Source organism: Hyla sarda, chromosome 9, assembly GCF_029499605.1.
Source record: "Hyla sarda isolate aHylSar1 chromosome 9, aHylSar1.hap1, whole genome shotgun sequence".
Taxonomy (NCBI): Eukaryota; Metazoa; Chordata; class Amphibia; order Anura; family Hylidae; genus Hyla; species Hyla sarda.
The window spans coordinates 175,509,219-175,653,397 of record NC_079197.1 but is presented as its reverse complement, the minus strand read 5'-3'; the positions used below and the strand labels follow the sequence as shown (position 1 = coordinate 175,653,397).

Here is a 144,179-nt window from a genome sequence, read left to right as displayed (position 1 = left end):
TGGTGGTGCCGGCACGTGCAGAGCAGGGGCGCTCTGCAAGAAGACGCTCCAGGAGGGGAGAGGCGGAGCTACTGACGGCTGGTCCCAGTGCGGAGGCTCCGTGCACTGGGAGGGCCCGGCGGTCGGAAGTGGACGGGAGGGTGTCGCCAGCGGCCCGGCGGGGCGCGGAGCTGGATGCTGGAGGGGTCTGGAGGGCCTGCGGACGGACCTCGGGACACACTGCGGCGCCTGAAGGGATGAGGCGCCGGCAGGATCCGTCTCCAAGACGGCGTCTGGCTTCTGGTCGGGAGGCACGGGGGGAGCGTGTGGCTAGCTCCGCACCCAGGGCTACATGCACTAGCGAGGAGGTATCCGGAGACGAGAGGGATGGAGGCGGAGCCTCTCCCGTCTCAGCTGCGGAGGATGTCGCCGGGGATGAAAGCGATGACCTGCGACCTGCGGTGGCCAGTGTGGTGGTGCCGCCAGCGGCCGCCCGGGGAGGCGGTGCGACGGGTCAAGAACTGACTGGAGTGAGATCCGGAGGAGGTGCGACGCGTCGAGGTCAAGGAGGAGCGGCGACCGCTGGGCCGTCCGCCCCAGAGAGGTTGGGTGAGTGGAATACTGCTTTGGGGTCTGGGGTTGGGGGGGGTTTGTGGGAGGGTTTGTCTTCTTTACTGCGGGATGTCCGGGATCTGTTGCATGATAGGGCTGCTCCGGGGGTGGGGTCGCCGGCGGCGGTCTGGGCGAGCGGCGGTGCAGGGGTGGCCGAAGGGGGGTCCACGTCGGTCACGGTTGGGAGTGGGGACGGTGGGCAGACGGTCCCTGGTGCGGCGGCTGGGAAGGCGGGGGATAAGGTTGTGGATGAAGTGCGTCTGGCGGATTCGGCAAAAGGGGAGGTCTATGTCTGTTTTGAGGGGCCCCTGGGTGCGCATTTGAAGGCGGAGGTTCGGGAGCGGATCTGGAAAGGGGAGTATGTTGAAATTTTTTCGCTGCTCCCATTGGAGAAGTTCAACCTGGATAGGGTTAAACCTGACGAGTCAAAGAAGGAGGAGGAGGAACGCTGACGGTATCGGCTGATACCTCGGACGTTTAATAATTGGCTACAGGCGTTTGCCATCTTGGCGAGCGTTATTGGCGAGAAAGCGCCGGATAATTGTTCCGGCCTTTTTTGCTATCTCGATTCGGTTGGGGAAGCCTATAGGACATATGGGGGCACCGCTTGGCTGCGATATGACGAGCAGTTTCGGCAGCGCAAGGCGGTGCGCCCCTCGCTGCGGTGGGACCACAAGGATATCAGCTTGTGGATGAAACTCATGGCGGCGCCTCGCGCTCCAGGGGGACAGCAGTCCTTTCGGGAGGGGGCCGGCGGGGCTGGGGCTGGGTCTGGTCGGCCGGCCGGTGCGGCAAAAGGGTGTTGCTGGCAATTTAATGAGGGCCAGTGCAAGTTTGGGGAGACATGCAGATTCCGTCATGAGTGCTCCGGTTGCGGAGGTGCCCATGGTCTGTCGCGGTGTTTTCGAAAAGGGAAGGGTAAGGGCGGAGATGTTGAGGCAAAAGGGGGTCACGCCGGTGAGGGTGGAAAGGATGCTTCCTTTTCTAGAGGCGTACCCAAATAGGCGGGTGGTGGAGTTGTTGAAGAAGGGGTTTTCGGAGGGTTTTCGTATTCCGTGTTCGCCGGTTAGGGACTTGGGGGTGGTGCGCAACTTGACGTCGGCATTGGGTCATCCGGACGTGGTGTCGGCCAAGTTGTTTAAGGAAGTGGAGCTGGGTAGGATGGTGGGGCCGTTTGCGGCCCCGCCGCTGCCGAACTTGAGGATTTCTCCGCTGGGGGTGGTTCCCAAGAAGGAGCCGAACAAGTTTCGGCTCATTCACCACCTCTCCTTTCCGGAAGGGGAGTCGGTAAATGACGGTATCGACCCGGCGCTGTGCGCGGTGTCATACACGTCTTTCGATGCGGCGGTTGAGTGGGTGAGGCGGTACGGCAGGGGCGCGCTGTTGGCAAAAACGGATATTGAGGCTGCATTTCGGCTCCTTCCGGTCCATCCGGACAGTTTTGAGTTGTTGGGGTGTTGTTGGGAGGGACAGTTTTTTGTGGATCGTTGCCTTCCTATGGGCTGTTCTATTTCTTGTTCGTTTTTTGAGTTTTTTAGCACGTTTTTAGAATGGGTGGTGCGATCGGAGGCTCAGGTGCCTTCGGTGCTGCATTACCTCGACGATTTCTTATTCGTGGGGCAGGCTGGTAGGGCGACTTGCGCGATTCTGCTGCAAACGATGGAGAGGGTGGCGGCCTGCTTCGGGGTGCCTTTGGCACCCGACAAGACGGAGGGGCCATCCACAGCGTTAAAATTCCTGGGCATTGTCATTGACACGGTGGCTTTTGAGTGTAGGTTGCCGGATGACAAGCTTCAGGATTTGAGGGGGGCGATTGAAGGGGCGTTGCTGACTCGGAAGATTAAGTTGAGGGACTTGCAGTCGTTGTTAGGCCGCCTCAATTTTGCGTGTCGCATTATGCCCATGGGGCGGGTTTTTTGTAGGCGTTTAGCGGGTGCTACGGCAGGTGTGCGACGGCCGAATCACTTTGTGCGATTGTCCGCGGATTTGCGGGCGGATTTGGGGATTTGGCGGGAATTCTTGGACAGGTATAACGGGCGGTCGATTATCATGGAACGGCAAGTGTCCAACTGGGACATGGAACTGTTCACGGACGCGTCGGGTAGCTGTGGCTTCGGCGCTTATTTCCGGGGTCAGTGGTGCACGGGGGAATGGCCGATGGCATGGCGGGAGGGCGGTTTGGTGCGCAACTTGGCGCTGCTGGAACTTTTTCCGATTGTGGTGGCGGTGGAGATTTGGGGGGAGCAGTTGCGCAATCGAAAAATCTGTTTCCGGTGTGACAACCTGGGAGTGGTACAGGCAGTGAACGCACAAACGGCGAGATCGCCTTCGGTGGTGAGGCTGTTAAGGCGTTTGGTGTTAAGCTGTTTATTGTTGAACGCGCAGTTTGTGGCTATGCATGTCCCGGGGATCTGTAATGAGATTGCTGACTCTCTCTCTCGTTTTCAGTGGGACAGGTTTCGGGAGCTGGCGCCGGAGGCGGAGTCGCAGGGGATCCCCTGTCCGGAGGAGTTATGGCAAGTGGTTTGAGAACGGCCTTTGCCTTGATTCGTCGGTCGGTCTGTGATAGCACCTGGGCGGGGTATAGTAAGTGTTGGCGGGAATGGGAGCTTTTGGTGGCGGAGTTGGGGGTTTTGAGTGATGGGGATTGGGAAGTGGCAGTTTTGTTTTACGTTGGGAGATTGTTTGGGGATGGAGTGTCCCCGTCGGGGTTGAGCCGCCGGATGGCGGCCCTGGGGTTCTGGTTTAGGTGTCAGGGGTTGTCTGATGTCACTAAATCGTTTAGGGTGCGTTTGGCTGCCAGGGGTTTTCGGCGGGGGTGGTGCAGCGTGATGCTCGGCGGCCCGTTTCTTTCCAGCTGCTGGCGGATATAGGGGGGGTCTTGGGGACGGTGTGCTCGTCTGTTTTTGAGGTGTTGCTGTTTCGGCTGGCTTTCTCGCTGGCGTTTTTTTGGGGCGTTCCGGGTTTCGGAGTTGGTCGCGCCTAGTAAGGTTCGGGTGGGAGGTTTGTTGTTTGGGGATGTTTGCTTGGACGGTTCTGTGTTAGTGTGTAAGGTGCGCAGGTCCAAAACGGACCAGCTGGGGAAGGGTTTTGCTGTGCGATTGGCGGAGTTGGGTGGTGGGGGCATGTGTCCGGTGCATTGTTTTCGGGAGTACTTGGGGGTTCGGACGGTGATGGGGGGCCCTCTGCTGGTTCATGCGAACGGGGAATTTTTGTCCCGGTTCCAATTTGTGCGGGTTTTCCGTTTTTGCCTGGAAAAGCTGGGGAAGGATGCGGGTGGGTTCAGCTCGCACTCCTTTCGGATAGGAGCGGCTACGGAGGCGTCGCGGTGGGGTTTGGGGCCTGATGCGATACGGAGGATTGGTAGGTGGGAATCTGATCGGTTCCGGTTATATGTGCGCCCGCAGATGTTGTAGGGGGGTGGGCGTGTCTTTTTGTGGGTGTTTGTTTTGTTTTCTGGACAATATATGTGGGGAGTAAGGCAGGGATAGTGATGGGTTGTTTTTCGTGTTTATGTCTTACAGGGGGTCAGCCGTGCTTGGTCTGGATCGTGGGACATTCGTACGTGAGGCGTGGGGCCTCGCGCGCTGATGTTCGCCCGGCTGGGAGGCAGTTGGGTCTGGACAGGGAACAGGCTCAGGTGCGGTGGATTGGTCAAGGGGGTTTGCAGTGGGCGGGACTGCTCCCCCTCTTGCAAACACACGCGGCGCTGGACAGGCCCCCCAACGTGTTGGTAGTCCACCTAGGCGGCAATGATCTTGGGGGTCGGACGGCCAGAGCCTTGATGAGGGATATTAAATTGGACATGCTGCGGATCTGGTCGTCCTTCCCCGGGATCGTGGTGGTCTGGTCGGACATTGTGGCGCGGTTCAAGTGGAGGGAGGCGCGTTCGGTCATCCGACTGAATAAGGCGAGGGCCAAGGTTAATCGGGTGGTGAGTCGTTTCATGGCGCGGAATGGGGGCCTGGTAGTGCGCCACCGGGAGTTGGAGAGTCCTTCCTGGGATTTTATGGACGCTGACGGGGTCCATCTGAACCCCTTGGGGATGGATTTGTGGGTTCTGGAAATTAGGGAGGTGGTAGTGAGAGCAGTCGGGTTGTGGGTGGCCGGCCGTGAGTGAGGAGTCACACAAGGCCGTCGTGGCAGGTAGTGGGGGAGGGGACCTGGAGGCACTTGATGGAGAATTGGAGTGAGGTGTGAACAGAATGGTGTGGTAGGGCTGGGGGCGGTGCCCCAGTCACTGGTGACACCTCAGCGGTTGAGGTGGAAAAACGGGGGCTCTGAAGGGGGTGTCCTTGGGTCGTTGATTTACGGCCAAGGGCAAAGTAGGAGCCCGGGGAATAAGTCAGGTTGCCTTCAGGTCCCCTTACCTTTGGGGTAGGAAATGAAAAAACTGTTTACACTGTTATGCACTATGATTTGTAAATGTTATAATGTTAATGGGTAATGTTTACCCGACTGTTACTGTGTTATTGTAAAGTTAAAGTATATATATTTATTTTATTTTATTATGGTTATTTAATAAATGTGGCCGCTGTGGCCTTTCCACCAAAATAAGTGTTGTAATGTGGTTATTGATGGGGTGGCAGGGTGGTACAGGGGTCACAGAGCAAGTAGCAGATCCCCTAGTCATGCACACTACATACATTGTATATACTACACACCTGATATACTGCACACTACATACATTGTATATACTACACACCTGATATACTGCACACACTACATACATTGTATATACTACACACCTGATATACTGTACACACTACATACATTGTATATACTACACACTGCACACACTACATACATTGTATATACTACACACCTGATATACTGTACACACTACATACATTGTATATACTACACACCTGATATACTGCACACACTACATACATTGTATATACTACACACCTGATATACTGTACACATTACATACATTGTATATACTACACACCTGGTATACTGTACACATTACATACATTGTATATACTACACACTGCACACATTACATACATTGTATATACTACACACTGCACACATTACATACATTGTATATACTACACACCTGATATACTGCACACACTACATACATTGTATATACTACAAACCTGATATACTGCACACACTACATACATTGTATATACTACACACTGCACACTACATACATTGTATATACTACACACCTGATATACTGCACACACTACATACATTGTATATACTACACACCTGATATACTGCACACACTACATACATTGTATATACTACACACCTGATATACTGTACACACTACATACATTGTATATACTACACACCTGATATACTGTACACACTACATACATTGTATATACTACACACCTGATATACTGTACACACTACATACATTGTATATACTACACACCTGATATACTGCACACACTACATACATTGTATATACTACACACCTGATATACTGCACACACTACATACATTGTACATACTACACACTGTACACACTACATACATTGTATTTACTACACACCTGATATACTGCACACACTACATACATTGTATATACTACACACCTGATATACTGTACACATTACATACATTGTATATACTACACACCTGGTATACTGTACACATTACATACATTGTATATACTACACACCTGGTATACTGTACACATTACATACATTGTATATACTACACACTGCACACACTACATACATTGTATATACTACACACCTGATATACTGCACACACTACATACATTGTATATACTACACACCTGATATACTGCACACTACATACATTGTATATACTACACACCTGATATACTGCACACTACATACATTGTATATACTACACACCTGATATACTGCACACACTACATACATTGTATATACTACACACCTGATATACTGCACACACTACATACATTGTATATACTACACACCTGATATACTGTACACACTACATACATTGTATATACTACACACCTGATATACTGCACACACTACAAACATTGTATATACTACACACTGCACACACTACATACATTGTATATACTACACACCTGATATACTGCACACACTACATACATTGTATATACTACACACCTGATATACTGCACACACTACAAACATTGTATATACTACACACTGCACACACTACATACATTGTATATACTACACACCTGATATACTGCACACACTACATACATTGTATATACTACACACCTGATATACTGCACACACTACAAACATTGTATATACTACACACTGCACACACTACATACATTGTATATACTACACACCTGATATACTGCACACACTACATACATTGTATATACTACACACCTGATATACTGCACACACTACAAACATTGTATATACTACACACTGCACACACTACATACATTGTATATACTACACACCTGATATACTGCACACACTACATACATTGTACATACTACACACTGTACACACTACATACATTGTATTTACTACACACCTGATATACTGCACACACTACATACATTGTATATACTACACACCTGATATACTGTACACATTACATACATTGTATATACTACACACCTGGTATACTGTACACATTACATACATTGTATATACTACACACCTGGTATACTGTACACATTACATACATTGTATATACTACACACTGCACACACTACATACATTGTATATACTACACACCTGATATACTGCACACACTACATACATTGTATATACTACACACCTGATATACTGCACACTACATACATTGTATATACTACACACCTGATATACTGCACACTACATACATTGTATATACTACACACCTGATATACTGCACACTACATACATTGTATATACTACACACCTGATATACTGCACACACTACATACATTGTATATACTACACACCTGATATACTGCACACACTACATACATTGTATATACTACACACCTGATATACTGTACACACTACATACATTGTATATACTACACACCTGATATACTGCACACACTACAAACATTGTATATACTACACACTGCACACACTACATACATTGTATATACTACACACCTGATATACTGCACACACTACATACATTGTATATACTACACACCTGATATACTGCACACACTACAAACATTGTATATACTACACACTGCACACACTACATACATTGTATATACTACACACCTGATATACTGCACACACTACATACATTGTATATACTACACACCTGATATACTGCACACATTACATACATTGTATATACTACACACCTGATATACTGCACACATTACATACATTGTATATACTACACACTGCACACACTACATACATTGTATATACTACACACCTGATATACTGCACACACTACATACATTGTATATACTACACACTGCACACATTACATACATTGTATATACTACACACCTGATATACTGCACACACTACAAACATTGTATATACTACACACTGCACACACTACATACATTGTATATACTACACACCTGATATACTGCACACACTACATACATTGTATATACTACACACCTGATATACTGCACACACTACATACATTGTATATACTACACACCTGATATACTGCACACACTACATACATTGTACATACTACACACTGTACACACTACATACATTGTATATACTACACACCTGATATACTGCACACACTACATACATTGTATATACTACACACTGCACACACTACATACATTGTATATACTACACACTGCACACACTACATACATTGTATATACTACACACCTGATATACTGTACACATTACATACATTGTATATACTACACACCTGGTATACTGTACACATTACATACATTGTATATACTACACACTGCACACATTACATACATTGTATATACTACACACTGCACACATTACATACATTGTATATACTACACACTGCACACATTACATACATTGTATATACTACACACCTGATATACTGCACACACTACATACATTGTATATACTACAAACCTGATATACTGCACACATTACATACATTGTATATACTACACACTGCACACACTACATACATTGTATATACTACACACTGCACACACTACATACATTGTATATACTACACACTGCACACACTTCAAACATTGTATATACTACACACCTGATATACTGCACACTACATACATTGTATATACTACACACCTGATATACTGCACACATTACATACATTGTATATACTACACACCTGATATACTGCACACACTACATACATTGTATATACTACACACTGCACACACTACATACATTGTATATACTACACACCTGATATACTGCACACACTACATACATTGTATATACTACACACCTGATATACTGCACACACTACATACATTGTATATACTACACACTGCACACTACATACATTGTATATACTACACACACTACATACATTGTATATACTACACACCTGATATACTGCACACACTACATACATTGTATATACTACACACCTGATATACTGCACACATTACATACATTGTATATACTACACACTGCACACATTACATACATTGTATATACTACACACTGCACACATTACATACATTGTATATACTACACACCTGATATACTGCACACATTACATACATTGTATATACTACACACTGCACACATTACATACATTGTATATACTACACACCTGATATACTGCACACATTACATACATTGTATATACTACACACTGCACACACTACATACATTGTATATACTACACACCTGATATACTGCACACATTACATACATTGTATATACTACACACTGCACACATTACATACATTGTATATACTACACACCTGATATACTGTACACATTACATACATTGTATATACTACACACTGCACACACTAAATACATTGTATATACTACACACTGCACACTACATACATTGTATATACTACACACTGCACACATTACATACATTGTATATACTACACACTGCACACACTAAATACATTGTATATACTACACACTGCACACTACATACATTGTATATACTACACACTGCACACACTAAATACATTGTATATACTACACACTGCACACTACATACATTGTATATACTACACACTGCACACACTACATACATTGTATATACTACACACTGCACACACTACAAACATTGTATATACTACACACCTGATATACTGCACACATTACATACATTGTATATACTACACACCTGATATACTGCACACATTACATACATTGTATATACTACACACTGCACACACTAAATACATTGTATATACTACACACTGCACACTACATACATTGTATATACTACACACTGCACACTACATACATTGTATATACCACACACCTGATATACTGCACACATTACATACATTGTATATACTACACACCTGATATACTGCACACATTACATACATTGTATATACTACACACTGCACACACTAAATACATTGTATATACTACACACTGCACACACTACATACATTGTATATACTACACACCTGATATACTGCACACACTACATACATTGTATATACTACACACTGCACACACTACATACATTGTATATACTACACACTGCACACACTACATACATTGTATATACTACACACTGCACACATTACATACATTGTATATACTACACACCTGATATACTGCACACACTACATACATTGTATATACTACACACCTGATATACTGTACACACTACATACATTGTATATACTACACACTGCACACACTACATACATTGTATATACTACACACTGCACACACTACATACATTGTATATACTACACACCTGATATACTGCACACACTACATACATTGTATATACTACACACTGCACACACTACATACATTGTATATACTACACACTGCACACACTACATACATTGTATATACTACACACTGCACACACTACATACATTGTATATACTACACACCTGATATACTGCACACACTACATAAATTGTATATACTACACACCTGATATACTGCACACACTACATACATTGTATATACTACACACTGCACACATTACATACATTGTATATACTACACACCTGATATACTGCACACACTACATACATTGTATATACTACACACCTGATATACTGTACACACTACATACATTGTATATACTACACACTGCACACACTACATACATTGTATATACTACACACTGCACACACTACATACATTGTATATACTACACACCTGATATACTGCACACACTACATACATTGTATATACTACACACTGCACACACTACATACATTGTATATACTACACACTGCACACACTACATACATTGTATATACTACACACTGCACACACTACATACATTGTATATACTACACACCTGATATACTGTACACATTACATACATTGTATATACTACACACCTGATATACTGCACACACTACATACATTGTATATACTACACACTGCACACACTACATACATTGTATATACTACACACTGCACACACTACATACATTGTATATACTACACACTGCACACACTACATACATTGTATATACTACACACCTGATATACTGCACACACTACATACATTGTATATACTACACACTGCACACACTACATACATTGTATATACTACACACTGCACACACTACATACATTGTATATACTACACACTGCACACACTACATACATTGTATATACTACACACCTGATATACTGCACACATTACATACATTGTATATACTACACACCTGATATACTGCACACACTACATACATTGTATATACTACACACCTGATATACTGCACACACTACATACATTGTATATACTACACACTGCACACACTACATACATTGTATATACTACACACTGCACACACTACATACATTGTATATAGTACACACTGCACACACTACATACATTGTATATACTACACACTGCACACACTACATACATTGTATATACCACACACCTGATATACTGCACACATTACATACATTGTATATACTACACACCTGATATACTGCACACATTACATACATTGTATATACTACACACCTGATATACTGCACACACTACATACATTGTATATACTACACACTGCACACATTACATACATTGTATATACTACACACCTGATATACTGCACACACTAAATACATTGTATATACTACACACTGCACACACTACATACATTGTATATACTACACACTGCACACACTACATACATTGTATATACTACACACTGCACACACTACATACATTGTATATACTACACACCTGATATACTGCACACATTACATACATTGTATATACTACACACCTGATATACTGCACACACTACATACATTGTATATACTACACACTGCACACATTACATACATTGTATATACTACACACCTGATATACTGCACACACTACATACATTGTATATACTACACACTGCACACATTACATACATTGTATATACTACACACCTGATATACTGTACACACTACATACATTGTATATACTACACACTGCACACACTACATACATTGTATATACTACACACCTGATATACTGCACACATTACATACATTGTATATACTACACACCTGATATACTGCACACATTACATACATTGTATATACTACACACCTGATATACTGCACACATTACATACATTGTATATACTACACACTGCACACACTACATACATTGTATATACTACACACCTGATATACTGCACACACTACATACATTGTATATACTACACACTGCACACATTACATACATTGTATATACTACACACCTGATATACTGCACACACTACATACATTGTATATACTACACACTGCACACACTACATACATTGTATATACTACACACCTGATATACTGTACACACTACATACATTGTATATACTACACACTGCACACATTACATACATTGTATATACTACACACCTGATATACTGTACACACTACATACATTGTATATACTACACACTGCACACATTACATACATTGTATATACTACACACCTGATATACTGCACACATTACATACATTGTATATACTACACACCTGATATACTGCACACACTACATACATTGTATATACCACACACTGCACACTACATACATTGTATATACTACACACTGCACACAATACATACATTGTATATACTACACACCTGATATACTGCACACACTACATACATTGTATATACTACACACTGCACACATTACATACATTGTATATACCACACACCTGATATACTGCACACATTACATACATTGTATATACTACACACCTGATATACTACACACATCATACATTGTATATACTACACACTGCACACACTACAAACATTGTATATACTACACACCTGATATACTGCACACATTACATACATTGTATATACTACACACCTGATATACTGCACACACTACATACATTGTATATACTACACACTGCACACTACATACATTGTATATACTACACACACTACATACATTGTATATACTACACACCTGATATACTGCACACACTACATACATTGTATATACTACACACTGCACACACTACATACATTGTATATACCACACACTGCACACTACATACATTGTATATACTACACACTGCACACAATACATACATTGTATATACTACACACTGCACACAATACATACATTGTATATACTACACACCTGATATACTGCACACACTACATACATTGTATATACTACACACTGCACACATTACATACATTGTATATACTACACACTGCACACATTACATACATTGTATATACCACACACCTGATATACTGCACACATTACATACATTGTATATACTACACACCTGATATACTGCACACACTACATACATTGTATATACTACACACTGCACACACTACAAACATTGTATATACTACACACTGCACACACTACAAACATTGTATATACTACACACCTGATATACTGCACACATTACATACATTGTATATACTACACACTGCACACTACATACATTGTATATACTACACACACTACATACATTGTATATACTACACACCTGATATACTACACACACTACATACATTGTATATACTACACAATGCATACACTACATACATTGTATATACTACACACCTGATATACTGCACACACTACATACATTGTATATACTACACACTGCACACTACATACATTGTATATACTACACACTGCATACACTACATACATTGTATATACTACACACCTGATATACTGCACACACTACATACATTGTATATACCACACACCTGATATACTGCACACACTACATAAATTGTATATACTACACACCTGATATACTGTACACATTACATACATTGTATATACTACACACTGCACACACTACATACATTGTATATACTACACACCTGATATACTGTACACATTACATACATTGTATATACTACACACTGCACACACTACATACATTGTATATACTACACACCTGATATACTGTACACACTACATACATTGTATATACTACACACTGCACACACTACATACATTGTATATACTACACACTGCACACACTACATACATTGTATATACTACACACTGCACACATTACATACATTGTATATACTACACACCTGATATACTGCACACACTACATACATTGTATATACTACACACTGCACACACTACATACATTGTATATACTACACACTGCACACACTACATACATTGTATATACTACACACTGCACACACTACATACATTGTATATACTACACACTGCACACATTACATACATTGTATATACTACACACCTGATATACTGCACACACTACATACATTGTATATACTACACACTGCACACACTACATACATTGTATATACTACACACATGATATACTGCACACATTACATACATTGTATATACTACACACCTGATATACTGCACACACTACATACATTGTATATACTACACACTGCACACATTACATACATTGTATATACTACACACCTGATATACTGCACACACTACATACATTGTATATACTACACACCTGATATACTGCACACACTACATACATTGTATATACTACACACTGCACACTACATACATTGTATATACTACACACTGCACACAATACATACATTGTATATACTACACACCTGATATACTGCACACATTACATACATTGTATATACCACACACCTGATATACTGCACACATTACATACATTGTATATACTACACACCTGATATACTGCACACACTTTACATTGTATATACTACACACTGCACACACTACATACATTGTATATACTACACACCTGATATACTGCACACACTACATACATTGTATATACTACACACTGCACACTACATACATTGTATATACTACACACACTACATACATTGTATATACTACACACACTACATACATTGTATATACTACACACCTGATATACTGCACACACTACATACATTGTATATACTACACACACTACATACATTGTATATACTACACACCTGATATACTGCACACACTACATACATTGTATATACTACACACTGCACACATTACATACATTGTATATACTACACACACTACATACATTGTATATACTACACACCTGATATACTACACACACTACATACATTGTATATACTACACACTGCATACACTACATACATTGTATATACTACACACCTGATATACTGCACACACTACATACATTGTATATACTACACACCTGATATACTGCACACACTACATACATTGTATATACTACACACTGCACACTACATACATTGTATATACTACACACTGCATACACTACATACATTGTATATACTACACACCTGATATACTGCACACACTACATACATTGTATATACTACACACCTGATATACTGCACACACTACATACATTGTATATACTACACACTGCACACTACATACATTGTATATACTACACACTGCATACACTACATACATTGTATATACTACACACCTGATATACTGCACACACTACATACATTGTATATACTACACACTGCACACACTACATACATTGTATATACTACACACCTGATATACTGCACACACTACATACATTGTATATACTACACACTGCACACTACATACATTGTATATACTACACACTGCATACACTACATACATTGTATATACTACACACCTGATATACTGCACACACTACATACATTGTATATACCACACACCTGATATACTGCACACACTACATACATTGTATATACTACACACCTGATATACTGTACACATTACATACATTGTATATACTACACACTGCACACACTACATACATTGTATATACTACACACCTGATATACTGTACACATTACATACATTGTATATACTACACACTGCACACACTACATACATTGTATATACTACACACCTGATATACTGTACACACTACATACATTGTATATACTACACACTGCACACACTACATACATTGTATATACTACACACTGCACACACTACATACATTGTATATACTACACACTGCACACATTACATACATTGTATATACTACACACCTGATATACTGCACACACTACATACATTGTATATACTACACACTGCACACACTACATACATTGTATATACTACACACTGCACACACTACATACATTGTATATACTACACACCTGATATACTGCACACACTACATACATTGTATATACTACACACTGCACACACTACATACATTGTATATACTACACACCTGATATACTGCACACACTACATACATTGTATATACTACACACCTGATATACTGCACACACTACATACATTGTATATACTACACACTGCACACTACATACATTGTATATACTACACACTGCACACAATACATACATTGTATATACTACACACCTGATATACTGCACACACTACATACATTGTATATACTACACACCTGATATACTGCACACACTACATACATTGTATATACTACACACTGCACACATTACATACATTGTATATACTACACACCTGATATACTGCACACATTACATACATTGTATATACTACACACCTGATATACTGCACACACTACATACATTGTATATACCACACACCTGATATACTGCACACTACATACATTGTATATACTACACACCTGATATACTGCACACATTACATACATTGTATATACTACACACCTGATATACTACACACACTACATACATTGTATATACCACACACCTGATATACTGCACACATTACATACATTGTATATACTACACACCTGATATACTGCACACACTTTACATTGTATATACTACACACTGCACACATTACATACATTGTATATACTACACACACTACATACATTGTATATACTACACACCTGATATACTGCACACACTACATACATTGTATATACTACACACTGCACACTACATACATTGTATATACTACACACACTACATACATTGTATATACTACACACACTACATACATTGTATATACTACACACCTGATATACTGCACACACTACATACGTTGTATATACTACACACACTACATACATTATATATACTACACACCTGATATACTGCACACACTACATACATTGTATATACTACACACTGCACACATTACATACATTGTATATACTACACACACTACATACATTGTATATACTACACACCTGATATACTACACACACTACATACATTGTATATACTACACACTGCATACACTACATACATTGTATATACTACACACCTGATATACTGCACACACTACATACATTGTATATACTACACACTGCACACTACATACATTGTTATATACTACACACTGCATACACTACATACATTGTATATACTACACACCTGATATACTGCACACACTACATACATTGTATATACTACACACTGCACACACTACATACATTGTATATACTACACACCTGATATACTGCACACTACATACATTGTATATACTACACACCTGACATACTGCACACACTACATACATTGTATATACTACACACTGCACACACTACATACATTGTATATACTACACACCTGATATACTGCACACTACCACTAAGCAATACATTGTATATACTACACACTGCACACATTACATACATTGTATATACTACACACTGCACACATTACATAAATTGTATATACTACACACCTGATATACTGCCACACATTACATACATTGTATATACTACACACTGCACACACTACATACATTGTATATACTACACACCTGATATACTGCACACATTAAATACATTGTATATACTACACACTGCACACATTACATAAATTGTATATACTACACACCTGATATACTGCACACACTACATACATTGTATATACTACACACTGCAACACATTACATACATTGTATATACTACACACTGCACACACTACATACATTGTATATACCTACACACCTGATATACTGCACACACTACATACATTGTATATACTACACACTGCACACTACATACATTGTATATACTACACACACTACATACATTGTATATACTACACACACTACATACATTGTATATACCACACACCTGATATACTGCACACACTACATACATTGTATATACTACACACCTGATATACTGCACACACTACATACATTGTATATACTACACACCTGATATACTGCACACACTACATACATTGTATATACTACACACTGCACACAATTACATACATTGTATATACTACACACCTGATATACTGCACACATTACATACATTGTATATACTACACACATGATATACTGTACACATTACATACATTGTATATACTACACACTGCACACACTACATACATTGTATATACTACACACTGCACACACTACATACATTGTATATACTACACACTGCACACATTACATACAATGTATATACTACACACTGCACACACTACATACATTGTATATACTACACACTGCACACACTACATACATTGTATATACTACACACACCTGATATACTGTACACACTACATACATTGTATATACTACACACTGCACACACTACATACATTGTATATACTACACACTGCAACACTACACACTACATACATTGTATATACTACACACTGCACACACTACATACATTGTATATACCAACACACCTGATATACTGCACACATTACATACATTGTATATACTACACACCTGATATACTGCACACACTACATACATTGTATATACTACACACTGCACACATCTACATACATTGTATATACTACACACCTGATATACTGCACACATTACATACATTGTATATACTACACACCTGATATACTGCACACACTACATACATTGTATATACTACACACTGCACACATTACATACATTGTATATACTACACACCTGATATACTGCACACACTACATACATTGTATATACTACACACTGCACACATTACATACATTGTATATACTACACACCTGATATACTGCACACATTAAATACATTGTATATACTACACACTGCACACTACATACATTGTATATACTACACACTGCACACACTACATACATTGTATATACTACACACCTGATATACTGCACACACTACATACATTGTATATACTACACACCTGATATACTGCACACATTACATACATTGTATATACTACACACCTGATATACTGTACACACTACATACATTGTATATACTACACAACTGCACACTACATACATTGTATATACTACACACTGCATACACTACATACATTGTATATACTACACACCTGATATACTGCACACACTACATACATTGTATATACTACACACTGCACACACTACATACATTGTATATACTACACACCTGATATACTGCACACACTACATACATTGTATATACTACACACTGCACACACTACATACATTGTATATACTACACACCTGATATACTGCACACACTACATACATTGTATATACTACACACTGCACACACTACATACATTGTATATACCACACACCTGATATACTGCACACACTACATACATTGTATATACTACACACTGCACACTACATACATTGTATATACTACACACACTACATACATTGTATATATACTACACACACTACATACATTGTATATACCACACACACCTGATATAACTGCACACACTACATACATTGTATATACTACACACCTGATATACTGCACACACTACATACATTGTATATACTACACACTGCACACATTACATACATTGTTTATACTACACACCTGATATACTGCACACATTACATACATTGTATATACTAGCACACATGATATACTGTACACATTACATACATTGTATATACTACACACTGCACACACTACATACATTGTATATACTACACACTGCACACACTACATACATTGTATATACTACACACTGCACACATTACATACATTGTATATACTACACACTGCACACACTACATACATTGTATATACTACACACTGCACACACTACATACATTGTATATACTACACACCTGATATACTGCACACATTACATACATTGTATATACTACACACCTGATATACTGTACACACTACATACATTGTATATATACTACACACTGCACACACTACATACATTGTATATACTACACACTGCACACACTACATACATTGTATATACTACACACTGCACACACTACATACATTGTATATACCACACACCTGATATACTGCACACATTACATACATTGTATATACTACACACCTGATATACTGCACACACTACATACATTGTATATACTACACACTGCACACATTACATACATTGTATATATACTACACACCTGATATACTGCACACATTACATACATTGTATATACTACACACCTGATATACTGCACACTACATACATTGTATATACTACACACTGCACACACTACATACATTGTATATACTACACACCTGATATACTGCACACACTACATACATTGTATATACTACACACTGCACACACTACATACATTGTATATACTACACACTGCAACACATTACATACATTGTATATACTACACACCTGATATACTGCACACACTACATACATTGTATATACTACACACTGCACACATTACATACATTGTATATACTACACACCTGATATACTGCACACATTAAATACATTGTATATACTACACACTGCACACTACATACATTGTATATACTACACACTGCACACACTACATACATTGTATATACTACACACCTGATATACTGCACACACTACATACATTGTATATACTACACACCTGATATACTGCACACATTACATACATTGTATATACTACACACCTGATATACTGTACACACTACATACATTGTATATACTACACACTGCACACACTACATACATTGTATATACTACAACACTGCACACACTACATACATTGTATATACTACACACTGCACACTACATACATTGTATATACTACACACTCTGCATACACTACATACATTGTATATACTACACACCTGATATACTGCACACACTACATACATTGTATATACTACACACCTGATATACTGCACACATTACATACATTGTATATACTACACACCTGATATACTGTACACACTACATACATTGTATATACTACACACTGCACACACTACATACATTATATATACTACACACTGCACACACTACATACATTGTATATACTACACACTGCACACATTACATACATTGTATATACTACACACTGCACACACTACATACATTGTATATACTACACACTGCACACACTACATACATTGTATATACTACACACCTGATATACTGCACACATTACATACATTGTATATACTACACACCTGATATACTGTACACACTACATACATTGTATCATACTACACACCTGATATACTGCACACACTACAAACATTGTATATACTACACACTGCACACACTACATACATTGTATATACTACACACCTGATATACTGCACACACTACAAACATTGTATATACTACACACTGCACACATTACATACATTGTATATACTTCACACCTGATATACTGCACACATTACATACATTGTATATACTACACACTGCACACATTACATACATTGTATATACTACACACCTGATATACTGCACACACTACATACATTGTATATACTACACACCTGATATACTGCACACACTACATACATTGTATATACTACACACTGCACACATTACATACATTGTATATACTACACACCTGATATACTGCACACACTACATACATTGTATATACTACACACCTGATATACTGCACACACTACATACATTGTATATACTACACACCTGATATACTGCACACATTAAATACATTGTATATACTACACACTGCACACTACATACATTGTATATACTACACACCTGATATACTGCACACACTACATACATTGTATATACTACACACCTGATATACTGCACACATTAAATACATTGTATATACTACACACTGCACACACTACATACATTGTATATACTACACACCTGATATACTGCACACACTACATACATTGTATATACTACACACTGCACACTACATACATTGTATATACTACACACTGCATACACTACATACATTGTATATACTACACAACCTGATATACTGCACACACTACATACATTGTATATACTACACACCTGATATACTGCACACATTACATACATTGTATATACTACACACCTGATATACTGCACACACTACATACATTGTATATTACTACACACCTGATATACTGCACAATACATACATTGTATATACTACACACTGCACACAATTACATACATTGTATATACTACACACCTGATATACTGCACACACTACATACATTGTATATACTACACACCTGATATACTGCACACACTACATACATTGTATATACTACACACTGCACACATTACATACATTGTATATACTACACACCTGATATACTGCACACACTACATACATTGTATATACTACACACCTGATATACTGCACACACTACATACATTGTATATACCAACACACCTGATATACTGCACACACTACATACATTGTATATACTACACACCTGATATACTGCACACATTACATACATTGTATATACTACACACTGCACACATTACATACATTGTATATACTACACACTGCACACACTACATACATTGCATATACTACACACTGCACACACTACATACATTGTATATACTACACACCTGATATACTGTACACATTACAAACATTGTATATACTACACACTGCACACTACATACATTGTATATACTACACACTGCACACACTACATACATTGTATATACTACACACTGCATACACTACATACATTGTATATACTACACACCTGATATACTGCACACACTACATACATTGTATATACTACACACTGCACACTACATACATTGTATATACTACACACACTACATACATTGTATATACCACACACCTGATATACTGCACACACTACATACATTGTATATACTACACACCTGATATACTGCACACACTACATACATTGTATATACTACACACTGCACACATTACATACATTGTATATACTACACACTGCACACACTACATACATTGCATATACTACACACTGCACACACTACATACATTGTATATACTACACACCTGATATACTGTACACATTACATACATTGTATATACCACACACCTGATATACTGCACACATTACATACATTGTATATACTACACACCTGATATACTGCACACTACATACATTGTATATACTACACACCTGATATACTGCACACATTACATACATTGTATATACTACACACTGCACACACTACATACATTGTATATACTACACACTGCACACATTACATACATTGTATATACTGCACACACTACATACATTGTATATACTACACACCTGATATACTGCACACATTACATACATTGTATATACTACACACTGCACACATTACATACATTGTATATACTACACACCTGATATACTGCACACACTAAATACATTGTATATACTACACACCTGATATACTGCACACACTACATACATTGTATATACTACACACTGCACACACTACATACATTGTATATACTACACACTGCACACATTACATACATTGTATATACTACACACTGCACACACTACATACATTGTATATACTACACACCTGATATACTGCACACATTACATACATTGTATATACTACACACTGCACACACTAAATACATTGTATATACTACACACCTGATATACTGCACACACTAAATACATTGTATATACTACACACCTGATATACTGCACACACTACATACATTGTATATACTACACACTGCACACACTACATACATTGTATATACTACACACTGCACACACTAAATACATTGTATATACTACACACCTGATATACTGCACACACTACATACATTGTATATACTACACACCTGATGTACTGCACACACTAAATACATTGTATATACTACACACTGCACACACTACATACATTGTATATACTACACACCTGATATACTGTACACACTACATACATTGTATATACTACACACTGCACACACTACATACATTGTATATACCACACACCTGATATACTGCACACACTACATACATTGTATATACTACACACTGCACACTACATACATTGTATATACTACACACACTACATACATTGTATATACTACACACACTACATACATTGTATATACCACACACCTGATATACTGTACACACTACATACATTGTATATACTACACACCTGATATACTGCACACACTACATACATTGTATATACTACACACTGCACACATTACATACATTGTATATACTACACACCTGATATACTGCACACATTACATACATTGTATATACTACACACATGATATACTGTACACATTACATACATTGTATATACTACACACTGCACACACTACATACATTGTATATACTACACACCTGATATACTGTACACATTACATACATTGTATATACTACACACTGCACACACTACATACATTGTATATACTACACACTGCACACACTACATACATTGTATATACTACACACTGCACACATTACATACATTGTATATACTACACACCTGATATACTGCACACACTACATACATTGTATATACTACACACTGCACACATTACATACATTGTATATACTACACACTGCACACATTACATACATTGTATATACTACACACCTGATATACTGCACACACTACATACATTGTATATACTACACACTGCACACATTACATACATTGTATATACTACACACTGCACACACTACATACATTGTATATACTACACACTGCACACACTACATACATTGTATATACTACACACCTGATATACTGCACACATTACATACATTGTATATACTACACACCTGATATACTGTACACACTACATACATTGTATATACTACACACTGCACACACTACATACATTGTATATACTACACACTGCACACACTACATACATTGTATATACTACACACTGCACACACTACATACATTGTATATACCACACACCTGATATACTGCACACATTACATACATTGTATATACTACACACCTGATATACTGCACACACTACATACATTGTATATACTACACACTGCACACATTACATACATTGTATATACTACACACCTGATAAACTGCACACATTACATACATTGTATATACTACACACCTGATATACTGCACACACTACATACATTGTATATACTACACACTGCACACATTACATACATTGTATATACTACACACCTGATATACTGCACACACTACATACATTGTATATACTACACACTGCACACATTACATACATTGTATATACTACACACCTGATATACTGCACACATTAAATACATTGTATATACTACACACTGCACACTACATACATTGTATATACTACACACTGCACACACTACATACATTGTATATACTACACACCTGATATACTGCACACACTACATACATTGTATATACTACACACCTGATATACTGCACACATTACATACATTGTATATACTACACACTGCACACACTACATACATTGTATATACTACACACTGCATACACTACATACATTGTATATACTACACACCTGATATACTGCACACACTACATACATTGTATATACTACACACTGCACACACTACAGACATTGTATATACTACACACCTGATATACTGCACACATTAAATACATTGTATATACTACACACTGCACACTACATACATTGTATATACTACACACTGCACACACTACATACATTGTATATACTACACACCTGATATACTGCACACATTACATACATTGTATATACTACACACTGCACACACTACATACATTGTATATACTACACACTGCATACACTACATACATTGTATATACTACACACCTGATATACTGCACACACTACATACATTGTATATACTACACACTGCACACACTACATACATTGTATATACCACACACCTGATATACTGCACACACTACATACATTGTATATACTACACACTGCACACTACATACATTGTATATACTACACACACTACATACATTGTATATACTACACACACTACATACATTGTATATACCACACACCTGATATACTGCACACACTACATACATTGTATATACTACACACCTGATATACTGCACACACTACATACATTGTATATACTACACACTGCACACATTACATACATTGTATATACTACACACCTGATATACTGCACACATTACATACATTGTATATACTACACACTGCACACACTACATACATTGTATATACTACACACCTGATATACTGCACACACTACATACATTGTATATACTACACACTGCACACATTACATACATTGTATATACTGCACACTACATACATTGTACATACTACACACATGATATACTGTACACATTACATACATTGTATATACTACACACTGCACACACTACATACATTGTATATACTACACACTGCACACACTACATACATTGTATATACTACACACATGATATACTGTACACATTACATACATTGTATATACTACACACTGCACACACTACATACATTGTATATACTACACACTGCACACACTACATACATTGTATATACTACACACTGCACACATTACATACATTGTATATACTACACACTGCACACACTACATACATTGTATATACTACACACTACACACACTACATACATTGTATATACTACACACCTGATATACTGCACACATTACATACATTGTATATACTACACACCTGATATACTGTACACACTACATACATTGTATATACTACACACTGCACACACTACATACATTGTATATACTACACACTGCACACACTACATACATTGTATATACTACACACTGCACACACTACATACATTGTATATACCACACACCTGATATACTGCACACATTACATACATTGTATATACTACACACCTGATATACTGCACACACTACATACATTGTATATACTACACACTGCACACATTACATACATTGTATATACTACACACCTGATATACTGCACACATTACATACATTGTATATACTACACACCTGATATACTGCACACATTACATACATTGTATATACTACACACTGCACACATTACATACATTGTATATACTACACACCTGATATACTGCACACACTACATACATTGTATATACTACACACTGCACACTACATACATTGTATATACTACACACTGCACACACTACATACATTGTATATACTACACACCTGATATACTGCACACACTACATACATTGTATATACTACACACCTGATATACTGCACACATTACATACATTGTATATACTACACACCTGATATACTGTACACACTACATACATTGTATATACTACACACTGCACACTACATACATTGTATATACTACACACTGCATACACTACATACATTGTATATACTACACACCTGATATACTGCACACACTACATACATTGTATATACTACACACCTGATATACTGCACACATTACATACATTGTATATACTACACACTGCACACACTACATACATTGTATATACTACACACCTGATATACTGCACACACTACATACATTGTATATACTACACACCTGATATACTGTACACACTACATACATTGTATATACTACACACTGCACACACTACATACATTGTATATACTACACACTGCACACACTACATACATTGTATATACTACACACTGCACACATTACATACATTGTATATACTACACACTGCACACACTACATACATTGTATATACTACACACTGCACACACTACATACATTTTATATACTACACACCTGATATACTGCACACATTACATACATTGTATATACTACACACCTGATATACTGTACACACTACATACATTGTATATACTACACACTGCACACACTACATACATTGTATATACTACACACTGCACACACTACATACATTGTATATACTACACACTGCACACACTACATACATTGTATATACCACACACCTGATATATTGCACACATTACATACATTGTATATACTTCACACCTGATATACTGCACACATTACATACATTGTATATACTACACACTGCACACATTACATACATTGTATATACTACACACCTGATATACTGCACACATTACATACATTGTATATACTACACACTGCACACTACATACATTGTATATACTACACACACTACATACATTGTATATACCACACACCTGATATACTGCACACACTACATACATTGTATATACTACACACTGCACACATTACATACATTGTATATACTACACACCTGATATACTGCACACACTACATACATTGTATATACTACACACCTGATATACTGCACACACTACATACATTGTATATACTACACACTGCACACATTACATACATTGTATATACTACACACCTGATATACTGCACACACTACATACATTGTATATACTACACACCTGATATACTGCACACACTACATACATTGTATATACTACACACTGCACACTACATACATTGTATATACTACACACTGCATACACTACATACATTGTATATACTACACACCTGATGTACTGCACACACTACATACATTGTATATACTACACACCTGATATACTGTACACACTACATACATTGTATATACTACACACTGCACACTACATACATTGTATATACTACACACCTGATATACTGCACACACTACATACATTGTATATACTACACACTGCACACTACATACATTGTATATACTACACACTGCATACACTACATACATTGTATATACTACACACCTGATATACTGCACACACTACATACATTGTATATACTACACACCTGATATACTGCACACATTACATACATTGTATATACTACACACCTGATATACTGCACACACTACATACATTGTATATACTACACACCTGATATACTGCACAATACATACATTGTATATACTACACACACTACATACATTGTATATACCACACACCTGATATACTGCACACACTACATACATTGTATATACTACACACCTGATATACTGCACACACTACATACATTGTATATACTACACACTGCACACATTACATACATTGTATATACTACACACTGCACACACTACATACATTGCATATACTACACACTGCACACACTACATACATTGTATATACTACACACCTGATATACTGTACACATTACAAACATTGTATATACTACACACTGCACACTACATACATTGTATATACTACACACTGCACACACTACATACATTGTATATACTACACACCTGATATACTGCACACATTACATACATTGTATATACTACACACCTGATATACTGCATACACTACATACATTGTATATACTACACACCTGATATACTGCACACACTACATACATTGTATATACTACACACTGCACACATTACATACATTGTATATACTACATACTGCACACATTACATACATTGTATATACTACACACTGCACACATTACATACATTGTATATACTACACACCTGATATACTGCACACACTACATACATTGTATATACTACACACCTGATATACTGCACACACTACATACATTGTATATACTACACACTGCACACATTACATACATTGTATATACTACACACTGCACACACTACATACATTGCATATACTACACACTGCACACACTACATACATTGTATATACTACACACCTGATATACTTTACACATTACATACATTGTATATACCACACACCTGATATACTGCACACATTACATACATTGTATATACTACACACCTGATATACTGCACACTACATACATTGTATATACTACACACCTGATATACTGCACACACTACATACATTGTATATACTACACACCTGATATACTGCACACACTACATACATTGTATATACCACACACTGCACACACTACATACATTGTATATACTACACACTGCACACATTACATACATTGTATATACTACACACTGCACACACTACATACATTGTATATACTACACACCTGATATACTGCACACATTACATACATTGTATATACTACACACTGCACACACTACATACATTGTATATACTACACACCTGATATACTGCACACATTACATACATTGTATATACTACACACTGCACACATTACATACATTGTATATACTACACACCTGATATACTGCACACACTAAATACATTGTATATACTACACACCTGATATACTGCACACACTACATACATTGTATATACTACACACTGCACACACTACATACATTGTATATACTACACACCTGATATACTGCACACATTACATACATTGTATATACTACACACTGCACACACTAAATACATTGTATATACTACACACCTGATATACTGCACACACTACATACATTGTATATACTACACACCTGATATACTGCACACATTACATACATTGTATATACTACACACTGCACACACTAAATACATTGTATATACTACACACCTGATATACTGCACACACTACATACATTGTATATACTACACACCTGATGTACTGCACACACTAAATACATTGTATATACTACACACTGCACACACTACATACATTGTATATACTACACACCTGATATACTGTACACACTACATACATTGTATATACTACACACTGCACACACTACATACATTGTATATACTACACACCTGATATACTGCACACATTACATACATTGTATATACTACACACTGCACACACTAAATACATTGTATATACTACACACCTGATATACTGCACACACTACATACATTGTATATACTACACACTGCACACACTAAATACATTGTATATACTACACACCTGATATACTGCACACACTACATACATTGTATATACTACACACCTGATATACTGCACACACTACATACATTGTATATACTACACACCTGATATACTGCACACATTACATACATTGTATATACTACACACTGCACACACTACATACATTGTATATACTACACACTGCACACACTACATACATTGTATATACTACACACCTGATATACTGCACACACTACATACATTGTATATACTACACACCTGATATACTGCACACACTACATACATTGTATATACTACACACCTGATATACTGCACACACTACATACATTGTATATACTACACACTGCACACATTACATACATTGTATATACTACACACCTGATATACTGTACACATTACATACATTGTATATACTACACACTGCACACACTACATACATTGTATATACTACACACCTGATATACTGCACACTACATACATTGTATATACTACACACCTGATATACTGTACACATTACATACATTGTATATACTACACACTGCACACACTACATACATTGTATATACTACACACCTGATATACTGCACACTACATACATTGTATATACTACACACCTGATATACTGTACACATTACATACATTGTATATACTACACCCTGCACACACTACATACATTGTATATACTACACACCTGATATACTGCACACTACATACATTGTATATACTACACACCTGATATACTGCACACACTACATACATTGTATATACTACACACCTGATATACTGCACACTACATACATTGTATATACTACACACCTGATATACTGCACACACTACATACATTGTATGTACTACACACCTGATATATTGCACACACTACATACATTGTATATACTACACACCTGGTATACTGTACACATTACATACATTGTATATACTACACACTGCACACATTACATAAATTGTATATACTACACACCTGATATACTGCACACACTACATACATTGTATATACTACACACTGCACACATTACATACATTGTATATACTACACACCTGATATACTGCACACACTACATACATTGTATATACTACACACTGCACACATTACATACATTGTATATACTACACACTGCACACATTACATACATTGTATATACTACACACTGCACACATTACATACATTGTATATACTACACACCTGATATACTGTACACACTACATACATTGTATATACTACACACCTGATATACTGCACACATTACATACATTGTATATACTACACACTGCACACATTACATACATTGTATATACTACACACTGCACACATTACATAAATTGTATATACTACACACCTGATATACTGCACACATTACATACATTGTATATACTACACACTGCACACATTACATACATTGTATATACTACACACTGCACACATTACATACATTGTATATACTACACACCTGATATACTGCACACACTACATACATTGTATATACTACACACCTGATATACTGCACACTACATACATTGTATATACTACACACCTGATATACTGCACACACTACATACATTGTATATACTACACACCTGATATACTGCACACTACATACATTGTATATACTACACACTGCACACACTACATACATTGTATATACTACACACCTGATATACTGCACACTACATACATTGTATATACTACACACCTGATATACTGTACACATTACATACATTGTATATACTACACACTGCACACACTACATACATTGTATATACTACACACCTGATATACTGCACACTACATACATTGTATATACTACACACCTGATATACTGTACACATTACATACATTGTATATACTACACCCTGCACACACTACATACATTGTATATACTACACACCTGATATACTGCACACTACATACATTGTATATACTACACACCTGATATACTGCACACACTACATACATTGTATATACTACACACCTGATATACTGCACACATTACATACATTGTATATACTACACACCTGATATACTGCACACACTACATACATTGTATATACTACACACTGCACACATTACATACATTGTATATACTACACACCTGATATACTGCACACACTACATACATTGTATATACTACACACTGCACACATTACATACATTGTATATACTACACACTGCACACATTACATACATTGTATATACTACACACTGCACACATTACATACATTGTATATACTACACACCTGATATACTGTACACACTACATACATTGTATATACTACACACCTGATATACTGCACACATTACATACATTGTATATACTACACACTGCACACATTACATACATTGTATATACTACACACTGCACACATTACATAAATTGTATATACTACACACCTGATATACTGCACACATTACATACATTGTATATACTACACACTGCACACATTACATACATTGTATATACTACACACTGCACACATTACATACATTGTATATACTACACACCTGATATACTGCACACACTACATACATTGTATATACTACACACCTGATATACTGCACACTACATACATTGTATATACTACACACCTGATATACTGCACACACTACATACATTGTATATACTACACACCTGATATACTGCACACTACATACATTGTATATACTACACACTGCACACACTACATACATTGTATATACTACACACCTGATATACTGCACACACTACATACATTGTATATACTACACACCTGATATACTGCACACTACATACATTGTATATACTACACACTGCACACACTACATACATTGTATATACTACACACCTGATATACTGCACACTACATACATTGTATATACTACACACCTGATATACTGCACACACTACATACATTGTATATACTACACACCTGATATACTGCACACATTACATACATTGTATATACTACACACTGCACACATTACATAAATTGTATATACTACACACCTGATATACTGCACACATTACATACATTGTATATACTACACACTGCACACATTACATACATTGTATATACTACACACTGCACACATTACATACATTGTATATACTACACACCTGATATACTGCACACACTACATACATTGTATATACTACACACTGCACACACTACATACATTGTATATACTACACACCTGATATACTGTACACACTACATACATTGTATATACTACACACCTGATATACTGCACACATTACATACATTGTATATACTACACACCTGATATACTGCACACACTACATACATTGTATATACTACACACTGCACACACTACATACATTGTATATACTACACACCTGATATACTGCACACTACATACATTGTATATACTACACACCTGATATACTGCACACATTACATAAATTGTATATACTACACACTGCACACATTACATACATTGTATATACTACACACCTGATATACTGCACACACTACATACATTGTATATACTACACACTGCACACATTACATACATTGTATATACTACACACCTGATATACTGCACACATTACATACATTGTATATACTACACACCTGATATACTACACACATTACATACATTGTATATACTACACACTGCACACTACATACATTGTATATACTACACACCTGATATACTGCACACACTGTGTACATGACTGTAATCACTTCATATACCTCACATACTAAACACACTGCACATTTTGCACATATTACACACACTGCATACACTGAACATAGTGCACATAATAAGGGCACTTACCTGCTGTGGGGTCATATGATGGATGGGGCACCGGTCCGGGAGCTATGGGCATGGGAAACAGATATCCCTGGATGCAGTGTTTGGGATGCGCTTGACTGGCTAAAGAGAAAAGTTTATAGAGTTTATGTTATGTGAGATCAGTACTGCTATAGGCGGGGAGGGGGCCCTATACATGTTCAAGGTCAACTTATAGCTCTTACCACTCAGGCCCAGTGGTGCCCCCTATATCAGCCTTACACAGGTGGTCCTGGGTGAAGAAGGAGTTCATAACATCCCTGGTGGGCTAGGGTAGTGAAGAAGTTAATAACATCCCTGGTGGGCTAGGGTAGTGAAGAAGTTAATAACATTGATGGTCTTTAGTGATGAAGGAGTTTTTAAAATTCCTGATGGTCTAGGGGAGCGAGGAGTAAATAACATTCTTAGTGGTCTGGAGTAATTAAAGAGTTAATAACATATTTGTGGTCTAGAGCAGTGAGAAGTATATAACATCATTGTGGTCTAGGGTAGTGAAGAAGTTATCAACATTCCTGGTGGTCTAGGGTAGAGAAGGAGTTAATAACATTCCTGGTGGTCTGGGGTAGAGAAGGAGTTAATAACATTCCTGGTGGTCTGGGGTAGAGAAGGAGTTAAGAACATTCCTGGTGGTCTGAGGAAGTGAAAAGTAAGTAAAATCCTGGAGGTCTAGGGTAGTGAAGAAGGTAATAATATTCATAGTGGTCTAGAGTAGTGAGGTGTATGTAACATCTTGATGGTGTGGAGTAGTAAAGGAGTTAATAACATTTCTGGTGGTCTGGGGTAGTGAAGGAGTTAATAACATTTCTGGTGGTCTGGGGTAGTGAAGAAGTTAATAACATTCCTGATGGTCTTGGGTAGGGAAGGAGTTAATACCATTCCTGGTGGTCTGAGGAAGTGAAGGAGTTAATAACATTCCTGGTGGTCTGGGGGTAGTGAAGGAGTTAATAACATTCCTGGTGGTCTGGGGCTAGTGAAGGTGTTAATAACATTCCTGGTGGTCTGGGGTAGAGAAGGAGTTAATAACATTCCTGATGGTCTTGGGTAGGGAAGGAGTTAATACCATTCCTGGTGGTCTGAGGAAGTGAAGGAGTTAATAACATTCCTGGTGGTCTGGGGGTAGTGAAGGAGTTAATAACATCCCTGGTGGTCTGGGGTAGTGAAGGAGTTAATAACATCCCTGGTGGTCTGGGGTAGTGAAGGAGTTAATAACATCCCTGGTGGTCTGGGGTAGTGAAGGAGTTAATAACATCCCTGGTGGTCTGGGGTAGTGAAGGAGTTAATAACATCCCTGGTGGTCTGGGGTAGTAGAGAAGTAATCTATGTGAAGTGATTGGACGGGATCTTCACTTACTAAACCAGAAGTTCCAGATGGTCTCCTGGAAATCTTCACCATTGAACCAACATCTCCAGAAAAACCCCTCGTGGTGAAAATACAGGGGGAGCGCGGGTGTGGGGGGCACCTCTGTGCTGTTCTGTAATAACAAATGGGGGCACAGTCATGTGACCGGTCACTGAAACACAACATGAATGGAAATCGTCATCATATCTTATAAATAAACGTCAGATTCTTATATGATTGATTGTTGTGTTGTGTATTGTTTGCTGCTTGTTGTGTATAGTATTGTGTATCTTGTCTGTTTTGTATATTATATAATTGATTGTTGTGTTGTGTATTGTTTGCTGCTTGTTGTGTATAGTATTGTATATCTTGTCTGTTTTGTATATTATATAATTGATTGTTGTCTTGTGTATTGTTTGCTGCTTGTTGTGTATAGTATTGTGTATATTGCCTGTTTTGTATATTATATAATTGATTGTTGTGTTGTGTATTGTTTGCTGCTTGTGTATAGTATTGTGTATCTTGTCTGTTTGTATATGATTGATTGTTGTGTTGTGTATTGTTTGCTGCTTGTTGTGTATATTATATGATTGATTGTTGTGTTGTGTATTGTTTGCTGCTTGTTGTGTATAGTATTGTATATCTTGTCTGTTTGTATATTATATAATTGATTGTTGTGTATAGTATTGTATATCTTGTCTGTTTTGTATATTATATGATTGATTGTTGTGTTGTGTATTGTTTGCTGATTGTTGTGTATAGTATTGTGTATCTTGTCTGTTTGTATATTATATAATTGATTATTGTGTTGTGTATTGTTTGCTGCTTGTTGTGTATATTATTGTATATCTTGTCTGTTTTGTATATTATATGATTGAATGTTGTGTTGTGTATTGTCAGCTGCTTGTTGTGTATAGTATTGTGTATCTTGTCTGTTTTGTATATTATATAATTGATTGTTGTGTTGTGTATTGTTTGCTGCTTGTTGTGTATAGTATTGTATATCTTGTCTGTTTTGTATATTATATGATTGATTGTTGTGTTGTGTATTGTTTGCTGCTTGTTGTGTATAGTATTGTGTATCTTGTCTGTTTGTATATAATTGATTGTTGTGTTGTGTATTGTTTGCTGCTTGTTGTGTATAGTATTGTATATCTTGTCTGTTTTGTATATTATATGATTGAATGTTGTGTTGTGTATTGTCAGCTGCTTGTTGTGTATAGTATTGTGTATCTTGTCTGTTTTGTATATTATATAATTGATTGTTGTGTTGTGTATTGTTTGCTGCTTGTTGTGTATAGTATTGTATATCTTGTCTGTTTTGTATATTATATGATTGATTGTTGTGTTGTGTATTGTTTGCTGCTTGGTGTGTATAGTATTGTATATATTGCCTGTTTTGTATATTATATAATTGATTGTTGTGTTGTGTATTGTGAGCTGCTTGTTGTGTATAGTATTGTATATCTTGTCTGTTTTGTATATTATATAATTGATTGTTATGTTGTGTATTGTTTGCTGCTTGTTGTGTATAGTATTGTATATCTTGTCTGTTTGTATATGATTGAATGTTGTGTTGTGTATTGTTTGCTGCTTGTTGTGTATAGTATTGTATATCTTGTCTGTTTTGTATATTATATAATTGATTGTTGTGTTTTGTATTGTCTACTGTTTATTGTGTATAGTATTGTATATCTTGTCTGTTTTGTATATTATATAATTGATTGTTGTGTTGTGTATTGTTTGCTGCTTGGTGTGTCTTGCCTGTTTGTATATTATATGATTAGTGTGTTGTATATGATGTTGTGTATTGTCTGATGCTTGTTATGACCAGTGTCTATATGAACTTTTTCTTCTGTTTGTACACTAATTCTTGTATGAGGTTTTTTCTGCTTCTTGTTTGTATACTGTATGTGTTGTGTATTATTCATTGTCTGCTGTGTATTGTGATGTATGTGATGTGCTGCAGAAGTGATTGCTCTGAGTTCATCCTCCACTTCAGTGTTTCCCAACCAGGGTTCCTCCAGTTGTTGCAATACTACAACTCCCAGCATGCCCAGACATAGGAAACACTGGCCAAAGGGAATGAACAGAAGAGAATTCTAAATTCCATCAATATTTGGGGTGATCGCCCTTTGCCTTTAAAACCGTATTGATTCTTCTAGGTATATGTGTAAAAAGTAGGACTATAATCAGGTTTATGATCAACCAATGACACCAAACAGGTGATAATGATCCTTGCTTGTATATGTAGGTTTAAACAAAGCCATTAACTGAAACAGAAACAGCCATGTAGGAGGCTTAAAAATGGGTAAGGAACAGCCAAACTCTGCTACAAAGATGATGTTGTGAAGGACAGTGTCATGTTACAGTTCATACACCGTGGAAAGACTGAGCACAACAATAAGACACAAGGTACACCAGGGTAAGATTGTGCATAGCAACAAGACACAAGGTACACCAGGGTAAGACTGAGCACAGCAATAAGACACAAGGTACACCGGGGTAAGATTGTGCATAGCAACAAGACACAAGGTACACCAGGGTAAGATCGGGCATGGATATAATACACAAGGTACACCAGGGTAAGTCTGGGCATAGCAACAAGAAGCAAGGTACACCAGGGTAAGACTGGGCATGGATATAATACACAAGGTACACCAGGGTAAGTCTGGGCATAGCAACAAACACAAGGTACACCAGGGTAAGACTGGGCACAGCAATAAGACACAAGGTACACCAGGGTAAGACTGAGTACAGCAACAAGACACAAGGTACACCAGGATAAGACTGGGCACAGCAATAAGACACAAGGTACACCAGGGTAAGAAAGGGCATAGCAACAAGACACAAGGTACACCAGGGTAAGACTGGGCACAGCAATAAGACACAAGGTACACCAGGGTAAGAAAGGGCATAGCAACAAGACACAAGGTACACCAGGGTAAGACTGGGCACAGCAATAAGACACAAGGTACACCAGGGTAAGAAAGGGCATAGCAACAAGACACAAGGTACACCAGGGTAAGACTGAGTACAGCAACAAGACACAAGGTACACCAGGGTAAGACTGAGTACAGCAACAAGACACAAGGTACACCAGGGTAAGACTGGGCACAGCAACAAGACACAAGGTACACCAGGGTAAGACTGGGCACAGCAATAAGACACAAGGTACACCAGGGTAAGAAAGGGCATAGCAACAAGACACAAGGTACACCAGGGTAAAACTAGGCACAGCAATAACACACAAGGTACACCAGGGTAAGAAAGGGCATAGCAACAAGACACAAGGTACACCAGGGTAAGACTGGGTATAGCAACAAGACACAAGGTGCACCAGGGTAAGACTGGGCACAGCAATAAGACACAAGGTACACCAGGGTAAAACTGGGCACCGCAATAACATACAAGGTACACCACGGTAAGACTGGACATAGCAACAAAACACCAGGTACACCAAGCTAAGACTGGGCATAGGAACAAGACACAAGGTACACCAGGGTAAGACTGGGCACAGCAATAAGACACAAGGTGCACCAGGGTAAGACTGGGCACAGCAATAAGACACAAGGAACACCAGGGTAAGACTGGACATAGCAATAACACACAAGGTACACCAGGGTAAGACTGAGCACAGCAATAATACACAAGGTACACCAGGGTAAGACTGAGCACAGCAATAAGACACAAGGTGCACCAGGGTAAGACTGGGCACAGCAATAAGACACAAGGTACACCAGGGTAAGACTGGGCACAGCAATAAGACACAAGGTACACCAGGGTAAGACTGAGCACAGCAATAATACACAAGGTACACCAGGGTAAGACTGAGCACAGCAATAAGACACAAGGTGCACCAGGGTAAGACTGAGCACAGCAATAAGACACAAGGTGCACCAGGGTAAGACTGAGCACAGCAATAAGACACAAGGTGCACCAGGGTAAGACTGAGCACAGCAATAATACACAAGGTGCACCAGGGTAAGACTGAGCACAGCAATAAGACACAAGGTGCACCAGGGTAAGACTGAGCACAGCAATAAGACACAAGGTGCACCAGGGTAAGACTGGGCATAGCAACAAGACACAAGGTACACCAGGGTAAGACTGGGCATAGCAACAAGACACAAGGTGCACCAGGGTAAGACTGGGCACAGCAATAAGACACAACATAGTTATACTGCATCAGCTGTATAGGGAAGGGAAGTACATGTCTGGCAGTGCCATCAGCTCAGATCTTGCAGAAACCCGTGGGACCCAGACACATCCATCTAATATTAGGAGAAGTTTGTTGAGAAGATCTTCTTAATAATAAACCTATGACTAAGTGACTCAACTCTGTACGAAAACTGAGGAGCCGTGGTGCAGAACAATGGCAACAGCTGCTCTGGATCAGTCACAATGTGAAATGTTTGGCAGTAACAGAGGGCAGATAGTTCACCGGAGGGCTGGAGAGTCTGCAGGAAACAAAAGATGGTGGAGGCTCGGCGCATGTTTGGGGCTACGGTATAGCAGATGGAGTTGGCGATTTAGGCAGGACTATTGGTGTCCTCATTGCTGAGAAATAAAGGCAGATAATATCCATCTTGTGATACCATCAGAAATGCCTCTGGCTGGCTCCAAATTTTTTACAGCGGGATAATGACCCCAAAAAGCCATCCAGTGTCATGTCCTGGACGCGATGATATGTCCATGAGGCAGGTGGAAGTTCTTGCCTCAGGCGGCGCTCTGCAAGGACTGCAGGGGGCGGCAATTTAGCCTCCAGCCCCATATTCCTGCATTAATGCCACAAATGCTGCAAAAATCACCACATATCCATCGTGTACAGCATGACATGTCCGGGCATGCTGGGAGTTGGAGTCTTGCAACAGCTGGAGGCACGCTGGTTGGGAAACCCTGCTGCACTTGACCATCTAAACGACACTTAGGGTCTATTCACACAGAAGAATTTCCGCTTGCGGAATTCAGCCTCGAATTAAAGGATGAGCCTCGTCCTGAGACAGCAACCGTTGTATGGCACTGGCCCCCGACTCGAGCCCGCGTCATACCGGCCAGCCCCCAGCTGATTCCTGTAGCTAAGGGCCAGTGTTAATAGCTGACATGCGGCCGCGGCTGGCTATTAACACTTTAGATCGCCAAAGTTGACAGCGGCCTCTAAAGGGACATTTAAACCAATTTTAAACATATACATTTTCCTGCATGTAGTTATGAATCAAACCTATATAAGTAGGGGATCACTTTAATTGTATGGACCTACAAATTAAAGATAATGGGGGAGATTTCTCATTGCTTTTAGAGCATTTTTTTTGTCTATGTTTTGGCGCAGTTCAGGCGCAAGCAGCATATTTAGCGACTTTTCTGCGTCTTTTGATATAGACAGTTTAACTCTTTTTTCCTACCCGTAGAACTTTTTCTTTTTGACCATGCAGTGGTCACGTATTTATCATTTGCGACTTTATAGGTGCAAAGCTCCACCACCTACCAGTAGGCGTGAGAATAATTTCTACCTTCCGCAGTTCAACCTTTAACCCCTTAGGAACGGAGGGTTTTCCCGTTTTTGCACTTTCGTTTTTTCCTCCGTACCTTTTAAAAATCATAACCCTTTCAATTTTGCACCTAAAAATCCATATTATGGCTTATTTTTTGCACCACCAATTCTACATTGCAGTGACATTAGTCATTTTACCCAAAAATTGTAGTAAAAATGCCATTTTGCTAATTTTGGGGGCTTCCGTTTCTACGCAGTGCATTTTTCGGCAAAAATTACACCTTATCTTTATTCTGTAGGTCCATACGATTAAAATGATCCCCTACTTATATAGGTTTGATTTTGTCGCACTTCTGGAAAAAATCATAACTACATGCAGGAAAATGTATACGTTTAAAATTGTCATCTTCTGACCCCTATAACTTTTTTATTTTTCTGCGAATGGGGCGGTATGAGGGCTCATTTTTTGCCCCGAGATCTAAAGTTTTTAGCGGTACCATTTATGTATTGATCTGTCTTTTTGATCACTTTTTATTAATTTTTCAAGCTATTTTGGACTTTGGAATTTTTTTGCGCATACGCCATTGACCGTGCGGTTAAATTAACAATATATTTTTATAATTCAGACATTTCCACACGCGGCGATACCATATATGTTTATGTTTATTTACACAGTTTGTTTGTTTTCATGGGAAAAGGGGGGTGATTCCAAGTTTTATTAGGGAAAGGGTTAAATGACCTTTATTAACTTTTTTTCCCTTTTTTTTTTGCAATGTTATATATAGGAGACTATAAACACTGCACACACTGATCTCTTATACTGATCATTGTTATCCCATAGGGGGCTATAACACTGCACACACTGATCTCTTATACTGATCATTGTTATCCCATAGGGGGCTATAACACTGCACACACTGATCTCTTACACTGATCATTGTTATCCCATAGGGAGCTATAACACTGCACACACTGATCTTTTACATTGATCAACGGTTTCTCATAGGAAACCATTGATCAATGATTCTGCTGCTTGACTGCTCATGTCTGGATCTTCGGCGATCAGACAGCATGGAGGAAGGTAGGGACCCTGCTCCTGTCCTGTAAGCGATTCGGTATGCTGCGATTTCATCACGGCGATCCCGAACAGCCCCCTGATCTAACCGGCATTGTTTTACTTTCACTTTAGATGCGGCGTTCAACTTTAATAGGGTTAATAGCGCGCAGCACCGCCATCAGTGCTGCGCGCTATTAGCCAGGGGTCCTGGCCGGGCCCAACCCGCTATGATTCGGGGCCACAGCGTTGCCCCACGTTATAGAAAGGGAGTGGGTGAAGGGCGTATAGGTACACCCTCAGTCCCCAAAAGGTTAAAGGGGTTCTCCACCACAAGGTGATTTTAGTATGTACCTTAGGAATGGGCATGCTTAGGAAGGATCTGCGCTTGTCTTGGGGGTAAATGGCTATGTTGTGAGATTACCATAACACTGTGGCTAGCTTTTTGTGAACTGCGATTTCCTGTTTGACTTTTTTTTTTTTGACTACAAATCTAACAATTCCATCTTCCTCCCTCCCACACATCAGCCACCCCACCCATTGAAACATAAATGAGCTGCATCCATTCAAATCAGTGTGGTTTTCAATCAGGGTGCCTACAGCTGTTGCAGATTGATTTCTCTCCCACCAAGCAATTGCTCCACCCATTGAAGCAGACAGGCTCCCTGTCATCAGCTGACTAGTGATGTCAGGTCTCAGCCGCATTGCAACCTGGGAAAAATCTAAGACAACAGTCATTTTGTATGCTGTTAAAAATAAATATTGGGGTGAAAATCACAGAAGAATTGTGAGAAAACCGTCACACACAGGTACAGACACTATATTATGGGCTACACTAACTTTACAGCCCCTGTAGCATAGTCCAATAAAAAAATTCCTGGAATACCCCTTTAACCCCTTGTGGATGACAGCTTCCCACTCCCCTTCTATGACACGTGATCAGGAGCTGTCCCGGCAGCTCTGTGAAAGTAGGTAAAAACACCTAACCTGCCAAATTCCGGACACGGGAAAGTGTTTACTTCCCTCCCTCACAACCGTCTAGAAAAATTGTACGTCATAGAGCTTTTCCCACCACAGTAGAACTGCGCAAAATTCATCATCCTGCTGCACCTTCTTGATAAATAAGATGCACGCTAGTCAAACCCACCACCCAAATAAATATGGGAAAATAGCTCCACCGTAGACATTCTTCGATAAATCTGGGCCAATATGTCATTTTTACCGAAAAATATACTGCTTGGAAACGGAAGCCCCCAAAAGTTACAAAATGGTGTTTTTTCTTCAATTTTGTCGAACAATGATTTTTTTTTCCATTTCGCCGTCGATTTTTGGGTAAAATGACTGATGTCATTACCAAGTAGAATTGGTGGCGCAAAATATAAGCATCATATGGATTTTTAGGTGCAAAATTGAAAGGGTTATGATTTTTAAAATGTAAGGAGGAAAAAACAAAAGTGCAAAAAACGCTCGGTCCTTAAAGGGTTAAAGCCCATAGCCTTCTATGGGACTCTGCACTCCCATTCACACTTCTTTTCGCAATGTTTTTAGGCCCAGTGGCAGTTTTTTTGTTTCGTTTTTTTTAAATCCTAGCCTGCTCTGGGTATGGAGGTTTTTTTGGGGGGTTTCTACATCCATAGACTTCTGTGGGTGGAAATAAACACAATGGAGGAGATTTATCAAAACCTGTGTAGAGGGAGGGTGGAGCAGTCGCCCATAGCAACCAATCAGATCGCTTCTTTTATTTTTCAGAGGCCTTTTAAAAAAAATAGAAGAAATCTGGTTGCTATGGACAACTGGTCAATAATTTCTCCAAACAGGTTTTAATAAATTTCCTCCAATGTCTATTTAATATTGCAATTTTTTCCCCCAATTTTTCAGTAGAAATCCTTGAGTCACATGATAAAAGAATCACATGACTTGTAATGAGAAAAACACAGGGGATAAAACCCCAAATAACAAAAAAAAAAAAAAACAATACATATGCACACTTGGGGGAGATTTATCAAAACTTGTGCAGAGGATAACTTGCCCAGTTGCCCATAGCAACCAATCAGATCGCTGCTTTCATTTTTAAAAGGGCCTCTGCAAAATGAAAGAAGCGATCTGATTGGTTGCTATGGGCAACTGGGCAAGTTATCCTCTGCACAAGTTTTGATGAATCTCCCCCCCCCCCCTTACTCTTTTTTCCTACCCATAGAACTTTTTCTTTTTGACCATGCAGTGGTCACGTATTTATCATTTGCGACTTTATAGGTGCAAAGCTCCACCACCTACCAGTAGGCGTGAGAATAATTTCTACCTTCCGCAGTTCAAACTTTAACCCCTTAGGAACGGAGGGTTTTCCCGTTTTTGCACTTTCGTTTTTTCCTCCGTACCTTTTAAAAATCATAACCCTTTCAATTTTGCACCTAAAAATCCATATTATGGCTTATTTTTTGCACCACCAATTCTACATTGCAGGGACATTAGTCATTTTACCCACAAATCTATGGCGAATCGTAAAAAAATCATTGTGCGACAAAATTGTAGTAAAAATGCCATTTTGCTAATTTTGGGGGCTTCCGTTTCTACGCAGTGCATTTTTCGGTAAAAATGACACCTTATCATTATTCTGTAGGTCCATACGATTAAAATGATCCCCTACTTATATAGGTTTGATTCGCACTTCTGGAAAAAATCATAACTACATGCAGGAAAATTGATACGTTTAAAATTGTCATCTTCTGACCCCTATAACTTTTTTATTTTTCTGCGAATGGGGCGGTATGAGGGCTCATTTTTTGCCCTGAGATCTAAAGTTTTTAGCGGTACCATTTATGTATTGATCTGTCTTTTTGATCACTTTTTATTAATTTTTGAAGCTATTTTGGACTTTGGAATTTTTTTACGCATACGCCATTGACCGTGCGGTTAAATTAACAATATATTTTTATAATTCAGACATTTCCACATGTGGCGATACCATATATGTTTATGTTTATTTACACAGTTTGTTTGTTTTTATGGGAAAAGGGGGGTGATTCTTAAAAGGGCCTCTGCAAAATGAAAGAAGCGATCTGATTGGTTGCTATGGGCAACTGGGCAAGTTATCCTCTGCACAAGTTTTGATGAATCTCCCCCCCCCCTCCCCCCCATTGTTTTTGGGAAAAAGACTAGAGATGAGCGAACTTACAGTGAAATTCGATTCGTCACCAACTTCTCGGCTCGGCAGTTGATGACTTTTCCTGCATAAATTAGTTCAGCTTTCAGGTGCTCCGGTGGGCTGGAAAAGGTGGATACAGTCCTAGGAAAGAGTCTCCTAACACCTGGCCTCAGCGCCATTGCCCCCGAAAAAAGTCATGTGACCAGTATTGTGTATTTCGGTGAATTTTATTTATTTATTTTTTTTACAAAAAACGCTGTGTCTGTTCCCAAACATTGCGTTTTTTTGTGTTTTTTTTTGTGTTTTTATTGTAATTTGAAGATCAGGGAGAGGGGTTGCATAGCAGAAATCACATGTTATTTCACTACAAATCGCCACGATTTTGCGACGTGGTTATGGAGAGCGCGGCTTTTGCTGGTAAACGTTTCAGGAATTCGCTTCACCTGTTAAAACTGCATTGCATAACCACAGCGATACGCCATAAAAACGGTGCAATTAAAATGTGAAGAAAAAAAACGCACTGTGTGAATCCGGCCTACATGTTACGAGATTGTAAATTGCAGTAAAATTTGCGACATTTTTCAACGCTGCTACGTTGTTACCTGCGCTAGAGAGGAGGCCCCACCGCTCACCCCGCAGTTCTCGGTCGCCAGAAGCCAGTAGTCCGTAGCGAATGCGATGAGGAACAGGAGGACCCCGACCCCTCCGATCAATCCGGCGATGAGAGAAGCAGCTCCGACCCTCATCCTGACCGACTCTGCTACAACTGTGAGCACGGAGCAGCTGGGACGGCGATGGGACGTAGGGTGGAGGGTGACAGGGCGGTGGCGGGACCCGGGGAGGCTATTTTAGGATGGAACGTTACATCCCTTAATGACTGGTGTGGGTTTCACTGAGAAGCGGCACAAAATCCTATTTAAAGCCGATGACCTTACCCCAAAGAACAGTTGTGGCTGGGGACAGGCTCATAGCTGCACGAAAGAGGAGAACAGCCCTAAACTACTCCCCAACCAGGGTGCCTCCAGCTGTTGCAAAACTACAACTCCCAGCATGCCCGGACAGCCGTTGGCTGTCCAGGCATGCTGGGAGTTGTGGTTTTGCCACAGCTGCAGGCACACTGGTTAGGAAGCACTGATGTGATGAGGAATTCTATTCATCATAGTGAGTCAGACAGCCTGGGGGCTCACCTACAATACCATACATGTCCATAAACAGGGGTGGAGCTGTTTACAAACAAGCCTGTGTGTAAAATGTAGCTACTATAAAATACTATACTAATACTATAGTACTGTCCCCTATGTACAAAAATACAACTACTATAATACTGCTCCCTATATACAAGAATATAACTACTATAATACTGCTCCTATATACAAGAATATAACTACTATAATACTGCCTCCTATATACAAGAATATAATTACTATAATACTGCTCCTATATACAAGAATATAACTACTATAATACTGCTCCTATATACAAGAATATGACTACTATAATACTGCCTCATATATACAAGAATATAACTACTATAATACTGCTCCTATATACAAGAATATAACTACTATAATACTGTTCCTATATACAAGAATATATCTACTATAATGCTGCTCCTATATACAAGAATATAACTACTATAATACTTCCCCCTATATACAAGAATATAACTACTATAATACTGCTCCTATATACAAGAATATAACTACTATAATACTGCCCCCTATATACAAGAATATAACTACTATAATACTGCTCCTATATACAAGAATATAACTACTATAATACTGCTCCTATATACAAGAATATAACTACTATAATACTGCTCCTATATACAAGAATATAACTACTATAATACTGCTCCTATATACAAGAATATAACTACTATAATACTGCTCCTATACACAAGAATATAACTACTATAATACTCCTTCCTATATTCAAGAATATAACTACTATAATACTGCTCCTATATACAAGAATATAACTACTATAATACTGCTCCTATATACAAGAATATAACTACTATAATACTGCTCCTATATACAAGAATATAACTACTATAATACTGCTCCTATATTCAAGAATATAACTACTATAATACTGCTCCTATATACAAGAATATAACTACTATAATACTGCTCCTATATATAAGAATATAACTACTATAATACTGCTCCTATATACAAGAATATAACTGCTATAATACTGCTCCTATATACAAGAATATAACTACTATAATACTGCTCCTATATACAGGAATATAACTACTATAATACTGCTCCTATATACAAGAATATAACTACTATAATAATGCCCCCTATATACAAGAATATAACTACTATTGTGGTGTCCATGGGGTGAATAACATGAAATTAACACTTCGCGATGCCAGGGCACCGTTAGCTTATACACGGTCTGAGGTTGACAGCTTCTCCTGGGCCAAGCACGGGGCAATAAATACGCAGAGATGGTTACGGATAACTGTCTTTACTGAGGCAGGATAGATGGTAATTCCTTTACAGCATAGATTGGTGCAAAGGGAGGTGCAGAAAGCCTATCACCTTGCTGGCACTTGTAGTTGTCGGTGACTGACTTGTGATGAATGACAACCCACGCTGATTTTAGTGCTGAAGACTGACTGACTGAAGACTATTGCTTTTCTTCCCCAGAGTTTAGTGCTTTCCGCTAGGCTTTGACGTTCACCTGAGTGTAGGGGATTTTCCTTAGGATACTCGTGTTTGAAGGATTAGGCTTCTGATTAGCTTGAGGCCTCCTCAGATCACCTCACACTTCTCTCTTACTTCTCCACACTGTACCTCAGCACGGAGCTCTGAGCTGAACTCTGGTCTTAGACTAGACAGAACTGGGGCAACTCCTCCCCCCTTACACTATATACAGGGCAATTTGGAGGATTCCCATTAGGGCAGACAGGTCCCCTGATCCACTCTGCACCATCTCTGCTAACAGATTTAAAGGGGTACAAAACATTTAAAGGGTGGAAAACATTTTTTTTTAAATCAACTGGTGTCAGAAAGTTAAACAGATTTGTAAATTACTTCTATTAAAATATCTTTACCCTTCCAGTACTTTTTAGCAGCTGTATGCTAGAGGAAATTATTTTCTTTTTGAATGACCACAGTGCTCTCTTTCTGTCTGACCACAGTGCTCTCTGCTGACACCTGATGCCCGTATCAGGAACTGTCCAGAGTAAGAGAAAATCCCCATTGCACACCTACGCTGCTCCGGACATTTCCTGACACGAGCAGAGGTGTCAGCAGAGAGCACTGTGGACAGGACAAAAAAGAAATTCTAAAAGAAAAGAATTTTCTCTGTAGCATACAACTTCTAAGAAGTACTGGAAGGGTAAAGATTTTTTTAATACAAGTAATTTAGAAATCTGTTTAACTTTCTGGCATCAGTTCTTTAAAAAAAAAAAAAAAAAAAGAGTACCCCTTTAAAGAAACAGTAACAAGGAAAATTCTAGAATAACAACAATGGCATAACAATATAATATATAGAGTCCTGAGTAGTGTGGGCCTCAGACGGACTCTGAAGGCAACATCAGCCTGACAGGATGGGCAGGATACGGTATTCCATACTGGGTCACCACACTATAATACTACTCTTTTTTTTATTTTTATTTTCATTTGCTGCTAATATTATAAGTAAGTTTAGTTTTACATTTTTTTAGTTTTTCTGTCCCGTAGGTCTGCGCTGGAGTCGACAGTAAACTATAGGAATATAACTAACGATGCAGCAATTCTTGGGGGGGACGGAGCATTAAACAAAGCAGCGGCCTCCTCCATTAATTGGGCCCCTGGTGGTTTAGTCTCGGTGAGTTATATCCTCGTAATATCTGCACTCGGCTGGAGGGTGCAGTCATCGTCGGCCCCGGCTCAGAATTATTTCTCACCGATCCGGGTGAATCTCCGCGAATTTACGGCCGAAGATTCTGCAAACCCAGATGTGAAATAAACTCATCGGGCTGTAAATCTGTTGTTTTCAAATTTTAAGTTCGTTTTGCTTTTCGTTTGTTTTTTTTTGTTTTTTTTTTTAATTCATTGTTATAGGAACAAAACAAAAAAAATGCAAAAATAAATAAATAAATAATAATAAAATAGAAATTGATTTAATTCCAGGATTCTTTAAAAAACAAATAAATAAATAAATAAATTATTATTATGAATAATTATGAATAATAAATGAATAAACTTCTAAATTTATAAATTAATAAATAAATAAATGAATGAATACATACATTTATAAATAAATAAATAAATTAATTAATTAAATTTTAACGCCCCTGACCGCCATTCTTACGTTTTTACCTTTCGCCCATAAGTGTTGTCTTTTGAAACGTAAGAATGGCGGTCCGGGGCGTTAAAATGTTATTAATTAATTTATTTATACATTTAGTTGTTCATTCATTTATTTATTTATTTAATTAATTTATTTATTTATTCATTTATAAATTTAGTAGTTGTTTATTAATTGATGGCAGTAACCTGGCCATATTTGACGCTTCCCCAACCTGTGACTCTCTTGCTTTCGTAAAACTACAATTCCCAGCATGCCCAGACAGCCTTTGGTTCCAGAAGCAACCAAACAGAGCAGTGTTTCCAAACCAGTGTGCCTCCAGCTGTTTCAAAACTACAACTCCCAGCATGCTGGGAGTTGTAGTTTTTCAACTGCCTATTCAACAACCACTACCTCTGCATCCCCTACAGCAGTGTTTTCCAACCAGGGTACCTCCAGCTATGGCAAAACTACAAAAGACAGCCTTCGGACAGTGTTTTTCAATCAGTGTGCCTCCAGCTGTTGCAAAATTGCCACCCCCAGCATGCCCGGACAGCCAACGGCTGTCCGGGCATGCTGGGAGTGGTAATTTTGCAACAGCTGGAGGCACACTGGCTTGGAAACACTGTCCTAGAGAAGCTGAGCCACTGTGCTAAGCAAGCTGAGCATGCATGTATATTAGGAACATATCACTGAGCTGGACACTGTGATACATTCACTAAGGAAGCTATGTTAAAGGGGTATTCCAGGAAAAAACTTTTTTTTATATATCAACTGGCTCCAGAAAGTTAAGCAGATTTGTAAATTACTTCTATTAAAAAATTCTTAATCCTTTCAGTACTTATGAGCTTCTGAAGTTAAGGTTGTTCTTTTCTGTCTAAGTGTTCTCTGTTGACACCTGTCTCGGGAAACGCCCAGTTTAGAAGAGGTTTGCTATGGGGATTTGCTTCTAAACTGGGCGGTTCCCGAGACACGTGTCATCAGAGAGCACTTAGACAGAAAAGAACAACCTTTACTTCAGAAGCTAGTAAGTACTGAAAGGATTAAGATTTTTTAATAGAAGTAATTTACAAATCTGTTTAACTTTCTGGAGCCAGTTGATATATATATATATATAAAAAAAAATGTTTTTTCCTGGATAACCCCTTTAATAGACAGACTGAAGAAGATGGACGAAGAAGATGGTTGCAAAACTACAAATCCCAGCATGCCCAGAGAGCCGTTGGCTGTCCGAGCATGCTGGGAGTTGTAATTTTGCAACAGCTGGAGGCACCCTGGCTTGGAAACACTGTCCTAGAGATATTTCACCACCAGGGGAGTCTGGATTTGGCTCTTTCTTCTCTCCCCATTAAAAACATGCATGCTCGGGCAAACTGAGCATGCGTGCATATTAAGAATAGGAATATTAGGAATATATTCACTAAGGAAGCTCCGGAGAGATATGTTAATAGACAGACTGGAGAAGATGGATGAATAAAAATGTAAATAATAAAATTTATTAGGGCAGTGTTTCCAAGCCAGTCTGCCTCCAGCTGTTGCTAAACTACAACTCCACGCATGCCCGGACAGCCGTTGGCTGTCCGGGCATGCTGGGAGTTGTAGTTTTTGAACAGCTGGAACCAAATTGTTTGGGAAAAACACTGAAATAAAGGATGACAGCCCCATTTCCAGAATATTCTTTATTTTTAGCAGTGAATTCGGCACAAACCACAAAGTAAAACCGCAGCAGACGCTGTAATTATGTTCACATGATGTTTGGGCGGGGTGGAGACGGGCGTGACGCCGGGTGTCAGTGATGATGACCCTGGTGTTTAGAGATGCGCAAATTTTTTCAAAACGCGATTTGGTCAATTCTCTGAATTTTCAGAAAAAAATGTTGTTCGATCCAAATATATTGGCAGCGAATCACAATTAAAAACGTCTATTTCCGGGCTACAGAGAGTCTTAATAGGGGTGTAGAAGACTTTGCCTTACTGTAACACGCATAGGGTGTGTACTGGGGTAGTGAAATAATACTGTTATTCAGAATGACATGAAGATTACAGGCATCACTATAAGAATCACTGCCGCAGAGCGGCACAATGACAATGGGTCTGGAGGTGGCAGCAGGGTCGGGAGACCATATGGCGTCACAAGTGAAGAGATTAAAGAGATTTTTGAAATGTTAATTGAAGAGTTTAAAGAGATTAACGAGTTTATCCCCTTAAAGACTGAGCATTTTTCTGTTTTTGCACTTCCGTTTTTTCCTCCTCACCTTTTAAAAATCATATCCCTCTTAATTTTGCACCTAAAAATCCATATGAGGGCTTATTTTTTGCGCCACCAATTATACTTTGTAATAACCCAAAAATCTACAGCGAAACGGGAAAAATAATCATTGTGCGACAAGATTGAAGAAAAAACACCATTTTGTAAATTTTGGGGGCTTCCGTTTCTATGCAGTACATTTTTGCGTAAACATTACACCTTATCTTTATTCTGTAGGTCCATACGATTAAAATGATCCCCTACTTATATAGGTTTGATTTTGTCGTACTTCTGTAAAAAATCATAACTACATGCACGAAAATGAATACATAGAAAATTGTCTTCTGACCAGTATAACTTTTTTATTTTGTTTTGATTGGACTTTTTGATAGCTTTTTATTCCTTTTCTTATGGTATAAAAAGTGACCAAAAAGACGCTATTTTGGACTTTGGAATTTTTTTGCGCGTACGCCATTGACCGTGCAGTTTAATTAACAATATATTTTTATAGTTCGGACATTTATGCACTCGGCGATACCACATAAGTTTATTTTTATTATATTTATATGTTTTTTTATATGGAATTTGGGAAAAGGGGGGTGATTTAAACTTTTAAAAAGGAAGGGGTTAATGTGTGTGTTTTTAATCTTTTTTTAAACTTTTTTTTTTACACTTTTAGTCCCCTTAGGGGACTTTTAGGAGGAATCATTTGATTCCTCATACAGATCAATAGGGTTCCATAGAATCCTATTGATCAGTGTGCTCTGCGCTCGATTGATAAAGCCTGGCCCCGCCAGGCTTTATCATTCTGAGTACCGTAGCCAACACAGGAGGAGAGGTAAGCCCTCAGGCTGCCTCAGCAGTGAATTGCCAGCCAGTGGATTGCCAGCACAATGACACAGTCTGGAGGTGGCGGCAGCCTATGTAGGCCGCAGAGCGGCACAATGACACAGTTTGGAGGTGGCAGCAGCCTATGTAGGCCGCAGAGCGGCACAATGACAGAGTAATGTGTCAGTTTGTCCCCCCTCTCAGTGGTGCAGGCCTGACCTGGAAGGGCTGCTGGGTAGATTCCGCCAGAATCATATGCGCAGAGGGCCCCCCGAGTCTTGGGGGTACAATTAGGGCCCCAAAGGTCCTGCAAAAGATGTCCCCATGTGCAGCTCATCCAGCACCATTTAGATCTATTCCTTATGGGAGAATTCAGTAATAACCTATTAGATGTTATTGATGATCTGTCCTTTATGTATAATAGTAATGAAGATTATGATGTGACTAATAGGGGGCGCCACATGTTCTGTATAGATGAAGCTTCATATTAAAGACTATAATACATTCCTGTAAATGCAGAAATTTGGGCGGAACAGTATAAATGATCAGGGCTGGACAGACCCACCTCAGTATTAGAGGATCCTCGTAGATGCATAGGCCAGGCATAGGGAACCTTCGGCACTGCAGATGTTTTGGACTACATCTCCCATGATGCTCTTACAGCCAAAATACTGCAAAAGCATCATGGGAAATGTAGTCCAAAACATCAGCAGTGCTGAAGGTTTCCTATGCCTGGCCTAGGGGGCCCAGCTCTGGCACAGTTAGGGGCCTAAAAGGTCCTGCAAAAGTTACCCTTATATACAGCTGATCGATCATCATTGGAATCTATTTCTTGATTCATTAAAAAATTATTAGATGTTATCAGCTATCTGTACTGTGTACAATTATACAAGATCATGATGTGACTAATAGGGGGCATCACGTGTTCTATATAGATGTGTGGTGTCCCGGTACTGGACATGGTCCTGTACCTTGTGTCGTAAGTCCCCATAGTCAGAGTTCCTCCGTGCTGTTAGGATTCTCTTAGTGGGATAACCCTCAGTCGCCTCATAAATCTGTAATTTGTTGTATATATTTAATATATTTAATAATATAAAGGTTACTTACAGGACCTTAGGTCATGTGATCTATAGTAAATGTGTTATGCTAGAGTTTAGGACCTTTCAGGCCATGTGATTGAGTCATGTGATGTACTACAATCCTTTGTGTTAGGACTGACAGGTTTGGGGAACCAATAAGCTTTGAGCCTGCCCCTTCAGATATAAGGGCGCTGTTACCCAATGATCACTCTCTTTCCCCCGGGATATGACAGCGAGAGGAGCTCTGTACAAATCTACAAGACTAATTAGGCCTGAAGCCTATTCCTTTAACTTCTTGATAACCGTGAGTCTACCTAACTCCAATTCAGCTAATCCTACGTGACTACTGAACCTAAATCAAACCCCTAAATTCAGTGGAACAGCGTAAATCAAGCCTCAAAGCTTATTCCCTACAAAGTCCCAACCAACCTGTGAGGAGCCTAAAGTCCGGTCCTCTTGTAAAGACTGTTGATTGCATCCTGCAGAAAAACTGCAGTAAAGTTATTTTCAGTTTACTACAATTCCGGTTCTGGACAATCCTTTATTCCTCCCTATCGTTCCTGGGACGGGCGGCGGTAGAATATATATATGCAGAGGAACCCTCACCCTGGCGTCACGACAGTTAAGGGTTAAAGGGGTACTCGGCCCCTAGACATCTTATCCCCTATCCAAAGGATAGGGGATAAGATGTCAGATCGCGGGGGTCCTGCCGCTGGGCCTCATTCACATTACAATTTTTGCATCAGTTTTTTTGCATCCGTTGAGCTTATGGTTGCTAAATCATGTGCTAAAAATCTATCTAAAAATCAGATCCACCGGACATATGGTGGATTTTTATCAAATCCAACAAAGAGATTGAACAAAAATGTAAACGGACCAAATTTAAAAAAAATTATATATCTAGATCATTGTTTCCTAACCAGGGTGCCTCCAGCTGTTGCAAAACTACAATTCCCAGCATGCTCAGACAGCCGTCGGCTTTCTAGGCATGCTGGGAGTTGTAGTCTTGCAAGAGCTGGAGGCACCCTGGTAGGCAAACACTGATCTAGATATATCATTTTTCAAAACTAATATTGTATGAAAAAAACCTGATGTGAATGCGGCCTTAGACGTTATGGAGGATCCGTCCTGTGAGCCCAATGATAACAACCATCATGGTAGATTTATTAAACCTTGTGCAGCAGATTAGTGGAGCAGTTGCCCATAGCAACCAATCAGAATCCAGCTTTTATGTATGTTGTCCATAACAACCAAATTTAAGCTTTCATTTATCAGTTGCCCATAGCGACCAATCAGATTCCAGCTTTCATTTATCAGTTGTCCATAGCAACCAATTAATTTTTGCTTTCATATATCACTTACACATACCGTGTTTCCCCGAAAATAAACTCTACCCCGAAAGTAAGCCCTAGCAGGATTATGGGGTAGGGCTGCAATATAAGCCCTACCCCGAAAATAAGTTCAGGGGTAATCTGCTGGCGGACCGCGGCCGCCAGTAATGCCCGCAGACCCCACATGGCCACCACAGTAATGCCCGCAGACTCCACACACCTCCCAACCCCCCCCCCCCCCCCTCCGGCCACCACAGTGCGGTAATGCCCGCAGATCCGACACCGCGCCCGGCCACCCCAGTAATGCCCGCCGACCCCACAGCCCCCCTCGGCCAGCCCCCTGCCTCCTTTGGCTGGTCCCGTGGCACCCGCAGCAAGTTAGCTTACCGTAATTCAGCCGGGGCAGGGACGCTGACGTTCTAAAACGTCGGCGCGTATGCACGGCCGACGTTACGGACGTGTCCCTGCCCCCGGCTGCTAAGCAACAGGAGAAGATCTCGCAGGAGGGTACCGAGGGGTGGGGGGCACTGTAGGGCAGTGTTTCCCAACCAGTGTGCCTCCAGCTGTTGCAAAACTACAACTCCCAGCATGCCCGGACAGCCTTTGGCTGTCCGGGCATGCTGGGAGTTGTAGTTTTGCAACAGCTGGAGGACATTGGTTGGGAAACACTGCTGTAGGGTACGGTAGGAGTGTGGAGGACGACAGGGGAAGGGGAGGATGGGGGGCTGAAGGAGTATGGGGGGCTGCAGGAGTGTGGAGGATGCCCCCTATCCTCCACACTCCTGCAGCCCCCCATCCTTCACACTCCTGCAGCCCCCCATCCATCACACTCCTGCAGCCCCCCATCCTCTACACTCCTGCAGCCCCCCATCCTCCACACTCCTGCAGCCCCCCATACCGTAAATAAATAAGCCCTACCCTGAAAATAAGCCCTAGTGTGTTTTTTTTGTGACTAAAATTAATATAAGGCCCGGTCTTATTTTCGGAGAAACACGGTAGCAACCAGATTCAACCAGATATCTTTTATATTCATCAGTTGATCCCATAGCAACCATTCACATTCCTGCTCTCACTTATAAGTTGCCCATAGCAACTATTCAGATTCCAGCTTCACTTAGTTGCCCATAGCAACCATTCAGATTCCAACTTTCACTTATCAGTTGCCCATAGCAACCATTCAGATTCCAGCGCCACTTAACAGTTGCCCATAGCAACCATTCAGATTCCAGCTTTCACTTAACAGTTGCCCATAGCAACCATTCAGATTCCAGCTTTCACTTATCAGTTGCCCATAGCAACCATTCAGATTCCCGCTTTCACTTAACAGTTGCCCATAGCAACCATTCAGATTCCAGCTTTCACTTATCAGTTGCCCATAGCAACCATTCAGATTTTAGCTTTCGTTTTTAAAAAGGGGCTTCTGATTGGTTGCTATAGGCAACTGCGCCACAGCGCACAAGGTTTGATACATCTCCCAGTATGATGTAACCATTAGATGGCGTCATATATTCTGTATAGATAGAGAGGGGGGGGGGCTCAGAATCATCTCCGGTTTTTAGCGTTTTATTGAATTTCACGTAGATTTCGTAGCGTTCCTTCGTCGCGGTGGTGAAGCTCCGTCCGCCCAGCGCGTTGTGATGCAGCAGAGAGTAGTTTGTTCCCTCTTCTCATGTGGAGTGTCGCTCTGATCTAAGCGTTCGGCGCTTTTTCCTGCCGTACACATGGATTTCATCATCGTCGGAATAAAAAAAAACAGCAAAAGCGAGCAGGAATGTGTCAGCGTCCGCGCTCCGGCCCCTGATGCGTCTGATCAGCGTCTCAGGAAACATGTGCGCCGCACTCGCCGTGATTGCCGGATCTCGCATACTTCACATTTTTGTCATTCAGGATCCTTTCAGCGCCATAATACCCACTTCCCCCCTTGGCGCTATTTTTAGGGGACGTAGAAAATAATAATGTGATTAGACGAATAGCGTTCGTATATGGAAAATTCCAGAAGAGATGAAAGAGGCGACGAGCGCGTTTCTTTTTTTTTTTTCTCTCTCTTCTCATGTCTGGTCCGGGGATCGGCGGAGTTGTCAGCGCTGTCATATCGTGCGGAAATTGCGCCCAAAATTATTCATGATTATACCCATCCACCAACCCCCCCCCCCCCCCCCACCAAGGATCGTCCTTGAAAGGAAAAACTGTAGGTGATGAAAAGACGTTTCCCGGGATAGGATGGGGGAAGCGTTCTTGTTGGCGCCGATCCATATACAGTAACGTTTATCACCGCCGGATCATCGGATATTCTGGATTATCAGAAGGAATTTCATTATTACAGCAAATCCCGTTCAGACAATGTAAGACGACGCCACCTAGTGGCTAAATAATAGTGAAAGATGAGCAGCGAGCAATAACAATATGGCGCAGTGTTTCCCAACCAGGGCGCCTCCAGCTGTTGCAGAACAACAACTCCCAGCATGTCCGGACAGCCAACGGCTGTCCGGGCATGCTGGGAGTTGTAGTTTTGCAACTCAACCGATGAGCTTGCACTCTAACCTTCCTCCATACTTGGCACAACCTCGACACAATCAGAAGACATGTGACCCGAAGCAGTGAAAATAAATAAAGGGGGAGGAGCATTTATGATTGTTTCCCCAATTTTTTGGCAATGATTTTTTTTATGGCAGTTTGCGCTCGCATTTTCATTTTTACGTATTTTTTGCAGATAGGTTCTTTGCATTTATCATCCGCCTGAAGAAAAAAATATGTTGTGCAAATATTTTTTACGCAGATGCTAAATGCAAAGAATCTGTCATTTCCGTAAAAAAAAAAATCTATTTTTGCGCAAATTTTTTCACGGAGATGATAATTGCAAATAAATCTGTCATTTACGTAAAAAAAAAACTATTTTGTGTAAATTTTTATTTTTTTACATTTTTTTATGGCAGTTTGCGCTCGCATTTTCATTTTCGTATTTTTGCGCGCTTTGCATTTATCATCTGCCTGAAGAAAAAAAAATGTTGTGCAAATATTTTTTACGCAGATGCTAAATGCAGAAAATCTGTCATTTCCGTTAAACAAAAAATAAATCTATTTTTGCGCAAATTTTTTTCACGCTGATGATAATTGCAAATAAATCTGTCATTTACGTTAAAAAAAACTATTTTGTATAATTTTTTATTTTTTTTAAATTTTTTATGGCAGTTTGCGCTCGCATTTTTATTTTCGGATTTTTGCGCTCAGCGTGCAGAGATAGATTTGTTGCATTTATCATCTGCCTGAGAAAAAAAAAAATTTGTGCAAATATTTTTTACGCAGATGCTAAATGCAAAGAATCTGTCATTTCCGTTAGAAAAAAAATCTATTTTTGCGCAAATTTTTTCACGCAGATAATTGCAAATAAATCTGTAATTTACGTAAAAAATTACTTTTGTATAAATGTTTATTTTTTTACATTTTTTTATGACAGTTTGCGCTTGCATTTTCATTTTCTTATTTTTGCGCTCAGCGTGCAGAGATATATTTGTTGCATTTATCATCTGCCTGAAAAAAAAAAATGTTGTGCAAATATTTTTTACGCAAATGCTAAATGCAAAGAATCTGTCATCTCCGTTAAAAAAAATGATATATTTGTTGCGAAAAAAATTTCACACAGATGATAATTGCAAAAAATCAGTCATTTACGTTAAAAAAATATTTTGTACAAATTCTTTTTTTTATTTTATTTTTTTTTTTTTTTACGCAGATGATAAATGCAACAAATCTGTAATTCCATAAAAATAAAAAATGGCAACTGCTACACTCTACCTCAATGTTTGGTATAGCACTAGCCATGATGTGACCAATAGGGGGCGTCATATATATTCTTAATAGGGGGGGGAGGGGGCTAAGAATAATCTCCTGTTTTTAGCATCTCATTGAATTTCAGGTAGATTTATTATTGTTTTTGCGCAATTATTTTGGCAATTTTTTTATGCTAATGATAAAAGCAACAAATTTATCATCCGTGGAAAAAAAAAAAAAAAAATCTCGAAAAATATTTTTTTTACGCAGTTGATAAAATCCGCTAATCTATTGTCTGCCTAAGGCTTGGTTCAGACTACGGAATCTCCGGGCAGAAAATTTCCGTCTGGAGATTCCGAGTGCGGCCGGCGCTGACTGAATCAGTCAGCACTAGGACCGCGCGGACACCGCAGTCTCTAATAGACCGCAATGTGTTCCGCGCGGATTTCCGCCTGAAGATAGAGCAACGCCATTCTTCAGACGGAAATTTCCAAGTGGATTTTCCGTTCACAAATTCTGCTTCACAAATTCCGAAGTGTGAATTTGTGAACGGAAAATCCTTCACTACACTATACATTTTAGCAAGCGCAATTTCCGCCTGCAATTTCAAAGCGAAATTCCGTAGTCTGAACCTAGCCTTAAAGGGTTTATCCAGGAAAAAAACTTTTTTTTTAATATATCAACTGGCTCCAGAAAGTTAAACAGATTTGTAAATTACTTCTATTAAAAAATCTTAATCCTTTCAGTACTTATGAGCTTCTGAAGTTAAGGTTGTTCTTTTCTGTCTAAGTGCTCTCTGGTGACACGTGTCTCGGGAACCGCCCCGTTTAGAAGAGGTTTGCTATGGGAATTTGCTTCTAAACTGGGCGTTTCCCGAGACACGTGTCATCAGAGAGCACTTAGACAGAAAAGAACAACCTTAACTTCAGAAGCTCATAAGTACTGAAAGGATTAAGATTTTTTAATAGAAGTAATTTACAAATCTGTTTAACTTTCTGGAGCCAGCTGATATATAAAAAAAAGTTTTTTCCTGGAATACCCCTTTAAAGAAAAACTTTTGGCACAATTTTTTTTATTTTTTTTTTTATTTTTTACGAAATGATAAATGCAAGGAATATCATTTCCGTAAAAAAAAAATTTCTTCGTGCAATTTTTTTTTTTTTATGCAGACGGTAAAAGCAACTAATCTATTGTTGGTGCAATTTTTTTTACGCAGATGATAAATGCAACAAATTTTTCATTTCCGGAAGAAAAAAAAAAAAATTATTTTTATTTTTTTATTATTTTTTTATTTTTTTGTGCAGATGGTTAATGGAAAAAAAAATTGCACAAGTAAACTTCACTCCTGAGGTGGTGAAGGATTTTGGAAGGTCATCATTGCGCGTCTTTTCCGCCATTGCGCATTGAAAAAAATAAAATAATTCACACAATTTATAAAATGTGTGAATAATTTATGAATTATGGATGAAAAGAAAAAATTGCGCAAATTTTAATGCAAGTGATAAATCTCACTCATTATCAGTTTCTCTATACAGGAAAAAAAAAAGAAAGAAACTTTAAAGGAAATGCACATGACTCGTTACAATGTATCAGCGCAGGTATATTGTATTACGGATCTTTATGGCCGTTTCTGCGGATGAGTCGCGGTGATGGTGTCGCCGTCTGATCGGAGCGATTTTTCGAGGAAATCTGTTCTGTATCGGGAGATGGATGACACTAATAGGACTAATAGTGATCGTGTTTCTTAACCAGGGGGCCTCCAGCTGTTGCAAAACTACAACTCCCAGCATGCCCGGACAGCCAAAGGCTGTCCGGGCATGCTGGGAGTTGTAGTTTTGCAACAGCTGGAGGCACTCTGGTGCGGAAACACTGGGCTGAAGCCTCAGGATATTGCGGAGATTCCTTCTGCGGGTCTTATCAGTCGTCTTCTTCTATCGTCTCCGCTGTATCATCCTCACAACTGGGCGTCCTCCTCCCGTATACTCCTGGGGTGTCACCGCTGCCCCCTACTGTCAGGAGAAGAGGAACACATCAAAAACTCTATGTTATCTGTGGTGTTACATAGGACTGCATGTGACATCTACTACATTATCTGTGCTCAGAGAGTTATCACTGTGTTATCTGTGGTGTTACATAGGACTGCAGGTCACATCTATACATTATATGTACTCAGAGTTATCACTGTGTTATCTGTGGTGTTACATAGGACTGCAGGTCACATCTATACATTATCTGTACTCAGAGAGTTATCACTGTTATCTGTGGTGTTACATAGGACTGCAGGTCACATCTACTACATTATCTGTACTCAGAGAGTTATCACTGTGTTATCTGTGGTGTTACATAGGACTGCAGGTCACATCTACTACATTATCTGTATTCAGAGAGTTATCACTGTGTTATCTGTGGTGTTACATAGGACTGCAGGTCACATCTATACATTATCTGTACTCAGAGAGTTATCACTGTGTTATCTGTGGTGTTACATAGGACTGCAGGTCACATCTATACATTATCTGTACTCAGAGAGTTATCACCGTGTTATCTGTGGTGTTACATAGGACTGCAGGTCACATCTATACATTATCTGTACTCAGAGAGTTATCACTGTTATCTGTGGTGTTACATAGGACTGCAGGTCACATCTATACATTATCTGTACTCAGAGAGTTATCACTGTTATCTGTGGTGTTACATAGGACTGCAGGTCACATCTATACATTATCTGTACTCAGAGAGTTATCACTGTTATCTGTGGTGTTACATAGGACTGCAGGTCACATCTATACATTATCTGTACTCAGAGAGTTATCACTGTGTTATCTGTGGTGTTACATAGGACTGCAGGGAACATCTATACATTATCTGTACTCAGAGAGTTATCACTTTGTTATTTGTGGTGTTACATAGGACTGCAGGTCACATCTACTACATTATCTGTTCTCAGAGAGTTATCACTGTGTTATCTGTGGTGTTACATAGGACTGCAGGTCACATCTATACATTATCTGTACTCAGAGAGTTATCACTGTTATCTGTGGTGTTACATAGGACTGCAGGTCACATCTACTACATTATCTATACTCAGAGAGTTATCACTGTGTTATCTGTGGTGTTACATAGGACTGCAGGTCACATCTACTACATTATCTATACTCAGAGAGTTATCACTGTGTTATCTGTGGTGTTACATAGGACTGCAGGTCACATCTACTACATTATCTGTACTCAGAGAGTTATCACTGTTATCTGTGGTGTTACATAGGACTGCAGGTTACATCTACTACATTATCTGTACTCAGAGAGTTATCACTGTTATCTGTGGTGTTACATAGGACTGCAGGTCACATCTATACATTATCTGTACTCAGAGAGTTATCACTGTGTTATCTGTGGTGTTACATAGGACTGCAGGTCACATCTACTACATTATCTGTACTCAGAGAGTTATCACTGTTATCTGTGGTGTTACATAGGACTGCAGGTCACATCTACTACATTATCTGTTCTCAGAGTTATCACTGTTATCTGTGGTGTTACATAGGACTGCAGGTCACATCTACTACATTATCTGTACTCAGAGAGTTATCACTGTGTTATCTGTGGTGTTACATAGGACTGCAGGTCACATCTACTATATTATCTGTACTCAGAGAGTTATCACTGTGTTATCTGTGGTGTTACATAGGACTGCAGGTCACATCTATACATTATCTGTACTCAGAGAATTATCACTGTGTTATCTGTGGTGTTACATAGGACTGCAGGTCACATCTACTACATTATCTGTACTGAGAGTTATCACTGTTATCTGTGGTGTTACATAGGACTGCAGGTCACATCTACTACATTATCTGTACTCAGAGAGTTATCACTGTTATATGTGGTGTTACATAGGACTGCAGGTCACATCTATACATTATCTGTACTCAGAGAGTTATCACTGTTATATGTGGTGTTACATAGGACTGCAGGACACATCTATACATTATCTGTACTCAGAGAGTTATCACTGTTATATGTGGTGTTACATAGGACTGCAGGTCACATCTATACATTATCTGTACTCAGAGAGTTATGACTATATGTTATCTGTGGTGTTACATAGGACTGCAGGTCACATCTATACATTATCTGTACTCAGAGTTATCACTGTGTTATCTGTGGTGTTACATAGGACTGCAGGTCACATCTACTACATTATCTGTACTCAGAGTTATCACTGTGTTATCTGTGGTGTTACATAGGACTGCAGGTCACATCTACTACATTATCTGTACTCAGAGAGTTATCACTGTTATCTGTGGTGTTACATAGGACTGCAGGTCACATCTACTACATTATCTGTACTCAGAGAGTTATCACTGTTATCTGTGGTGTTACATAGGACTGCAGGTCACATCTATACATTATCTGTACTCACAGAGTTATCACTGTGTTATCTGTGGTGTTACATAGGACTGCAGGTCACATCTATACATTATCTGTACTCAGAGAGTTATCACTGTGTTATCTGTGGTGTTACATAGGACTGCAGGTCACATCTATACATTATCTGTACTCAGAGAGTTATCACTGTTATCTGTGGTGTTACATAGGACTGCAGGTCACATCTATACATTATATGTACTCACAGAGTTATCACTGTGTTACCTGTGGTGTTACATAGGACTGCAGGTCACATCTACTACATTATCTGTACTCAGAGAGTTATCACTGTGTTATCTGTGATGTTACATAGGACTGCAGGTCACATCTACTACATTATCTGTTCTCAGAGTTATCACTGTTATCTGTGGTGTTACATAGGACTGCAGGTCACATCTACTACATTATCTGTTCTCAGAGTTATCACTGTTATTTGTGGTGTTACATAGGACTGCAGGTCACATCTATACATTATCTGTACTCAGAGAGTTATCACTGTGTTATCTGTGGTGTTACATAGGACTGCAGGTCACATCTACTACATTATCTGTGCTCAGAGAGTTATCACTGTGTTATCTGTGGTGTTACATAGGACTGCAGGTCACATCTACTACATTATCTGTTCTCAGAGTTATCACTGTTATCTGTGGTGTTACATAGGACTGCAGGTCACATCTACTACATTATCTGTTCTCAGAGTTATCACTGTTATCTGTGGTGTTACATAGGACTGCAGGTCACATCTATACATTATCTGTACTCAGAGAGTTATCACTGTGTTACCTGTGGTGTTACATAGGACTGCAGGTCACATCTACTACATTATCTGTACTCAGAGAGTTATCACTGTTATCTGTGGTGTTACATAGGACTGCAGGTCACATCTATACATTATCTGTACTCAGAGAGTTATCACTGTGTTATCTCTGGTGTTACATAGGACTGCAGGTCACATCTACTACATTATCTGTTCTCAGAGTTATCACTGTTATCTGTGGTGTTACATAGGACTGCAGGTCACATCTACTACATTATCTGTACTCAGAGAGTTATCACTGTGTTATCTGTGGTGTTACATAGGACTGCAGGTCACATCTACTATATTATCTGTACTCAGAGAGTTATCACTGTGTTATCTGTGGTGTTACATAGGACTGCAGGTCACATCTACTACATTATCTGTACTCAGAGAGTTATCACTGTGTTATCTGTGGTGTTACATAGGACTGCAGGTCACATCTATACATTATCTGTACTCAGAGAATTATCACTGTGTTATCTGTGGTGTTACATAGGACTGCAGGTCACATCTACTACATTATCTGTACTGAGAGTTATCACTGTTATCTGTGGTGTTACATAGGACTGCAGGTCACATCTATACATTATCTGTACTCAGAGAGTTATGACTGTGTTATCTGTGGTGTTACATAGGACTGCAGGTCACATCTATACATTATCTGTACTCAGAGAGTTATCACTGTGTTATCTGTGGTGTTACATAGGACTGCAGGTCACATCTACTACATTATCTGTACTCAGAGAGTTATCACTGTTATCTGTGGTGTTACATAGGACTGCAGGTCACATCTATACATTATCTGTACTCAGAGAGTTATCACTGTGTTATCTGTGGTGTTACATAGGACTGCAGGTCACATCTATACATTATCTGTACTCAGAGAGTTATCACTGTGTTATCTGTGGTGTTACATAGGACTGCAGGTCACATCTACTACATTATCTGTACTCAGAGAGTTATCACTGTTATCTGTGGTGTTACATAGGACTGCAGGTCACATAGTTACATAGTTACATAGTTATCACTGTGTTATCTGTGGTGTTACATAGGACTGCAGGTCACATCTACTACATTATCTGTAATCAGAGAGTTATCACTGTTATCTGTGGTGTTACATAGGACTGCAGGTCACATCTATACATTATCTGTACTCAGAGAGTTATCACTGTTATCTGTGGTGTTACATAGGACTGCAGGTCACATCTATACATTATATGTACTCACAGAGTTATCACTGTGTTGCCTGTGGTGTTACATAGGACTGCAGGTCACAGCTACTACATTATCTGTGCTCAGAGAGTTATCACTGTGTTATCTGTGGTGTTACATAGGACTGCAGGTCACATCTACTACATTATCTGTACTCAGAGAGTTATCACTGTGTTATCTGTGGTGTTACATAGGACTGCAGGTCACATCTACTACATTATCTGTACTCAGAGTTATCACTGTGTTATCTGTGGTGTTACATAGGACTGCAGGTCACATCTATACATTATCTGTACTCAAAGAGTTATCACTGTGTTATCTGTGGTGTTACATAGGACTGCAGGTCACATCTATATTATCTGTACTCAGAGAGTTATCACTGTGTTATCTGTGGTGTTACATAGGACTGCAGGTCACATCTACTACATTATCTGTACTCAGAGTTATCACTGTGTTATCTGTGGTGTTACATAGGACTGCAGGTCACATCTATACATTATCTGTACTCAAAGAGTTATCACTGTGTTATCTGTGGTGTTACATAGGACTGCAGGTCACATCTACTACATTATCTGTAATCAGAGAGTTATCACTGTGTTATCTGTGATGTTACATAGGACTGCAGGACACATCTACTACATTATCTGTACTCAGAGAGTTATCACTGTTATCTGTGGTGTTACATAGGACTGCAGGTCACATCTATACATTATCTGTACTCAGAGAGTTATCACTGTGTTATCTGTGGTGTTACATAGGACTGCAGGTCACATCTACTACATTATCTGTACTCAGAGAGTTATCACTGTGTTATCTGTGGTGTTACATAGGACTGCAGGTCACATCTATACATTATCTGTACTCAGAGAGTTATCACTGTTATCTGTGGTGTTACATAGGACTGCAGGTCACATCTATACATTATCTGTACTCAGAGAGTTATCACTGTGTTATCTGTGGTGTTACATAGGACTGCAGGTCACATCTACTACATTATCTGTACTCAGAGAGTTATCACTGTGTTATCTGTGGTGTTACATAGGACTGCAGGTCACATCTACTACATTATCTGTACTGAGAGTTATCACTGTTATCTGTGGTGTTACATAGGACTGCAGGTCACATCTATACATTATCTGTACTCAGAGAGTTATGACTATATGTTATCTGTGGTGTTACATAGGACTGCAGGTCACATCTATACATTATCTGTACTCAGAGAGTTATCACTGTGTTATCTGTGGTGTTACATAGGACTGCAGGTCACATCTATTACATTATCTGTACTCAGAGAGTTATCACTGTGTTATCTGTGGTGTTACATAGGACTGCAGGTCACATCTACTACATTATCTGTACTCAGAGTTATCACTGTGTTATCTGTGGTGTTACATAGGACTGCAGGTCACATCTATACATTATCTGTACTCAGAGAGTTATCACTGTTATCTGTGGTGTTACATAGGACTGCAGGTCACATCTATACATTATCTGTACTCAGAGAGTTATCACTGTTATCTGTGGTGTTACATAGGACTGCAGGTCACATCTATACATTATCTGTACTCAGAGAGTTATCACTGTGTTATCTGTGGTGTTACATAGGACTGCAGGTCACATCTATACATTATCTGTACTCAGAGTTATCACTGTGTTATCTGTGGTGTTACATAGGACTGCAGGTCACATCTACTACATTATCTGTACTCAGAGAGTTATCACTGTGTTATCTGTGGTGTTACATAGGACTGCAGGTCACATCTACTACATTATCTGTACTCAGAGAGTTATCACTGTTATCTGTGGTGTTACATAGGACTGCAGGTCACATCTATACATTATATGTACTCACAGAGTTATCACTGTGTTACCTGTGGTGTTACATAGGACTGCAGGTCACATCTACTACATTATCTGTACTCAGAGAGTTATCACTGTGTTATCTGTGATGTTACATAGGACTGCAGGTCACATCTACTACATTATCTGTTCTCAGAGTTATCACTGTTATCTGTGGTGTTACATAGGACTGCAGGTCACATCTACTACATTATCTGTTCTCAGAGTTATCACTGTTATCTGTGGTGTTACATAGGACTGCAGGTCACATCTATACATTATCTGTACTCAGAGAGTTATCACTGTGTTATCTGTGGTGTTACATAGGACTGCAGGTCACATCTACTACATTATCTGTGCTCAGAGAGTTATCACTGTGTTATCTGTGGTGTTACATAGGACTGCAGGTCACATCTACTACATTATCTGTTCTCAGAGTTATCACTGTTATCTGTGGTGTTACATAGGACTGCAGGTCACATCTACTACATTATCTGTTCTCAGAGTTATCACTGTTATCTGTGGTGTTACATAGGACTGCAGGTCACATCCATACATTATCTGTACTCAGAGAGTTATCACTGTGTTATCTGTGGTGTTACATAGGACTGCAGGTCACATCTACTACATTATCTATACTCAGAGAGTTATCACTGTTATCTGTGGTGTTACATAGGACTGCAGGTCACATCTATACATTATCTGTACTCAGAGAGTTATCACTGTTATCTGTGGTGTTACATAGGACTGCAGGTCACATCTATACATTATATGTACTCACAGAGTTATCACTGTGTTACCTGTGGTGTTACATAGGACTGCAGGTCACATCTACTACATTATCTGTACTCAGAGAGTTATCACTGTTATCTGTGGTGTTACATAGGACTGCAGGTCACATCTATACATTATCTGTACTCAGAGAGTTATCACTGTTATTTGTGGTGTTACATAGGACTGCAGGTCACATCTACTACATTATCTGTACTCAGAGAGTTATCACTGTGTTATCTGTGGTGTTACATAGGACTGCAGGTCACATCTACTATATTATCTGTACTCAGAGAGTTATCACTGTGTTATCTGTGGTGTTACATAGGACTGCAGGTCACATCTATATTATCTGTACTCAGAGAGTTATCACTGTGTTATCTGTGGTGTTACATAGGACTGCAGGTCACATCTATACATTATCTGTACTCAGAGAGTTATCACTGTGTTATCTGTGGTGTTACATAGGACTGCAGGTCACATCTATACATTATCTGTACTCAGAGAGTTATCACTGTGTTATCTGTGGTGTTACATAGGACTGCAGGTCACATCTACTACATTATCTGTACTGAGAGTTATCACTGTTATCTGTGGTGTTACATAGGACTGCAGGTCACATCTATACATTATCTGTACTCAGAGAGTTATGACTATATGTTATCTGTGGTGTTACATAGGACTGCAGGTCACATCTACTACATTATCTGTACTCAGAGAGTTATCACTGTTATCTGTGGTGTTACATAGGACTGCAGGTCACATCTATACATTATCTGTACTCAGAGAGTTATCACTGTTATCTGTGGTGTTACATAGGACTGCAGGTCACATCTATACATTATCTGTACTCAGAGAGTTATCACTGTTATCTGTGGTGTTACATAGGACTGCAGGTCACATCTATACATTATATGTACTCACAGAGTTATCACTGTGTTACCTGTGGTGTTACATAGGACTGCAGGTCACATCTACTACATTATCTGTGCTCAGAGAGTTATCACTGTGTTATCTGTGGTGTTACATAGGACTGCAGGTCCCATCTACTACATTATCTGTACTCAGAGAGTTATCACTGTGTTATCTGTGGTGTTACATAGGACTGCAGGTCACATCTACTACATTATCTGTACTCAGAGTTATCACTGTGTTATCTGTGGTGTTACATAGGACTGCAGGTCACATCTACTACATTATCTGTACTCAGAGAGTTATCACTGTGTTATCTGTGGTGTTACATAGGACTGCAGGTCACATCTATACATTATCTGTACTCAGAGAGTTATCACTGTGTTATCTGTGGTGTTACATAGGACTGCAGGTCACATCTATACATTATCTGTACTCAGAGAGTTATCACTGTGTTATCTGTGGTGTTACATAGGACTGCAGGTCACATCTATACATTATCTGTACTCAGAGAGTTATCACTGTGTTATCTGTAGTGTTACATAGGACTGCAGGTCACATCTATACATTATCTGTACTCAGAGAGTTATCACTGTGTTATCTGTGGTGTTACATAGGACTGCAGGTCACATCTATACATAATCTGTACTCAGAGAGTTATCACTGTGTTATCTGTGGTGTTACATAGGACTGCAGGTCACATCTACTACATTATCTGTACTCAGAGAGTTATCACTGTTATCTGTGGTGTTACATAGGACTGCAGGTCACATCTATACATTATCTGTACTCAGAGAGTTATCACTGTGTTATCTGTGGTGTTACATAGGACTGCAGGTCACATCTATACATTATCTGTACTCAGAGAGTTATCACTGTTATCTGTGGTGTTACATAGGACTGCAGGTCACATCTATACATTATCTGTACTCAGAGAGTTATCACTGTGTTATCTGTGGTGTTACATAGGACTGCAGGTCACATCTATACATTATCTGTACTCAGAGAGTTATCACTGTGTTATCTGTGGTGTTACATAGGACTGCAGGTCACATCTACTACATTATCTGTACTCAGAGAGTTATCACTGTGTTATCTGTGGTGTTACATAGGACTGCAGGTCACATCTACTCCATTATCTGTATTCAGAGAGTTATCACTGTTATCTGTGGTGTTACATAGGACTGCAGGTCACATCTACTACATTATCTGTACTCAGAGAGTTGTCACTGTGTTATCTGTGGTGTTACATAGGACTGCAGGTCACATCTACTACATTATCTGTACTCAGAGAGTTATCACTGTTATCTGTGGTGTTACATAGGACTGCAGGACACATCTATACATTATCTGTACTCAGAGAGTTATCACTGTTATCTGTGGTGTTACATAGGACTGCAGGTCACATCTACTACATTATCTGTACTCAGAGAGTTATCACTGTTATCTGTGGTGTTACATAGGACTGCAAGTATCATCTCCCACATTATCTGTACTCAGAGAGTTATCACTGTGTTATCTGTGGTGTTACATAGGACTGCAGGACACATCTATACATTATCTGTACTCAGAGAGTTATCACTGTTATCTGTGGTGTTACATAGGACTGCAGGTAACATCTACTACATTATCTGTACTCAGAGAGTTATCACTGTTATCTGTGGTGTTACATAGGACTGCAGGTCACATCTACTACATTATCTGTACTCAGAGAGTTATCACTGTTATCTGTGGTGTTACATAGGACTGCAGGTCACATCTATACATTATCTGTACTCAGAGAGTTATCACTGTTATCTGTGGTGTTACATAGGACTGCAGGTAACATCTACTACATTGTCTGTACTCAGAGAGTTATAACTGTTATCTGTGGTGTTACATAGGACTGCAGGTCACATCTATACATTATCTGTACTCAGAGTTATCACTGTTATCTGTGGTGTTACATAGGACTGCAGGTCACATCTATACATTATCTGTACTCAGAGAGTTATCACTGTGTTATCTGTGGTGTTACATAGGACTGCAGGTCACATCTATACATTATCTGTACTCAGAGAGTTATCACTGTGTTATCTGTGGTGTTACATAGGACTGCAGGTCACATCTATACATTATCTGTACTCAGAGAGTTATCACTGTTATCTGTGGTGTTACATAGGACTGCAGGTCACATCTATACATTATCTGTACTCAGAGAGTTATCACTGTGTTATCTGTGGTGTTACATAGGACTGCAGGTCACATCTATACATTATCTGTACTCAGAGAGTTATCACTGTTATCTGTGGTGTTACATAGGACTGCAGGTCACATCTACTACATTATCTGTACTCAGAGAGTTATCACTGTGTTATCTGTGGTGTTACATAGGACTGCAGGTCACATCTATACATTATCTGTACTCAGAGAGTTATCACTGTTATCTGTGGTGTTACATAGGACTGCAGGTCACATCTATACATTATCTGTACTCAGAGAGTTATCACTGTTATCTGTGGTGTTACATAGGACTGCAGGTCACATCTATACATTATCTGTACTCAGAGAGTTATCACTGTGTTATCTGTGGTGTTACATAGGACTGCAGGTCACATCTATACATTATCTGTACTCAGAGAGTTATCACTGTGTTATCTGTGGTGTTACATAGGACTGCAGGTCACATCTACTACATTATCTGTACTCAGAGAGTTATCACTGTGTTATCTGTGGTGTTACATAGGACTGCAGGTTACATCTATACATTATCTGTACTCAGAGAGTTATCACTGTGTTATCTGTGGTGTTACATAGGACTGCAGGTCACATCTATACATTATCTGTACTCAGAGAGTTATCACTGTGTTATCTGTGGTGTTACATAGGACTGCAGGTCACATCTATACATTATCTGTACTCAGAGAGTTATCACTGTTATCTGTGGTGTTACATAGGACTGCAGGTCACATCTATACATTATCTGTACTCAGAGAGTTATCACTGTGTTATCTGTGGTGTTACATAGGACTGCAGGTCACATCTATACATTATCTGTACTCAGAGAGTTATCACTGTGTTATCTGTAGTGTTACATAGGACTGCAGGTCACATCTATACATTATCTGTACTCAGAGAGTTATCACTGTGTTATCTGTGGTGTTACATAGGACTGCAGGTCACATCTATACATTATCTGTACTCAGAGAGTTATGACTATATGTTATCTGTGGTGTTACATAGGACTGCAGGTCACATCTATACATTATCTGTACTCAGAGAGTTATCACTGTGTTATCTGTGGTGTTACATAGGACTGCAGGTCACATCTATTACATTATCTGTACTCAGAGAGTTATCACTGTGTTATCTGTGGTGTTACATAGGACTGCAGGTCACATCTACTACATTATCTGTACTCAGAGTTATCACTGTGTTATCTGTGGTGTTACATAGGACTGCAGGTCACATCTATACATTATCTGTACTCAGAGAGTTATCACTGTTATCTGTGGTGTTACATAGGACTGCAGGTCACATCTATACATTATCTGTACTCAGAGAGTTATCACTGTTATCTGTGGTGTTACATAGGACTGCAGGTCACATCTATACATTATCTGTACTCAGAGAGTTATCACTGTGTTATCTGTGGTGTTACATAGGACTGCAGGTCACATCTATACATTATCTGTACTCAGAGTTATCACTGTGTTATCTGTGGTGTTACATAGGACTGCAGGTCACATCTACTACATTATCTGTACTCAGAGAGTTATCACTGTGTTATCTGTGGTGTTACATAGGACTGCAGGTCACATCTACTACATTATCTGTACTCAGAGAGTTATCACTGTTATCTGTGGTGTTACATAGGACTGCAGGTCACATCTATACATTATATGTACTCACAGAGTTATCACTGTGTTACCTGTGGTGTTACATAGGACTGCAGGTCACATCTACTACATTATCTGTACTCAGAGAGTTATCACTGTGTTATCTGTGATGTTACATAGGACTGCAGGTCACATCTACTACATTATCTGTTCTCAGAGTTATCACTGTTATCTGTGGTGTTACATAGGACTGCAGGTCACATCTACTACATTATCTGTTCTCAGAGTTATCACTGTTATCTGTGGTGTTACATAGGACTGCAGGTCACATCTATACATTATCTGTACTCAGAGAGTTATCACTGTGTTATCTGTGGTGTTACATAGGACTGCAGGTCACATCTACTACATTATCTGTGCTCAGAGAGTTATCACTGTGTTATCTGTGGTGTTACATAGGACTGCAGGTCACATCTACTACATTATCTGTTCTCAGAGTTATCACTGTTATCTGTGGTGTTACATAGGACTGCAGGTCACATCTACTACATTATCTGTTCTCAGAGTTATCACTGTTATCTGTGGTGTTACATAGGACTGCAGGTCACATCCATACATTATCTGTACTCAGAGAGTTATCACTGTGTTATCTGTGGTGTTACATAGGACTGCAGGTCACATCTACTACATTATCTATACTCAGAGAGTTATCACTGTTATCTGTGGTGTTACATAGGACTGCAGGTCACATCTATACATTATCTGTACTCAGAGAGTTATCACTGTTATCTGTGGTGTTACATAGGACTGCAGGTCACATCTATACATTATATGTACTCACAGAGTTATCACTGTGTTACCTGTGGTGTTACATAGGACTGCAGGTCACATCTACTACATTATCTGTACTCAGAGAGTTATCACTGTTATCTGTGGTGTTACATAGGACTGCAGGTCACATCTATACATTATCTGTACTCAGAGAGTTATCACTGTGTTATCTCTGGTGTTACATAGGACTGCAGGTCACATCTACTACATTATCTGTTCTCAGAGTTATCACTGTTATCTGTGGTGTTACATAGGACTGCAGGTCACATCTATACATTATCTGTACTCAGAGAGTTATCACTGTTATTTGTGGTGTTACATAGGACTGCAGGTCACATCTACTACATTATCTGTACTCAGAGAGTTATCACTGTGTTATCTGTGGTGTTACATAGGACTGCAGGTCACATCTACTATATTATCTGTACTCAGAGAGTTATCACTGTGTTATCTGTGGTGTTACATAGGACTGCAGGTCACATCTATATTATCTGTACTCAGAGAGTTATCACTGTGTTATCTGTGGTGTTACATAGGACTGCAGGTCACATCTATACATTATCTGTACTCAGAGAGTTATCACTGTGTTATCTGTGGTGTTACATAGGACTGCAGGTCACATCTATACATTATCTGTACTCAGAGAGTTATCACTGTGTTATCTGTGGTGTTACATAGGACTGCAGGTCACATCTACTACATTATCTGTACTGAGAGTTATCACTGTTATCTGTGGTGTTACATAGGACTGCAGGTCACATCTATACATTATCTGTACTCAGAGAGTTATGACTATATGTTATCTGTGGTGTTACATAGGACTGCAGGTCACATCTACTACATTATCTGTACTCAGAGAGTTATCACTGTTATCTGTGGTGTTACATAGGACTGCAGGTCACATCTATACATTATCTGTACTCAGAGAGTTATCACTGTTATCTGTGGTGTTACATAGGACTGCAGGTCACATCTATACATTATCTGTACTCAGAGAGTTATCACTGTTATCTGTGGTGTTACATAGGACTGCAGGTCACATCTATACATTATATGTACTCACAGAGTTATCACTGTGTTACCTGTGGTGTTACATAGGACTGCAGGTCACATCTACTACATTATCTGTGCTCAGAGAGTTATCACTGTGTTATCTGTGGTGTTACATAGGACTGCAGGTCCCATCTACTACATTATCTGTACTCAGAGAGTTATCACTGTGTTATCTGTGGTGTTACATAGGACTGCAGGTCACATCTACTACATTATCTGTACTCAGAGTTATCACTGTGTTATCTGTGGTGTTACATAGGACTGCAGGTCACATCTACTACATTATCTGTACTCAGAGAGTTATCACTGTGTTATCTGTGGTGTTACATAGGACTGCAGGTCACATCTATACATTATCTGTACTCAGAGAGTTATCACTGTGTTATCTGTGGTGTTACATAGGACTGCAGGTCACATCTATACATTATCTGTACTCAGAGAGTTATCACTGTGTTATCTGTGGTGTTACATAGGACTGCAGGTCACATCTATACATTATCTGTACTCAGAGAGTTATCACTGTGTTATCTGTAGTGTTACATAGGACTGCAGGTCACATCTATACATTATCTGTACTCAGAGAGTTATCACTGTGTTATCTGTGGTGTTACATAGGACTGCAGGTCACATCTATACATTATCTGTACTCAGAGAGTTATCACTGTGTTATCTGTGGTGTTACATAGGACTGCAGGTCACATCTACTACATTATCTGTACTCAGAGAGTTATCACTGTTATCTGTGGTGTTACATAGGACTGCAGGTCACATCTATACATTATCTGTACTCAGAGAGTTATCACTGTGTTATCTGTGGTGTTACATAGGACTGCAGGTCACATCTATACATTATCTGTACTCAGAGAGTTATCACTGTTATCTGTGGTGTTACATAGGACTGCAGGTCACATCTATACATTATCTGTACTCAGAGAGTTATCACTGTGTTATCTGTGGTGTTACATAGGACTGCAGGTCACATCTATACATTATCTGTACTCAGAGAGTTATCACTGTGTTATCTGTGGTGTTACATAGGACTGCAGGTCACATCTACTACATTATCTGTACTCAGAGAGTTATCACTGTGTTATCTGTGGTGTTACATAGGACTGCAGGTCACATCTACTCCATTATCTGTATTCAGAGAGTTATCACTGTTATCTGTGGTGTTACATAGGACTGCAGGTCACATCTACTACATTATCTGTACTCAGAGAGTTGTCACTGTGTTATCTGTGGTGTTACATAGGACTGCAGGTCACATCTACTACATTATCTGTACTCAGAGAGTTATCACTGTTATCTGTGGTGTTACATAGGACTGCAGGACACATCTATACATTATCTGTACTCAGAGAGTTATCACTGTTATCTGTGGTGTTACATAGGACTGCAGGTCACATCTACTACATTATCTGTACTCAGAGAGTTATCACTGTTATCTGTGGTGTTACATAGGACTGCAAGTATCATCTCCCACATTATCTGTACTCAGAGAGTTATCACTGTGTTATCTGTGGTGTTACATAGGACTGCAGGACACATCTATACATTATCTGTACTCAGAGAGTTATCACTGTTATCTGTGGTGTTACATAGGACTGCAGGTAACATCTACTACATTATCTGTACTCAGAGAGTTATCACTGTTATCTGTGGTGTTACATAGGACTGCAGGTCACATCTACTACATTATCTGTACTCAGAGAGTTATCACTGTTATCTGTGGTGTTACATAGGACTGCAGGTCACATCTATACATTATCTGTACTCAGAGAGTTATCACTGTTATCTGTGGTGTTACATAGGACTGCAGGTAACATCTACTACATTGTCTGTACTCAGAGAGTTATAACTGTTATCTGTGGTGTTACATAGGACTGCAGGTCACATCTATACATTATCTGTACTCAGAGAGTTATCACTGTGTTATCTGTGGTGTTACATAGGACTGCAGGTCACATCTATACATTATCTGTACTCAGAGAGTTATCACTGTGTTATCTGTGGTGTTACATAGGACTGCAGGTCACATCTATACATTATCTGTACTCAGAGAGTTATCACTGTTATCTGTGGTGTTACATAGGACTGCAGGTCACATCTATACATTATCTGTACTCAGAGAGTTATCACTGTGTTATCTGTGGTGTTACATAGGACTGCAGGTCACATCTATACATTATCTGTACTCAGAGAGTTATCACTGTTATCTGTGGTGTTACATAGGACTGCAGGTCACATCTACTACATTATCTGTACTCAGAGAGTTATCACTGTGTTATCTGTGGTGTTACATAGGACTGCAGGTCACATCTATACATTATCTGTACTCAGAGAGTTATCACTGTTATCTGTGGTGTTACATAGGACTGCAGGTCACATCTATACATTATCTGTACTCAGAGAGTTATCACTGTTATCTGTGGTGTTACATAGGACTGCAGGTCACATCTATACATTATCTGTACTCAGAGAGTTATCACTGTGTTATCTGTGGTGTTACATAGGACTGCAGGTCACATCTATACATTATCTGTACTCAGAGAGTTATCACTGTGTTATCTGTGGTGTTACATAGGACTGCAGGTCACATCTACTACATTATCTGTACTCAGAGAGTTATCACTGTGTTATCTGTGGTGTTACATAGGACTGCAGGTTACATCTATACATTATCTGTACTCAGAGAGTTATCACTGTGTTATCTGTGGTGTTACATAGGACTGCAGGTCACATCTATACATTATCTGTACTCAGAGAGTTATCACTGTGTTATCTGTGGTGTTACATAGGACTGCAGGTCACATCTATACATTATCTGTACTCAGAGAGTTATCACTGTTATCTGTGGTGTTACATAGGACTGCAGGTCACATCTATACATTATCTGTACTCAGAGAGTTATCACTGTGTTATCTGTGGTGTTACATAGGACTGCAGGTCACATCTATACATTATCTGTACTCAGAGAGTTATCACTGTGTTATCTGTAGTGTTACATAGGACTGCAGGTCACATCTATACATTATCTGTACTCAGAGAGTTATCACTGTGTTATCTGTGGTGTTACATAGGACTGCAGGTCACATCTATACATTATCTGTACTCAGAGAGTTATCACTGTTATCTGTGGTGTTACATAGGACTGCAGGTCACATCTATACATTATCTGTACTCAGAGAGTTATCACTGTGTTATCTGTGGTGTTACATAGGACTGCAGGTCACATCTATTACATTATCTGTACTCAGAGAGTTGTCACTGTGTTATCTGTGGTGTTACATAGGACTGCAGGTCACATCTACTACATTATCTGTACTCAGAGAGTTATCACTGTGTTATCTGTGGTGTTACATAGGACTGCAGGTCACATCTATACATTATCTGTACTCAGAGAGTTATCACTGTGTTATCTGTGGTGTTACATAGGACTGCAGGTCACATCTATACATTATCTGTACTCAGAGAGTTATCACTGTGTTATCTGTGGTGTTACATAGGACTGCAGGTCACATCTACTACATTATCTGTAGTCAGAGAGTTATCACTGTTATCTGTGGTGTTACATAGGACTGCAGGTCACATCTATACATTATCTGTACTCAGAGAGTTATCACTGTTATCTGTGGTGTTACATAGGACTGCAGGTCACATCTATACATTATCTGTACTCAGAGAGTTATCACTGTTATCTGTGGTGTTACATAGGACTGCAGGTCACATCTACTACATTATCTGTACTCAGAGAGTTATCACTGTTATCTGTGGTGTTACATAGGACTGCAGGTCACATCTATACATTATCTGTACTCAGAGAGTTATCACTGTTATCTGTGGTGTTACATAGGACTGCAAGTATCATCTCCCACATTATCTGTACTCAGAGAGTTATCACTGTGTTATCTGTGGTGTTACATAGGACTGCAGGACACATCTATACATTATCTGTACTCAGAGAGTTATCACTGTTATCTGTGGTGTTACATAGGACTGCAGGTCACATCTACTACATTATCTGTACTCAGAGAGTTATCACTGTTATCTGTGGTGTTACATAGGACTGCAGGTCACATCTACTACATTATCTGTACTCAGAGAGTTATCACTGTTATCTGTGGTGTTACATAGGACTGCAGGTCACATCTACTACATTATCTGTACTCAGAGAGTTATCACTGTGTTATCTGTGGTGTTACATAGGACTGCAGGACACATCTATACATTATCTGTACTCAGAGAGTTATCACTGTTATCTGTGGTGTTACATAGGACTGCAAGTATCATCTCCCACATTATCTGTACTCAGAGAGTTATCACTGTGTTATCTGTGGTGTTACATAGGACTGCAGGACACATCTATACATTATCTGTACTCAGAGAGTTATCACTGTTATCTGTGGTGTTACATAGGACTGCAGGTAACATCTACTACATTATCTGTACTCAGAGAGTTATCACTGTTATCTGTGGTGTTACATAGGACTGCAGGTCACATCTACTACATTATCTGTACTCAGAGAGTTATCACTGTGTTATCTGTGATGTTACATAGGACTGCAGGTCACATCTACTACATTATCTGTACTCAGAGAGATATCACTGTGTTATCTGTGGTGTTACATAGGACTGCAGGTCACATCTACTACATTATCTGTACTGAGAGTTATCACTGTTATCTGTGGTGTTACATAGGACTGCAGGTCACATCTACTACATTATCTGTACTCAGAGAGTTATCACTGTTATCTGTGGTGTTACATAGGACTGCAGGTCACATCTATACATTATCTGTACTCAGAGAGTTATCACTGTTATCTGTGGTGTTACATAGGACTGCAGGTCACATATACTACATTATCTGTACTCAGAGAGTTATCACTGTTATCTGTGGTGTTACATAGGACTGCAGGTCACATCTATACATTATCTGTACTCAGAGAGTTATCACTGTTATCTGTGGTGTTACATAGGACTGCAGGTCACATCTATACATTATCTGTACTCAGAGAGTTATCACTGTTATCTGTGGTGTTACATAGGACTGCAGGTAACATCTACTACATTGTCTGTACTCAGAGAGTTATAACTGTTATCTGTGGTGTTACATAGGACTGCAGGTCACATCTATACATTATCTGTACTCAGAGTTATTACTGTTATCTGTGGTGTTACATAGGACTGCAGGTCACATCTATACATTATCTGTACTCAGAGAGTTATCACTGTGTTATCTGTGGTGTTACATAGGACTGCAGGTCACATCTATACATTATCTGTACTCAGAGAGTTATCACTGTTATCTGTGGTGTTACATAGGACTGCAGGTCACATCTATACATTATCTGTACTCAGAGAGTTATCACTGTTATCTGTGGTGTTACATAGGACTGCAGGTCACATCTACTACATTATCTGTACTCAGAGAGTTATCACTGTTATCTGTGGTGTTACATAGGACTGCAGGTCACATCTATACATTATCTGTACTCAGAGAGTTATCACTGTTATCTGTGGTGTTACATAGGACTGCAGGTCACATCTATACATTATCTGTACTCAGAGAGTTATCACTGTTATCTGTGGTGTTACATAGGACTGCAGGTCACATCTACTACATTATCTGTACTCAGAGAGGTATCACTGTGTTATCTGTGGTGTTACATAGGACTGCAGGTCACATCTATACATTATCTGTATTCAGAGAGTTATCACTGTGTTATCTGTGGTGTTACATAGGACTGCAGGTTACATCTATACATTATCTGTACTCAGAGAGTTATCACTGTTATCTGTGGTGTTACATAGGACTGCAGGTCACATCTACTACATTATCTGTACTCAGAGAGTTATCACTGTGTTATCTGTGGTGTTACATAGGACTGCAAGTATCATCTCCTACATTATCTGTACTCAGAGAGTTATCACTGTTATATGTGGTGTTACATAGGACTGCAGGTAACATCTACTACATTATCTGTACTCAGAGAGTAATAACTGTTATCTGTGGTGTTACATAGGACTGCAGGTCACATCTATACATTATCTGTACTCAGTTATCACTGTTATCTGTGGTGTTACATAGGACTGCAGGTCACATCTATACATCATCTGTACTCAGAGAGTTATCACTGTGTTATCTGTGGTGTTACATAGGACTGCAGGTCACATCTATACATTATCTGTACTCAGAGAGTTATCACTGTGTTATCTGTGGTGTTACATAGGACTGCAGGTCACATCTACTACATTATCTGTACTCAGAGAGATATCACTGTGTTATCTGTGGTGTTACATAGGACTGCAGGTCACATCTACTACATTATCTGTACTCAGAGAATTATCACTGTGTTATCTGTGGTGTTACATAGGACTGCAGGTCACATCTACTACATTATCTGTACTCAGAGAGTTATCACTGTGTTATCTGTGGTGTTACATAGGACTGCAGGTCACATCTATACATTATCTGTACTCAGAGAGTTATCACTGTGTTATCTGTAGTGTTACATAGGACTGCAGGTCACATCTATACATTATCTGTACTCAGAGAGTTATCACTGTGTTATCTGTGGTGTTACATAGGACTGCAGGTCACATCTATACATTATCTGTACTCAGAGAGTTATCATTGTGTTATCTGTGGTGTTACATAGGACTGCAGGTCACATCTATAAATTATCTGTACTCAGAGAGTTATCACTGTTATCTGTGGTGTTACATAGGACTGCAGGTCACATCTATACATTATCTGTACTCAGAGAGTTATCACTGTGTTATCTGTGGTGTTACATAGGACTGCAGGTCACATCTATTACATTATCTGTACTCAGAGAGTTGTCACTGTGTTATCTGTGGTGTTACATAGGACTGCAGGTCACATCTACTACATTATCTGTACTCAGAGAGTTATCACTGTGTTATCTGTGGTGTTACATAGGACTGCAGGTCACATCTATACATTATCTGTACTCAGAGAGTTATCACTGTGTTATCTGTGGTGTTACATAGGACTGCAGGTCACATCTATACATTATCTGTACTCAGAGAGTTATCACTGTGTTATCTGTGGTGTTACATAGGACTGCAGGTCACATCTACTACATTATCTGTAGTCAGAGAGTTATCACTGTTATCTGTGGTGTTACATAGGACTGCAGGTCACATCTATACATTATCTGTACTCAGAGAGTTATCACTGTTATCTGTGGTGTTACATAGGACTGCAGGTCACATCTATACATTATCTGTACTCAGAGAGTTATCACTGTTATCTGTGGTGTTACATAGGACTGCAAGTATCATCTCCCACATTATCTGTACTCAGAGAGTTATCACTGTGTTATCTGTGGTGTTACATAGGACTGCAGGACACATCTATACATTATCTGTACTCAGAGAGTTATCACTGTTATCTGTGGTGTTACATAGGACTGCAGGTCACATCTACTACATTATCTGTACTCAGAGAGTTATCACTGTTATCTGTGGTGTTACATAGGACTGCAGGTCACATCTACTACATTATCTGTACTCAGAGAGTTATCACTGTTATCTGTGGTGTTACATAGGACTGCAGGTCACATCTACTACATTATCTGTACTCAGAGAGTTATCACTGTGTTATCTGTGGTGTTACATAGGACTGCAGGACACATCTATACATTATCTGTACTCAGAGAGTTATCACTGTTATCTGTGGTGTTACATAGGACTGCAAGTATCATCTCCCACATTATCTGTACTCAGAGAGTTATCACTGTGTTATCTGTGGTGTTACATAGGACTGCAGGACACATCTATACATTATCTGTACTCAGAGAGTTATCACTGTTATCTGTGGTGTTACATAGGACTGCAGGTAACATCTACTACATTATCTGTACTCAGAGAGTTATCACTGTTATCTGTGGTGTTACATAGGACTGCAGGTCACATCTACTACATTATCTGTACTCAGAGAGTTATCACTGTGTTATCTGTGATGTTACATAGGACTGCAGGTCACATCTACTACATTATCTGTACTCAGAGAGATATCACTGTGTTATCTGTGGTGTTACATAGGACTGCAGGTCACATCTACTACATTATCTGTACTGAGAGTTATCACTGTTATCTGTGGTGTTACATAGGACTGCAGGTCACATCTACTACATTATCTGTACTCAGAGAGTTATCACTGTTATCTGTGGTGTTACATAGGACTGCAGGTCACATCTATACATTATCTGTACTCAGAGAGTTATCACTGTTATCTGTGGTGTTACATAGGACTGCAGGTCACATATACTACATTATCTGTACTCAGAGAGTTATCACTGTTATCTGTGGTGTTACATAGGACTGCAGGTCACATCTATACATTATCTGTACTCAGAGAGTTATCACTGTTATCTGTGGTGTTACATAGGACTGCAGGTCACATCTATACATTATCTGTACTCAGAGAGTTATCACTGTTATCTGTGGTGTTACATAGGACTGCAGGTAACATCTACTACATTGTCTGTACTCAGAGAGTTATAACTGTTATCTGTGGTGTTACATAGGACTGCAGGTCACATCTATACATTATCTGTACTCAGAGTTATTACTGTTATCTGTGGTGTTACATAGGACTGCAGGTCACATCTATACATTATCTGTACTCAGAGAGTTATCACTGTGTTATCTGTGGTGTTACATAGGACTGCAGGTCACATCTATACATTATCTGTACTCAGAGAGTTATCACTGTTATCTGTGGTGTTACATAGGACTGCAGGTCACATCTATACATTATCTGTACTCAGAGAGTTATCACTGTTATCTGTGGTGTTACATAGGACTGCAGGTCACATCTACTACATTATCTGTACTCAGAGAGTTATCACTGTTATCTGTGGTGTTACATAGGACTGCAGGTCACATCTATACATTATCTGTACTCAGAGAGTTATCACTGTTATCTGTGGTGTTACATAGGACTGCAGGTCACATCTATACATTATCTGTACTCAGAGAGTTATCACTGTTATCTGTGGTGTTACATAGGACTGCAGGTCACATCTACTACATTATCTGTACTCAGAGAGGTATCACTGTGTTATCTGTGGTGTTACATAGGACTGCAGGTCACATCTATACATTATCTGTATTCAGAGAGTTATCACTGTGTTATCTGTGGTGTTACATAGGACTGCAGGTTACATCTATACATTATCTGTACTCAGAGAGTTATCACTGTTATCTGTGGTGTTACATAGGACTGCAGGTCACATCTACTACATTATCTGTACTCAGAGAGTTATCACTGTGTTATCTGTGGTGTTACATAGGACTGCAAGTATCATCTCCTACATTATCTGTACTCAGAGAGTTATCACTGTTATATGTGGTGTTACATAGGACTGCAGGTAACATCTACTACATTATCTGTACTCAGAGAGTAATAACTGTTATCTGTGGTGTTACATAGGACTGCAGGTCACATCTATACATTATCTGTACTCAGTTATCACTGTTATCTGTGGTGTTACATAGGACTGCAGGTCACATCTATACATCATCTGTACTCAGAGAGTTATCACTGTGTTATCTGTGGTGTTACATAGGACTGCAGGTCACATCTATACATTATCTGTACTCAGAGAGTTATCACTGTGTTATCTGTGGTGTTACATAGGACTGCAGGTCACATCTACTACATTATCTGTACTCAGAGAGATATCACTGTGTTATCTGTGGTGTTACATAGGACTGCAGGTCACATCTACTACATTATCTGTACTCAGAGAATTATCACTGTGTTATCTGTGGTGTTACATAGGACTGCAGGTCACATCTACTACATTATCTGTACTCAGAGAGTTATCACTGTGTTATCTGTGGTGTTACATAGGACTGCAGGTCACATCTATACATTATCTGTACTCAGAGAGTTATCACTGTGTTATCTGTAGTGTTACATAGGACTGCAGGTCACATCTATACATTATCTGTACTCAGAGAGTTATCACTGTGTTATCTGTGGTGTTACATAGGACTGCAGGTCACATCTATACATTATCTGTACTCAGAGAGTTATCATTGTGTTATCTGTGGTGTTACATAGGACTGCAGGTCACATCTATACATTATCTGTACTCAGAGAGTTATCACTGTGTTACCTGTGGTGTTACATAGGACTGCAGGTCACATCTATACATTATCTGTACTCAGAGAGTTATCACTGTGTTATCTGTGGTGTTACATAGGACTGCAGGTCACATCTATACATTATCTGTACTCAGAGAGTTATCACTGTGTTATCTGTGGTGTTACATAGGACTGCAGGTCACATCTACTACATTATCTGTACTCAGAGAGTTATCACTGTGTTATCTGTGGTGTTACATAGGACTGCAGGTGACATCTACTACATTATCTGTACTCAGAGAGTTATCACTGTGTTATCTGTGGTGTTACATAGGACTGCAGGTCACATCTATACATTATCTGTACTCAGAGAGTTATCACTGTGTTATCTGTGGTGTTACATAGGACTGCAGGTCACATCTATATTATCTGTACTCAGAGAGTTATCACTGTTATCTGTGGTGTTACATAGGACTGCAGGTCACATCTACTACATTATCTGTACTCAGAGAGTTATCACTGTGTTATCTGTGGTGTTACATAGGACTGCAGGTCACATCTATACATTATCTGTACTCAGAGAGTTATCATTGTGTTATCTGTGGTGTTACATAGGACTGCAGGTCACATCTACTACATTATCTGTACTCAGAGAGTTATCACTGTGTTATCTGTGGTGTTACATAGGACTGCAGGTCACATCTACTACATTATCTGTATTCAGAGAGTTATCACTGTGTTATCTGTGGTGTTACATAGGACTGCAGGTCACATCTATACATTATCTGTACTCAGAGAGTTATCACTGTGTTATCTGTGGTGTTACATAGGACTGCAGGACACATCTATACATTATCTGTACTCAGAGAGTTATCACTGTTATCTGTGGTGTTACATAGGACTGCAGGTCACATCTACTACATTATCTGTACTCAGAGAGTTATCACTGTTATCTGTGGTGTTACATAGGACTGCAGGTCACATCTACTACATTATCTGTACTCAGAGAGTTATCACTGTTATCTGTGGTGTTACATAGGACTGCAGGTCACATCTACTACATTATCTGTACTCAGAGAGTTATCACTGTGTTATCTGTGGTGTTACATAGGACTGCAGGACACATCTATACATTATCTGTACTCAGAGAGTTATCACTGTTATCTGTGGTGTTACATAGGACTGCAAGTATCATCTCCCACATTATCTGTACTCAGAGAGTTATCACTGTGTTATCTGTGGTGTTACATAGGACTGCAGGACACATCTATACATTATCTGTACTCAGAGAGTTATCACTGTTATCTGTGGTGTTACATAGGACTGCAGGTAACATCTACTACATTATCTGTACTCAGAGAGTTATCACTGTTATCTGTGGTGTTACATAGGACTGCAGGTCACATCTACTACATTATCTTTACTCAGAGAGTTATCACTGTGTTATCTGTGATGTTACATAGGACTGCAGGTCACATCTACTACATTATCTGTACTCAGAGAGATATCACTGTGTTATCTGTGGTGTTACATAGGACTGCAGGTCACATCTACTACATTATCTGTACTGAGAGTTATCACTGTTATCTGTGGTGTTACATAGGACTGCAGGTCACATCTACTACATTATCTGTACTCAGAGAGTTATCACTGTTATCTGTGGTGTTACATAGGACTGCAGGTCACATCTATACATTATCTGTACTCAGAGAGTTATCACTGTTATCTGTGGTGTTACATAGGACTGCAGGTCACATATACTACATTATCTGTACTCAGAGAGTTATCACTGTTATCTGTGGTGTTACATAGGACTGCAGGTCACATCTATACATTATCTGTACTCAGAGAGTTATCACTGTTATCTGTGGTGTTACATAGGACTGCAGGTCACATCTATACATTATCTGTACTCAGAGAGTTATCACTGTTATCTGTGGTGTTACATAGGACTGCAGGTAACATCTACTACATTGTCTGTACTCAGAGAGTTATAACTGTTATCTGTGGTGTTACATAGGACTGCAGGTCACATCTATACATTATCTGTACTCAGAGTTATCACTGTTATCTGTGGTGTTACATAGGACTGCAGGTCACATCTATACATTATCTGTACTCAGAGAGTTATCACTGTGTTATCTGTGGTGTTACATAGGACTGCAGGTCACATCTATACATTATCTGTACTCAGAGAGTTATCACTGTTATCTGTGGTGTTACATAGGACTGCAGGTCACATCTATACATTATCTGTACTCAGAGAGTTATCACTGTGTTATCTGTGGTGTTACATAGGACTGCAGGTCACATCTATACATTATCTGTACTCAGAGAGTTATCACTGTTATCTGTGGTGTTACATAGGACTGCAGGTCACATCTACTACATTATCTGTACTCAGAGAGTTATCACTGTGTTATCTGTGGTGTTACATAGGACTGCAGGTCACATCTATACATTATCTGTACTCAGAGAGTTATCACTGTGTTAGCTGTGGTGTTACATAGGACTGCAGGTCACATCTATACATTATCTGTAGTCAGAGAGTTATCACTGTGTTATCTGTGGTGTTACATAGGACTGCAGGTTACATCTATACATTATCTGTACTCAGAGAGTTATCACTGTTATCTGTGGTGTTACATAGGACTGCAGGTCACATCTACTACATTATCTGTACTCAGAGAGTTATCACTGTGTTATCTGTGGTGTTACATAGGACTGCAAGTATCATCTCCTACATTATCTGTACTCAGAGAGTTATCACTGTTATATGTGGTGTTACATAGGACTGCAGGTAACATCTACTACATTATCTGTACTCAGAGAGTAATAACTGTTATCTGTGGTGTTACATAGGACTGCAGGTCACATCTATACATTATCTGTACTCAGTTATCACTGTTATCTGTGGTGTCACATAGGACTGCAGGTCACATCTGCTACATTATCTGTACTCAGAGAGTTATCACTGTTATCTGTGGTGTTACATAGGACTGCAGGTCACATCTGCTACATTATCTGTACTCAGAGAGTTATCACTGTGTTATCTGTGGTGTTACATAGGACTGCAGGTCACATCTACTACATTATCTGTACTCAGAGAGTTATCACTGTGTTATCTGTGGTGTTACATAGGACTGCAGGTCACATCTATACATCATCTGTACTCAGAGAGTTATCACTGTGTTATCTGTGGTGTTACATAGGACTGCAGGTCACATCTATACATTATCTGTACTCAGAGAGTTATCATTGTGTTATCTGTGGTGTTACATAGGACTGCAGGTCACATCTATACATTATCTGTACTCAGAGAGTTATCACTGTGTTATCTGTGGTGTTACATAGGACTGCAGGTCACATCTATACATTATCTGTACTCAGAGAGTTATCACTGTGTTATCTGTGGTGTTACATAGGACTGCAGGTCACATCTACTACATTATCTGTACTCAGAGAGTTATCACTGTTTTATCTGTGGTGTTACATAGGACTGCAGGTGACATCTACTACATTATCTGTACTCAGAGAGTTATCACTGTGTTATCTGTGGTGTTACATAGGACTGCAGGTCACATCTATATTATCTGTACTCAGAGAGTTATCACTGTTATCTGTGGTGTTACATAGGACTGCAGGTCACATCTACTACATTATCTGTACTCAGAGAGTTATCACTGTGTTATCTGTGGTGTTACATAGGACTGCAGGTCACATCTATACATTATCTGTACTCAGAGAGTTATCACTGTGTTATCTGTGGTTTTACATAGGACTGCAGGTCACATCTATACATTATCTGTACTCAGAGAGTTATCATTGTGTTATCTGTGGTGTTACATAGGACTGCAGGTCACATCTACTACATTATCTGTACTCAGAGAGTTATCACTGTGTTATCTGTGGTGTTACATAGGACTGCAGGTCACATCTACTACATTATCTGTATTCAGAGAGTTATCACTGTGTTATCTGTGGTGTTACATAGGACTGCAGGTCACATCTATACATTATCTGTACTCAGAGAGTTATCACTGTTATCTGTGGTGTTACATAGGACTGCAGGTCACATCTACTACATTATCTGTACTCAGAGAGTTATCACTGTGTTATCTGTGGTGTTACATAGGACTGCAGGTCACATCTATACATTATCTGTACTCAGAGAGTTATCACTGTGTTATCTGTGGTGTTACATAGGACTGCAGGTCACATCTATACATTATCTGTACTCAGAGAGTTATCACTGTGTTATCTGTGGTGTTACATAGGACTGCAGGTCACATCTACTACATTATCTGTACTCAGAGAGTTATCACTGTGTTATCTGTGGTGTTACATAGGACTGCAGGTCACATCTATACATTATCTGTACTCAGAGAGTTATCACTGTGTTATCTGTGGTGTTACATAGGACTGCAGGTCACATCTACTACATTATCTGTGCTCAGAGAGTTATCACTGTGTTATCTGTGGTGTTACATAGGACTGCAGGTCACATCTATACATTATCTGTACTCAGAGAGTTATCACTGTGTTATCTGTGGTGTTACATAGGACTGCAGGTCACATCTACTACATTATCTGTACTCAGAGAGTTATCACTGTGTTATCTGTGGTGTTACATAGGACTGCAGGTCACATCTATACATTATCTGTACTCAGAGAGTTATCACTGTGTTATCTGTGGTGTTACATAGGACTGCAGGTCACATCTATATTATCTGTACTCAGAGAGTTATCACTGTGTTATCTGTGGTGTTACATAGGACTGCAGGTCACATCTACTACATTATCTGTACTCAGAGAGTTATCACTGTGTTATCTGTGGTGTTACATAGGACTGCAGGTCACATCTATACATTATCTGTACTCAGAGAGTTATCACTGTGTTATCTGTGGTTTTACATAGGACTGCAGGTCACATCTATACATTATCTGTACTCAGAGAGTTATCATTGTGTTATCTGTGGTGTTACATAGGACTGCAGGTCACATCTACTACATTATCTGTACTCAGAGAGTTATCACTGTGTTATCTGTGGTGTTACATAGGACTGCAGGTCACATCTACTACATTATCTGTATTCAGAGAGTTATCACTGTGTTATCTGTGGTGTTACATAGGACTGCAGGTCACATCTATACATTATCTGTACTCAGAGAGTTATCACTGTTATCTGTGGTGTTACATAGGACTGCAGGTCACATCTATACATTATCTGTACTCAGAGAGTTATCACTGTGTTATCTGTGGTGTTACATAGGACTGCAGGTCACATCTATAAATTATCTGTACTCAGAGAGTTATCACTGTTATCTGTGGTGTTACATAGGACTGCAGGTCACATCTACTACATTATCTGTACTCAGAGAGTTATCACTGTGTTATCTGTGGTGTTACATAGGACTGCAGGTCACATCTACTACATTATCTGTACTCAGAGAGTTATCACTGTTATCTGTGGTGTTACATAGGACTGCAGGTCACATCTACTATATTATCTGTACTCAGAGAGTTATCACTGTGTTATCTGTGGTGTTACATAGGACTGCAGGTCACATCTATACATTATCTGTACTCAGAGAGTTATCACTGTGTTATCTGTGGTGTTACATAGGACTGCAGGTCACATCTATACATTATCTGTACTCAGAGAGTTATCACTGTGTTATCTGTGGTGTTACATAGGACTGCAGGTCACATCTACTACATTATCTGTACTCAGAGAGTTATCACTGTGTTATCTGTGGTGTTACATAGGACTGCAGGTCACATCTATACATTATCTGTACTCAGAGAGTTATCATTGTGTTATCTGTGGTGTTACATAGGACTGCAGGTCACATCTATACATTATCTGTACTCAGAGAGTTATCACTGTGTTATCTGTGGTGTTACATAGGACTGCAGGTCACATCTATACATTATCTGTACTCAGAGAGTTATCACTGTGTTATCTGTGGTGTTACATAGGACTGCAGGTCACATCTACTACATTATCTGTACTCAGAGAGTTATCACTGTTTTATCTGTGGTGTTACATAGGACTGCAGGTGACATCTACTACATTATCTGTACTCAGAGAGTTATCACTGTGTTATCTGTGGTGTTACATAGGACTGCAGGTCACATCTATATTATCTGTACTCAGAGAGTTATCACTGTTATCTGTGGTGTTACATAGGACTGCAGGTCACATCTACTACATTATCTGTACTCAGAGAGTTATCACTGTGTTATCTGTGGTGTTACATAGGACTGCAGGTCACATCTATACATTATCTGTACTCAGAGAGTTATCACTGTGTTATCTGTGGTTTTACATAGGACTGCAGGTCACATCTATACATTATCTGTACTCAGAGAGTTATCATTGTGTTATCTGTGGTGTTACATAGGACTGCAGGTCACATCTACTACATTATCTGTACTCAGAGAGTTATCACTGTGTTATCTGTGGTGTTACATAGGACTGCAAGTATCATCTCCTACATTATCTGTACTCAGAGAGTTATCACTGTTATCTGTGGTGTTACATAGGACTGCAGGTCACATCTACTACATTATCTGTACTCAGAGAGTTATCACTGTGTTATCTGTGGTGTTACATAGGACTGCAGGTCACATCTATACATTATCTGTACTCAGAGAGTTATCACTGTGTTATCTGTGGTGTTACATAGGACTGCAGGTCACACCTACTACATTATCTGTACTCAGAGAGTTATCACTGTGTTATCTGTGGTGTTACATAGGACTGCAGGTCACATCTATACATTATCTGTACTCAGAGAGTTATCACTGTGTTATCTGTGGTGTTACATAGGACTGCAGGTCACATCTACTACATTATCTGTGCTCAGAGAGTTATCACTGTGTTATCTGTGGTGTTACATAGGACTGCAGGTCACATCTACTACATTATCTGTACTCAGAGAGTTATCACTGTGTTATCTGTGGTGTTACATAGGACTGCAGGTCACATCTATACATTATCTGTACTCAGAGAGTTATCACTGTGTTATCTGTGGTTTTACATAGGACTGCAGGTCACATCTATACATTATCTGTACTCAGAGAGTTATCATTGTGTTATCTGTGGTGTTACATAGGACTGCAGGTCACATCTACTACATTATCTGTACTCAGAGAGTTATCACTGTGTTATCTGTGGTGTTACATAGGACTGCAGGTCACATCTACTACATTATCTGTATTCAGAGAGTTATCACTGTGTTATCTGTGGTGTTACATAGGACTGCAGGTCACATCTATACATTATCTGTACTCAGAGAGTTATCACTGTTATCTGTGGTGTTACATAGGACTGCAGGTCACATCTATACATTATCTGTACTCAGAGAGTTATCACTGTGTTATCTGTGGTGTTACATAGGACTGCAGGTCACATCTATAAATTATCTGTACTCAGAGAGTTATCACTGTGTTATCTGTGGTGTTACATAGGACTGCAGGTCACATCTACTACATTATCTGTATTCAGAGAGTTATCACTGTGTTATCTGTGGTGTTACATAGGACTGCAGGTCACATCTATATTATCTGTACTCAGAGAGTTATCACTGTTATCTGTGGTGTTACATAGGACTGCAGGTCACATCTATACATTATCTGTACTCAGAGAGTTATCACTGTGTTATCTGTGGTGTTACATAGGACTGCAGGTCACATCTATACATTATCTGTACTCAGAGAGTTATCACTGTTATCTGTGGTGTTACATAGGACTGCAGGTCACATCTACTACATTATCTGTACTCAGAGAGTTATCACTGTTATCTGTGGTGTTACATAGGACTGCAGGTCACATCTACTACATTATCTGTACTCAGAGAGTTATCACTGTTATCTGTGGTGTTACATAGGACTGCAGGTCACATCTACTACATTATCTGTATTCAGAGAGTTATCACTGTTATCTGTGGTGTTACATAGGACTGCAGGTCACATCTACTACATTATCTGTACTCAGAGAGTTATCACTGTTATCTGTGGTGTTACATAGGACTGCAGGTCACATCTACTACATTATCTGTACTCAGAGAGTTATCACTGTGTTATCTGTGGTGTTACATAGGACTGCAGGTCACATCTACTACATTATCTGTACTCAGAGAGTTATCACTGTTATCTGTGGTGTTACATAGGACTGCAGGTCACATCTACTACATTATCTGTACTCAGAGTTATCACTGTTATCTGTGGTGTTACATAGGACTGCAGGTCACATCTATACATTATCTGTACTCAGAGTTATCACTGTTATCTGTGGTGTTACATAGGACTGCAGGTCACATCTACTATATTATCTGTACTCAGAGAGTTATCACTGTGTTATCTGTGGTGTTACATAGGACTGCAGGTCACATCTATACATTATCTGTACTCAGAGAGTTATCACTGTGTTATCTGTGGTGTTACATAGGACTGCAGGTCACATCTATACATTATCTGTACTCAGAGAGTTATCACTGTGTTATCTGTGGTGTTACATAGGACTGCAGGTCACATCTACTACATTATCTGTACTCAGAGAGTTATCACTGTGTTATCTGTGGTGTTACATAGGACTGCAGGTCACATCTACTACATTATCTGTACTCAGAGAGTTATCACTGTGTTATCTGTGGTGTTACATAGGACTGCAGGTCACATCTATACATTATCTGTACTCAGAGAGTTATCACTCTGTTATATGTGGTGTTACATAGGACTGCAGGTCACATCTATACATTATCTGTACTCAGAGAGTTATCACTGTGTTATCTGTGGTGTTACATAGGACTGCGGGTCACATCTATACATTATCTGTACTCAGACAGTTATCACTGTGTTATCTGTGGTGTTACATAGGACTGCAGGTCACATCTATACATTATCTGTACTCAGAGTTATCACTGTGTTATCTGTGGTGTTACATAGGACTGCAGGTCACATCTATACATTATCTGTACTCAGACGGTTATCACTGTGTTATCTGTGGTGTTACATAGGACTGCAGGTCACATCTACTACATTATCTGTACTCAGAGAGTTATCACTGTTATCTGTGGTGTTACATAGGACTGCAGGTCACATCTATACATTATCTGTACTCAGAGAGTTATCACTGTTATCTGTGGTGTTACATAGGACTGCAGGTCACATCTACTACATTATCTGTGCTCAGAGAGTTATCACTGTGTTATCTGTGGTGTTACATAGGACTGCAGGTCACATCTATACATTATCTGTACTCAGAGAGTTATCACTGTGTTATCTGTGGTGTTACATAGGACTGCAGGTCACATCTATACATTATCTGTACTCAGAGAGTTATCACTGTGTTATCTGTGGTTTTACATAGGACTGCAGGTCACATCTACTACATTATCTGTACTCAGAGAGTTATCACTGTGTTATCTGTGGTGTTACATAGGACTGCAGGTCACATCTATACATTATCTGTACTCAGAGAGTTATCACTGTTATCTGTGGTGTTACATAGGACTGCAGGTCACATCTACTACATTATCTGTGCTCAGAGAGTTATCACTGTGTTATCTGTGGTGTTACATAGGACTGCAGGTCACATCTATACATTATCTGTACTCAGAGAGTTATCACTGTGTTATCTGTGGTGTTACATAGGACTGCAGGTCACATCTATACATTATCTGTACTCAGAGAGTTATCACTGTGTTATCTGTGGTGTTACATAGGACTGCAGGTCACATCTACTACATTATCTGTACTCAGAGAGTTATCACTGTGTTATCTGTGGTGTTACATAGGACTGCAGGTCACATCTACTACATTATCTGTACTCAGAGAGTTATCACTGTGTTATCTGTGGTGTTACATAGGACTGCAGGTCACATCTATACATTATCTGTACTCAGAGAGTTATCACTCTGTTATATGTGGTGTTACATAGGACTGCAGGTCACATCTATACATTATCTGTACTCAGAGAGTTATCACTGTGTTATCTGTGGTGTTACATAGGACTGCGGGTCACATCTATACATTATCTGTACTCAGACAGTTATCACTGTGTTATCTGTGGTGTTACATAGGACTGCAGGTCACATCTATACATTATCTGTACTCAGAGTTATCACTGTGTTATCTGTGGTGTTACATAGGACTGCAGGTCACATCTATACATTATCTGTACTCAGACGGTTATCACTGTGTTATCTGTGGTGTTACATAGGACTGCAGGTCACATCTACTACATTATCTGTACTCAGAGAGTTATCACTGTTATCTGTGGTGTTACATAGGACTGCAGGTCACATCTATACATTATCTGTACTCAGAGAGTTATCACTGTTATCTGTGGTGTTACATAGGACTGCAGGTCACATCTACTACATTATCTGTGCTCAGAGAGTTATCACTGTGTTATCTGTGGTGTTACATAGGACTGCAGGTCACATCTATACATTATCTGTACTCAGAGAGTTATCACTGTGTTATCTGTGGTGTTACATAGGACTGCAGGTCACATCTATACATTATCTGTACTCAGAGAGTTATCACTGTGTTATCTGTGGTGTTACATAGGACTGCAGGTCACATCTATACATTATCTGTACTCAGAGAGTTATCACTGTTATCTGTGGTGTTACATAGGACTGCAGGTCACATCTACACATTATCTGTACTCAGAGAGTTATCACTGTGTTACCTGTGGTGTTACATAGGACTGCAGGTCACATCTACTACATTATATGTACTCAGAGAGTTATCACTGTGTTATCTGTGGTGTTACATAGGACTGCAGGTCACATCTATACATTATCTGTACTCAGAGAGTTATCACTGTTATCTGTGGTGTTACATAGGACTGCAGGTCACATCTACTACATTATCTGTAATCAGAGAGTTATCACTGTTATCTGTGGTGTTACATAGGACTGCAGGTCACATCTATACATTATCTGTGCTCAGAGAGTTATCACTGTGTTATCTCTGGTGTTACATAGGACTGCAGGTCACATCTATACATTATCTGTACTCAGAGAGTTATCACTGTTATCTGTGGTGTTACATAGGACTGCAGGTCACATCTACTACATTATCTGTAATCAGAGAGTTATCACTGTTATCTGTGGTGTTACATAGGACTGCAGGTCACATCTATACATTATCTGTACTCAGAGAGTTATCACTGTGTTATCTCTGGTGTTACATAGGACTGCAGGTCACATCTATACATTATCTGTACTCAGAGAGTTATCACTGTGTTATCTGTGGTGTTACATAGGACTGCAGGTCACATCTTTTACATTATCTGTACTCAGAGAGTTATCACTGTTATCTGTGATGTTACATAGGACTGCAGGTCACATCTTTTACATTATCTGTACTCAGAGAGTTATCACTGTGTTATCTGTGGTGTTACATAGGACTGCAGGTCACATCTATACATTATCTGTACTCAGAGAGTTATCACTGTTATCTGTGGTGTTACATAGGACTGCAGGTCACATCTATACATTATCTGTACTCAGAGAGTTATCACTGTTATCTGTGGTGTTACATAGGACTGCAGGTCACATCTACTACATTATCTGTACTCAGAGAGTTATCACTGTTATCTGTGGTGTTACATAGGACTGCAGGTCACATCTATACATTATCTGTACTCAGAGAGTTATCACTGTTATCTGTGGTGTTACATAGGACTGCAGGTCACATCTACTACATTATCTGTAATCAGAGAGTTATCACTGTGTTATCTGTGGTGTTACATAGGACTGCAGGTCACATCTATACATTATCTGTACTCAGAGAGTTATCACTGTGTTATCTGTGGTGTTACATAGGACTGCAGGTCACATCTATACATTATCTGTACTCAGAGAGTTATCACTGTTATCTGTGGTGTTACATAGGACTGCAGGTCACATCTATACATTATCTGTGCTCAGAGAGTTATCACTGTTATCTGTGGTGTTACATAGGACTGCAGGTCACATCTACTACATTATCTGTACTCAGAGAGTTATCACTGTGTTATCTGTGGTGTTACATAGGACTGCAGGTCACATCTATACATTATCTGTACTCAGAGAGTTATCACTGTTATCTGTGGTGTTACATAGGACTGCAGGTCACATCTATTACATTATCTGTACTCAGAGAGTTATCACTGTGTTATCTGTGGTGTTACATAGGACTGCAGGTCACATCTACTACATTATCTGTACTCAGAGATATCACTGTTATCTGTGGTGTTACATAGGACTGCAGGTCACATCTATACATTATCTGTACTCAGAGAGTTATCACTGTTATCTGTGGTGTTACATAGGACTGCAGGTCACATCTATACATTATCTGTACTCAGAGAGTTATCATTGTGTTATCTGTGGTGTTACATAGGACTGCAGGTCACATCTATACATTATCTGTACTCAGAGAGTTATCACTGTGTTATCTGTAGTGTTACATAGGACTGCAGGTCACATCTATACATTATCTGCACTCAGAGAGTTATCACTGTGTTATCTGTGGTGTTACATAGGACTGCAGGTCACATCTACTACATTATCTGTACTCAGAGAGTTATCACTGTTATCTGTGGTGTTACATAGGACTGCAGGTCACATCTACTACATTATCTGTGCTCAGAGAGTTATCACTGTGTTATCTGTGGTGTTACATAGGACTGCAGGTCACATCTATACATTATCTGTACTCAGAGAGTTATCACTGTGTTATCTGTGGTGTTACATAGGACTGCAGGTCACATCTATACATTATCTGTACTCAGAGAGTTATCACTGTTATCTGTGGTGTTACATAGGACTGCAGGTCACATCTACACATTATCTGTACTCAGAGAGTTATCACTGTGTTACCTGTGGTGTTACATAGGACTGCAGGTCACATCTACTACATTATATGTACTCAGAGAGTTATCACTGTGTTATCTGTGGTGTTACATAGGACTGCAGGTCACATCTATACATTATCTGTACTCAGAGAGTTATCACTGTTATCTGTGGTGTTACATAGGACTGCAGGTCACATCTATACATTATCTGTACTCAGAGAGTTATCACTGTTATCTGTGGTGTTACATAGGACTGCAGGTCACATCTATACATTATCTGTACTCAGAGAGTTATCACTGTGTTACCTGTGGTGTTACATAGGACTGCAGGTCACATCTACTACATTATCTGTGCTCAGAGAGTTATCACTGTGTTATCTGTGGTGTTACATAGGACTGCAGGTCACATCTATACATTATCTGTACTCAGAGAGTTATCACTGTGTTACCTGTGGTGTTACATAGGACTGCAGGTCACATCTACTACATTATCTGTGCTCAGAGAGTTATCACTGTGTTATCTGTGGTGTTACATAGGACTGCAGGTCACATCTATACATTATCTGTACTCAGAGAGTTATCACTGTGTTATCTGTGGTGTTACATAGGACTGCAGGTCACATCTTTTACATTATCTGTACTCAGAGAGTTATCACTGTTATCTGTGATGTTACATAGGACTGCAGGTCACATCTTTTACATTATCTGTACTCAGAGAGTTATCACTGTGTTATCTGTGGTGTTACATAGGACTGCAGGTCACATCTATACATTATCTGTACTCAGAGAGTTATCACTGTTATCTGTGGTGTTACATAGGACTGCAGGTCACATCTACTACATTATCTGTACTCAGAGAGTTATCACTGTTATCTGTGGTGTTACATAGGACTGCAGGTCACATCTATACATTATCTGTACTCAGAGAGTTATCACTGTTATCTGTGGTGTTACATAGGACTGCAGGTCACATCTATACATTATCTGTACTCAGAGAGTTATCACTGTTATCTGTGGTGTTACATAGGACTGCAGGTCACATCTACTACATTATCTGTAATCAGAGAGTTATCACTGTTATCTGTGGTGTTACATAGGACTGCAGGTCACATCTATACATTATCTGTGCTCAGAGAGTTATCACTGTTATCTGTGGTGTTACATAGGACTGCAGGTCACATCTACTACATTATCTGTACTCAGAGAGTTATCACTGTTATCTGTGGTGTTACATAGGACTGCAGGTCACATCTACTACATTATCTGTACTCAGAGAGTTATCACTGTGTTATCTGTGGTGTTACATAGGACTGCAGGTCACATCTACTACATTATCTGTACTCAGAGAGTTATCACTGGGTTATCTGTGGTGTTACATAGGACTGCAGGTCACATCTATACATTATCTGTACTCAGAGAGTTATCACTGTTATCTGTGGTGTTACATAGGACTGCAGGTCACATCTACTACATTATCTGTACTCAGAGAGTTATCACTGTGTTATCTGCGGTGTTACATAGGACTGCAGGTCACATCTACTACATTATCTGTACTCAGAGAGTTATCACTGTGTTATCTGTGGTGTTACATAGGACTGCAGGTCACATCTATACATTATCTGTACTCAGAGAGTTATCACTGTGTTATCTGTGGTGTTACATAGGACTGCAGGTCACATCTATACATTATCTGTACTCAGAGAGTTATCACTGTTATCTGTGGTGTTACATAGGACTGCAGGTCACATCTATACATTATCTGTTCTCAGAGAGTTATCACTGTGTTATCTGTGGTGTTACATAGGACTGCAGGTCACATCTATACATTATCTGTACTCAGAGAGTTATCACTGTGTTATCTGTGGTGTTACATAGGACTGCAGGTCACATCTACTACATTATCTGTACTCAGAGAGTTATCACTGTTATCTGTGGTGTTACATAGGACTGCAGGTCACATCTATACATTATCTGTTCTCAGAGAGTTATCACTGTGTTATCTGTGGTGTTACATAGGACTGCAGGTCACATCTATACATTATCTGTACTCAGAGAGTTATCACTGTTATCTGTGGTGTTACATAGGACTGCAGGTCACATCTATACATTATCTGTACTCAGAGAGTTATCACTGTGTTATCTGTGGTGTTACATAGGACTGCAGGTCACATCTACTAAATTTAACCCTATCTTTTCCATATATAACTAGTTCTCTCCCTTTACTCACCGGTTAATGATCGGAATAGTCTTGACTTCCCCTCAGCTCCTCTTTGTAACATTGTTGCGCTCTGTGATGTAGAAGAGAAAAAGAACAGAAATCTTGGTGTTGTGTGATTGATTGCGACACTACAAGTCCCAGCATGCCCTGGAAGCCACAGGTTGAGGATCGTTACGATAGGGGGTCTGCACAAATTTAGGAGCAGTGTTTCCCAACCAGGGAGCTTTCTGCTGTTGAAAAACTACAACTCCCAGCATGCCCAGACAGCCGTTGGCTGTCTTGGCATGCTGGGAGTTGTAGTTTTGCAACAGCTGGAGGCACCTTGGCTGGGGAACCCTGCACTGGAGAGTAAGCCTCTTCTTACAGTCTATAGGAGACTCTACAGATTTGTGCTGCTCTGCTGACATCTAGTGGTCAACGTCCAGAACTGCCTCTCTGTCCGCAGCATTATAAAGGGGTCATTCTGCTTCATCATTCGTGTGGAGCCATAACAGCTTTTTGAACTCTGGCTGAGAATGCACCTATTCACTGACAACAAGCATGATTGTGCTGCGGATTATGTATGTGTAAACGAACCTTTACGTTATAAATCAATGTCTATCCCATATTAAAGGGGGGATTCTATTTCCCCAACTTATACAGAAGGCTTTCTATTTTATTTCACACCATTTCTAAGATCTCTGCTTGCTGTGAGTGAATGGGTGCATTCTGGTTTATATGCAGAGCTTAAAAAGCCATCAAAGCTTCACACTTCTCACATCTAAGAGCGTTTGTAAAAGCTGTATCCAGTCTAGACAATGCTCTGTGAGCTAAACATCCTGGACTCCAGACTGATACATTGTACATAGCTAGTCCTGCTCTCAGCTGAGAAGTGATACAATTGTATCCAGTCTAGACAATGCTCTGTGAGCTAAACACCCTGGACTCCAGACTGATACATTGTACATAGCTCATCCTGCTCTCAGCTGAGAAGTATATACAATTGTATCCAGTCTAGACAATGCTCTGTGAGCTAAACACCCTGGACTCCAGACTGATACATTGTACATAGCTCGTCCTGCTCTCAGCGGAGAAGTATATACAATTGTATCCAGTCTAGACAATGCTCTGTGAGCTAAACACCCTGGACTCCAGACTGATACATTGTACATAGCTCGTCCTGCTCTCAGCTGAGAAGTGATACAATTGTATCCAGTCTAGACAATGCTCTGTGAGCTAAACACCCTGGACTCCAGACTGATACATTGTACATAGCTCGTCCTGCTCTCAGCTGAGAAGTATATACAATTGTATCCAGTCTAGACAATGCTCTGTGAGCTAAACACCCTGGACTCCAGACTGATACATTGTACATAGCTAGTCCTGCTCTCAGCTGAGAAGTATATACAATTGTATCCAGTCTAGACAATGCTCTGTGAGCTAAACATCCTGGACTCCAGACTGATACATTGTACATAGCTAGTCCTGCTCTCAGCTGAGAACTATATACAATTGTATCCAGCCTAGACAATGCTCTATGAGCTAAACATCCTGGACCCCAGACTGATACATTGTACATAGCTCGTCCTGCTCTCAGCTGAGAAGTGATACAATTGTATCCAGTCTAGACAATGCTCTGTGAGCTAAACATCCTGGATTCCAGACTGATACATTGTACATAGCTAGTCCTGCTCTCAGCTGAGAAGTATATACAATTGTATCCAGTCTAGACAATGCTCTGTGAGCTAAACATCCTGGACTCCAGACTGATACATTGTACATAGCTCGTCCTGCTCTCAGCTGAGAAGTGATACAATTGTATCCAGTCTAGACAATGCTCTGTGAGCTAAACACCCTGGACTCCAGACTGATACATTGTACATAGCTCGTCCTGCTCTCAGCTGAGAAGTATATACAATTGTATCCAGTCTAGACAATGCTCTGTGAGCTAAACACCCTGGACTCCAGACTGATACATTGTACATAGCTAGTCCTGCTCTCAGCTGAGAAGTGATACAATTGTATCCAGTCTAGACAATGCTCTGTGAGCTAAACACCCCAGACTCCAGACTGATACATTGTACATAACTAGTCCTGCTCTCAGCTGAGAAGTATATACAATTGTATCCAGTCTAGACAATGCTCTGTGAGCTAAACATCCTGGACCCCAGACTGATACATTGTAACAGACCTGTGCAGCTGTCCTGTGCTTCCTGCGCAGCTCCTCGTATTTGTTGACATTAATACGCAGACTCTGGTTTCGGCGGATCAGGATTTCCTTGGCTTGTTTGGCCCCGAGATCTGCAGCCAGCGTGTGCCTACTGTACGTCGCGGTCTGTAAGAAACGCTTTACTGTCACTCCAGTCACATCCAGAGCTGCGTTTACAATTCTACAGGTTCCTGACACTCTGGACCCATTTAGCACCTGTAAGAGTCTATGTGAATCTGCGATAGGTGTTATATTTTAGGTATATTGCATTGCTTTAAAGGGGCACTCCGGTGGAATTATTATTTTTTTTTTATTTATTTTTTAAGTCAACTGGTGCCAGAAAGTGAAACAGATTTGTAAATTACTTCTATTAAAAAATCTTTACCCTTCCAGTACTTTTTAGCAGCTGTATGCTACAGGGGAAATTATTTTCTTTTTTAATTTCTTTTTTTGTCTTTTCCACAGTGCTCTCTGCTGACACCTCTGTCCGTATCAGGAACTGTCCAGAGCAGGAGAAAATCCTCATAGCAAACCTCTCCTGCTCTGGACAGTTCCTGATACGGACAGAGGTGTCAGCAGAGAGCACTGTGGACAAGACAAAAAAAGAAATTCAAAAAGAAAAGAATTTCCCCTGTAGCATACAGCTGCTAAAAAGTACTGGAAGGGTAAAGATTTTTTAATAGAAGTCATTTACAAATCTTTCTGGCACCAGTTCATAAAAAATAAAAAAATTAAAAAAAAGGTTTTCCACTGGATTACCCCTTTAAAGGGGTATTCCGCCCCTGGCATCTTATCCCCTATCCAAAGGATAGGGGATAAGATGTCAGATCGCCGTGGTCCCGCTGCTGGGGACCCCGGGGATCGCTGCTGCGGCACCGCGCTATCATTACTGCACAGAGCGAGTTCGCTCTGTGCGTAATGACGGGCGATACAGGGGACAGAGCAGCATGACATCATGGCTCCGCCCCTCATGACATCACGGACCATCCTCTTAAAGAAAGTCTATGGCAGGGGGCGTGACGACCGCCACACCCCCTTCCCATAGACTTGTATTGACGGGGGGCGGACCGTGACATCACGAGGGGCGGAGCCGTGACGTAAAGATGCTCTGGCCCCTGTATTGCCCGTCATTACGTGCAGAGCGATCGGGGTGCTGCAGCAGCGATCCCCGGGGTCCCCAGCAGCGGGACCACGGCGATCTGACATCTTATCCCCTATCCTTTGCATAGGGGATAAGATGTCTAGGGGCGGAATACCCCTTTAAGCCAGTGTTTCCCAACCAGGGTGCCTCCGCCACGCCCCCTTCCCATAGACTTGTATTGACGGGGGCGGGCCGTGACATCACGAGGGGCGGAGCCGTGACGTAAAGATGCTCCGGCCCCTGTATCGCCCGTCATTACGTGCAGAGCGATCGGGGTGCTGCAGCAGCGATCCCCGGGGTCCCCAGCAGCGGGACCACGGCGATCTGACATCTTATCCCCTATCCTTTGCATAGGGGATAAGATGTCTAGGGGCGGAATACCCCTTTAAGCCAGTGTTTCCCAACCAGGGTGCCTCCAGCTGCTGCAAAACTACAACTCCCAGCATGCCCGGACAGCCGTTGGCTGTCTGGGCATGCTGGGAGTTGTAGTTTTGCAGCAGCTGGAGGCACCCTGGTTGGGAAACACTGCTATAATGAATAGTCACATCTATCCTTTAAGTTTTGCGTCAGTTCCCACCATGCACTGTTATGGTCACATGACTGCGCTCACCGTTTTCCTTATCTGATACAGACTCACGGACAGTATTCTCTGTATGTCGTCCTTCTCCTTGGCAGAAAATTTCACTCTGGTCGGTGACTGGTTGTAACATCGACTAAAAGGGGTTAAAAGAATAAATATATATAAATAAATATAAATATATATATATATATATATATATATATATATATATATATAGCTTAAAGGGCCAGTACAAGTACATGAAGCTTAACCCCTTAAGGACTCAGGGTTTTTCCGTTTTTGCACTTTCGTTTTTTCCTCCTTACCTTTTAAAAATCATAACCCTTTCAATTTTCCACCTAAAAATCCATATTATGGCTTATTTTTTGCGTCGCCAATTCTACTTTGCAGTGACATCAGTCATTTTACCCAAAAATGCACGGCGAAACAGAAAAAAAAATCATTGTGCGACAAAATCGAAAAAAAAAACGCCATTTTGTAACTTTTGGGGGCTTTCGTTTCTACGCAGTGCATATTTCGGTAAAAATGACACCTTATCTTTATTCTGTAGGTCCATACGGTTAAAATGATCCCCTACTTATATAGGTTTGATTTTGTCGCACTTCTGGAAAAAATCATAACTACATGCAGGAAAATTTATACGTTTAAAAATGTCATCTTCCGACCCCTATGACTTTTTTATTTTTCCACGTACGGGGCGGTATGAGGACTCATTTTTTGCGCCGTGATCTGAAGTTTTTATCGGTATGATTTTTGTTTTGATCGGACTTTTTGATCACTTTTTATTCATTTTTTAATGATATAAAAAGTGACAAAAATACGCTTTTTTGGACTTTGGAATTTTTTTGCGCGTACGCCATTGACCGTACGGCTTAATTAATGATATATTTTTATAGTTCGGACATTTACGCACGCGGCGATACCACATATGTTTATTTTTTATTTTTTTTACACTGTTTTATTTTTTTTATGGGAAAAGGGGGGTGATTCAAACTTTTATTAGGGAAGGGGTTAAATGACCTTTATTAACACTTTTTTTTTACATTTTTTTTGCAGTGTTATAGGTCCCATAGGGACTGATCTCTTATACTGATCATTGTTATCCCATAGGGACCTATAACACTGCACACACGGATCTCTAATGCTGATCACTGGCGTGCATTAACACGCCTGTGATCAGCATTATCGGCGCTTGACTGCTCCTGCCTGGATCTCAGGCACGGAGCAGTCATTCGTCGATCGGACACCGGGGAGGCAGGTAAGAGCCCTCCCGGTGTCCGATCAGCTGTTCGGGACGCCGCGATTTCACCGCGGCGGTCCCGAACAGCCCGACTGAGCAGCCGGGTCACTTTCACTTTCACTTTAGAAGCGGCGGTCAGCTTTGACCGCCGCTTCTAAAGGGTTAATACCGCACATCGCCGCGATCGGCGATGTGTGGTATTAGCCGCGGGTCCCGGCCGTTGATTAGCGCCGGGACCGACGCGATATGATGCGGGATCGCGGCGCGATCCCGCTTCATATCGCGGGAGCCGGCGCAGGACGTAAATATACGTCCTGCGTCGTTAAGGGGTTAAAGGGGTACTCCGGTGGAAAACATTTTTTTTTATTTTTTATTAATCAACTGGTGCCAGAAAGTTAAACAGATTTGTAAATTACTTCTATTAAAAAATCTTAATCCTTCCAGTACTTATTAGCAGCTGAATACTACAGAGGAACACAGAGCTCTCTGCTGACATCACGAGCACAGTGCTCTCTGCTGACATCTCTGTCCATTTTAAGAACTGTCCAGAGTTGGAGAAAGTCCCCATAGCAAACATATGCTGCTCTGGACAGTTCCTAAAATGGACAGAGGTGTCAGCAGAGAGCACTGTGGTCGTGATGTCAGCAGAGAGCTCTGTGTTCCAAAAAGAAAAGAATTTCCTCTGTAGTATTCAGCAGCTAATAAGTGCTGGAAGGATTACGATTTTTTTTAATAGAAGTAATTTACAAATCTGTTTAACTTTCTGGCACCAGTTGATTAAAAATAAAAAGTTTCCACCAGAGTATCCCTGATAAACATAGAAATGCTGAAGGAGCATACAGCATCACTCACCTGTCTGCCCCCATTTGTTTTGGGGTCTCTGTCCTTAATACTTCCTTGCTGAGCAGTTGTTCAGTACTACAATTCCCAGAATGCATTGCTTTCCCTCAGCGCTTCATCATAGTCCTCCCACCTTAATACTCCCTGCCAGTTTCCTGCCAAGATCTGCTGCAGAACATCTTATTTGACGGCAGACTATCGCACAGTGAGGTTGCTGCACCTGCTGTATTCATTCCTTGTCTGTTCCTCTGCCTGTGGCATTTTTCAGCACAAGGCAGCATGCGTAAACCGCACCTATTTTTTCCCTAATGTCCCAAAAATATGTATATGTGTATATGACAGGGAGATGTGCATGTAGGCTCTAAGGGGTGGTCAGAGGTGATGACATCACTCAGGAGGCGGAGCTAGAGCGATAAGATCCAGCCATGCTTCATGAGACAGCAGAAGATGATCCGTCATCTCAGGAGAGAGGGAGGAGTCAGGGAGCTGCTGAGACAACACCACACTGACAATGAGAGGACTACACAACTTTCTGTCAGGAGAGAGGAAGAAGCTGGGCAGCTGCAGAGACAACACTACCCTGAAAATGAGAGGACTATCCAACTTATTGTGAGGAGAGAGGAGTCGGGGAGCTGCTGAGACAACACCACACTGACAATGAAAGGACTACACAACTTCCTGTCAGGAGAGAGTAAGAAGCTGGGCAGCTGCAGGGACAACACTACCCTGAAAATGAGAGGACTATCAAACTTATTGTGAGGAGAGAGGAGTCGGGGAGCTGCTGAGACAACACCACACTGGAATTAAAAGGACTACACAACTTCCTGTCAGGGAGCTTCTGAAAAAACACCACACAGACAATGAAAGGAATACACAACTTCCTGATAGAGAAGTCGGGGTAGCTGCTGTGGCAACACCACACTAGCAATGAGAGGACTACATAACTTTCTGTCAGGAGAGGGTAAGGAACCGGAGAGCTGCTGAGACAATACCACACTGACAATGAGAGGACTACACAACTTTCTGATGGAAGAGAGTGAGGAGCCAGGTAACTGCTGAGTGAAAACCACTCTGACAATGAGAGGACTACATAACTTCCTAATAGGAGAGGGAGAAGAATCGGGGAGCTGCTGAGACAACATCCCACTGACAAAGAAAAGGACTACATATCTTTGTCAGGAGAGACGGAGGAGTCGGGAGCTGCTGAGACAACACTACGCTGACAATGAGAGGACTACATAACTTCCTAATAGGAGAGGGAGAGGAATCGGGGAGCTGCTGAGACAACATCCCACTGACAATGAGAGGACTAATAAACAGTAGCAGTCTGTCAGGGCATGCTGGGACTTGTAGTATTAAATGAATTCTCTAGGGGTCTGTACAAACATTGGAGAATAACCTGCACAATGTCACAGTCTGTAGGAGATTCTGCAGATTTGTGCTGCTCTGCTGACATCTAGTGGTCAAAGTCCAGAACTGACTCTTTGATTATTTATTCCGTCGTGTCCTACCAGCAGCCCAATAATGGGGTCATTCTGCCCCTGTGCCCAGGTAGGACTGGTGGAATTTTTACCAAATAGTTAAATTAAGTAATTGTCTGCCTATATCCTCCCCCCCCCCCCCCCCCATCCCTCGTTACTAGGGGTCTTTGGGAAAGATCCAGTTTTCTGAGAAGAATAAGCACAAGGAGGCTGTTAGCTTGTCCTTTAGTTCTCAGGACTTAGAGACACCTTTTTCTGTCAGTGCCCACTCAGCTTACTCTGTGCCCACCTCCTGTGACCCTAAACTACTCAGAGGTGAGCGGTTGTTACAATTGTATCCAGGTAAGACAATTCTCAAGGATTCATCATTTCTTGGTTTGTGGTGTCTGGATCCCGAAAACTCTTGTAATGGAAAGTAACGGGAATATGAATCATTACTTATAATGTGCTGTTCCTCTTTAAGCCAGGTGTATACTCAATGGCAGGTGTATACTCAATGCCAGGTGTATACTCAATGCCAGGTGTATACTCAATGGCAGGTGTATACTCAATACCAGGTGTATACTCAATGCCAGGTGTATAATCAATACCAGGTGTATACTCAATACCAGGTGTATACTCAATGCCAGGTGTATACTCAATACCAGGTGTATACTCAATGCCAGGTGTATACTCAATACCAGGTGTATACACAATGCCAGGTGTATACTCAATGCCAGGTGTATACTCAATACCAGGTGTATACTCAATGCCAGGTGTATACTCAATACCAGGTGTATACTCAATACCAGGTGTATAATCAATGCCAGGTGTATACTCAATACCAGGTGTATACTCAATGCCAGGTGTATACGCAATACCAGGTGTATACTCAATGCCAGGTGTATACTCAATACCAGGTGTATACTCAATACTAGGTGTATACTCAATACCAGGTGTATAATCAATGCCAGGTGTATACTCAATGCCAGGTGTATACTCAATACCAGGTGTATAATCATTGCCAGGTGTATACTGAATGCCAGGTGTATAATCAATGCCAGGTGTATACTCAATACCAGGTGTATACTCAATGCCAGGTGTATACGCAATACCAGGTGTATACTCAATACCAGGTGTATACTCAATACCAGGTGTATACTCAATACCAGGTGTATAATCAATGCCAGGTGTATACTCAATGCCAGGTGTATACTCAATACCAGGTGTATAATCATTGCCAGGTGTATACTGAATGCCAGGTGTATAATCAATGCCAGGTGTATACTCAATACCAGGTGTATACTAAATGCCAGGTGTATACTCAATACCAGGTGTATAATCAATGCCAGGTGTATACTCAATGCCAGGTGTATACTGAATGCCAGGTGTATAATCAATGCCAGGTGTATACTCAATACCAGGTGTATACTCAATGCCAGGTGTATACTCAATACCAGGTGTACACTCAATGCCAGGTGTATACTCAATACCAGGTGTATACTCAATGCCAGGTGTATAATCATTGCCAGGTGTATACTGAATGCCAGGTGTATAATCAATGCCAGGTGTATACTCAATACCAGGTGTATACGCAATACCAGGCGTATAATCAATACCAGGTGTATACTCAGTGCCAGGTGTATACGCAATACCAGGTGTATACTCAATGCCAGGTCTATACTCAATGCCAGGTCTATACTCAATGCCAGGTCTATACTCAATGCCAGGTCTATACTCAATACCAGGTGTATAATCAATGCCAGGTGTATACTCAATGCCAGGTGTATAATCAATGCCAGTGTATACTCAATGCCAGGTGTATACACAATGCCAGGTGTATACTCAATACGAGGTGTGTACTCAATGCCAGGTGTGTACTCAATGCCAGGTGTATACTCAATGCTAGGTGTATACTCAATGCCAGGTGTATAATCAATGCCAGGTGTATACTATACCAGGTGTATAATCAATGCCAGGTGTATACTCAATGCCAGGTGTATACTCAATGCCAGGTGTATACTCAATGTCAGGTGTATACTCAATACCAGGTGTATACTAAATATCAGGTGTATAATCAACGCCAGGTGTATACTCAATGCCAGGTGTATAATCAATGGCAGGTGTATACTCAATGCCAGGTGTATACTCAATGCCAGGTGTATACTCAATACCAGGTGTATACTCAATGCCAGGTGTATAATCAATACCAGGTGTATACTAAATACCAGGTGTATACTCAATACCAGGTGTATACTAAATATCAGGTGTATAATCAATGCCAGGTGTATACTCAATACCAGGTGTATACTAAATACCAGGTGTATACTCAATACCAGGTGTATACTCAATACCAGGTGTATAATCAATGCTAGGTGTATACTCAATACCAGGTGTATACTAAATGCCAGGTGTATAATCAATACCAGGTGTATACTAAATACCAGGTGTATACTCAATGCCAGGTGTATACTCAATATCAGGTGTATACTCAATACCAGGTGTATACTCAATGCCAGGTGTATACTCAATGTCAGGTGTATACTCAATGTCAGGTGTATACTCAATGTCAGGTGTATACTCAATACCAGGTGTATACTCAATGCCAAGTGTATACTCAATGCCAGGTGTATACTCAATGTCAGGTGTATACTCAATGCCAGGTGTAAACTTAATACTAGGTGTATACTCAATACCAGGTGTATACTCAATGTCAGGTGTATACTCAATGCCAGGTGTATACTCAATGCCAGGTGTATAATCATTGCCAGGTGTATAATCATTGCCAGGTGTATACTTAATACCAGGTGTATACTCAATGCCAGGTGTATACTCAATGCCAGGTGTATACTCAATGCCAGGTGTATACTCAAAATCAGGTGTATAATCAATACAAGGTGTATACGCAATACCAGGTGTATACGCAATACCAGGTGTATACTCAATGCCAGGTGTATAATCAATGCCAGGTGTATACTCAATACCTGGTGTATACTAAATGCCAGGTGTATAATCAATACCAGGTGTATACTCAATACCAGGTGTATAATCAATACCAGGTGTATGCTAAATGCCAGGTGTATACTCAATGTCAGGTGTATACTCAATACCAGGTGTATGCTCAATACCAGGTGTATACTCAATGTCAGGTGTATACTTAATATCAGGTGTATACTCAATGCCAGGTGTATACTCAATGCCAGGTGTATACTAAATATCAGGTGTATAATCAATGCCAGGTCTATACTCAATACCAGGTGTATAATCAATACCAGGTGTATACTAAATACCAGGTGTATACTCAATGCCAGGTGTATACTCAATATCAGGTGTATACTCAATACCAGGTGTATACTCAATGCCAGGTGTATACTCAATGTCAGGTGTATACTCAATGTCAGGTGTATACTCAATACCAGGTGTATACTCAATGCCAAGTGTATACTCAATGCCAGGTGTATACTCAATGTCAGGTGTATACTCAATGCCAGGTGTAAACTTAATACCAGGTGTATACTCAATACCAGGTGTATACTTAATACCAGGTGTATACTTAATACCAGGTGTATAATCATTGCCAGGTGTATACTTAATACCAGGTGTATACTCAATGCCAGGTGTATACTCAATGCCAGGTGTATACTCAATGCCAGGTGTATACTCAAAATCAGGTGTATAATCAATACCAGGTGTATACGCAATACCAGGTGTATACGCAATACCAGGTGTATACGCAATACCAGGTGTATAATCAATGCCAGGTGTATAATCAATGCCAGGTGTATACTCAATACCTGGTGTATACTAAATGCCAGGTGTATAATCAATACAAGGTGTATACTCAATACCAGGTGTATAATCAATACCAGGTGTATACTAAATGCCAGGTGTATACTCAATGTCAGGTGTATACTCAATACCAGGTGTATGCTCAATGCCAGGTGTATACTCAATACCAGGTGTATACTCAATGTCAGGTGTATACTTAATACCAGGTGTATACTCAATGCCAGGTGTATACTCAATGCCAGGTGTATACTCAATGCCAGGTGTATACTCAATGTCAGGTGTATACTCAATGCCAGGTGTATACTCAATACCAGGTGTATACTCAATGCCAGGTGTATACGCAATACCAGGTGTATACTCAATACCAGGTGTATACTCAATGCCAGGTGTATAATCAATGCCAGGTGTATACTCAATACCAGGTGTATACGCAATACCAGGTGTATAATCAATACCAGGTGTATACGCAATACCAGGTGTATACGCAATACCAGGTGTATACGCAATACCAGGTGTATACTCAATGCCAGGTGTATAATCAATGCCAGGTGTATACTCAATACCTGGTGTATACTAAATGCCAGGTGTATAATCAATACCAGGTGTATACTCAATACCAGGTGTATAATCAATACCAGGTGTATACTAAATGCCAGGTGTATACTCAATACCAGGTGTATGCTCAATGCCAGGTGTATACTCAATACCAGGTGTATACTCAATGTCAGGTGTATACTCAATGCCAGGTGTATACTCAATGCCAGGTGTATACTAAATACCAGGTGTATACTCAATGCCAGGTGTATAATCATTGCCAGGTGTATACTCAATGCCAGGTGTATACTCAATGCCAGGTGTATACTCAATGTCAGGTGTATACTCAATGCCAGGTGTATACTCAATACCAGGTGTATACTCAATGCCAGGTGTATACGCAATACCAGGTGTATACTCAATACCAGGTGTATACTCAATGCCAGGTGTATAATCAATGCCAGGTGTATACTCAATACCAGGTGTATACGCAATACCAGGTGTAAACTCAATGCCAGGTGTATACTCAATGCCAGGTGTATACTCAATACCAGGTGTATACTCAATGCCAGGTGTGTACTCTATACCAGGTGTATAATCAATGCCAGGTGTATACTCAATGCCAGGTGTGTACTCTATACCAGGTGTATAATCAATGCCAGGTGTATACTCAATACCAGGTGTATACGCAATACCAGGTGTAAACTCAATGCCAGGTGTATACTCAATGCCAGGTGTGTACTCTATACCAGGTGTATAATCAATGCCAGGTGTATACTCAATACCAGGTGTATACTCAATACCAGGTGTATACTCAATGCCAGGTGTATACTCAATGCCAGGTGTGTACTCTATACCAGGTGTATAATCAATGCCAGGTGTATACTCAATACCAGGTGTATACGCAATGCCAGGTGTATACTCAATGCCAGGTGTATACTCAATGCCAGGTGTATACTCAATACCAGGTGTATACTCAATGCCAGGTGTATACTCAATACCAGGTGTATACTCAATACCAGGTGTATAATCAATGCCAAGTGTATACTCAATACCAGGTGTATACTCAATGCCAGGTGTATACGCAATACCAGGTGTATACTCAATGCCAGGTGTATACTCAATACCAGGTGTATACTCAATACCAGGTGTATAATCAATGCCAGGTGTATACTCAATGCCAGGTGTATACTCAATACCAGGTGTATAATCATTGCCAGGTGTATACTGAATGCCAGGTGTATAATCAATGCCAGGTGTATACTCAATACCAGGTGTATACTCAATGCCAGGTGTATACGCAATACCAGGTGTATACTCAATACCAGGTGTATACTCAATACCAGGTGTATACTCAATACCAGGTGTATACTCAATGCCAGGTGTATACTCAATGCCAGGTGTATACTCAATGCCAGGTGTATACTCAATACCAGGTGTATAATCATTGCCAGGTGTATACTGAATGCCAGGTGTATAATCAATGCCAGGTGTATACTCAATACCAGGTGTATACTAAATGCCAGGTGTATACTCAATACCAGGTGTATAATCAATGCCAGGTGTATACTCAATGCCAGGTGTATACTGAATGCCAGGTGTATAATCAATGCCAGGTGTATACTCAATACCAGGTGTATACTCAATGCCAGGTGTATAATCATTGCCAGGTGTATACTGAATGCCAGGTGTATAATCAATGCCAGGTGTATACTCAATACCAGGTGTATACGCAATACCAGGCGTATAATCAATACCAGGTGTATACTCAGTGCCAGGTGTATACTCAATACCAGGTGTATACTCAATGCCAGGTCTATACTCAATGCCAGGTCTATACTCAATGCCAGGTCTATACTCAATACCAGGTGTATAATCAATGCCAGGTGTATAATCAATGCCAGGTGTATACTCAATGCCAGGTGTATACTCAATGCCAGGTGTATACTCAATACCAGGTGTGTACTCAATGCCAGGTGTGTACTCAATGCCAGGTGTATACTCAATGCCAGGTGTATAATCAATGCCAGGTGTATACTCAATGCCAGGTGTATAATCAATGCCAGGTGTATACTATACCAGGTGTATAATCAATGCCAGGTGTATACTCAATGCCAGGTGTATACTCAATGCTAGGTGTATACTCAATGTCAGGTGTATACTCAATACCAGGTGTATACTAAATATCAGGTGTATAATCAACGCCAGGTGTATACTCAATGCCAGGTGTATAATCAATGGCAGGTGTATACTCAATGCCAGGTGTATACTCAATGCCAGGTGTATACTCAATACCAGGTGTATACTCAATGCCAGGTGTATAATCAATACCAGGTGTATACTAAATACCAGGTGTATACTCAATACCAGGTGTATACTAAATATCAGGTGTATAATCAATGCCAGGTGTATACTCAATACCAGGTGTATACTAAATACCAGGTGTATACTCAATACCAGGTGTATACTCAATACCAGGTGTATAATCAATGCTAGGTGTATAATCAATACCAGGTGTATACTAAATACCAGGTGTATACTCAATTCCAGGTGTATACTCAATATCAGGTGTATACTCAATACCAGGTGTATACTCAATGCCAGGTGTATACTCAATGTCAGGTGTATACTCAATGTCAGGTGTAAACTCAATACCAGGTGTATACTCAATGCCAAGTGTATACTCAATGCCAGGTGTATACTCAATGTCAGGTGTATACTCAATGCCAGGTGTAAACTTAATACCAGGTGTATACTCAATACCAGGTGTATACTCAATGTCAGGTGTATACTCAATGCCAGGTGTATACTCAATGCCAGGTGTATACTCAATACCAGGTGTATACTCAATGCCAGGTGTATAATCATTGCCAGGTGTATACTGAATGCCAGGTGTATAATCAATGCCAGGTGTATACTCAATACCAGGTGTATACGCAATACCAGGCGTATAATCAATACCAGGTGTATACTCAGTGCCAGGTGTATACTCAATACCAGGTGTATACTCAATGCCAGGTCTATACTCAATGCCAGGTCTATACTCAATGCCAGGTCTATACTCAATACCAGGTGTATAATCAATGCCAGGTGTATACTCAATGCCAGGTGTATAATCAATGCCAGGTGTATACTCAATGCCAGGTGTATACTCAATGCCAGGTGTATACTCAATACCAGGTGTGTACTCAATGCCAGGTGTGTACTCAATGCCAGGTGTATACTCAATGCCAGGTGTATAATCAATGCCAGGTGTATACTCAATGCCAGGTGTATAATCAATGCCAGGTGTATACTATACCAGGTGTATAATCAATGCCAGGTGTATACTCAATGCCAGGTGTATACTCAATGCCAGGTGTATACTCAATGCCAGGTGTATACTCAATGTCAGGTGTATACTCAATACCAGGTGTATACTAAATATCAGGTGTATAATCAACGCCAGGTGTATACTCAATGCCAGGTGTATAATCAATGGCAGGTGTATACTCAATGCCAGGTGTATACTCAATGCCAGGTGTATACTCAATACCAGGTGTATACTCAATGCCAGGTGTATACTCAATACCAGGTGTATACTCAATGCCAGGTGTATAATCAATACCAGGTGTATACTAAATACCAGGTGTATACTCAATACCAGGTGTATACTAAATATCAGGTGTATAATCAATGCCAGGTGTATACTCAATACCAGGTGTATACTAAATACCAGGTGTATACTCAATACCAGGTGTATACTCAATACCAGGTGTATAATCAATGCTAGGTGTATACTCAATACCAGGTGTATACTAAATGCCAGGTGTATAATCAATACCAGGTGTATACTAAATACCAGGTGTATACTCAATGCCAGGTGTATACTCAATATCAGGTGTATACTCAATACCAGGTGTATACTCAATGTCAGGTGTATACTCAATGTCAGGTGTATACTCAATGTCAGGTGTATACTCAATGCCAAGTGTATACTCAATGCCAGGTGTATACTCAATGTCAGGTGTATACTCAATGCCAGGTGTAAACGTAATACCAGGTGTATACTCAATACCAGGTGTATACTCAATGTCAGGTGTATACTCAATGCCAGGTGTATAATCATTGCCAGGTGTATAATCATTGCCAGGTGTATACTTAATACCAGGTGTATACTCAATGCCAGGTGTATACTCAATGCCAGGTGTATACTCAATGCCAGGTGTATACTCAAAATCAGGTGTATAATCAATACCAGGTGTATACGCAATACCAGGTGTATACGCAATACCAGGTGTATACTCAATGCCAGGTGTATAATCAATGCCAGGTGTATACTAAATACCTGGTGTATACTAAATGCCTGGTGTATAATCAATACCAGGTGTATACTCAATACCAGGTGTATAATCAATACCAGGTGTATACTAAATGCCAGGTGTATACTCAATGTCAGGTGTATACTCAATACCAGGTGTATGCTCAATACCAGGTGTATACTCAATGTCAGGTGTATACTTAATATCAGGTGTATACTCAATGCCAGGTGTATACTCAATGCCAGGTGTATACTTAATACCAGGTGTATACTCAATGCCAGGTGTATACTAAATATCAGGTGTATAATCAATGCCAGGTCTATACTCAATACCAGGTGTATAATCAATGCCAGGTGTATAATCAATACCAGGTGTATACTAAATACCAGGTGTATACTCAATGCCAGGTGTATACTCAATATCAGGTGTATACTCAATACCAGGTGTATACTCAATGTCAGGTGTATACTCAATGTCAGGTGTATACTCAATGTCAGGTGTATACTCAATACCAGGTGTATACTCAATGCCAAGTGTATACTCAATGCCAGGTGTATACTCAATGTCAGGTGTATACTCAATGCCAGGTGTAAACTTAATACCAGGTGTATACTCAATACCAGGTGTATACTTAATACCAGGTGTATACTTAATACCAGGTGTATACTCAATGCCAGGTGTATAATCATTGCCAGGTGTATACTTAATACCAGGTGTATACTCAATGCCAGGTGTATACTCAATGCCAGGTGTATACTCAATGCCAGGTGTATACTCAAAATCAGGTGTATAATCAATACCAGGTGTATACGCAATACCAGGTGTATACGCAATACCAGGTGTATACTCAATGCCAGGTGTATAATCAATGCCAGGTGTATACTCAATACCTGGTGTATACTAAATGCCAGGTGTATAATCAATACCAGGTGTATACTCAATACCAGGTGTATAATCAATACCAGGTGTATACTAAATGCCAGGTGTATACTCAATGTCAGGTGTATACTCAATACCAGGTGTATGCTCAATGCCAGGTGTATACTCAATACCAGGTGTATACTCAATGTCAGGTGTATACTTAATACCAGGTGTATACTCAATGCCAGGTGTATAATCATTGCCAGGTGTATACTTAATATCAGGTGTATACTCAATGCCAGGTGTATACTCAATGCCAGGTGTATACTAAATACCAGGTGTATACTCAATGCCAGGTGTATAATCATTGCCAGGTGTATACTCAATGCCAGGTGTATACTCAATGTCAGGTGTATACTCAATGCCAGGTGTATACTCAATACCAGGTGTATACTCAATGCCAGGTGTATACGCAATACCAGGTGTATACTCAATACCAGGTGTATACTCAATGCCAGGTGTATAATCAATGCCAGGTGTATACTCAATACCAGGTGTATACGCAATACCAGGTGTAAACTCAATGCAAGGTGTATACTCAATGCCAGGTGTATACTCAATACCAGGTGTATACTCAATGCCAGGTGTGTACTCTATAGCAGGTGTATAATCAATGCCAGGTGTATACTCAATGCCAGGTGTGTACTCTATACCAGGTGTATAATCAATGCCAGGTGTATACTCAATACCAGGTGTAAACTCAATGCCACGTGTATACTCAATGCCAGGTGTGTACTCTATACCAGGTGTATAATCAATGCCAGGTGTATACTCAATACCAGGTGTATACTCAATACCAGGTGTATACTCAATGCCAGGTGTATACTCAATGCCAGGTGTGTACTCTATACCAGGTGTATAATCAATGCCAGGTGTATACTCAATACCAGGTGTATACGCAATACCAGGTGTAAACTCAATGCCAGGTGTATACTCAATGCCAGGTGTGTACTCTATACCAGGTGTATAATCAATGCCAGGTGTATACTCAATACCAGGTGTATACTCAATACCAGGTGTATACTCAATGCCAGGTGTATACTCAATGCCAGGTGTGTACTCTATACCAGGTGTATAATCAATGCCAGGTGTATACTCAATACCAGGTGTATACTCAATGCCAGGTGTATACTCAATGCCAGGTGTATACTCAATACCAGGTGTATACTCAATACCAGGTGTATACTCAATGCCAGGTGTATACTCAATACCAGGTGTATACTCAATACCAGGTGTATACTCAATGCCAGGTGTATACTCAATACCAGGTGGGTGATTCACAGGTAAGTATCATCGGGAATCCTTACGGCACCACTCACCAGGCGGACGCAGCCGGCGACATATAAGACAACTGCCCGGTTTCGGCGAGCTCGATTGCCTGCTTCTTCTCCAGCTTCTCATACAAGAGGACGATGCTGGATTTGGGCTGATGATCCCGCAGCAAAATCCTCCTCAGAAACCGACTGTCAAAGTATTCAAACCTGGGAAGAGAGATCAATAGATGATCAATATAGGATCAGTATAGGATAAATATAGGATCAGTATAGGATAAATATAGGATCAGTATAGGATCAATATAGGATCAGTATAGGATAAATATAGGATCAGTATAGGATCAGTATAGGATAAATACAGGATCAATATAGGATCAGTATAGGATAAATATAGGATCAGTATAGGATAAATATAGGATCAGTATAGGATAAATACAGGATCAATATAGGATCAGTATAGGATAAATACAGGATCAGTATAGGATAAATATAGGATCAGTATAGGATAAATACAGGATCAATATTGGATCAGTATAGGATAAATATAGGATCAGTATAGGATAAATATAGGATCAGTATAGGATCAGTATAAGATAAATATAGGATCAGTATAGGATCAGTATAGAATAAATACAGGATCAATATTGGATCAGTATAGGATAAATATAGGATCAGTATAGGATCAATATAGGATAAATATAGGATCAGTATAGGATAAATACAGGATCAATATAGGATCAGTATAGAATAAATACAGGATCAATATAGGATCAGTATAGGATAAATATAGGATCAGTATAGGATCAATATAGGATCAGTAAAGGATAAATACAGGATCAATATTGGATCAGTATAGGATAAATATAGGATCAGTATAGGATCAGTATAGGATAAATACAGGATCAATATAGGATCAGTATAGGATAAATATAAGATCAGTATAGGATAAATACATGATCAATATAGGATAAATATAGGATCAGTATAGGATAAATATAGGATCAGTATAGGATAAATACAGGATCAATATAGGATAAATATAGGATCAGTATAGGATAAATATAGGATCAGTATAGGATAAATATAGGATCAGTATAGGATAAATACAGGATCAGTATAGGATAAATACAGGATCAATATAGGATAAATATAGGATCAGTATAGGATAAATATAGGATCAGTATAGGATAAATATAGGATCAGTATAGGATAAATATAGGATCAGTATAGGATAAATACAGGATCAGTATAGGATAAATACAGGATCAGTATAGGATAAATATAGGATCAGTATAGGATAAATACAGGATCAATATAGGATCAATATAGGATCAGTATAGGATAAATACAGGATCAGTATAGGATAAATATAGGATCAGTATAGGATAAATACAGGATCAATATAGGATCAATACAGGATCAGTATAGGATAAATATAGGATCAGTATAGGATAAATACAGGATCAATATAGGATAAATATAGGATCAGTATAGGATAAATATAGGATCAGTATAGGATAAATATAGGATCAGTATAGGATAAATACAGGATCAGTATAGGATAAATACAGGATCAATATAGGATAAATATAGGATCAGTATAGGATAAATATAGGATCAGTATAGGATAAATACAGGATCAATATAGGATAAATACAGGATCAGTATAGGATAAATATAGGATCAGTATAGGATAAATATAGGATCAGTATAGGATAAATATAGGATCAGTATAGGATAAATACAGGATCAGTATAGGATAAATACAGGATCAGTATAGGATAAATACAGGATCAATATAGGATAAATATAGGATCAGTATAGGATAAATATAGGATCAGTATAGGATAAATACAGGATCAATATAGGATAAATATAGGATCAGTATAGGATAAATATAGGATCAGTATAGGATAAATATAGGATCAGTATAGGATAAATACAGGATCAGTATAGGATCAGTATAGGATCAATACAGGATCAGTACATGATGTTATGATTTTGTTATTTTGTACTGTTATAGAATATTGAGGGACATTTATCAATCTTTGCTTATTATTCCTTATTTTAGTAATTTTTTCCTTACTTTTTTTTGCTTATGACTTATTTATCATCTGCTTTCAGCCTGTTGATAATTTTTCCTATTTTACTTTGGTTTTAGCTTTTTCTGCTCCATGTTTGAGCCGGAGTAAATTTAGTCAATTTTTAACCCTGTTGCGACTTTTTTTGCGCAGTTGCGACTGTCGCAGTTAATAAATACCTGACTACCCGGAGTCCATTTTAAAATTATTACTACATAGTTAAGTTTTGGAAACATTGCTTTTCTCGCTTTCCAGTCAAAATGTCGCACAAAAGATCACGTAGTCGCAGGTGCGACATTTGTGCGACATTTTTAGTAAAAAAAAATGTAACTAAATCGCTTGATAAATGTCTGTCATAGTGTTATGTATTTTGTTTTATTATATCGTGTATGTATAGACTTTTGTGTTATTATTATACGATATTGTATTGTGTCAATGTCTCATACTATGTTGTGTCACTGTGTATGTTGTTAGTATATTGTACTGGATTATACTACATTGTATAACTGATGATGTATTATGTTGTATAATATTATGCTGGGTTATGCTGTAGTGTGTTATGGTGCATTTTGAAATGATGTGTCACAGAGTGTATTGTATTGTGTTATGATGTGTTATGTTGTATTTTATTTTGTTACTTTAGGTTATACTATATTGTATTTTGTTATGATGTATTAAAATATGGTGCATCCCAGTATATTGTGTTTTATTGTGTTGGATTATACTGTATATTGTATTGTATGTATGTATATATGTGTTTAGTGTTATCATGTATTATATTCCTCTGTGTCACAGAGTATGTTGTATTGTGTTATTTTGTATTGGATTATATTACATTGTGTTTTTTTATCTATTATGTTGTATTATGTTATATGCTGTGTTATACTGTAGTGTATTGTGTTATGTTATATTATATGTTGTGTTTATGTTGTATTATATGTTGTGTTATAGTGTAGTGTATTGTGTTATGTTGTATTATATTATGTGGTGTTATAGTGTAATGTAATGTGTTATGTTGTATTATATTATGCTGTGTTATAGTGTATTGTGTTATGTTGTATTATATTATGTAGTGTTATGTTGTATTATATTATGCTGTGTTATAGTGTAATGTGTTATGTTGTATTATATTATGTAGTGTTATGTTGTATTATATTATGCTGTGTTATAGTGTATTGTGTTATGTTATGTTATATTATATTATGCTGTGTTATAGTGTATTGTGTTATGTTGTATTATATTATGTTGTGTTATAGTGTAATGTGTTATGTTGTATTATATTATGTTGTGTTATAGTGTAGTGTATTGTGTTATGTTATATTATATTATGTTGTGTTATAGTGTAATGTGTTATGTTATGTTATATTATATTATGCTGTGTTATAGTGTATTGTGTTATGTTGTATTATATTATGTTGTGTTATAGTGTAGTGTGTTATGTTGTATTATATTATGTTGTGTTATAGTGTAATGTAGTGTGTTATGTTGTATTATATTATGTTGTGTTACAGTGTAATGTATTGTGTTATGTTGTATTATAATATGCTGTGTTATAGTGTAATGTGTCATGTTGTATTATATTATGTTGTGTTGTATTGTAGTGTATTGTGTTATGTTGTATTATATTATGTTGTGTTATAGTGTAGTGTATTGTGTTATGTTGTATTATATTATGCTGTGTTATAGTGTATTGTGTTATGTTGTGTTATGTTGTATTATATTATGCTGTGTTATAGTGTAATGTGTTATGTTGTATTATATTATGCTGTGTTATAGTGTATTGTGTTATGTTGTATTATATTATGTTGTGTTATAGTGTATTGTGTTATGTTGTATTATATTATGTTGTGTTATAGTGTATTGTGTTATGTTTTATTATATTATGTTGTGTTATAGTGTAATGTATTGTGTTATGTTTTATTATATTATGTTGTGTTATAGTGTATTGTGTTATGTTGTATTATATTATGCTGTGTTATAGTGTATTGTGTTATGTTGTATTATATTATGCTGTGTTATAGTGTAATGTGTTATGTTGTATTATATTATGTAGTGTTATAGTGTATTGTGTTATGTTGTATTATATTATGCTGTGTTATAGTGTATTGTGTTATGTTGTATTATATTATGCTGTGTTATAGTGTATTGTGTTATGTTGTATTATATTATGTAGTGTTATGTTGTATTATATTATGTTGTGTTATAGTGTAATGTGTTATGTTGTATTATATTATATTATGCTCTGTTACAGTGTAATGTGTTATGTTGTATTATATTATATTATGCTGTGTTATAGTGTATTGTGTTATGTTGTATTATATTATGCTGTGTTATAGTGTATTGTGTTATGTTTTATTATATTATGTTGTGTTATAGTGTAATGTAATGTGTTATGTTGTATTATATTATGCTGTGTTATAGTGTAATGTGTTATGTTGTATTATATTATATTATGCTGTGTTATAGTGTAATGTGTTATGTTGTATTATATTATGTTGTGTTATAGTGTAATGTGTTATGTTGTATTATATTATGCTGTGTTATAGTGTATTGTGTTATGTTGTATTATATTATGTAGTGTTATGTTGTATTATATTATGTTGTGTTATAGTGTATTGTGTTATGTTGTATTATATTATATTATGCTGTGTTATAGTGTAATGTGTTATGTTGTATTATATTATGCTGTGTTATAGTGTATTGTGTTATGTTGTATTATATTATGTAGTGTTATGTTGTATTATATTATGTTGTGTTATAGTGTAATGTGTTATGTTGTATTATATTATGCTGTGTTATAGTGTATTGTGTTATGTTGTATTATATTATGCTGTGTTATAGTGTATTGTGTTATGTTGTATTATATTATGTAGTGTTATGTTGTATTATATTATGTTGTGTTATAGTGTAATGTGTTATGTTGTATTATATTATATTATGCTGTGTTATAGTGTATTGTGTTATGTTGTATTATATTATGTAGTGTTATGTTGTATTATATTATGTTGTGTTATAGTGTAATGTGTTATGTTGTATTATATTATATTATGCTGTGTTATAGTGTATTGTGTTATGTTGTATTATATTATATTATGCTGTGTTATAGTGTATTGTGTTATGTTGTATTATATTATGTAGTGTTATGTTGTATTATATTATGTTGTGTTATAGTGTAATGTGTTATGTTGTATTATATTATGCTGTGTTATAGTGTATTGTGTTATGTTGTATTATATTATATTATGCTGTGTTATAGTGTATTGTGTTATGTTGTATTATATTATGTAGTGTTATGTTGTATTATATTATGTTGTGTTATAGTGTAATGTGTTATGTTGTATTATATTATATTATGCTGTGTTATAGTGTATTGTGTTATGTTGTATTATATTATGTAGTGTTATGTTGTATTATATTATGTTGTGTTATAGTGTAATGTGTTATGTTGTATTATATTATATTATGCTGTGTTATAGTGTATTGTGTTATGTTGTACTATATTATGCTGTGTTATAGTGTAATGTATTGTGTTATGTTGTATTATATTATGTAGTGTTATGTTGTATTATATTATTCTGTGTATTATGCTCTTACTTGTCTTTCCAGTACATCTGGCCCCCGTGGCCGCACACGTCCTCCATGCCTGCGGTCAGGTGATCCATCAGCTGCGGACATGACGCAGTATAAGGATAGAGCTACACGGCATTGTCTGCTGTTTACTGTTGTGCTACTTTACTACAGTTTAATTTTGGCTTTTAAAACAAAAAGTAGCCAAATCACAGAAAGGTCTCTTCCAGTGTGCCTCCAGCTGTTGCAAATCTACAAGTGTCCACATGTCCGGGCATGCTGGAAGTTGTAGTTTTGCAACAGCTGGAAGCACCCTGGTTGGGAAACACTGTTCTATTCAGCCACCAGCAGAGAGGGGGCAGCAGAGAGACATAACGCCCAACAGCCTAAGAGTTAGCGGGAAAACAGAAGAACTGTGAACGCAGCTCTGGATGTGACTATAATAGAGACTATAACATTATGGGGCTTCAGAGAGACTTGATACTGTGCGGAGATTGTTAATGTATGAACAGCGTCACTTACCCGGATGTGGATCTGCTCACTCACTGTGGAGGCCGATTTGTTCCGTTTCTTCACTTCCAGAAGCTCCACCAGGGGCCGGATGGTCATTCCCTGTGAGAAATGAGATCAGTGGAAAAGTTGCTGCGTTGCCCATAGCAACCAATCCAATCCCTTCTTTTATTTTTGAAAAGACCTCTGCAAAATGAAAGCAGCGATCTGATTGGTTGCTATGGGCAGCTCAGCAGCTTTTCCTCTGGACGGGTTTTGATTAATCTCCCACATAGTGTCTTCTGCAGTAGGAGTGTTGTACAGACGCTTACATCCAATAATACTGCAGACTCAGAAAAAGAACAACATGTCAGCTCCTCAGGGGAGGGGCCATATAACATCATTTTGAATTAGGCATAGCTCCCCCTGGAGGATCATTGTCATATGCCTTATATCTAATAAATGGACTGACCTGAACAAAGACCGTGAAGAGGATGACCGCGCTGGTGGCCGCAATAAACAGACGCTTTGGTTTTATGTCGGGAAGAAGAAACACCAAGGAGAAGCAGATGGCCCCGCGGAGACCTCCATAGGAGATAGTGAACTGATCCTTCCTGGAGACGACGTTCAGGCAAAATGTGTTCAAAATGTTTGTCAGGACTACAACCCCTATAATAAACACAATCATCAGGACTACAACCTCTATAATAAATACAGTCATCAGGACTACAACCCCTATAATAAACACAATCATCAGGACTACAACCTCTATAATAAATATAATCATCAGGACTACAACCCCTATAATAAATACAGTCATCAGGGCTACAACCCCTATAATAAATACAGTCATCAGGAATACAACCCCTATAATAAATATAATCATCAGGACTACAACCCCTATAATAAATACAGTCATCAGGACTACAACCTCTATAATAAATACAGTCATCAGAACTACAACCCCTATAATAAACACAGTCATCAGGACTACAACCCCTATAATAAACACAATCATCAGGACTACAACCTCTATAATAAATATAATCATCAGGACTACAACCCCTATAATAAATACAGTCATCAGGGCTACAACCCCTATAATAAATACAGTCATCAGGAATACAACCCCTATAATAAATATAATCATCAGGACTACAACCCCTATAATAAATATAATCATCAGGACTACAACCCCTATAATAAATATAATCATCAGGACTACAACCCCTATAATAAATACAGTCATCAGGACTACAACCTCTATAATAAATACAGTCATCAGAACTACAACCCCTATAATAAACACAATCATCAGGACTACAACCTCTATAATAAATACAGTCATCAGAACTACAACCCCTATAATAAATACAATCATCAGGACTACAACCCCTATAATCAATACAATCATCAGGAGTCCTGATGACTGTATTTATTATAAGGGTTGTAGTCCTGATGATTGTATTGATTATAGGGGTTGTAGTGCTGATGACTGTATTTATTATAGGGGTTGTAGTCCTGATGATTGTATTTATTATAGGGGTTGTAGTCCTGATGACTGTATTTATTATAGGGGTTGTAGTCCTGATGATTGTATTGATTATAGGGGTTGTAGTGCTGATGACTGTATTTATTATAGGGGTTGTAGTCCTGATGATTGTATTTATTATAGGGGTTGTAGTCCTGATGACTGTATTTATTATAGGGATTGTAGTCCTGATTCAGGACTACAACCCCTATAATAAATACAGTCACACCACTGGCTCCTATTATGGGACTGACAGCCCTGACCATGTATATATGACTTACCTGACACTCTCCAGAACAGGCAGAAGACGATGGTGAGGAGGGTGAAGGGCCAGTTCCACTCGTGGTTACTCTCCACCGTGTAGAATCCGAGGAAGAAGAAGATGAGAGTCTCGCTGACGCTGCTCCACATCTTCATGAAGTACTTCACCGTGGTGTACGACTTCTGCGAGATGTTGGCCTCCACGTAACGCCTCATACTGACCGAGCACGTGATGATCCTGCCGGTACCCGGGGAGGAGGGGGTTACTTGTTACGCCACACTAAATATTGAGCTGCTGGGCAGATCTGAGCACGCTGTAGAGTTCAGTGCATAAAGCTGAGGGATGTGTGCTGGGGGTTGCTTGTTACTCCACATTACTCAATACTTCAGTCTAAGTATTAAATAAACCTCTAATATAACTTTATGTGTTAAAGGGGTATTCCAGAAAAAAACCTGTTTAAATATATATATATATCAACTGGCTCCAGAAAGTTAAACAGATTTGTAAATTACTTCTATTATAAAATCTTAATCCTTCCAATAATTATAAGCTGCTGAAGTGTAGTTGTTTTTTCTGTCTGGCAACAGTGCTCTCTGCTGACATCTCTGCTTGTCTCGGGAACTGCAAAGAGTAGAAGAGGTTTGCTATGGGGATTTGCTTCTACTCTGGACAGTTCCCCGGACAGGTGTCATCAGAGAGCACTTAGAAAAGAACAACTTAACTTCAGCAGCTCATAAGTACTGAAATGATTAAGATTTTTTAATAGAAGTAATTTACAAATCTGTTATACTTTCTGGAGCCAGTTGATATAGAAAAAAAAGTTTATCCCTGGATAACCCCTTTAAATTAGCTTCTAAAAGTTTGGCCACCAGGGGTCCTCCTTCTGGTCCTGCCTGACTCTACCTGTTGCAAAACTACAACTCCCAGCATGCCTGGACAGCCAACGGCTGTCCAGGCATGCTTGGAGTTGTAGTTTTGCAACAGCTGGAGGCACACTGGTTGGGAAACGCTGCTGTAGAGTCATGATGAGTGCATAGTACTAAATATTGAGCTGCTGGGCAGATCTGAGCATGCTGTATAGTTCAGTGCATAAAGCTGTGGGATGTGTGCTGGGGAGTTACTTGTTACTCCACATTACTCAATACTTCAGTCTTAGTACTAAGATCTAGTGATGAGCACCAGGGGCCATATTCAAATTCTCGATATTTCACAAATATATTGACGAATATTCGTCCTATGTTCGCGTAATTTGCATATTCGCCATGTTCGATCAACTCTTTTTTTTCCATGTGAAAATTTGCATGGAAATTTCGCATTAAAAATTCCCATGTGAAAAAACCGACCAAAAAACAAAACAAAAAATGAATATTCCTCATTACGAATATATAGCACTATATTCTAAATATTCGTGAAATCGCGAAGTGGCGATATTCGCGATAAAAATTTACATTACCAATATTCCTGCTCAACACGAGCTAGTGATCAGCAGCTGGGGCCATATTCGAATTTGCGATATTTCGCAAATATATTGACAAATATTCGTCCTATGTTCACGTAATTTGCATATTCGCCATGTTCGTTCACCTTTTTTTTCTCAGGCAAAAATTTGCATGGAAAATTTACATAAAAATTTGCATGTGAAAAAAACCCCCAAAAAATAATATTCGTCATTACAAATATATAGCACTATATTAACCCCATTAACGACGAAGGACGTAAATGTACGTCCTGGCGAGGTGGTACTTAACGCAACAGGACGCACATTTACGTCCAAAGCATAACCGCGGGCATTGGAGCAGCCAGGGACCCGCCGGTAATGGCGGACACCCGCGATCCCACGGATGTCCGCCATTAACCCCTCAGATGCCGTGATCAATACAGATCACGGCATCTGCAGCATCCCGGTCACTTAAATGGATGATCGCATCTCCCGCAGCGCTGCCGCAGCGATCCGATCATCCTGCACGGGGACTATTAAAGTGTAAAAATAAAAGTAAAAGTAAAAAAAATGTGAAAAACCCTCTCCCCCAATAAAATTGTAAATTGTTCCATTTTCCCTATTTCACCCCCAAAAAGTGTTAAAAAAATATTTTATATACATATTTGGTATCGCCGTGTGCGTAAATATCTGAACTATTAAAATAAAATGTTAATGATACCGTACGGTGAACGGCGTGAACGTAAAAAAAAAAGTCCAAAATAGCAGCTTTTTTATAACATTTTATTCCAAAAAAAAAAAAAAAGGTATTAAAAGATTTATATAAGTAAATATGGTATCAATAAAAAGTACAGATCATGGCGCAAAAAATGTGTCCTCATTCCGCCGCTTATACGGAAAAATGAAAAAGTTATAGGTCTTCAAAATCGGGGGATTTTAAACGTACTAATTTTGTTAAAAAGTTTGTCATTTTTTTTTAAGAGCAACAGTAATAGAAAACTATGTTATCATGGGTATCATTTTAATCGTATTGACCCAAAGAATAAAAAAATACATGTTATTTTTACCGTAAATTGTACGGCGTGAAAACGAAACCTTCCAAAATTAGCAAAATTTCGGTTTTCTTTTTAATTTCCCCACACAAATAGTATTTTTTTTGGTTGCGCCACACATTTTATGGTAAAGTGAGTGATGTCATTACAACGGACAACTGGTCGCACAAAAAACAAGTCCTCATACTAGTCTGTGGATGAAAATATAAAAGAGTTATGATTTTTTGAAGGCGAGGAGGAAAAATCGAAAACGTAAAAATAAAATTGTCTGCGTCCTTAAGGCCCAAATGGGCTGCGTCCTTAAGGGGTTAAAAATATTCCCAAAATCGAGACGTTCTCATATTCCCGATAAAAATTTGCATTACGAATATTCGTGCTCAACACTAGCTAGTGATGAGCAGCAGGGGCCATAGTCGAATTCGCGAATATATTGACGATTATTCGCGAATTCACATATTCACCATGTTCGATCACTTTTTTTTTGCATAAATTTGCATAAAAATTTGCTTGTCAAAAAAACAACAAAAAAAAGCAAATATTCGTCATTACAAATATATAAATATACAGCATTATATTCATAATATTCGCAAGAGATTCGTGATAAAAATTAGCATGACGAATATTCGTGCGCAACACTATTAAGATCATAGTTAATATGAGGAGAAGCGTCTAGCGCCATCATGCAACATTGTTACCACTTACATTCAGTGCATTGTTGTAATGTTGCAGGAGAGCACGGGTTAACCCCGTACGTGAACTTCTGCGGTCACATCCCATAGAAGACGAAAGCAACAAAGTGGCAAGACGGTGCAAAAGTCCAACTCGGCGCCATACTTACGCCATGATCCCAGACAGATGGAAGATTTCTGCCGTCAGGTAGGCCAGATAGCTGTACAGGAAGACGAACAGCGGCTCGATGACCCGGATGTGCTCCGTAAACCGCGTCGTAAATGCCGCCATTAAGCCAAATATCAGGCCAACCAGAATCCCACCGATGGCAACGACAAAAATGGTGACGATTCCAACCAAGATGTCCACCGGCAGAATCTCCACCATTCCATCAAAGGCTTTAAAGAGTTTATAGAGAACCTGAGGAAAAAACGTAAAAGAAATAAGAACAACAAGAACGATCCATCGTGCTAAAAAGATTTCCTTAAAGGGGTACTTTGGTGGAAAACATCTTTATTTTTTATTTTTTTTAAATCAACTGGTGCCAGAAAGTTATCCGGATTTGTAAAAAACTTCTATTTTAAAATCTCAATCCTTCCTGTACTTATCAGCTGCTGTATGCTCCAGAAGAAGTTGTGTAGTTCTTTTCTGTCTGACCACAGTGCTCTCTGCTGACATCTCAGGCCGTGTCAGGAACTGTCCAGAGTAGGAACCACTCCACACAGCAAAACCTCTCCTGCTCTGGACAGTTCCTGACACGGACAGGAGGTGTCAGCAGAGAGCACTGTGGTCAGACTGGAAAGAACTACACAACTCCCTCTGTAGTATACAGCAGCTGATAAGTACTGGAAGGATTAAGATTTTTATAGAGAAGTAATTTACAAATCTGTATAACTTTCTGGAACCGGTTGTTTAGAAAAAAAAAAAAAAAAAACGCTTTAAGATTAAAGCCCAAGTCTAGGTCTGAATATTTTTTAAATATATCTATATTAAAAATAATAAAACGATATGTGTTAAATTAACCTCTAAAAGTTTGGCCACCAGGGGTCCCTACTTCTGGTCCTGCTAGACTAGACTGCAAAGCAGGGTTTCCCAAACAGGGTGCCCCTACCTGTTGCAAAACTACAACTCCCAGCATGCCTGGACAGCCAAAGGCTGTCCAGGCATGCTGGGAGTTGTAGTTTTGCAACAGCTGGAGTCACCCTGTTTGGGAAAGACTGCTGTAGAGTCATGATGAGTGCCTAGTACTAAATACTGAGCTGCTGGGCAGATCTGAGCACATTGTAGAGTTCAGTGCATTAAGATTAGGGATGTGTGTGTGTGTGTGTGTGTGCGATCTCAGCCAATCACAGTCCATCACACACTGAACTGCTCTAGACTGCGCGTTCAGAGCAGTAAAGCAGAGAGAGGGCGGACGTTTTCCCCAGCAGGGATTCAGATGATGTCACGCCTGCTGGGTAACGCCCCTTCCCAGTCCGTGAATTTAGATTGGTCTCTGTCCCTGCTGGGGTTAACAATCTAAGTGTACAGCGCTGCAGAATCAGTGTGCGCTACATAAATAATTATTATATAATTATTATCAGTAAAACCTGTCTAGGTCTGGCAGGACATAGCTACGCCAAATCCAAAGTGTTACTTCTAGATGGAATCCTGGTAAATATAGAATCTGCTACAAGCAATTTACTGTCCTGTTCCATTCCATGCTGTGAGGATAAAGTGTTTCAAGCGTTCAGCTCCAAGAATGAGTTATGTCAGAGGAGAATAACACTGAACAAGGGCCCCTCTATATACACTAATCTAATATGAACTTGGCCCAACAGGGAAGACGCAAGGGTTCTGTGACCTGATACAATGTAGTTTATGCATTGATCTTCAAGTGATGGTTCAATAAAGATATTTAAAGGGGTACTCCGCCCCTAGACATCTTATCCCCTATCCAAATGTTCAGAACTCAGGGGTGCCGTCCCAGAGATCGCGGGGGGGGGGGGGGGGGTTCGCAGCAGCCATACCCTGAGTGATTAGACATCTTATCCCCTATCTTTAGGGGCAGAGTACCCCTTTAACCCCTTAACGACAGATTTATATCCTGCGCCGGCTCCCGATATGTGAAGCGCTCTCAGGGGCTGAGCGCGCTTCATACCCAGCATGTCCCGGTTGCTATCAGCAACCAAGATCCGCGGCCATTACCAGACATCGCCGATTGTGCTGATGTCCGGTATTAACCCTTTAGACGCCGCGATCAAAGTTGATTGCGGCATCCAAAACGGGAGAAAAATGTTGCCGGTTAGCTCAGTGGGCTGTTCGGGACCACCGCGGTGAAATCGCGACGTCCAAAACAGCTGAGAGGAAAACGGGAGGCTTCTTACCTTGCTTCCCACCATCCGATCATCACTCTGCTGCTCCATGCCTGGGATCCAGGCTGGAGCAGCAGAGCCCCGATAACACTGATCAATGCTATGCTATGGCACAGCATTGAACAGTGTATGCAATCCAAAGATTGCATGTCATAGTCCCCTATGGGGACTTAAAAAAAAAAAAAAATAAGTAAAATAAAAACTTAATACATGTCATTTAACCCCTTCAATAATAAAATGTTTGAATCACCCTCTTTTTCCCATAAAAAATAAATAAATAAATAATTAAAAATAAACAGATGTGGTAAATGTCCGGACTATAAAAATATAATGTTAATTAAACCGCACGGTCAATGGCGTACACTTAAAAAAATTCCAAAGTCCAAAATTACGTATTTTTGGTCACTTTTTATACCCTAAAAATGTTTAAAAAGCGGTAAAAAAAAAAGTCCCATCAAAACAAAAATGGTACCTATAAAACCTTTTTTTTCTGGTTTCGCCGTAAATTTTGTGGTGAAATGATTAAAGTATAATTTGTGGCGCAAAAAAAAAAAAAAGCCTTCATATGGGTCTGTAGGTGCAAAATTTTAAGCGTTATGATTTTTAGGAGGTGATGAGGAAAAAACGAAAATGAGAAAACCCTGCGTCCTTAAAGGGGTTATCCGCTGCTCAGCATTTGGAACAAACTGTTCCAAACGCTGGAGTTGGCGCCGGGAGCGCGTGATGTCATAGCCCCGCCTCCTAATGATGCCCCGTCCCCTCAATGCAAGTCTATGGGAGGGGGCGTGACAGCCGTCACGCCCCCTCCCATAGACTTGCATTGAGGGGGTGGGGCATGACATATGAGGGGGCGGGGCAATGAGGGGCGGGGCTATGTTCTGGCTTCAGCGCTCCGAACAGTTTGTTCCAAACGCTGAGCAGCAGAGAACCCCTTTAAGGGGTTAAACTGCTGTGCCCCCCATAATGCTGGTTCCCATGGTTGACCCCCACAGTTGTGAACTCACCACAGTTACCGCATCATTGAGCAGAGATTCTCCAAACACCAAGATATAAAGTTTCTCATTCACGTGAATCTCCTCAAACACCGACAAAACCGCGACAGGATCCACGGCGGCGATCAGGCTCCCGAACCACAGATTGTGCAGCAGTGAGATGTCCGTGAGTCCGAACGCCTGGCAGATCCCGTACAGAGACAGTCCGATCCCAAAGATGTTCCAGAGGGTCCCCAGGACGGCGTACCACAGGATGGGGCCCAGGTTCTCAAAGAAAGGCCGAATGGGGAGGAAGTAACCGGCGTCCAGGACAATGGGGGGGAGGAGGTAGAGGAAGAAGACATCGCTGTTCATCACCGGGGCCTGGTTATTCGCAACGTATATGATCCCACCCATTACCAGGCCCAGAATGATGAGTATGCAGCTCTCCGGGACCACCGCGCGGATCCGGGGGGAAAAATGGAAACCTGCAGAAATAGAGAAAGTCATTTCATTCTGCCACCTCTCTTGCTAAAAAATACCGGCCATGCTAATTTGCATAATTAATTATATATGCGTGACATCACAGGATACACATGTGGGGGAGATTTTGTCCTATTCTGACCCCTATAATTATTTTATTTCTCCTTATACGGGGATGTCTGAGGATCATTTTTTGCTCCCCGATCTGTAGTTTTATATCAGGACCATTTTTGTTTTGATAGGACTTATTGATCGCTTTTTTTAAAATTAAATTCAGGACTAACTAACTACAACTCCCAGCATGCCCTGATACAGTTAGTTACTAACTACTGATACAGCCTGTGGCTCAGGAGCTGCCCCGAACGAAAACTACAACTCCCAGCATGTTGGACAATATAGTAGTATATAGTATAGGTCAGTGTTTTCCAACCAGGGGTGCCTCCAGCTGTTGCAAAACTACAACTCCCAGCATGTTGGACTATATAGTAGTATATGTCTGTGTTTCCCAACCAGGGGTGCCTCCAGCTGTTGCAAAACTACAACTCCCAGCATGTTGGACTATATAGTAGTATATAGTATAGATCAGTGTTTTCCAACCAGGGGTGACTCCAGCTGTTGCAAAACTACAACTCCCAGCATGTTGGACTATATCGTAGTATATAGTATAGGTCAGTGTTTCCCAACCAGAGGTGCCCCCAGCTGTTGCAAAACTACAACTCCCAGCATTTTGCACTATATAGTATAGGTCAGAATTTCCCCACCAGGGGTGCCTCCAGCTGTTACAAAACTACAACTCCCAGCATGTTGGTCTATATAGTAGTATATAGTATAAGTCAGTGTTTTCCAACCAGGGTGCCTCCAGCTGTTGCAAAACTACAACTCCCAGCATGTTGGACTATATAGTAGTATATAGTATGGATCAGTGTTTTCCAACCAGGGGTGCCTCCAGCTGTTGCAAAACTACAACTCCCAGCATGTTGGACTATATAGTAGTATATAGTATAGATCAGTGTTTTCCAACCAGGGGTGCCTCCAGCTGTTGCAAAACTACAACTCCCAGCATGTTGGACTATATAGTAGTATATAGTATGGATCAGTGTTTTCCAACCAGGGGTGCCTCCAGCTGTTGCAAAACTACAACTCCCAGCATGTTGGACTATATAGTAGTATATAGTATAGATCAGTGTTTTCCAACCAGGGGTGCCTCCAGCTGTTGCAAAACTACAACTCCCAGCATGTTGGACTATATAGTAGTATATAGTATAGATCAGTGTTTCCCAACCAGGGTGCCTCCAGCTGTTGCAAAACTACAATTCCCAGCATGTTGGACTATATAGTAGTATATAGTATAAGTCAGTGTTTTCCAACCAGGGGTGCCTCCAGCTGTTGCAAAACTACAACTCCCGGCATGTTGGACTATATAGTAGTATATAGTATAGGTCAGTGTTTCCCAACCAGGGGTGCCTCCAGCTGTTGCAAAACTACAACTCTCAGCATGTTGGACTATATAGTTGTATATAGTATAGGTCAGTGTTTCCCAACCAGGGGTGACTCCAGCTGTTGCAAAACTACAACTCCCAGCATGTTGGACTATATAGTAGTACATAGTATAGATCAGTGTTTTCCAACCAGGGGTGCCTCCAGCTGTTGCAAAACTACAACTCCCAACATGTTGGACTATATAGTAGTATATAGTATAGATCAGTGTTTTCCAACCAGGGGTGCCTCCAGCTGTTGCAAAACTACAACTCCCAGCATGTTGGACTATATAGTAGTATATAGTATAAGTCAGTGTTTTCCAACCAGGGGTGACTCCAGCTGTTGCAAAACTACAACTCCCAGCATGTTGGACTATATAGTAGTATATAGTATAGGTCAGTGTTTCCCAACCAGGGGTGCCTCTAGCTGTTGCAAAACTACAACTCCCAGCATGTTGGACTATATAGTAGTATATAGTATAGGCCAGTGTTTTCCAACCAGGGGCGCCTCCAGCTGTTACAAAACTACAACTCCCAGCATGTTGGACAATATAGTAGTATATAGTATAGGTCAGTGTTTCCCAACCAGGGGTGCCTCCAGCTGTTGCAAAACTAAAACTCCCAGCATGTTGGACAATATAGTAGTATATAGTATAGATCAGTGTTTTCCAACCAGGGGTGCCTCCAGCTGTTGCAAAACTACAACTCCCAGCATGCCCGGACAGCCAACGGCTGTCCGGGCATGCTGGGGGTTGCAGTTTTGCAACAGCTGGAGGCGCTCTCGTTGGGAACCACTGATATAGGTTAATACCGGCCAGGTAGACAACCCTCTTCCCTGGAGAAAACATGCAGCTCAGTGGTCACATTATCGTTCCCGCTCCTCCTTGCCCCTTTGGACGTCTATGGGCATCGTCTCTGGTTAAACACAGGGTACTGCCGCCTCTTACCGATCTTAGCGAGTGATGCCAACATAATACAGAGGGTGATCTCCAGGGGCATCTGCACGTGATGATATTCCATGGAGAAGATCTTCAGCCGGGACTCACTGGACTCATTCCTGGACACATTGACCAGCTGAGCTGGAGGTGATGGTGCCCGCTCTATGGGGGACGCTGACAGCAGGTGCGGGCAGAGGACCAGGGCAAGGATCTCCATCCTCTTCATCTTGGGGGCGATGCAGCGGACACGTCCCCCTCCTCTCCTGACCGTGATCGGATTGATTCCTCTGTACAGACGTCTCCTGACATAACAGGGGAGATCAGCAGTGAAATGTCTCATGTCCAAAATCTGGATCTTCTCCAACCTCAAATCTGGAAAATTCCATAAATCAAGTCATTAGCAGAAAAAAAATAACAATTGTCGCCTCAAGTGAACGACGCGATGAAGCGAATCATCACCACACTGATAGAAACTACTGGCACCGAGGTTGGCATTACTATATAAGAGTGTAAGGGGGCAGGCAAGGGTTCCACTTTAACCCCTTAAGGACCAAGCCCATTTTCACCTTAAAGGGGTACTCCGCCCCTGGCATCTTATCCCCTATTCAAAGGATAGGGTATAAGATGTTAGATCGCCGCGGTCCCGCTGCTGGGGACCCCGGGGATAGGTGCTGCAGCACCCCGCTATCATTACTGCGCAGAGCGAGTTCACTCTGTGCGTAATGACGGGCGATACAGGGGACGGAGCAGCATGACGTCATGGCTCCACCCCTCATGACACCACGGCCCGTCCCCTTAATGCAATTCTATGGCAGGGGGCGTGACGACCGCCACGCCTCCTCCCATAGACTTGTATTGAAGAGGGCGGGCCGAGACGTCATGAGGGGAGGGGCTGTGACGTAACGATGCTCCGGCCCCTGTATTGCCCGTCATTACGTGCAGAGCGATCTCGCTCTGCGCAGTAATGATAGCGCGGTGCCGCAGCACCGATCCCCGGGGTCCCCAGCAGCGGGACCCCGACGATCTGACATCTTTTCCCCTATCCTTTGGATAGGGGATAAGATGTCTAGGGGCGGAGTACCCCTTTAAGGACCAGGCCAATTTTATTTTTGCGTTTTAGTTTTTTTCCTCCTTGCCTTCTAAAATCCATAACTCTTTTATATTTCCATCTACAGACCCATATAAGGGCTTGTTTTTTGGGTGACCAATTGTACTTTGTAATGGAACCTCTCATTTTACCATAAAATGTACGTCGATCCCAAAAAAAAAACATTTTTTTTAGGGAGAAAATTTAAACGAGAACCCAAATTTTGCACATTTTGCAGGGTTTCGTTTCCACACTGTACAATCTATGGTAAAAATGATATGTGTTCTTTATTCTGTGGGCCAATAGGATTAAAATGATACCCATGGTTAGATACTTTTATATTTTTGTACCGCTTAAAAAAAATCTAAAACTTTTTGTACAAAATCAGTCATCTAAAATCGCCCAATTTTGACCACCTATAACTTTTTAATTTTTCTGTGTATAGGGCGGTATGAGGGCTCATTTTTTGCGCCGTCGTCTGTACTTTTTATCAATACCATATTTGCATATATAAAACTTTTAGATCATTTTTTATAAAAAAAATTTCAATAAAATGTGACAAAAAAAGCTGCATTTTTGGATTTTTTTTATTTTTTACGCTTACGCCATTCACCGTACGGGATAACTAACATTATATTTTGATAGTATTGACATTTACGCACGCGACGATACCAAATATGTTTATAAAAAAAATGTTTACGCTTTTTGGGGGTAAAATGGGAAAAACTGACAATTTTCATTTTTATTGGGGGAGGGGATTTTTCACTTTTTTTTACTTTTTATTTTTACATTTTTCAACTTTTTTTTTACACTTTTTATGTCCCCATAGGGGACTATCTATAGCAATCGTTTCATTGCTAATACTGTTCAGTGTTATGCATAGGACACAGCACTGCTCAGTATTATCGGAGATCTTCTGCTCTGGTCTGCTCGATCTCAGACCAGAGCAGAAGACCCCGGGAGACGGCCGGAGCCAGGTGAGGGGACCTCTGGCCGCCATGCTGGATGATCATCCAAAGTGCCGCACTGCCGCAGATTCTGTGATCTGTATTGATCACGGCATCTGAGGGGTATATGGCGGACATCCGCGCGATCGCGGATGTCGGCCATTACCAGCGGGTCCCCGGCTGCTACTAGCAGCTGGAACATGCCGTGTATGACATAAGCACCGTTCCGATGCTCGCGGTCATACACAGGACGTAAATGTACGTCCTGGTGCGGGAAGTCGCGCCAAACCAGGACGTATATTTACCGTGGTCAGTAAGGGGTTAAAGAGGAACATTTTTCTTTAAATCATCTGGTGCCAGAAAGTTAAACAGATTTGTAAATGACTTATATTTAAAAATCTTATTCCTTCCAGTACTTATCAGCTGCTGTATGCTCCACAGGAAGTTCTTTTCTTTTTGAATTTCTTTTCTGTCTTACCACAGTGCTCTCTGCTGACACTCTTTTTTATTATAAAAATACAAAACAATTCCAAAAAACAAAAACACAAAACAAGCTTAACCAGCTACAACAGAAATGTAAAATAAAATAAAACCCTGCCTAACCGGCCAGCCCAGCTTTAATAAATTCTAAAATATACCAAACTACAACTATACTATACCTATACACCTAAGCAAACTATGAAATTCACACTCACACATAACATTAAAAAAAAAAAAAAAAAAAAAAAAATTATATAAAAACATTTTATTAGCTCAACTTGGCTAATTAAATGAAATAAATAAACCAACATAAAATTCAGCACCACCTGGCAATAACTCAAAATCATCCATACTTGGGAAAATAAATAAATAAATAAATCAAGCAACAGAAAACATAACACACGCATAATCTCCAAAACTAACCTCCAAAACTAACAAACACACACACACACACACATTGAGAATGAACATAACAACAGCACAACTTGGCTTATCAAAAAAAAAAAATATATATATATATATTTTGCCCTTTTCTTATGGCTAATGCAACAATATAAAACAAAATACATAACACAATATACCAACAAATAAATAATATAAAACAATATACATAGCACAGTATACATACAAATATAATAAATGTGCCTCACAAAAATACCTACCAAAACCCTAAAATAAACCCTACACTAAAACGGTGCCCTCTCCCACACCACCCCTCCTGTACATGGGTCAGTCCACAACCGTTCGTACAGTTCTTAAGTCCAGTCCTTAACTGACCCATGTCAGGTCCCCTAAGAAACAAAACCCCACCACCCACACATACACCCTCCCCACCTAGCACTCCAACCAACCAACTAAATACAACCTTATATACAAGACCATAACCCAATTTAGGCCCAAGTTCAGTGCCTGTAAGCCCTTCATACCTATCAGCTGAAAACAAAACAAAAAGCTATGGTGCACATACAACAGCCCACCACCAGGGAGAAGGATGGCAGATCTGATACACTGAAGAAATTTAAACTCTTTCCCTAGTTCCCCCTACTATTCTCCCTAATTCTATCCCTTCATTAAAACTGACCCTACTATCACCCTATCTCTATCCCTGTATGCCTGTCCCTAACCAAAATAAAGGTACTCTACCAAAAAGGTCTAGTACCTAGGGCACATGAAAAGAAAACCCTCTCCATAGGAGAGAAGCCCTACTGGTGCCAAGACTGCCATACTCCAAAGACCTGATCTTCCCAAGGTCACCGGTGATGTTCCTACAGACCTCCACCTCGGAGAGGACTTTCTGCTGGGTGGACACTAAACACTGTGCATTCCACGTGTGATACTTAACCACTAAGCTGACTAAAAATAAAGTGCCCCGATCTCGGCCACCGAGGGTCCTGAATGCCCCATAAGCCCACTCCGGATAGGTAAGGCCGGCAAGTTGACTCCAGCCGATGGAAGCGCCCACCCGGTTGTAGACCCCTACGTTAAAGGGACAATGAAGCAGGAAGTGGTCCATGCTTTCCAGCGTGTCCACACACTCTTCTCGGGGACACCCCCGGTCATCAGAGTTCCTGTACTTCAGGTTGTCCCTTACACCTAGCTTCCCCTGAAAGCAGCACCAGGCCAAGTCCCAAAACTTCTGGGGGATCCTTTTCAAGTTTAAAAGATACAACCCCACCCTCAGATCCCGACCTGGGCAGTCCCTGAGCGCCAGAGGCTTCTGGAAGTGGGTCAACAGAACCCGTTTGTCAAGGAACTGCCTTGACTGGGTCCTGATCTCCCACACTCCCAGACCCCACCGACGTATCGCCTTCAGAGTCGGGGTAGCGTAAGCCGGAAGATATCCATGTGGTGTACGGAGGTCCTTCACTTGCCCTCCTCTCTCCCATTCCTGGAAGAAAGGCCGAAACCATTCCCTGCAGGAGAGTACCCACGGAGAAGCCCTCTCTTTCCAGAGGTTAGCGATGTTGGCTTTCAAGAAGGTGTTGGTTAAGAACACCACAGGGTTTACCATAGATAAACCCCCTAGTCTCCTCGTGCGGTACGTAACCTCCCTCTTGACTAGGTTCAACCTGTTCCCCCATAACAGTTGGAAAAACAGGCTGTAGACCCTAGTGTAGTAAGCATCTGGCAAGATACATACACTGCCCAGATAGATAAACAAGGGGAGCAGGTATGATTTGATCAGGTGCACCCTTTCCCTGAGGGTCATAGACCAACCCTTCCACTGGTTCACCCTCTGAGTGGCATCATGGAGCTTACCGTCCCAGTTTTTGGTGGAATAATCATCCTGGCCGAATGTGATGCCCAGAATTTTTGCTGAGTCTTGGGGCCCTGGGAGGGTGTGCGGGAGATCAAACGTGGGATCCCCCCCTCCCAGCCAGAGACTTTCACACTTTTCCCGGTTGATCTTGGACCCGGATGCCTCCGAGTAGTGCTCCACCTCTGACATCACCACATCGACCTCCTCCCTCGAGGAGACAAAAATAGTGACATCATCAGCGTACGCCACCACTCTCTGGGTGACATCCAGCTCCACCAGACTCATCCCGACTCCCGCCAACTGCCCACGATCTACCCTCCGGACGAAGGGATCAATCGCGAACACGTATAAAAGCGGGCTCAAAGGACAACCCTGACGGACTCCGGACCCCACCTCAAAAGAGCGGCCAGACCACCCGTTCACCAGTGGGAAACTCTCTGCCCCGGCATACAAGATCTTAAGCCAATTCACGAAAGTACTCGGTAAGCCATACCTCAGGAGGACGGACCAGAGGTACTCGTGGTTCATTCGATCAAATGCTTTGGCCTGATCCAAGGACAGTAAGTACCCCTTCCAGAGACCCGCACTACTCCGCTCCACTGCCTCCCTGACACTGAGGACAGCACTTAAGGTGCTTCGGCCCGGAACAGAGCAGTGCTGGGCCCCCGAAAGGAGCCGGGGTGCAAACTTCACCAGCCGATTAAACAGTATCTTGGCCAGAAGCTTCCTGTCCGTATTGAGAAGAGCTATGGGCCTCCAATTCTCAATACGGCTGGGATCTTTACCTTTTGAGAGAAGAATCAGGGCCGACCTCCTCATTGACTTTGGCAGAGTGCCCGAGGAGAGACACTCATTGAATACCTTGGTCAAGAGGGGAGCTAAAGACTCCTTAAAGGTCTTATACCACTCGGATGTTAAGCCATCCGGACCTGGCGACTTCTTGGGGGCGAGCCCCTCAATCGCCAGTCTCACTTCCTCTTCCCTGATATCTTCTGCCAAAACATCAAGAGAGGGGTCTACTCCTGGCTCAGGAATGGTTTCAGCCAGGAAAGCCGACATCCTGTCTCGATCTAGATCCTTCCTCCCCAAGAGGTGCAAGTAGAAAGATCTGACGACCTCCAGGATCCCTGATCTGGACCGATTCAGGGATCCCGTACTATCAACCAGTCCTGAGACTACTTTACTACTCACTGACATCTTGCAGTTCCTGTAAGGGTCGGGCGAGCGGTACTTCCCGAAATCCCTTTCAAAAACCAAAGATGCGTGCCTATCGTACTGACACCTCATCAGCAAGGACTTCGCTCTGGAGATATCCTCCCGACTACCTCCAGTCGAGACAAGGAGCTCGAGTTTCCTCCTCAGACCCTGATACAAGCGATACCTGTTCAGGGACCTGAGGCTCGAGAGCTGGCGGAAGAACCCCGCAACCCGCTTCTTGAATATCTCCCACCACTCTGACTTACTACTACAAAGGCCCAGTAAAGGTACCTGACTCTGAAGAAAATCCTCAAAGGACTGTCTTATATCCGCTTCCTCCAGGAGGGACGAATTCAGCTTCCAATAACCTTTACCCATCCGGGGGGTCTCTGAAACATTCAAGGAAAACAAAATCATACAGTGATCGGAGAATTCCACCTCAACCACGGACAATGCGGAAGAGACGGCTTCCTCCTTCAAATAAAACCTATCTATCCTAGACCTGCGACTACCTTGATGATAGGTGAAACCCGCGTGGCCTGAGGGGCTCCGGATGTGGGCGTCCTCTAGGCGAGCTTCCCTAACTATATTATTAAGGACCACACTATCGCAATCCAGCAGACCATTGGAGCCTCTCCTATCTTGGGACCTCGTGACATTATTGAAGTCCCCTCCAAAGATCACCTGCCGGCCTGTAAAAAGGAAGGGCTTAATCCTCATAAAAAGATTTTTACGGCCCAGCTTAGTTTGTGGGGCATAGATGTTTATGAGCCGGAGCTCTTGTCCCTTCATGAGGACATCTAAGATCAGGCACCTCCCCATTTCTAACTCAATAACCCGTCTGCATTCAACCGGAGCGGTAAAAAGGACCGCCACCCCACTATACGGCTCAGCCGCAAGAGACCAGTGGGAGGGCCCGCGCCTCCACTCTCTTCTGGCTTTCACCAGAGAGGCTCGATCTGACAACCTGGTCTCCTGTAAAAAGAAAATATCGGCTTCAACACGGCCAAGAAAATCGAAGGCTGCGAATCTAGCCGTATCAGACTTTATACTGGCACAATTAATAGATGCCAGCGTCAGTGGGGTGAGTGCCGCCATCATGGGTGATTGAGTTAGACGACCACACCTTTACTTCTGCTTCCCCTTCTTTTTCGCCCCCTCATCCCCTGAAGAAGAGGAAAGGGCAGGGCCACTTTTGGACCTTTTCTTAGATTCTGATTGGTCCATGTGGTCCCCGTCTCCATCCGGCCCCAGTCTAGCCTTGCCCTCCGAGGAAGATGCCTCCGCAGGATAGGGCCCAGTTCCCCCCAGAGGCTCTCTCATACTAGGCACCCCGCCCTCACCTTCCCCCTCCAAGGAGGGGGAGGAGATGGTATCAAGGACGAGGTACCGGTTTGACAGGTCAATCAGAGGGGGGGCAGTCAGGCTTCCGTTTTGGACCTGGTCCGTAGTACAAGGCTTAACAGAGGTCTCCGACCTCTTCTTTCTCCCTTTCCTTTTGCCCTTGTCTTTCTTTTTTGGCCTTTCCCCACTCTCCTCATCCACACTTTCATAGTGGGAGGAATCAGAAGGGTCGGCCATTTTGCCTTCCTCTCTGCGCAGCCTCCTGATCTCCTCATCCAGCACGTTCTCCCCCAGGGCTTCAGTGGTTACAGGGCCAGCTTCAGGAGCAGGGGCCGGAGCTACCCCAGTCACCTGGGCACTCTCCAGCTCCCTACTCCTCCTACGATTTTCCTCCCGCCTTAGTTTGGCGGGGCGCTTTTTCCTCGTCACTAGCCCTGTTATGCCCCCATCCCTGCTCGTACCCTCCCCAGCCGGGGCAACTTCACAGCTCTCCCCGGCCGGAGCGGCCCCAGCACTGGCGAATGCGCTTGGACAACGGCTGAAAGGGTGCCCGAGGACACCACACAGGTGGCACCGGATCTGTCTGCAGGTTGCAGCCAGATGACCCACCCCACCACACAAAGCACAAACCTGTACAGTACAGGCTGCACTAAAATGGGTGGGGCTACCGCACCTGTGACAGACCTTAGGCTGCCCCTGGTAAAAGACCTGGATTCTGTCACGTCCAAGGAAGGCAGCTGACGGAATGTGGGCAACTGTACTACCTGAACGCTTGAGTTTGACGGAAAACGTCCAGGCCCCAGACCAGATCCCGTGCTCATCTAGATTTTCCTTGGGCATGTCCGTCACATCCCCATACCGACCGAGCCAGGTCATGATGTCATAGCAGGAGAGTGACTCGTTACGAGTCAAAACGGTCACTTTCTTGACTGAGTTCTGACGGGAAATAGCCTTTACAGCAAAATCCCGCCAGCCGGGCTCATTCTTC

At 39.9% G+C, this 144,179-nt stretch overlaps 2 protein-coding genes across 3 annotated transcripts in view; both read right to left on the bottom strand.

Moving 5' to 3' along the window:
* Positions 1 to 46,642, bottom strand: part of LOC130290801 (transmembrane protein 182-like) — a 64,552-nt gene extending 17,910 nt beyond the window's left edge. The window contains exons 1-3 of one of the 2 annotated variants that reach the window (XM_056538890.1): positions 46,486 to 46,642; positions 36,209 to 36,329; positions 34,843 to 34,941 (exon numbers count right to left, since the gene is read on the bottom strand). In XM_056538890.1, the coding sequence (XP_056394865.1) occupies positions 34,843 to 34,941; positions 36,209 to 36,329; positions 46,486 to 46,629 (364 nt within the window). In that variant the 5' untranslated portion in view covers positions 46,630 to 46,642. Of the gene's footprint in view, positions 1 to 34,842; positions 34,942 to 36,208; positions 36,330 to 40,536; positions 40,708 to 46,485 lie in introns of those variants that run through there. The other variant, XM_056538889.1, reaches the window with a different exon arrangement.
* A 14,653-nt stretch (positions 46,643 to 61,295) lies between these two features.
* LOC130290721 (sodium/hydrogen exchanger 2-like) lies at positions 61,296 to 136,106 on the bottom strand. The gene is made up of 12 exons (XM_056538731.1): positions 135,886 to 136,106; positions 133,011 to 133,465; positions 129,822 to 130,072; positions 126,513 to 126,730; positions 125,173 to 125,369; positions 124,734 to 124,823; positions 124,239 to 124,309; positions 118,609 to 118,770; positions 104,235 to 104,337; positions 102,466 to 102,609; positions 100,305 to 100,365; positions 61,296 to 61,441 (listed from the first exon to the last, which is right to left on the bottom strand). The coding sequence occupies exons 1-12, from the start codon at positions 136,100 to 136,102 to the stop codon at positions 61,350 to 61,352; spliced, it is 2,061 nt and encodes a 686-aa protein (XP_056394706.1). The 5' UTR covers positions 136,103 to 136,106; the 3' UTR covers positions 61,296 to 61,349.
* Positions 136,107 to 144,179: the final 8,073 nt, after the last annotated feature.

Bases quoted from the DNA above. Each gene is read 5' to 3' on its own strand.
- LOC130290721 (XM_056538731.1), bottom strand. From the start codon at position 136,102: ATGAAGAGGATGGAGATCCTTGCCCTGGTCCTCTGCCCGCACCTGCTG. The intron at 133,466-135,885 runs GTAAGAGGCGGC...CTATTTCTGCAG, and splicing joins GGCATCACTCGCTAAGATCG to GTTTCCATTTTTCCCCCCGG. The intron at 124,310-124,733 runs GTAAGTGACGCT...TCATGTCCGCAG, and splicing joins GTGAGCAGATCCACATCCGG to CTGATGGATCACCTGACCGC.